General features: G+C 41.0%; 9 protein-coding genes and 2 long non-coding RNA genes across 22 annotated transcripts in view; 6 read left to right on the forward strand and 5 right to left on the reverse strand.

Annotated features, from left to right (window-relative positions):
- The first annotated feature begins 9,589 nt into the window (after positions 1 to 9,589).
- On the forward strand, positions 9,590 to 26,720 carry LOC309717599 (kelch-like protein 38). 3 transcript variants are annotated; one of them, XM_082552278.1, is made up of 5 exons: positions 9,590 to 9,615; positions 23,937 to 25,157; positions 25,243 to 25,384; positions 25,476 to 25,581; positions 25,832 to 26,720. In XM_082552278.1, the coding sequence occupies exons 2-5, from the start codon at positions 23,938 to 23,940 to the stop codon at positions 26,119 to 26,121; spliced, it is 1,758 nt and encodes a 585-aa protein (XP_082408404.1). In that variant the 5' UTR covers positions 9,590 to 9,615; position 23,937; the 3' UTR covers positions 26,122 to 26,720. The 3 variants fall into 3 exon arrangements, with proteins under 3 accessions (XP_082408404.1, XP_082408403.1, XP_082408402.1); XM_082552277.1 differs by lacking the exon at positions 9,590 to 9,615 and adding an exon at positions 10,493 to 10,682; XM_082552276.1 differs by lacking the exon at positions 9,590 to 9,615 and adding an exon at positions 23,181 to 23,379.
- Positions 26,721 to 29,989: 3,269 nt separating this feature from the next.
- Positions 29,990 to 36,930, forward strand: fbxo32 (F-box protein 32). The gene is made up of 9 exons (XM_082552279.1): positions 29,990 to 30,293; positions 30,773 to 30,897; positions 31,207 to 31,256; positions 31,384 to 31,476; positions 33,833 to 33,926; positions 34,514 to 34,698; positions 34,821 to 35,003; positions 35,355 to 35,498; positions 35,628 to 36,930. Exons 1-9 carry the CDS (start codon positions 30,181 to 30,183, stop codon positions 35,715 to 35,717), a joined length of 1,077 nt encoding a protein of 358 aa, XP_082408405.1. The 5' UTR covers positions 29,990 to 30,180; the 3' UTR covers positions 35,718 to 36,930.
- A 1,541-nt stretch (positions 36,931 to 38,471) lies between these two features.
- Positions 38,472 to 42,206, reverse strand: prelid3a (PRELI domain containing 3A). Its single transcript, XM_082552883.1, has 7 exons — positions 41,787 to 42,206; positions 40,760 to 40,928; positions 40,456 to 40,545; positions 40,295 to 40,365; positions 40,007 to 40,109; positions 39,701 to 39,777; positions 38,472 to 39,579 (listed from the first exon to the last, which is right to left on the reverse strand). Exons 1-6 carry the CDS (start codon positions 41,816 to 41,818, stop codon positions 39,706 to 39,708), a joined length of 537 nt encoding a protein of 178 aa, XP_082409009.1. The 5' UTR covers positions 41,819 to 42,206; the 3' UTR covers positions 38,472 to 39,579; positions 39,701 to 39,705.
- A 377-nt stretch (positions 42,207 to 42,583) lies between these two features.
- elovl4a (ELOVL fatty acid elongase 4a) lies at positions 42,584 to 49,200 on the forward strand. 2 transcript variants are annotated; one of them, XM_082552882.1, is made up of 7 exons: positions 42,584 to 42,659; positions 44,235 to 44,317; positions 44,837 to 45,024; positions 45,284 to 45,364; positions 45,849 to 46,020; positions 46,759 to 46,886; positions 47,037 to 49,200. In XM_082552882.1, exons 2-7 carry the CDS (start codon positions 44,251 to 44,253, stop codon positions 47,361 to 47,363), a joined length of 963 nt encoding a protein of 320 aa, XP_082409008.1. In that variant the 5' UTR covers positions 42,584 to 42,659; positions 44,235 to 44,250; the 3' UTR covers positions 47,364 to 49,200. The 2 variants fall into 2 exon arrangements, with proteins under 2 accessions (XP_082409008.1, XP_082409007.1); XM_082552881.1 differs by lacking the exon at positions 42,584 to 42,659 and adding an exon at positions 43,021 to 43,302.
- A 10,153-nt stretch (positions 49,201 to 59,353) lies between these two features.
- On the forward strand, positions 59,354 to 81,842 carry LOC309717602 (microtubule cross-linking factor 3-like; the record flags this gene model as incomplete). Of its 8 annotated transcripts, none has more annotated exons than XM_082552284.1 (13): positions 59,365 to 59,511; positions 60,605 to 61,390; positions 61,631 to 61,855; positions 61,989 to 62,147; positions 62,798 to 62,869; positions 63,240 to 63,559; positions 63,786 to 63,945; positions 65,864 to 65,933; positions 66,150 to 66,696; positions 66,803 to 66,932; positions 67,315 to 67,369; positions 70,089 to 70,256; positions 72,627 to 74,446. In XM_082552284.1, the coding sequence occupies exons 2-12, from the start codon at positions 60,665 to 60,667 to the stop codon at positions 70,232 to 70,234; spliced, it is 2,610 nt and encodes an 869-aa protein (XP_082408410.1). In that variant the 5' UTR covers positions 59,365 to 59,511; positions 60,605 to 60,664. The 8 variants fall into 8 exon arrangements, 7 of the variants coding, with proteins under 7 accessions (XP_082408411.1, XP_082408412.1, XP_082408410.1 ...); XM_082552283.1 differs by lacking the exon at positions 72,627 to 74,446 and adding an exon at positions 74,453 to 74,564 and having other exon boundaries at positions 59,367 to 59,511; XR_014279753.1 differs by lacking the exon at positions 72,627 to 74,446 and having other exon boundaries at positions 59,354 to 59,511; positions 67,259 to 67,369; positions 70,089 to 70,128.
- Positions 66,578 to 68,165, reverse strand: LOC309717603. The gene is made up of 3 exons (XR_014279754.1): positions 67,822 to 68,165; positions 66,769 to 66,937; positions 66,578 to 66,665 (listed from the first exon to the last, which is right to left on the reverse strand). It is a non-coding gene; the product is annotated as an uncharacterized lncRNA (long non-coding RNA).
- An 8,697-nt stretch (positions 81,843 to 90,539) lies between the features above and the next one.
- Positions 90,540 to 94,437, forward strand: echdc1 (enoyl CoA hydratase domain containing 1). The gene is made up of 7 exons (XM_082552628.1): positions 90,540 to 90,627; positions 91,793 to 91,864; positions 92,783 to 92,958; positions 93,076 to 93,218; positions 93,324 to 93,376; positions 93,513 to 93,593; positions 93,682 to 94,437. The coding sequence occupies exons 2-7, from the start codon at positions 91,800 to 91,802 to the stop codon at positions 94,097 to 94,099; spliced, it is 936 nt and encodes a 311-aa protein (XP_082408754.1). The 5' UTR covers positions 90,540 to 90,627; positions 91,793 to 91,799; the 3' UTR covers positions 94,100 to 94,437.
- An 892-nt stretch (positions 94,438 to 95,329) lies between these two features.
- On the reverse strand, positions 95,330 to 99,245 carry LOC309717793 (E3 ubiquitin-protein ligase rnf146-like). Of its 2 annotated transcripts, none has more exons than XM_082552647.1 (3): positions 99,136 to 99,245; positions 98,418 to 98,476; positions 95,330 to 98,054 (listed from the first exon to the last, which is right to left on the reverse strand). In XM_082552647.1, the coding sequence occupies exon 3, from the start codon at positions 98,043 to 98,045 to the stop codon at positions 96,885 to 96,887; it is 1,161 nt and encodes a 386-aa protein (XP_082408773.1). In that variant the 5' UTR covers positions 98,046 to 98,054; positions 98,418 to 98,476; positions 99,136 to 99,245; the 3' UTR covers positions 95,330 to 96,884. The 2 variants fall into 2 exon arrangements, with proteins under 2 accessions (XP_082408773.1, XP_082408772.1); XM_082552646.1 differs by having other exon boundaries at positions 99,131 to 99,241.
- A 189-nt stretch (positions 99,246 to 99,434) lies between these two features.
- Positions 99,435 to 100,862, forward strand: mdh2 (malate dehydrogenase 2, NAD (mitochondrial)). The gene has a single exon (XM_082552648.1). The coding sequence runs from the start codon at positions 99,444 to 99,446 to the stop codon at positions 100,455 to 100,457; it is 1,014 nt and encodes a 337-aa protein (XP_082408774.1). The 5' UTR covers positions 99,435 to 99,443; the 3' UTR covers positions 100,458 to 100,862.
- Positions 100,863 to 100,968: 106 nt separating this feature from the next.
- rspo3 (R-spondin 3) lies at positions 100,969 to 115,129 on the reverse strand. The gene is made up of 6 exons (XM_082552649.1): positions 114,133 to 115,129; positions 110,201 to 110,395; positions 109,518 to 109,661; positions 109,229 to 109,375; positions 108,901 to 109,086; positions 100,969 to 102,383 (listed from the first exon to the last, which is right to left on the reverse strand). Exons 1-6 carry the CDS (start codon positions 114,227 to 114,229, stop codon positions 102,163 to 102,165), a joined length of 990 nt encoding a protein of 329 aa, XP_082408775.1. The 5' UTR covers positions 114,230 to 115,129; the 3' UTR covers positions 100,969 to 102,162.
- A 26,470-nt stretch (positions 115,130 to 141,599) lies between these two features.
- Positions 141,600 to 142,091, reverse strand: part of LOC309716437 — a 15,286-nt gene continuing 14,794 nt past the window's right edge. The window contains exon 3 of the long non-coding RNA XR_014279432.1: positions 141,600 to 142,081. This is a non-coding gene — a long non-coding RNA (uncharacterized lncRNA). The remainder of the gene's footprint in view (positions 142,082 to 142,091) is intronic.

A 142,091-nucleotide genomic window follows, 5' to 3' on the forward strand; every position in this document is an offset into this window, starting at 1 on the left:
GGCAATGTCATTATCATGGAAAAGGCCCAGCACGTGGACATTTTTAAGTTCACAGATTGTGCTGATATTCTACCGACTTTTCTCTTCTGCATGGCATTTTCCAAGATCATATTAGCTTAATGGGTTTGTCTCATGTTCGGCGTTGTTGTGAGCTGCTAGTACAAAGGTTATCTGGGTGTCAAATCCCTGCAGCGGTTGTGCAGACACGCTTGTGGAGCTGTACCTATCTGAAGGCAAGGTCTGTTTATACGAGAAAAGCGATTCAGTGATTTCCTTTTTATAAAACAACATGCAGCTTCGTGGCTCCTCAAATCACCCCATACCCAGCACCTGAATGCAGAATTCGATACCTACAGTTCACCCACATGTGCACAATGATGAATACGATCTCGTTTTCTTCCACCGTGTCCGCACAGAGGCGTGCAAATATTCAAATCTATGTTTGGCATTTTCAGATGAATTATTCAGGCCTAACATCAGAGGCTTGCATGAATTGAACATACAATACCCTGTCAGAGGCTGGCCATCTCTGACTGGTGCGCTCTGTGTTTGGTTGAATGATGAACACGAGCAGTTTGCCTCTCCGGCCATCCTCTCATTGACTTTTAATGCAAGCGTGTGGAATGTCTGATCATTAAAAATCTGAGCGGCAATGTGGAGGCTGAATAAAATCAAAAAGACAACACCCCCAAGCGCCTCTGTCTTTCTTTCTCTTAGTCTCTCTCACTGTCCATTCATTAATGATATCTATAGCCCTTTAAGCCCTTCATGAGTGTTGGTGGAGTGTCTGGAAGCTCTCTAATCCCCACGTTGCTCTTTATTCTGCCCATGACGCTCATCCCCTCTGTGTCAGATCCCGAAGCCCCCGCTAATCCCCTGGTGGCATTGCGCACGGGGCCTCAGCTGTCAGATCCCATGCTGTGCTGCTTCTTGCCCGGCTAATTTGTGGCCCTGCTTGGGATGCTATTGATGTCACCCGGGCCCGTCTAGTCCAATAACTTTTTTTCCCTCACTCCTGTGCTCTTTCCCACTACCTCGTTTCTTTCTTGCTCTCCCACTTTGCCCACCCCTTTCTTGCTCTCTCTTTCTCTCCCCTGGCTGATGATGAAACTCCCAGCTGGCTCCAAGCTCAGGCTTTTGTTCCCTCTGTTGTATTAAGAGTCGATGTCCTTTCCTCCGTGCCTGCACATTACAAATCTGCCAGAGCCATTCCTCCCCTTCCACTGAACGGACGTGCACTGGAGGTGGCTGAGATAAATACAGCACAGAGGGCAATTCGAACTAAGCAGCTGAGAGAACACAGACTAAGCATTTAAATGATGGCACATTAAGAATCCAAGGAATTCTTAATGTGGCCTAAATTCTAAGAAGTTCAATTAAGAGCGCTTAACAATGCATCAGTATTCCGGGTTGCTGTCTTTTTTTTAAATGAGAGGAAGGAGGCGGGAAGAAGCACACAGGAAAGGGAAGGGTGGAGGGTGAGGGTGTGTGTAATGATTAGAGCTGTTTTCTTTCATTATAAGCTCCTCTGCAGCTCAGTGGAGCTCAGTGGGCTGCACAGAGAATTTGGACAGCTCGGTGTCGCCCACCCAGGCTGCCACCCGCCTGGCACGAAACACTGTAGACACAAAACACCAGCACAGGTGTAGACTTCAGAGCTTTTACTGAGCATAGAGAGAACCAAGATAGCAATATGTTGAAATGTTGTCGCTTCCTGAATACAAAGTTTATGTTTTTTGAAAAAAACTAAAACAAAACCCAAAGCAATCAATGCTGAAAATGTGAACTCGGCAATCTAAAAAAAAAAAATTCTGTGCAAATAAAATGCATTTTACATAATTTTATATTTTGTCTTACAAAAACAGACACAAGCTGTAGTTGTACTTTGTATACTTTTCTGTAACAAGTAGGATGTAGTTTCTTTTGTGTGTACTTTCTTAGCTGAGGTTTTAAAAAAAAACTAATCAAGGACGTTGCTCTATTATTTCCTAAGGATCTGCATCTTTTTTTTTTTAATTATTATATGGCACAGACTGTACAAGATGGATGTACAAGATGAGTGCTTACTCAAAATATTTGCTCCCTTTTTTAAATAAAAAATGTTTATAAAATCATGAAAAACTATGGAGAAATTACAATTAATGAGTACACATTATCCATTATCCATTTCTTCCACTTTTCCACTCCAGAGTTATGGGGATGCTGGGGTACACCTTGGACATGTTGCCAGTCTATCACAGGGTTAACACAGACAACCATTCATACTCAAATCCACCAATACAGCCAAATTAGAGTCAACACTGAGCCCATGTCTTTGGACTGTGGGAGGAGAGTACCAATCAGTGCAAACCACCTCACCATCATGGTGCAAGTAACTTATGATACAAAGAGTAAATCCAGCATCAAACAGACATACAAATTGAACCCCAAGTTGCCACTCTGATGTGTTGAGAGTATGAATATATAAATGTTATTCTAAAAGCACTTAAGAATAGAAAAGGTGCTTAAGTGACTATGTGGGTGAATGAGGCTTATAGTAGGAAAATTCTTTCAGAACTTCAAACTGTAATAAAGTGATCATTTAAAACAAAATTTAAAAAGGGTTATGTATGATGATTATATATATATGTTTATTTTAAATAGTTTCTTATTTTTCATACTCCCAGTTGTCTATATGCAATCTGCTTCTATCTTAGCTTGATTATAGGCTTAACACACTGTACAAAATATTCAGTTAAAGGCAAAATCCTGACAGTGTTTTTCTTTGTTTTTTTATTCAAGTCAAATAAGAACTTTCCCCATTTGCATGTAGTGCCTTACACACAGAGACATAGCCAGTGTCAGCTTTCTATGCTTCGACACAAAGTAAAAATAAATGAATAAATTCCGGCTACATGTTGCAGGCTGACTTTGTATAGCATCTCTGTCTGTGACATTAGTCTTGTGTAAACTCAGTGGCGCTGTGGTCTTTTCTACGTTCACACTGCAGGTGCACAATTCCGATTTTTTGATCAAATCCGATTTTTATGTCTGCTTGTTCACACATGCGACAGCAAACGCGCTCTAGTGTGAACCCGCATGAGCAAAAGAAGACGTCACACACATCGCGCTCAGTTTAGACCCAGAGCAAACAATATTGTTTGAATGATGGCCCTTAATATAAAGACTTCGAACTTTACGTTTCCCAATTTTTGCTTTAAGTTATTTTGTTATTTACATAATAATGTAAATAACCTAATAATTATCCTTATTGCTGTTTCAGAGGAGCGGTGCTTCAAAGGATAGTTGCAGATTTCTGTCAGAATCTGCAGATTATACAGTACAAATAACATGTTCACGTTGTCTTCCCAACAGTTTCACTAACATCTACACTGGATGTCCAGGAAGCGTTTGCGATATCTTCTCGGGTGCTTCTCCGGAGCTGATAATTGGCGTCCGTCGTGTGTCAGTGACGTAAAAGACGGATCTAATGCGACATGACCATTCAAACAGCAGTCGCTTTCTAAAACATCGGATATGTATCTGATTCAGTACCACATACGAAAGTGACCCAGATCGAATTTGAAAATTAGATTAGATTCGTGCCATTCACAGTGTCATACCATGATCGGATATGCAGTGGCGTTCCTAGCCAGTTTGGCGCCCTGGGCGAAAACTCCCTCTGGCGCCCCCCCGCCACACACACACACAAAACATATTAAGGATTGTACATTAATATAAAACTGTTGTACACACACACACACACACACACACACACACACACACACACACACACACACACACACACATACACATATGAAGAGAGAGAGTATGCATAGTATGCAAACGGCTACCAAACAGCCATCATAATTCGTCATACAATGAGAACAATTGACAAAGACTAATTAATATTAAAATCTGTAACATAATGTATTGTTTGGAGTTTAGTCTGTTACTGTTGCTATTTTTACCATTTCATCTTGGAGCAACTGTAACTCACATAATTTCCTTAGGGATTAATAAAGGATTCTGATTCTGATTGTTTCAGGATGACCTGCCATTATCCAATGACACATCTGCTTACCTGTATCTTTTGCTCGTTTCTCCTCCTCTTCTTTTCCCTTTTTTCTAAACTGAGGACCTGATGGCTTTGAACTTTTCTTGTCCATCTTCCATTGGTTTTAATTTTGCACTCCAGTATGAACACCCATCCCTCAACCCGAGGATCACCACAACATGATCTAACACACCTACACCTTAGTTCACAGATTCACTTTGTCTAGGGTGCATTTCTGAGATTTCACACAACCCAGGATTCAAATCATGAATACATGATGGGCTTGAATTCACATCATTATGAATGAAATGTGCTCTATTTGGAAGCAGCCAACCCCTCCTCCCCTTTCAACAGCTTGTGTGTGAGACTTGTGTATCAAACTTTAAATTTTAAATTGTTATTGATCCCTTTACCCCTGGTCCTAAAGTGTATATTTATTTTCTTACTCTTCTTATATATATATTTTTTGTTTACTTGCACTGCTGTAACTGGAGCCTTGTCATCTCGTCTGTCTATATACTGGACTGTAGCGGAGATGACAATAAAGTTTACTTTGACTTCAGCAGCAAGCAGGTGCACCGAGCGCTCACTTTTCGTGTATAGAATTTCGAAAAAACATCGGTGCAAATTATAAGTCTGTATTATAATGTCTGGTGTTTTCGTGTTTGTTGGTTTGTTTTTATTTTGTTTTACTTTGCAAGTTGGTTATTAGATGCTGCTCCAGCCGATCAGAAAATCCCCCGCCGCCCCGCCCTCTCCTGTCAGTGCACCTCGCAAACGAAGGGCGTCCTTACTCCCAGCAAATGGGCGATAGAAAACCGATCGGTGCATGTACCATTCCCAATATGCGCTGGTTGACGTCGGGGGAGCATGAGTACCAGCATTTTTTTTGCCGATGCCCGTGATGCCGCCCCCCACCACAATGCCACCACCGCCCGTGTCACCCGTATCTAAAACCGCTACTGTGGATATGAGTCACATAGGGTCAAAAAAATCGGATTTGATGCGCTTTCACCTGCATTGTGAACGTAGCCTTAGTGAAGTAGTTATGGATCAGAGGAAACAAGCTGTATTCTTAGCACCAATTCTAGCTGACAAACAACACTCCAACTGATTGTTGGAGGTGGTGGCTGTAGCTGTGGAGTCGGGTGGTTCTTGGTTTAACCCCCTGACTCCTTTTTTTCCTTTAGTGCCTATAAGATAGTGAAACGTGGGGCCACAGGCCTGTACATAACTGGACTCAACTGCAAGACCGACATGCAGAGGTGATACAGTTAACTTAACACAAACTTTAACACAAAACACAGAGCTATACTTGATGTGGGAAGCGTAACCTGGAAATCTGGCGTGGCACTGACACACAATATTTGACATAGGGATTCTAGCGTGGTAGCCTAAGGGAGGTAACTCAAGGGGAGACTGGTGGCGTGGCGGTTGCGAGGTCCCACTGAGGAAAGAGGAAGAGGGGGTTAGTCTTTACAGGGGCTGGTCCAGAGATAACAGGAATTTGAGATTGTTTGGAGTGACTTAATTTTGCAGGTGGAGTCTTAGGCTTGGAGGGGGAGGCAGAGGTTCGAGTGGCAAGCTGATAGCATTAACGACAGGCTGACCTGAATTTCAGGAGTCCTGGTAAGTTGCGGTGTCAGGAGGGCAAGCAGGTGAGTGTGGTGGGTGTTTTCTTCCTGGAGCATAGCATGAATCTGGTGAGGTTTGTGACCAGTATCCAAAAGGTGAGGTTCTGTTGCGTGGCGGTGCTGTGTGCCTCCATTGAGTCAACAGAGCTAGAGGATATAGAAAGCAAGGTAAGTAATATAAGGACATCGATCTTGAGCAACAAGAGTGAGCCTGTTACCAACATAGGTGAGTTGACGGACCAGCGGCGAAGTGATGCTGGTCATAAATACCCCTCTGCTGATTGCCACAGATAACTTCCAGGTGAGTTGCTCTGGTGAGAGAATGGCAGCTTTGCCCAGAGGTGGACACTGGAGAAAAGGCACATCCAGACTATGACAGAAAGAATAATCAAAAGTGTCAACAGGTAAGTTTGGTTTGGCTTGTAAAGCTATTTAAATAGTTAAAAGCAGTCAGTTTGCCTCTAGGCTTTGTTCACAAGTTATACAACAGTTATTCTTTAACACAACCAATACGACCAGCCTTTCTGGTAGGTTTAGCAGTGTTCTGCTTATTCATTCTAGCCCTAGGTTTTAAAGGAGTCTTATAGGGTAGGGGACTTGAATAGTCCTACTTTTATTTCCTTTGCAAGAAAAAGGTTGTAGCATAGCTGTGAATTATACAGAGTTGGAAAAGAATAAGAAACTAAGGAAACACAGCCAGGAGTGAGAGATGAATAGTGTCCACTGTCGAACGAGGGGCAGAGGAAAGAATAGTCCAGCAGAAAGACAGGCAGATTAGAGAGGCTGAAAAGACGACTAAAGAGGGAGAAGAAGACCAAATAAATGATGGCAGTGAAAAATTGGAAATCAGAGCCCCCAGCTAAGACACCGGGAGACAGGAAGTAGGAAGTAGCTGATCTCATTCCTGACTTCTCTTTGAGAGGCCTCATCGATGTGACACGCGTTACCATCGCGGCTCTCGTCTCGGGCCTCATCGTCACTTCCCGTCACTGTTGTCTCTCTGCAGCCGGCGATGATCACAGCCTCTCCTTAACACGCAGAGCCAACGCACCACGCCGCTCTCCCTCCCTGTCATCTCCTTCTCCGGACCCACTGTCACGAAGATAAATAAGAACTAAGAAGTCAGTGAGAATTTTCCAACAGTCACTCTCTCCAAGCGGATTTTTCTGCACTGTTTCTTCTCTGCGCTGTGAAGCCGCAGGATTATCTCGGGGGCTGTCGGGCTATTCGAGGTCGGGACGAGTATTTAAAGGTCTGCTACACAGTGATGGAACAGCGCGGAAGAAAAAGTATTCACAGAGTGACACAAATTAAATCTGTGTGAGTCGAGTTTGCAAAGAGTGCGAACCCCCGATACAGGTGTCAGCTCCCATTCTGCTGAGGAGGCCGAAGTCGCCATGGAAGCTGAACTCATCAGGTTCATTTCAAAGTAACATCAGGTGCATTTACAACCCTGGAATGGTTCAACTAAATTACACGTCTACAGAGAAGATGCCCTATAGGGTTTCTTTAATGTGTGTTCTGTGGGTTGTACAAGCAAACCATTTAAAAACTCCAAATGTTCACTCTCTCTTCTTGTAATTCTTCCACGCACATAGATAAAAAACACTTAATGGTGCTCATCTGCCAACCCAGCTCCACAGAACAGCAAATCAACAAATTATACCTCCCCTTCATACTACATATTATAACTGCAGGACTATAATTCAGTCCTTGTACGTGTGACAGACTTTTTTATTTCCTTTTCTGCCACTTTTCTTTTTTTTGCCTTTTTTTGGGGGAGAGAAATGTACTCTAACCACCCACGAGTGGAAAATGGAACATACTCGGTGTTCATAATTTCTATCAAGCACCGTGCATCTGTTTTTCTTTGAGAACCAAAAAGCAGACATCCTCACGGTCACAGCCGGAGAGGATTCAGACAGACAAACGGATGCTTGAAACCAGAGGTGGGACCAAGTCATTGTTTTGCAAGTCTCAAGTAAGTCTCAAGTCTTTATCCTCAAGTCTCAAGTCAAGTCTCAAGTAATGTCAGGCAAGTCAGAGTCGAGTCTCAAGTCACTGGTGTAAAAGTCCGAGTCAAGTCACAAGTCTGAAACTTTGAATTTCAAGTCCTTTCGAGTCTTTAAAAACCCCCCCGAAAAAAAGCATGTTGCAGTTATGCTAAATGTAAATATTAGACCATGTAATTTTTTAATCTGTGTTTTTCTCAACACATGACAAAATAGTGAACTTAGAAAATATACACAAATTGTGAAATTGCACCTCTTTAAAATGCAGCTCAATTAAACTTAGCTCCAATAATAATTTTCACCGACAGTTCTGAGATAAGCTGCATGTTATTCTTGGATGCGGTTGTAGGACCAGCTTTGAAATCGCATGACAAAAATATCATACACATTAAAAAAAAACTGCATCACCAACGTAGCCTGGACAACATTTGCTAGTTAGATGAAGTCAGCTATCTCATCGTAGCATATTTATATGCATATTTATAATCATACGGTTCTTGGAGTGAGTGCATACACTCATGAAGTTTAGTAACTTCAGGTCACTGCAACAAGCCCAGGTACAGTTTACCGACGGATGGGTGCAGGACCTTGAAATGCACCGTGTAGAACGAAAGACCATCGTACGTATCATAAGTTTACCAGTCTCACAAATTGTCGTCATAAATACACATTCCTTAACCGTTTATTAATAGGACCTTTGAGCTCAACGGTAATTAATTAGTAGTGGAAATAATTTCTGGTACCCATCACAGAAATGTAGCAGTGACAATAATATTGTATGCTGTAATCGTACTGGGCAATTAGTGATACAAAAAACCTGTTTTATCCTGTGAATAAAAGTATATGTTTTTGTCAATGTACCATAATAACAGAAGCGAAACGCAATATTGTGTCAGGTCAATTCACTATTTATGCACAATAAATAAAGGAGCATAGCGCGACCATTTCTGTTCAGCGCCAGACTTGCTTGTAACCTATATCACCAATTATGTTATGAAAATGACGCATTAACTACAACAGCAGACTGACCTTTGTGTAAATGCTTGGAGCAGACTAACCTGTGAGCTGGAGTGTTCTAGGACGTTATATTTGATCTTTGAATGGCTGCAATCCAGGACACCCGTCGCGTCTTTGTCACTTCGGAAACATGGCTCGAACAATTTCTCTTCAACGACGTAATCCGATAACAACCGATCTCTTTACCCGTCGGCTTCCCGTGGCTGTCATGCGACCGGCTATTGCAGTTAATAATACAACAGCTTCTTGACATTTTTGTGTTTCTTTTTATCGCTGTGTGACTGATTTTAATTGAAAGCCTGCGTGCGCTAGTACCGCTTGCCACGAGTTCCCAGAATCCTTTGCGGTTCTACCCGTGAATGACGTCACATTTCCAATCTCTATATAATATGCATGTTAAATTTTATATTTGGGGTAAAATATCAAGTCTTTTCAAGTAAACCGGTTCAAGTCCAATTCAAGTCCCAAGTCATTGGTGTAAAAGTCCAAGTCAAGTCACAAGTCTTACAACATTTTTTCAAGTCAAGTCTAAAGTCATAAAATTAATGACTCGAGTCTGACTCGAGTCCAAGTCATGTGACTCGAGTCCACACCTCTGCTTGAAACAGACACAGACTATGAGGAGAGGCTGACACAGAGATGGGATGAGAGAAAATGACGGGGAGAAAAATTCACACAGGAAAGTGGAAACCCAGTAGGAAACGAACACTTTCATTTTCTATTGAAAGAAAAGAAGAAGGCTGGTACCATTGCCAAAGTGACCAAATTGACTACACTGTCATTTTCTTTCAAATCAAACCTATATTTAAAAAGAGGCAGGCATGTGTCATTACAATACCTCTTTATGTCTGCACTTCTGATTACAGGACCGTCAGAGATGTGCCCTTGGATATACTCAGGCTTCACGAGTGTTAGTGTAAGTGACTGCCTCATATGTTGTCTTGATTTCCCTGCTACATTTACCAAATTCATATACTTTCATTTAACAAGACCCACACCCAGAGAGGCTAGAGTATTGCTGGCTAATGTGAAATATAGCTTTCTGGCAGAAAAATCATACAGGCAAAGAAATCTTTCTGAATATCAAGCATCTATTGATTAGTTTTTGTCACAAAAACACTTCTGAATATCTGCTTTGTGCTATTCTTCCACTTGCTATTGACTCTTGAATAAAGGTATCATGTGCACCGGAGTTCACACAAAGTTTGCAGGAGAGATTATGGAAGAGCTTGAAAGCTTTAGCGCACAAGGTTATGAGCTAATACCTGAACAACAGGGAGCCAGATGAGCGTTGTTGATGCCATGTAGGAAAAGGACAATGTGCAGTATTTTTGATTCCTGCAGCACATGATTGTGCTGTCACAGCGTGGGCAAAGTACTGGATGTGCACATGCACACACACACTCGCAACTTTTCACATTCCAACATGGTGACATCTTCCTCCATGCTAAGATGTTAATCCCTAGATCACTTTGTCTGCCTTCTAAACAGCTAATGTGTGACCTGTAAGGTTGTGAATTTAGGTTGCATCAGCCTATTAACAAAAATAAAACAAAATAAATAATATATGTCCTTAAAAAAACATTTGAGCAAAAATAATTCATGCACTTAGCTTGTAACGACTTTCCTAAAATCTGTTTTTCTGTTAAAGAACTAGCAGATCTGGAACTGCTTTCATTTATTTATGTGAGACTGAGATCTTTCACACGCGAGTACTAATAACACACACAGGCGTTGCACCACTCCGGAGGAGAAAAAAAACCCAACCCTGGGGGCAGGTTTACTGCTGGGATTTCTATGCTAGTCTTCAATAGGGTGCAAAGGGGGATTTGCATTGTCCCCTCCAGGTACTTTCATCCTGACCTGGCATCACTGAGCACGTGCTGGAACTGTGGCCAGTGCAGTTGCCTGGACAACTGATCGCTGGATTACAGGTTGTGAGAAAGAAAAGAGAGAGAGTGAAGCCTCTGAGGGCAAGAGTCGGTAAGTGTCTGGATCAGTGGTCTTCAGTCTTGATCTTCCGGTTTCTTTTTTTTCCATTTTGGGCTTCAGATGCAGGATTGTTTTAGACTTGGGAAACAGTTTTATTGGCTGGATTGAATTCATTTATTTGTTCAGTAATAGAAGCTTTCCCCCACTGGCTTTGAATTTTAAATCCTTCTCCTCACTTACAAAATGACCAAACTCTAGAAGATCTGAAAGTGTTTTGTAGTACTGTATTATCCGAAAGCAGCACCGCTCTCTCAGAGTGCAGACTCTGAGAGCTCTGAGAGTTTCTAAGAGTACGATTCTTACTCTTCTATCAAACCAGCTCCCAGGATTGGTTTCAGGGGGCAGACACTCTATTCTGCGTTTTAGCTCTGTCTTCAGTCTTTTGGATAAAACGTCAGTCTGCATCAGGGAACCCTGCGCTATTCTTTAGTTATGGTGCTGTATGACTGGGGTGCTGGAAGACCTCTCGTAATGATTGTTGTCTCTCCCTGTACTGTTTTGTAGGTACCTCTAGCTCATGACCTGCATGTTCCCAATCACTGGATACTTCCACCATCAACAGTCTCAGAGTTCACGTTAAACTGTATGTTCTCTGTTTCCTCTCCATGCCGGTCCTTCCTCTCCTCTTTTCTCTCTTTCCAACTGGCTGTGGCAGATGGCCGCCCTTGCTGAGGCCACTCCTGCTGAAGGGTTTTCTCTGTTAAAGGGCATGTTTTTTCATCCCTATTCTTTCCAAGTGCTTTCTCAAAAGGACTGGCTGGAATTCTCTATTACTGTGTTTATCATACAACATAGTGTGTATAAAGATGACAGTTTGCATACATTAGATGGAAATGGGATGTCATTTTTGCTTCATCCAGTCTTAAAAATTAATTACTAAACATTTGATCATATGATAAAGAAAATCTTAAGGTGTTTTTGGGTGAACACATGTTGCAGTAGGCCTGCTTATCCTATTATGAAGTTCTAATCTCACATAGAGTTTCATTTTTGCCTTCCTAACATCAGTGCTCCAGATAAGGATACAAAGTGTCTCTGCACTATCAGGGAGCAGCTAGACTGTCCTTGAGCCTCTGATAGAAGCCAAACACCCAGACAGTCAGGTCATCATACACACCTAAAGGGTCCATTTTCAGGGGTACCACAATAGTGAGATAAAGGAGTAAACTCCAAAAAGTCCATTACAGTTTAATCTATACTGCACAGCATGTAAAACATGTTCCATTATTTTAGCTTTTTATAGATATAGTGATAGTTTGGGCTGTTTTTACTATCAAGATTCTTTTTGACAAAGTTTTATGAAAAATAGACTCGCTTACGCCGGGCCTGTGTCCTTGAATCAACACTTGAATAAAGTTTAATGATAACTGGTCACAACCCAGGTTCTGTTTTATTTTTTCTTAGCTGCTCTTTGGCTGCAGGTGTACCAAAATGAAATCACAGTTTGGAGTTTGGCTGGATTCCAGGACGTGGCCACCCAAGTGAATATAAACCTGTTTGGGATTCAGTGAAAGTTGATGTATGAGCAAAGAAGAAGTGCTAAAATAAACCTTGACCGTAAAAGTGTGCTGGTCTGGCTTCACTCTGCGAAACTTTCTCTCGAATTAAATAAAAAGCCTCTTCTCATCTCTGTTTCCATTTAGACCACACTATTGAACTACAGGATGTGGCTAACTGAAATCTAATGCCTTCGGGGGGGAAAAAGTTTCTACCGCTGCTGCATATTAAAGCCTAACTATTTTCTGTGACTGTGCCATGTCCTCATTCAATATCAGGGGCTCTGCAGACATACAAATGGCTAAAGGCTGGTAGTGGTGTAGTGACAGCTTGAGCTGCTATCTGATTGACTGATTGTTTTTAATAATGCCCCCATGCAAACATGTGTTCATATTTAACTAAGGACATGTTGACTAGACCACTACTGCTTTGTTTTTTGATGATCTTTGTTATCTAAATGACATCTCAAGATAACATGATTGGGTCAGTTATGCTCACCTGGGGAACCCTAGCGTACCAGAAAATGCATTTCTTCTTCTTCCCAGCACTATCTATCTCATTATGCTTCAGTATCCATGAAAACACGCTATTTGAGGTGTATTTTACATAACTTAGCATAGAAAAGAGAGAGCCTCATATAGCTGAGCAGCACTGTATACACTGGTATGCTTTCTGAAGGGCCTGCATGACAATTGTTCCTACTATCTCAGTTGAGGCAAAAATCCATAAATTCAAATTTTCCACTTCTGGTGACCCATCTGGATACAGCTGGACCAACTATTTTCTAGCTAGTCCGCAACTAGAAACAAACATATTTATCTGTTCTGGATGACCAGACTCGAAGGTGAAGCAAAAGGCCCCAAAAAGCTATCTGAACAAAAGGCTTTCAATCAGCATCCTGACTCCGCAAGGTTTGCTGACTGTATTCCTGCCAATGATTGTTTTCCTTATCCAAGATCATTTAAGTTTATTGAAGGTTCTTAATTGGCCCCAACTGCAGTTGTGAATCTGAAAGTAATTGGCTGTCTGTGTCTGTGTGTTAGCCCTGTAACATAATGGTGAGTTGTCCAGGTACCCCCACAACCCTGAATTTGATAAGTGTAGAGTATATATGTGGGAAAATACATATACATATATGTTTGTTATGCACTACATTGCCAAAAACTCATCTGCTTTTCCATGCACATAAACTTGAGAGACATCCCATTCCTAATCCATAGGGTTTAATATGATGTCTGCCCACCCTTTGCAGCTATAAAAAGCTTAAATTCTTGTTTGTGAGGTCAGACACAGATTTTGGATGAGAAGGCCTGGCTCACAGTCTCTGCTCTAAGTCATCCCAAAGTTGTTCTCTTGGGTTGTGCAGGCCAGTCAAGTTCTTCCACACCAAACTTTCTCATCCATGTCTTTATGCACCTCACATTGTGTACTGGTGCGCAGGAAGGGGCCATCCCCTAGCTGTTTTCCAAAATGACTTGGTATGTTCAAGCATTAAGACTTCCTTTCAGTGTAACTAAAGGGCCAACCCAGAATCCTGAAAAGAAGCCCAATACCATAATCCCCCCGTACTTTCCACGGGGGGATTTCCACTTGGCACAATGTATTCAGACTCGTACTGTTCTCCTGGCAACCACCAAACTCACACTGGTCCATCGGATTGCCAGATGGAGAAGCATGATTTGTCGTGCCAGAGAACACATCTCCACTAAGTTAGAGTTCAGTGGTGGCGACGCTTTACACCACTCCATCTGCACTTTACCCTGTGCTTGGTGATGTAAGGCTTGGATGCAGCTGCTCAGCCATTCTATGAAGCTTTCTACACACTGTTCTTGAGCTAATCTGAAGGCCACATGAAGTTTGGAGGTCTGTAGTGACTGACTCTGCAGAAAATTGGTGACCTCTGTTATTTTACATGACTTATCTTTCATGGCTAAGTTGCTATCATTCCCAATCACTTCCACTTCGTTATCCAAAGTGGAATACTTAGTGAGGAAATTTCACGAATGGACTTGCACAGGTGGCATCCTGTCATGGTACCACACTAGAATTCACTGATGTTTGTAGAAGCTGTCTGCATGCCTGGGTGCTTGATTTGATACATTTGTGGCCATGTGAAGTGATTGGAACACCTGAAGTCGATGATTTGGATAGATGAGCGAATACTTTGCATGTATACGTATTTTCCCAGATTTTGTTTCACACGCACCTAAATCTTTATTTAAAAAGATGCACATTTTCTCTTTCTCAACACTTTGCACAGGTTTGGCCACCTTTCTGCTACTTCTTACCAACATGGTTAGAAAAAGGAAACCCTGTGGATGTTTTGCCAACTCATTTTTTAAAAAGAGCAGTGGCTCAAGTCCAGCATATGATTATCGATGTGCTCTCTTACCTCGGGTTCTGTGTCCCGAGTGTTTTACACAGACAAGTTTTCATCCATTTTTAAAGAAACCAATACCAAGATCAACAGCTTCACAATAATTACAGACACAGCTCATTACCTGTCTTTCCCCTAAAGTCCTAAAAAAAATCAGCTTAAAAAAATATTGAAATGTTCAATCAGGCAGCGTTCATTTCAAACCAGATGTTGTTAAACATAATATTTTAAATACTCGCTTCTGCTTACATTCAGCTACCTTGCACACAATAAATTTGACCTTATTTCACTTTCTAGTGTTTCAGGCTGTTTTTTTATAAGGTTTGCTTGGATTATTAACTCTAAAGTTAATTCTCCCAGTTGAAATATTGTTTTAATCCAAACGATTTCAGTAAACTTAATGACTTTTTTCGTGTCATCAAAAGATAATTATTTGCAAAAATTACATTTTAATTACAGGCTCCATGGTTTACGAATGTCATCATTTTCTGGGTAGTAAGAATGCAAGCGTTTGTTCTGATCCATGAACACATTTGCATTATTAAAGGTTTCTTATTATTATCATTTTTTCTTTTTAATCCAGTAAGTTTTAGTGAGCTGAAGGAAAAGAAATTGACACTTTCACGCAACAAAAAAATCTCATCTGCCATTAATCTTAGAAAGCTTGTTAAAATTGGATCCTAGTGACCCTGCTAAATTCACCCGTGCCCAGATTTTTGTAACATGCTTTTCACATTCAGTATGTCAGTCTTCAATAAATCACCTTCAGAGCCTTCAAAGCTTTGCAGCCAGACAAGTCAAAATTTATCTTCACAGCACAGGGTCGTGGTGAGTACCCAGAAAGAATTACGTCTCAAATCAGGATGACTAATCACTACACCTTTAAAAAATATGTGTGCCTGCAGCTCACCAAAATCTTTCCACTATCAAAGATTTAAATATTTGATCCTCTTTTCAACTTGTAATTTTTCTATCAAACTTTTTTTTCTTTTGCTTTTTTATAAACCGAGCTAATTATTTGTATTATTTAAAAACTGTAGCATATACATTTGTGTAAGTACCAGATGTCCACTCCAGGGGCCACTTCATTTACTAGTTGTACTCGCTTTTGGCTTCTGAACTGCCTCAATTCTACAAGGCGCAGATTCTGTAAAATGCTGGAAACATTCTTAAGAGGTTTGAGAGCGTCACACAGTTGCAGCAGATTTGTCAGTTGCACATCCATGATGCGAATCTCCCATTCCACAACATCCAAAAGACAGTCTGTTAGACTGAGATCTGATGACTGTGGAGGTCATTTGAGTAGAAGAATGAGAATTGCCAGCTAATTGTGACATTGGATAAATAATTAAATGAAAAATTTAAACCCCAAAAACCTTCTGATGATGAAAAACACATTTCATGTTCCTTCAGTTTGAAATGCCCAGAAAAAATCTTGCATGGTGATTTTGTGGCCGAGGGGAACTTAACAGCAGTGCAAACATGTGAGATGTATAAGCTCTCTCTTTTTCTGTACGCGGCCTCTTCTCCACGACATGTCAAAGTCGAGGTTAACGCAGTGTCGTTCAGCTCAGCCCTACGTGCCTTTTAGTTATTCTCGATTAAATTGTAGGTTTTCCAAAAAGCCCAGTGTCTCAGCCCTCAGTTACACACTTGGGGGGGTCGGGAGGAAAGAGACAAGAGTGCAGATAAAAGAAAAACTGCAAATGTATGTCTACTGACACAGTTCACTGGACTGCACTCAGTAAAACAAAGTTGAGGACACCTCCTGAGGCTAATCTTAAAGAAACCAGAGCGCAGGGTCAGGTTTGTATCTCAGTGATTTTGCTGTAGCTCTATCAATATGCAGCAATTCCAGTAAAGAGATGGATTTATCCAGAATAGATTTAAAGTCTAAGTAAGAGACACACTGTGCTTCGTTCTTTCACTGGAAGGTCTGTCCAGATACTCTCTGTTTAGAAGATTAGCTTTCTGATGTTCTTTTTAAGCGGAGCGATACGCAGGCACCAAATGGGTGCGCTTTGACAAAACACTGCCAACATTAGACAAGGTCAGAACAGTCATCATCCCCGAGCTGCATTACATGAAAAGGACATTCCATTAATTTGGATGATGTTTAGAAATGCGAGGGAGGACGATGAGGGGGAGGAAAGCGCGAGTGAGTGAGTGAATGTGAAAGGAATGAGGGAGGGGAGGAGAGGTGTAACAGGTTTCCAGGAAGCAAAAAGGGAGGGTTGCCATGAGTGCAAAGATAATAAGGCAAGTGAAGCTGAGAAGAACCTGAAGGAAATGATGGATGGTGCAAAGAGGAGAAAATGGAGTGGGGCCATAATGAGAAACAGAGCGAGATCAGAAACTGCTCAGCAGTAATGGGTGTTAATAAAAGTAAACTTAACATCTAAATATGGCCTCAGCTCATTACTGCCACCGACAGCCCTTTGAGCAAGGCCCTTGATCTTTTAATTACATGGGCAGCCGCAGATAAGACTGTGTGGTTGCTCTTAGAAGCGTACAGGTGAAAGAATAAAGAGCATGTGAAAATACCGCAGAAATTGGCGTTAAAGCAGCTTTATTTAAATTTTTGCCCACTAGGAGGCAGCAAAACAAGCTGTGAACGTAATATTGGCATGTAAAGACATGATGTGGTGAATTATTGCTTTGTTCTTTCATTCTTTTTTGTTTTTTGTGTTTCACAGCTATTCTGACATTTATTTGGAGAAAGAAATCAAGAAGTCATTAATCGATTATTATTTTTTACTAGCTACTTTGTAAATATGCCAGTTCAATTCAATTTGAAAAAAAAAAAAATTTCATCAAATCACAACAACAGTCACCTCAATGTGCTTTATATTTAAAAGTAAAGATCCAACAACAATAATACAGCAAAAACCCCAAGAATCAAATGAATCCCTTTAAGCAAGCATGTAGTGACAGTGGGAAGAAAAAACTCCCGTTTAACAGGAAGAACCAGACAGAAAAAGGCTCAGGGAGGGACAGCCATCTGCTGAGTGGCCAGGAGTGATGAGAGGAAACTATGCCAACTATGTGGTGTTTGACAGAAAACTTGCAGTAATGAAAGAGATAATAAGAATGATCCAAAGAGCATCAGCCAAGTGTAGTAAATGAGCTAGTTATTTTACCATTCCTGAGAATAAAGATTAGACAAATAGATCAGCTTTAGAAAAAAAAAGAAAGACTAATCCTCAAGACAAAGACGAGAATCTTCATTTCATCAGAAACGTATTTCCACCTCGCCATGGCTGGGTGCTATTTATTCTTTTTTTCTCCCTCTTTTTGTTTACCTCTCAGAATAACGTATGAATAAAAGAACTGGCTTGGAATAATGTGTTTACTTTCTGTCTGAATCACCTGGCAGCGCTGAACACTAAATATACCACAGAGTAAGAGTGATAAGATCAGAACAGACTCACTGTTAAACCCCTGTAGGACTGTTGCAGCATTTAATTGGAGAGGCTCTGTTTGAAAGTAGACCACGGTTTATTGTGTCCTTTGTGCGGTTATTTCTTTGCGCTATCGTGCATTCGGTGACCCTCGGTGCTCCTCAACACCGCTCATTTGCTCTGTTTTTGAAACCTGACATTTTCCCTGCCTGCCCCTGCAGCCACCACTCCCTTTGTGTCCATCTGTTTCTCTGTTTGTCCGCGTGTCGCCCAGAATACAGAGGGAGAAGACAGTCAGTGAGGCCTTCAAAGACATCTGAGTAATTTCACCTCCAGAAAACCCACCTAAAGTGTTCTTTCCTCCCTCCCCTTTCAGTATTTCTCTCTCTCTCTGTGGCACTCTCTACTCTCTGTCTCTCTTTATCTCCCCTGCCTTTGTATTTCTGCTGTCTTTCATGGCCCCTCTTTCTTTATATATTTCTATCTCACTCCCTTTTCTCTCGTTGCTCCCTTTCCTCACTCGCCCCCTCTCTTTTCTGTACCTTAGGTATACCTGGCTGGCTGCTGAGGGCTGACACTTTAAAGACATGGGCTTCAGCTTCTGCTGCTGCTGGAATATCAATATCTGCTGCACACACACACACACACACGCACACACATGCACGCGAACACACACACACACACACACCCTTCTCTCCCACACATACTGCAACATATAGCACACATGAAGGCACACGCAAATCCACCAACACCCCTGCGTCGTCCACACACCCAACCCACACAGGTTAGCTGACTCTATCAGAGCAGAGAACAAAAAAACGACGCTGTGTTTGCCTTGCTGCACAGTGGCAGCGACTGAATGACCGCCATACCAACAAGAGAGGAACCTTGGGAGAGCTACAGCAGAGGGCACAACCAGTAAACACTAAGTGCTTGCCCCTTGCGCCTTCGCATTTTTTTCCCCTTTACCAAATAACATGTCCTGCATTCGTTGGATACATCAGAAGAATTTTAAGCAGCTAACTGTAAGCCCTTTAAGACCACATCCCTGCTTGAGCCTGTGTGTAGGTACTGAAACACAGACTTACTTTCACAGCCTCCAGCCCCCCTCCCTCTTTGTCTCTGTAGGCTACTCCTCACACCTCCCTCTCCACCCCTGATTTACATGTAGACGTCTCTCCATCAAAACCCAGATTACTGATCTCAGAGTTGCTTGGCATGTATCTCTTTACGCCTGGGAATAATGCTCCATGGCAGACTCATTCGAAGGTTATCACACTCTGATTAAATGGGTGTTTTAAAGTTTGCACCATAAACGTGTGTGTACGGCTGAGAAAATAACGTTTCATGATAACCCAAAGCATTCAAGTCTCACGCCTCTATTTGGTTTCTTTTCGTAGAAAATGTTCTGTCACGCCAGCCAATTCTCATCTCTCATCTCAGCAGTTTATGCGTCTGTTTTGTTGACACACTGACTGTGAGCGTAGCCTTTAAAGCCCCCTAACCACTCTGAAATTTGCATAACGTTGGCCTGACACCTGCTGGATACTCTGCTGGTCTGAACGTGGTATTGGAGAGAGAAAGAAAGCGATAGAGAGAGCACCATCTGTGTGCTTAAAATAAAACAGTCCAATAGTAAAGTGATGTGAATAATGGAGGTAGTCTCCACTCCGTAATATTCATAATACTCCCATCTACATTTTTCAACCTTTAACTTGGACTCATGCTTAAATCGAGTGAGAAAAAATGTTACCACTGTAAGAACGTCTGAGGCTGGACAAGCAACATTTTCTCACCAACAGTTTGATAGCATTCATAGTAACCGTCATCCTCGTTCTGTCGTGGCTTCTGCTTGCTGTCACAGGCAGCCCACCATTCCCAAACTAGATTACATTTAAAATGTTAAAGGGATTTACATACTGAACACACACATCTACATACCAGTCACATTTTCTCCTGTTGCACAGTAAATCTCACAGAGTCATTTCTTCCCTCATCAGTAAGTCATGACGTCATTATCGATAACCCCTCTAACCCTGAGAATCTGAGATTTTTTTTTTTTAATAATTACTATTTCTTGGCTTTTGAATACTGTTCTCTGAATGTTTCTACCAGTGTCAAATGGCCTGTATTTATATAGCGCTTTACTAGTCCCTAAGGACCCCAAAGCGCTTTACACTACATTCAGTCACATACACGCACACTGGTGATAGCAAGCTACATTGTAGCCACAGCCACCCTGGGGCGCACTGACAGAGGCGAGGCTGCCGGACACTGGCGCCACCGGGCCCTCTGACCACCACCAGTAGTGAAGTGTCTCGCCCAAGGACACAACGACCGAAACTGTCCAAACCAGGGCTCGAACCGGCAACCTTCCAATTACAAGGCGAACTCCCAACTCTTGAGCCACGATCGCCCCTGTCCTCTCAGAAAGTCCATATTTTATTCTCCAAAGCACATGGTGAGGGTGGCAGCGGTGCTTAAACCTCACAAGGTTAAAGTATGTTCCAGGTGATCAGCAGGTGAGTGAACCCTGGCGTTATTAGAAAGTTCTTGGAAGATGTTGCGCCTCATATGACAAGTATTTTTTCCCCACAGAGCTTTAGAAGGTGCTCTAATAATTCATGTTTTTAATGTGAGTCATGAATCATGTCACGAAATAATGAGTGGCATAAATCACAGGTATACCCAGCTATCTTTGTCTGCGCTGTGGAAGCAGAGCTCGTTTTGGGCTGAACATTTCAGTGAGCTTAGTCAAGCGCAGAAATCGCTGCTCCGGCGCAAAAGGCCAGATATCTAAACAGACATGACAGAGTGACAATCCAGTTTACTTTGGGCCCAAGTCTGAAATTCATTACAAAACAACAAGAGAATGTTTTTTTGGGGGTCTGGGTGCAACTGAGGAACACTGATTCAAACTGAGCCGACAGTTGGCTTTGTGTGGTGCGTGATAAACTAGCTGCGAGCACAGTAATCTCAGATAATATGATTTGTCCTGTACTGCGTTATCTTTTTGGTACCCTTCTGCAGAATAGTGCAAATAGCACTGATGCAAATGATCTTATTTACTTTCACTCTGATGTAATAAAAAGGGCATTAAATGAGCAAACACAAATGAAGGGGACTCATTGCGTGATTTGTACAAGGATGAGCACTCCTCCCTACCTTTACCTTTTCTTTATAGCCAGTGGTCTGTTTTCTTTAGCCCTTCTGTCTCCCACAGAACCTGAATTTCAGCTCCTCATATTTGTGGATTAAGAATGAAAACATGTAATAAGTAGGGGGGCTTTCTTTGTGGAAAACAAACTATTACCTGCAGCACCGAGTGCCGCAGAGTACAGCGAAATTAAGTGAAGGACAGAGCTGCACATGTCGCTTCTGTTTGACCAAGGAGAGCTGTCTGACACACACTCACACCTACACAAACACAAGAGTAATCGGTGAGATCTAAATCCCCCTGGGTGTATAAGCTCTATTAGAGCGTGTGCTTATGAGAAGATAATCATTTGGTGATATGAAGACACAGCACGGGGCAGTGGGTGGCAACAGTTAAGCTGTTGTATGAAAACGCTGCGCTATGAAAAGTGTGTGCCGAAGCTTTAACTTTTAATATAACTTGTTGCCTACAGGCAGACATTAATGAGTCCTTTTTGTCAAGGTGACGGAACAGAGATAGAAGACAATGTGCTTAACTTTTAAAAGATGCAATCGCGGCGCTGAATATGAGAGTGTGGGTGATAAAATGACACTGCGGTCTCACGGGTAAACGAGTTAAGCGTTTGCCTTTGACAGGAGCACGTAGTGGCAGATATTAATTTTTTTACATTTTGTTTCATGATACAATTAGCAGGCAAAAAAACCCCCAACATTTTAGTTTATTGGAATATAAATGATGTCTTTGTTGTGTACTGTCACTGAGGACCCCGTAAGCGCAAACAACAAAGGTTTAAGCGTTAATTAGAAAGGAAATTGTTTTTCTTTTTCATAATGAATTGTGTATTTACCCAACGCTCGGCCACTAGATGGCGCTGTTTAGTTGTGTCTGCTTATAATGCAAAGAAGTACTATCCTGTGGTATCACATGTGTGATTATTGTGACCTCAGTTCTTGATGTTTACAGCCTTTACTTTATTTCGTTGTTGTTATTGTTGCTATAACTGTGCAAGCAGTGACATGCTCGCATTTGCCCACAAGCAACAGGACAAGATGTCAACATAAGATGGCCAGTAAGTGCAAGTGCTCTATGATGTGAACTGCTGGTGCTGTTGTACAATATCCTACAATCTACACTGCCATGGCAACCCAGGCATCTATTTATCTTGAATTTGCCAAGCTCTGTACAAAACATGCCACATTTGTAACTGCGATTACTGAAAATGCCTTTTCATTAAAAAAAAAAAAAATTATATGTAAGTGCCCACATTTAAGAAAGACCCAGCAAGCTTTGATTCTTCTCCAGCTTTAATGAATATCCTGTTGCCACTTTGAATGACGCATTCCATGAAAGCCGCTGTATAGGCTCTATCTGTTTCAGAGAGCATAAAAATGAGATGGAAATGAGCTTAAAAAACACACAAAGATAGGGAATGCAAGCAACTGTTGCTGATATACAGTTAAATTAGGATATTCTTTATGCATAAAGGATCAACACACAAAACACCTCTCATGTTCCTCCATTAAACCCAAGCCTCTGGCTGAGGTTACATAAATCGGAAACATTTTCACTGAACTTGTGGCGAACTGTTTGTAATGTTGTGGCCAAAGTGTTTTCCATGTTCTTTTTTCTGGAATCCTGCTGAAACCTCCTCGTATCGCTCTGTTTATGTCGCTTCTGCTGTAACATAATCCTGTTTTTATATCTCTGTGTGTTCCACGAGCCAGCCGGCAGAATGAGCAGCCAGCAAAAATGAGTGTTATCAAGTATCAGTGCCGTTTTTACTGCTGCAATCATGTGCCAGACAGAGATAGAGCTGATGGAGTGAGCAGGAATGCGAGCTATAAAGAAGAAAAGAGAGGTCTCATGTGGATTTAATAAACAGAGGAAGAACATAATATCAGAAGAAGAGGGAGAGAGAAAGAATAATAAATAAAGGAACAATACAGATTTGGTGGTAAATCCAGACAGACTCTGAGACAGCTCTCTAGCATGTCACATGTGTCTGCAGCAGTGCTGCCAAAGACAAGCTCTATTTTTAGGGGAGGAATGTACACACGGGCCTCGTGGAAAGAGTCCATAACAACAAACAGTGCGCAACACACCTCTACAAAGAGAGAGGAGCGTACAGTCACATCGATTTAATGCTAGAAGAAAGAGGAAGACAGGGAAGGAGAATGTTCAGACATCATATTTGATGCTGAGAATTTACTTTGAACTCAGTGGGACCCCCAAGAAACCCTGAAAGAACCACAACAGGTAAGAGCCGTATTCATGTAAGGCTGCAAGGAGGACTGAATCTGCTCTGTGTGATGTCTAACCTTAGCAGTACCTTACATATACTGAAATATACTTATTTCATATGCTGAAATAAATGTTAATTTATAATGGTAAATGGACTGGTTCTTATATAGTGCTTTTGGTTAAAAAGGCTAAATATGGTCCAACTATTGCCTGAACAAAGATTATGTTGCTGTTATGAGTTGAAAGGGTTGCAAACTTTAAAACTAGACATTTGGAGCAGAATTTTAGGAAAAGCTAACCATGTGCATTTGCAGGAAAATAGTTTCCTTGATTGATTCATACATTCGGATATTCGTTCATCAAGTCACTGAAAAAAGCAGAAAGGACTTAGCTCATCTAAGAAATAGAATCCCAATATGTTATCCGAACTACACAATAAAAAGCTGGTATTCTGACAGCATTAAGCCAATAAACATAACTTCACAGCGAGCACAGTGAGTAAGTGATCACATTGCTCATAGGCTTGAATAACAAGTTGCACGTGATAATCTGAGCCTGCTTTCTTTTCTCAGCATGGATCAACCAGCACGTGAGGTCTACCATTTCAAAGACAAAGAGCAGTCCTCCAACCTGCTCCTGCAGCTCAACAGACTGAGACAGGAGAACATCCTGACTGATGTGCTGCTGTGTTCAGATAATACAGAGATCCCCTGTCACCGAAATGTCCTGGTGTCCAGCAGCCCTTACTTCAGAGCCATGTTCTGCAACAACTTTGTGGAGAGACAGCAGACCAAAATAGACCTAAAGGGAATCACGTCCACCATTCTGAGCAGCATTATCGACTATGTTTACACAGGACTCATCAGCATCAGCATGGATGACGTGCTTCCTCTGATGCAGGCAGCATCCATGTTGCAATATGGCCGCCTTTTTGAGGCCTGCTCGAGTTTTCTGCAGGAGCAGCTTAGCCCAGACAACTGCTTGAGCATGATACGACTTTCTGATATCATGAGCTGTAAAAGTTTAAGAGACAAAGCAAAAGAGATGGCCATGAAGAGCTTCTGCGACGTGTCAATATCTGAGGACCTGTGTGAGCTGTCTTTGACGGAGCTCATGGGATACCTGGAGGATGATTCCCTTTGTGCAGAGGAGGAGCAGGTTTTTGAGACACTTGTTGCTTGGATCCATCACGATCCTTTGTCCAGGCGAGGTGCTATCAGTGACCTTTTCAAGAAGGTTCGCCTTCGATATATCCACCCCACCTACCTCTTCCAGTTCATAGCCAATGATCCTCTGATCCAGTCCTCCACCCTCTGCACTGAACTCATAGAATCTGTTAGACGCCTCATGTTCTCTGTTAGCACAAAATGCAGTGGAGACATCGCAGCAGACTTTAAACATCCCTGGGTTGCGCCAAGGCGCTACAGCTATCATGACATGTTGGTGGTGGTAGGAGGGAGGAAGAATAATGAGCAAACCTCCAGGGAGGCCATAGTGTTCGATGAGAGGAGCCAGATGTGGCAGTGGCTTGCTAAGCTGCCTGTTCGTCTCTACAAAGCCTCCTACGTTGCCCTACACAGTATCCTCTATGTCATCGGAGGTCTGACCACAAATCCGAAGAACAGCGAAGTCAGTAGAACTGTCTACACCCTTTCCCTTAAGACCAACCACTGGCGGACAGCGGAGCCTATGTTAGAGCCACGTTTTGCCCACCAGAGCGTCTCCTACCTCCACTTCATCTTTGCCCTGGGCGGCCTTGGACCTGACAGGCGATTGACAGGCAGCGTGGAGAGGTGAGATGGTCCGTCCTTAGTCAAGAAACTCTGCATACACAGAATGACACACATGAGCAAACACATCTCTCAATGCTCTCATCAGGTACAACAGTATGTTCAATCTGTGGGAGTTGATGGCACCCATGCCTGAGGCTGTACTGCACCCCGCGGTGGCTGCTACTAACCAGAGGATCTACATGTTTGGAGGAGAGGATGCCATGCACAACCCTGTCAGAATGATACAGGTATTACTACACCTGTTACCTTTGCAGTCATTTGTTTCATCCATTCACATTTATTCATGCACCCTTTTTATTTCTCCTCTCCCCTGTCTAGGTGTATCACATTGCCAGGAACATGTGGTCTAAGATGGAGAACAGAACAGTGAAGAATGTTTCTGCTCCTGCTGTGGTCATGGATGAGAAAATCTACATCATTGGAGGTAAAAGGGCTAAGACAGATAGAATAAACATGAACTGCACATGTGATAATGATAACTGTGTCATTTCACGGGGGGCCTGGACTGAACTTTCATATACGGTCCATTAGGAAAATGGGATTTTTACAGTATTCTTCAACAAAACAAAGGGATTCTTGCAAAATTCTTGATGGATCACTTTACAATTTCATCACCACTACATACCAAACTATTGCATATGAATATATATATCATAATATCTTCTCTGTCACAGGATACACCAGGAGGATGATTGCATACGACACCAAGGCCAACCGATTCATCAAGTGTGCCAACCTAAAGGAGAGGAGGATGCACCATTCAGCCACCGTTCTCAGTAACGAACTGTATGTAACAGGCGGACGTTACATCAATGGCCACGACGTCATTGAAGACTCGGACGCTTTTGAGTGTTACGACCCGAAAACAGACACATGGACAAGTAAAGGGAGTCTGCCTTTCAAACTGTTCGATCACGGCTCCGTGACTCTCACATGTGTCTCACAGACATGGTCGAAATCATAAATTAGGCAGGCAGTAGTGTTTCGTTTTGTTTTGTTTTGACGTCAATATTTTATAGAACAAATGTCATTTTCATTTTTTAATGTTTTCAATTTAAAACTAAAGTATTTAAATGTTAAGCACTATTTATTCCACGACTTTTCTGTGTTGTTGTTTAATGCCTGACTCTGACTCGCATAAAAGAAGACGACTCTTGTTGCATAGCCTGCTCTTAACCTGTCTGGCTTCACAATGGGTGAGAGTGCTATTTTCAGCCTGCTCTAAATCCAGAGATTTCACCTGTCATGTTTAAATCGAGAGGGCTGTGTACCGGTTGGTGCAACTCAAAGCTCTGTGTGCAGCTCGTAGGTTTGAGCCTGTTGACGTGAGCAGCAAAGCCTTGGATCAGTTTCTGTCACTTTAATGAAAATGGTGGTGAAATTCATGTGATAAAGAGCAAGAGATTGTTAATGCAGTGCTGAAATCAAAATAAAAGCATACCAGAAGGTCCACTGTTTTGGGACTTTGGGTGCCGAGCATACTTTTGCATCAAATGCTGAAATCATTTGTTCTAAATGTTCAGGTTTAATGTTTTTGTACTGTTGTTTACTGGTTTTAGCCCGTTTTTGTACAGCTTGAAAATAAAATCACAGTCTATATATGTGGTCTTTCTTCATCCCCACAGTACGACTCAGCAGTTCTTGGTCTGTTGACAGTGAATCTCAGTCTGAGCCGGTGCCCTGTATGTCTCATCGTATGTCTGTTTAAACCCTCTCACACTGGATCTCAACATGTCCAGACAGGTTCCTGTTCTCCACACACATGGAGATACAGAATGCAACCATGAAACGTTACCCTTTTATAAAGAACATGCTGAACTTTTACCCAGTGAGAACATCATTGCTGGCCCTGTGACAGTGGGAATTGAGTCCACGAATCCCATCTGACTCACTGATTTGTTATGGTTCACAAATTAGATGTATGCTAAAAATCTGAAGATATGCGGGACAAACAGCTTCCTATAGAATGATTGCATAGTGCAAGTTTAAGCAGCAGTTAAAGAGATTACATCATTTTATTCATCAGTGGCATCTGCAATGTAATGTCAGCCTTTCGTATGGCGTAAACACAATGTGACCAGAGGGGACATTTTTTTGAAACCATAAGTCACAGGGTCAGATGTTTCAGTCGTTTTGCTGCCAGCAAACGGAGCCCAGGGGACAGTGGGTGGAGTGGCCGAGACAAGGTGGTGTGGATGGGTGACTGGAAAAACTATAGGTGATCTGATGTTATTTTGAGCAACAAACAAGAAGGGCAAATGTTACACCATGTGAGGCATGTGGCCCGGCCGGTTTCCGTGCAAGCTGGCAGATGTGAGCGAAGACTCGAGAGAAACTCATGAGCGGGGGTTTCACAACAGAGAACCTGACCGAGTGATGAAACCCATCCAAGAGGAGCAGCAACAGGTGTATGTGTTTGTGTAACTGTGTGCATATATATGTGTGTGTGTGTTTGTGATTAAGGTGTTTGGCGTTTCAAGTGGGGCCGTGTCTGGTCACAACATCACAACAAAAACAGACAGAGGTGAGAGTGGAAAAGATCATTCACTGACGACCTTTCCTAGGTTCTAAGTTGACAAACACATCAGAGAAAGATATATTTCAACATATTTAAACATTTATCTAGATATAAATATAGAAAATGTATAAAGTTAAAAAATATACATTTATGCATCACATACACACATGCTGGCTCTGTAGGGCTACATTATTGGTCATTCCACGAGTAAACTAAACCCAGACTCTTTAGGTCATAGCTGCCTTCTTGGTCAGTCACTAACTGACTGCACTTGCTGGGACTTTCCAGCCTGCCATTCAGCCTAGTCTACAAATAGACTTAATCAGACTTCAGGGACTCACAGCATATTACTGCATTACCCTGAAGTTCACACAGTAATACATTTTAGGTTTTTCAGTTCCACTTCTCACACACTCTCTATGGTCACCCATATGGGGAACTACTTCTGCACAAACAGCTCTGCAGCTGCTGAGATTATATGCCCCGTATGGCTCTATTGTATCTAGCAGAGAGTGTTCGCAGGCCTTCTACATATATCAAGATGTTAGATTAAAGCCACAAACATCTGTTTCAAAAGCTTGAGCCATAAAGTTGTAATACGCAGTCTGAGGTGGATTTTTTTTCTACACGGTAAAAAAAAGGCAAAGAAATAAATAGAGGAAGAAGAAGCGGAAATACATTTGTAGCGCTGGGGGGTAGTTTGTGACCATCAGCAGCACAAAAACCACACGAGCCACATCTGCACGGCTTAATGTGTCAAAGCACAAGTGCTTCTTGGAGGGAAACCATGTGCCAGAGATAACATGTTTTTCCTGATCATATAACGTGTCGTGATATACGACAGCATTGTAAGCGCTCACTCACATGGATTGAGATACACACATGCGTGCACAGCTGCCATTGCAGCAGTTTACTGAGAAGTGTTTGCTATGTTGGAGCAATTTTTAGAAAGTTGACATTTATATCCGCAGCTAAAAGACAGGTTGACCAGACCAGGGTGTGTGTTGCAAGATCTTAAAGGCACTTCTTCATCAATCGCTTTTATCTTTGTTTTTTCAATGAACCGCTTGGTCATTGCACTGAAAGCTCAAGGCTGGCATGAGAAAAGCAATTAAAGCTGTAAACACACAGACATAAACTTTTACAACAACAATCTTTATTTATAGAGCACATTAATTTTAATGTGTATTCCGAAAAGCCACACACAGATTAATGTGCAAACGTGTCACATGTTTAATGAAGCTGATAAGATCCGACCCAGTGACCTGTAAACGCTATCTTCTGTAACGTGGGCCAAAGTCAACAAAATACCCTCATCCTGTCTTCACGGATCAATCTGGGCCATTTTGGGAAAACTGAAACACACTGGTAAGCCCCCTGAATTACACACACACACATGCAGACACAAACACACTCCTTCACAATCCACAGTGTGGCCAAATACCCTGGAAAAATCTAGAGGACAAATCAGTCTATTTATAATACAGAGTGAGACCGAGAATCAGGGCACTTAGCTGTGATATTGCAGTGTAATTTTCCCCCTTATAGATTTACAGTGTCATGAAGTGAGCGCTGATAAGGCTGAGCAGGCCGCTTCCTGAACAACAACTGTGTTTTATCAACATCAATCCATCAGGCATTAAAAAAAATGTTATTGTTTGAACAGGCAGGTTTGCAGTGTGCCTTCCTCAAAGTCAGAGGTTTGCTGCAGGATGGCTTACACAGCATATTTGGAAATTATGCTTGATTTGTAAACTATTGAATAGTGATTAAGGAAGATGGGATCAAATCAGTATGAATTTAACCCAGCTCTCGTTTGAGCACGCAGACTTGTGAGGTATATCATTTTTCTGTTTACCAAGTGTTATTTTCTTTATATTTAACCCAATCATCAAAAACAGCAGTGGTGATAGTAGATTTATGAGTGTAACAATGATTATTCCTTGTACTTGAACTCCGACCACAGCCAGGAAAGTAGCAGTGTCTCAATGTAAAAAAGCAGAAGAAAAAAATGAATCAAGCACAAAGAGTACACACAAGTCAATCAAACGACTGCAAAGAGACACAAAACATCTCTAAGTCCAAGCATAAAATGAAGTTGAAATTGACTTTCTCAAAGTTACATAATAGTCTGTATACATTAAAAAACGCCTTCCTCCAATGTGTTAAAATATTTGTTGGTGTCCCCTGTCATTATTTTCCATGACATGAGGAGTGTTGATTCCTCCGCTCGCTTCTCCGAGAGGTTGTGCAACGCTGGAGTTGATAAACAAAGCCACGTGTTGCGGGGAAGTTTCCAAAGTGGGCGGAGCTCGCGTGCTTCCGGGTTCTCACTTGGAGGATATAAAGAAGAGCTGCGCAATGTCAACAGTAGGCTAGAAACACAGGGGGCAAAACAAAGCACTTAGAAGCGGGGGTGGTTACATAATAAGCTAAATCAGAGGGCTTTCCAAAGATTTCTCACACATTTATTGACTTTGTTTAAGTTAGCGTCATCGAGTGAGGATGCCTTTTCTCGGACAGGACTGGAGGTCGCCGGGTCAGAGCTGGGTGAAAACCGAAGAGGGATGGAAAAAGACAACAACCGACGACAAAAACAACAATGTCTCCGTGCAGAGGTTGGTCATTAACCGAGCGCTAAGAAATGGCGCTGTCTCTGAGGAGCTTTGGAAATTGAAATGCGCCATCACTTTTGTTTGGTTAGAGAGAGATGGAGGGAGGAGGGACTTTCTTCAAAAGTCCAAACAGCATTATGAACAGAAGCAGGCTGACACACACACCAAACCAAAAACAACTATAGGCCTCCACCTCGGTGTCGTTTCCTTCTCACTCACCTCAGTGTCTTTGTGTATTTCTGGTTGCTATGTTACTTTCCCAGGCTAATCACCGAGCTATTAATAACCTCCCTAAACAAGTGAGTGGATTAACAAAGATCTGTAAACTTTCCAGATGAGCTACAGTCATTTCAACACGGCCCAAGTTACACTTTTTTCTTTGGGTTTGATGCTGGAGTTGCTCGTTGTGTAGAAGGAAAAGGTTAAAGTGGATTGCAGTTCAAAATAAATTAATAAATAAATGTGTCCTTGTGTTTTTGCAGCTTCTGCAAAGAGGCCGAGGAGGAGGAGAGTTTTAACAAGGAGAACCTGCTGCTTTCTTTCAGCTATGACATGGCTGCCAAGAAGAGGAAAAAAGACTTAATGAACAACAACACAAAAGTCCCATGTGAGTCCTTATTAAAAACAAAAAAAGGAAGCAAAATATTTAGCCCGTTTTAAAGCGTGGGAGTCATAAATCACATAGCAATGCATCAAACTTAAGTTGGAGTAGGTAATACAAGCAGGAGAAAGCTGGAAGGGAAGGCATTGGTGGAGCACCTAATGACACTGATGTTTAGTCATTCTCCTGCATTTCATAAACTCCCTTTCCAAAGGCAGCTCTGAAAACTTAGTTGTGCTGAATACATTTGTCACAGTGCTTATAAGCCGCTTAATGAGGGCAGGCCACTAACGTAAACACTTTGCTTTCTCACAGATTTCCACAGGGAAAAATGGATTTATGTTCATAAAGGAAGCACCAAGGAGGTAACAAACCGACTCATTCCGCTTCACATCAACTTTTCATATCGTCATTGCTAATGTAAACATGCTGAGAAAACTATACTCCTGCTGAGGATTGCAATCTAATACCCTGATAATTAAATTCTCCCAGCGCCACGGATATTGTACACTGGGAGAGGCCTTCAACCGCTTAGATTTCTGCAGCGCCATCAAGGACATGAGGAGATTTAATTACGTTGTCAGAGTGAGTTCTCGTTTCTTTCCTTTCTTCTTAGTTTGTGCTGTCTCTTTCTGTTTGTCTTTCTCTGTGGTTGTTAATGGGAGATCTGTTTGTCAGTGGCACAGAAAGGCTTAAGGTTAAGAGGGTGTGTAGGCCTCTGCCAGCTTCTTATCATTGCTCTGCAGACAAGAGTCTCTCAGTGCTGATGATCGGGACCCAGGGAGTGTGTTTGAAGTAGGGACACAGTGTGGCTCTTTTTGTTTTGGAATATGATTGCCAAAGCATGTTGGTATCCCATAGGATTAAGCGAGGAACAGATGGATCATGTAGTGAGCTTAAATGACCAATTGGGAGATATTAGTGTCAGTAGCATTGTGGGATATGAACAGAAAACCTGGAAGGCCATGCACGGGAAACTCTTTAATGAAAGTCATCCACACATGCACAGAGTTTGAACAGATTCAGCTTGGTGGGTATTCCTGACAAAGACGAACAAAAAAGTGATGCTCGCTTGCCATCATCTAGTCGAATTTGGAGCTTCTTCCTCACTGAACTGAACACCAGCTCTCCCACATGTGCTCACATGTGAGGCGAAGGTGGGGGAGTGTGTATGCAAGAGGAGGGTGACAGCTGTGCAGTGAGGTGCGACCACCTGACAGTTGCTTTACGAAACCAAACCCGGTGGTAGTCAGATGATTCGGACCCCTCTGCAAACACAAACACAGATACCTCTGTCAGGTTAAACACCCTCCTTATGTGTTCTCCTCACTCATCCAGTGGTCCAGTGTCACATTTCTGTCTTTCTTTTTCCCTCTCTATGTTGAGTATCTGTGTGTCGTTCTTATCTAAAGAAGCATTTAAATGAGTTGTAGCCTTCTTCAGGAGGACACAAGAAAACTTTCTCTTGGCAGAACAGTGAGGTTTCAGGGGATCGTATTTTATACAGTGTCAAACCCATAAATGGAGATTAGGCTCTAATCTTATCGGAATACAAAATAATCTGGTAGTCCAGATAAGTGTTAGATTTACTGCAGATATTTGGCTAACTCCTATTTGTTAACATCTCTGTTGGAGTTTGGGATTGACCTTTTAGTTCAGGTTCCAGTTAACGAGTGCAGTGTAGTGTGGTAAGCCCAAAGAACAATATGGCTGTGAAACACTAGCGCCTGGTCTGGACACAGTGTCCTAGGTCACTGCTCTTCACTGCTTGTGTCTGATGGCATTTGCGGGTTCATTTAACTCTGTCTCAGTTACACAGATCAGATTCTTCCATGACAAGGCAAGTGGTCCTCCATTTGTTTTTGTTTTTTTTCTTTCTTTTTTTTCATCTCACAGCCAGTGAACGTAGGTCATTTCAAGGGCGAGCCATGTGTAACTTTAAAATGAGCATCAATGCAGAGATGGCACATAATAACAAAAGGTGGCGGCGTGTCTAATTCTGTCGGTGTGTTTGTGGAAAAAGTGTGAGCCGCACGCCAAAGTATAAAGCGCAGTTTAGTGAACTGCAGGAGCTAAAAGTAGATACGGAAACGCACATTGTTCTGCCCGGCTGCTCTACAAAGAGAGGAGCACTTGATGAGCTGCTAAAAGAAGAAGGGCACGGGATTAGGTTTTAGGAATGGCGCTGGGAAGAGGGGGAGGGGGGGGAAGACAGTGAGGAAGGAGTGAAGAAGCTTAAAAATGGCAAAGCTGACAGGGAGCATGAGGATGAAAAGGCTCAAAAAAGGTCATTTGGTTAAAAATGACGCATTATTAAGATGGCTGGTTGGCTGGTTCTTATTTTTCAGTATCCTAGTACCCCAGAAAGTACCCCGCAGTTTACCAGTACGCTGATATACAAACAAAGGTCATGACGTGGTCAAAATGAGCCAGTTTCTCCATGATGTCACAGCATCTGCTGCATGCCAGACATGCCACCCTGTTGGAACCCGCTGTTTGTCCGCTAGCCAACGGCAACAGACATACATACACACACACACGCGCGCTTACACAGTCACGCACACTCTGTCAAATGATTCGGCTAATTCACATGACAGGAAAACCAGGACTCAAACGATTAAAAGCTTGTTTGTGCCGGCATGGGGTGGCTGACCTTGTTGACAGCCTGCGCTCTTATCCAACACCTTTCCGAGTAGCTTCTTCCCCTAATAAAAGCCCTAGAATGCTGTTAGACGTCCACAGCTTCACTTGAGAGAAATGACCACATGGAACGTCTCCAAAGTTGTTCTAGGCAGCAATTATTGTTAGAACCAAGTGCTTTGTAAGAATGCAGCCTAACAATCTTTAAGAAACACTGCAGTGGAACAGAGCGTCTCACTTGCAGACAGGATGAAATTTATGTTGTTTCTTTTTTTTCCCCCCCACCTCCCCATTCCTCCAGCTCCTGGAGCTTATTGCCAAGTCCCAGCTCCCCTCACTCAGTGGAGTGGCGCAGAAGAACTACATGAACATTCTGGAAAGAGTGGTACAGAAAGGTGAGCTCTGATGCCCTGCCTCTTCATTTCAGTCTTTTTGTGTTTCAGATGATTTTCTTTTCATGTCGTTTTGTTTCCCTGTGCTGTTCTTAAATATTTGCCCCTCAGTCTACTTAGTTTTTGCTAAGCTCGTATATACAGCGTAGTGGACTCTTCTCGTCTTACTTTCTCAAAAGTGTAAACACAAATAATGCAGGTATAGCAAAGCTGAAGCTTTCGATATATGATGAAATGAACCTTTGTGATGTCTGAAGAAGGCTGGGGATGGAGTTCAGTGCTTTAGTGGCACGCTGAAAAACACTGACAGTCACCAGACCCGAGTGCAAGTCACAGTGTAAACTAAATGTTCCTTCTGCTAAACAGAGATTCAGGTTGTTTAGGTAGCGTTATGAAACTGTTTTGCCAAATATTTGAAGTTCTGCGGGGCCGTTCCATCACAACCAAATATTTAGTTTAATAGAGATTTTTTTTTTTTTAAATAATTTTTATTTAAATTATTTTATTTTGCGGAGTCGCTGTCTACTTGGCTTGAAACTTCATTGTATCATTGTGGTCATTAATCTTGGCTGTTGACCAACTCTCCACAGTCCTCGATGACCAGCAGAACGTCCGCCCCATCAAAGAGCTGCTGCAGACCCTATATGTCTCGCTGTGTGGGCTCGTTCAGGACATGGGCAAGTCTGTGCTGGTGGGGAACATCAACATCTGGGTACACCGAATGGAGAACATCCTGCAGTGGCAGCAACAGCTGGACAACATCCAGATCAATAGGGTAAGCATCTGCCTACAATGCAGAACTCCAGAGGGGCTCTGAAGTGCAAATCTTTATTACATCATAGATTTTCTTCTTTTCTCTCATCTCTTCCTTTTTTTTTTTTCTTTTTTTTTTTTAAGCCAACAAATACAGGTATGACTCTGACTGACCTGCCTGCCAGTCTGCAGCTGAACATCATGCACAGTCTTTCTGACGGCAGAGACCTGGTCAGCCTGGGCCAAGTGTGTCCAGAGCTGGGGACCCTCACAGAGGACCGGCTGTTGTGGAAGAAACTCTGCCAGTACCACTTCACAGACAGACAGGCATGTAGAAATTTAAGGGAATGCAAACACTTGCGTACGTGGAATGTTCAGATGGCCTTTATGGCATCTGTGATAAAGCTAGCCTGGAAAATGGGAGGCAGTAACCCAGCACCATGCTCAAAAGGCATGCATTTGATAAGTGAGTGAGGGATTCTCACCTATAGGCTAAAGTGGGTTACAGAGAAGCTTTACAGGATAGACGCCCTTATGACAAAACTATCCATTAAGGTTTCTAAAAATCTCACTCTGAGTGTGACTAGTATTATATGAATAAAATAAAAGCCTGAAGTATTTATTTATTTTTTTTATTTTTTTGAGTAACATTTTTTAAAAGCCTGTCTTATATTTTAGATCCGGAAGCGGCTGATGGTGTCAGATAAAGGTCACCTGGAGTGGAAAAAAATTTACTTTAAGCTGAGCCGCTGCTATCCTCACAGAGAGCAATACAGCGACACCCTGCACTTCTGCACACACTGCCACATCCTTTTCTGGAAGGTACTCTGCTTCATTCTCTTTCATTTTGCACTTGATCAGTGTAGATGTGAAACTAAAATGTTCTTGTTTTTAAAGCAGAGGGGGAAAAAGGCATTATAAATTCATGCAATGTTTCTTTTTTTCTTTCAGGATATAAACCACCCCTGCACAGCCAACAACCCAGAAAGCTGCACCATGTCCCTCTCCCCTCAAGACTTTATCAATCTTTTCAAATTCTGATCCCTCCCACTCACAGACGCCCCGAATCCCGATGATCGGACTGTACATACTGCTGTACATATTGTTTTCTTTAATATCATGATTCTTGGATGTATTTTAGAAGAGACTGGAGAGTGCTGAGGCAGCGGGACAGTTATGCAATCAGGTTTCTTTTGAGCGAGCACTGAGAACCCATCAGAGTGGGTTAACTGTGGAAAGCTAGTGGACGTGACGAAGAGCAGTAGTGATGTCGAGGAAATCGGGCTACATGCGAAGGAAATGAAGGGAATACTTAACTGCTGGAGTTCAATCTTAGTTTAATGTGTTTTCTGAAATTACACTTGCAAAGTAAAAGCACCTTTTGAACTTTAGATTTGAGCACCTTTTTTTGGATTTTGTTTTTTCTTTTAATCTTGTATTTCAGTGGTTTCCAGTAATTGTTCTTCAAAGGAAGAAGAGCGATTTCTTTAAAGTTGTATTTGTTATTGCTCGTATGGGGAGGTGCAGTGTGCTTGGTGTTTAGATGGAGTCTGTACTAATATTCATGTTTGGAACTGGGATGAAGAAAAGTAAATGTTAGGTTGCAGCGGTACCTAAGAGAAAATGAATGTAAGCATGAGTTGTAAATAACCGTTTAGACTGGGTTTGACACGTTGACTCACTGTCAGTCTTTTCTATTTTGATTTCTTTTTCACTTTTATAAGGATTTGATTTGATTTTTTTTTTTTTTTTTTCCTGTTGCAGGCGATACAGCCGCAGCACGTGAGTGCAGTATTACCAAAGATTGTTATCAAAGTCAGTGTAACAGTGGTGTGTGCCTTTATCATGAAACTTGAAGCCGTATAGGTACAGCTTGTGCCTTGTTTGCAATGCTTTCAGATCCTAATGCTGTTTATTTTATTTTATTTTATTTTTTATCATTTTAAACATCAAGTGTCTCATTTACAGAAGGGTTAAGCTCTGAGGCTCTCACACCAAAGTTAACTGTTTGAGATATCCCGCATGACATCGAGCTGATTGTGTTTACTTAATGAGATTTTTGGCAAGCGGCTCAGCTTGTGCACTTGGGTTTGAAGGAAAAGTGCAGTCTGACCCAGACTCACTTTTTTATTTTTTATTTAATTTTATTTTTTCACTGATCAGACAGTGAAGAATGATGTACATGCTATGCAATGCATTCTCTTTATGTTCTGTTCAATTAATAAAAGGGGGGCAAAAAAGCCCTTAAAGCTGGTGTCATTTCTGAGTAGTCGCTACACCTTTCTATGGGGGGGGATGAATAGAGCACTTGATCATCATGGTATAACACACAGTTAAACTTCAAGGAATCAATCTGTCCAGTAAGGAAGCAGAATCCATTGTACACCAGTTCACTTTCCTTGGTGCAAATGAAAGTGACAAGTGCTCTGGAGTGGAAACAACTGCAAAATAAGGAAGCTTCTTGCTAGTTTCCCCATCACTCCTGGTAGCTGGAGGTTAGACAGGTAGTCCAGCTCCTCCAGGGTGTGTGTGTGTGTGTGTGTGTGTGTGTGTGTGTGCGCGCGCGCAAGAAAATTTAGTGTGTCTGAGAACTGTTTCCAGTGTGTGAAGATCTGAGGAGAGCTAGGCAGGACTTATTTTGTGCAAGCATGAGTGCTGCTAGAGTCCTACAAAATGACCTCCAGCTGGCTACTTGTCTGCATGTTTCTGACCAAAATGGGAAGTAACAGACTTGGCATGATGTCCTGACATAATTTAGTGGGACTGAAGTTCTCAGACCAGTACCATGCAGCTTAGTGTGCATTCTCTTAGTAACACCAGAATTGCCAGGCCCAACACTGGCACCCCATTCTCTTGCACAAAGGAGCAGATACTGGTGCTGCTGGGTTACCTCCCTCTCTTCCTGTGTAATGGCCCCTCTCGTGGGATCTCTGCAACACTTTTGAGACAGTAAACATTCCTGCAACAGCATACATTGATGTGCCATTTTTGGAGGACCTGGTCTACTTGTGCAGCCTGAATGGGCTGCAGGTACTGTCTCATGTTACCAGTAGTGATAAGGATGCAAGCAAAAAGCAGGGTTAGAGAGAAATCAGGCAGCAGGGAAAAGGAGAGAGCAATGGTTCTGTGGGCACCACCTGTAAAACCATTCCCTCTTAGGGGGGTTGTCTTGTAATTTTTCCCCTAATCGGTGAACCTCGTAACTTTCATGTTTACCAAAGCAAGCATAATGAATTCACAAAACTCGATAGACTGATATGCCTTAAGTTTAACTGACTTTGTGTAATACCGTGATCATTAAGTGCGCCGTTAATTAAAAAAAAAAAAAGAAGTTTCCTTTATTTATTGAACGGTGTATACAATGAGCTTACATGAGGACAATTTTTAAACATTTTCTAGGTTTCTTGCTGGAGGTGAACAGAGGCCGCACCATAGGTATCTGTGTGCCCCCAATTGGACAAATGATGAACTACACTGCAGTTTAAAAAACTCTTGGTATGTTCACTGTGGTCATGGTGCAACAGTTACTGAGAGGTTTGCCTCAGATTTATGCTTCTTTTCAAATGTGAGTGTTATTGACACAAACCAAAGCATTCAGGCAGTGTCAGCCTTGTATAGAGAGATTCATGCTATAAACTGACACTGTGGCTCTGAAGTGAAAATCTAAATGACTTCAGCAATTTTTCAAGCACTTTTTTAATCATTGCAGAAAGACAACTGTTTCAAGTTACAAATAAAAGAAAAAGAAAAAGTAACGTTTTCCCCCCATGAAATGAACACACACCCACACACACATGAAATAATTTACGTTTTATCACACATTGTTAAATAAATAATATTTATACAAATATGTAATTTTTTAAAATTTTACTCAGAAAGCTGATTTAGCACGCTGTGCTTCTCCCAATGCAGAATTGCACATACAGTACTGCCCTGCTCCTCAGGGTATACAGGTTATGGAGTAGTTCAGCATGTGGAAGCATGACAGGTGTGACTGGCAAAGGCATTGCACTGCCCTCAAAGCAACAATACACCGGCATCATCTTAAGGCCGTTATAAATGGTTTAGCCTGTGTGCGTTTGTATAACCTGCACGATCCTCCTCTTCCTCAGTAACCTGCTTGCAAACCTGCTGCCCATGCTACATCAAAAAGAAGCCGGTGTATTGATGCTTTGAGAGTACAGAAAGAAGGCGATGTTAATGATACATTCCCATCTTGTTTTTGTGATAGTAAGTCAAAGAACTGATATTGTCGAAATATTTTTCTTCCCACTCCCACATTCTTGCAGGTTTTTTTTTACTACTATCATGCGGACATGATCTACAGTCTGTGCCCCGTTGTAACAAGTAATAAGCACCAATAAAAACTTTCCAATTTAAACTCCTACTATAGTCTCTGTTGTGTGACACTACACAAAATCTACATTAGTTCAAATAAAATCATGAAGTTGGTTGCATACTAGTAACATTGTACCACGTCGTCACCTTTTGCATCCTTCCTCCGTAGTTTTAAAAATAATATGGCATGGTGTGAAAGTCATCTGTAATATAATATTTCAAACAGTGTTTTCAGGTGGTCCTTCAGTGAAGCTGATGCAGCTCTCTGTTTTGCTAACACTTCTTTAAACAGCTAATGAGTTAATGAGTAGTCAGTGAGCAATGAGTTATGCCTACCACAGTTGGCCCCTTATCTCTTAAAATCTACTCTAATACTTTTTAATAATCATTCAGCTTTGGCAAAAATGTTACTTTTTGTTTGTTCTTCCAGTGCTGTTTCAGACAGAAATCCAGAAAAAAACCTCTCAGACCACCACCGGCCAGAGAAATGCTGGAAATGCTGAGGATCGCCAGTTGTTTATGAGGTGTAGCCGGGGAAAATAGTTGCCACTGTACACTTCAACATCTGTAAATTCAAACAAAGAAGCTCTAAGAATTTTATGGCTTCTGTGCACTTACAACTTTGGGGATTTTCAGAGGTATGAATGAAGAAGAAAGTTGCGAAGAAAGGCAAAAAGAAGAGTTACCAGCGTTAGTAAATGTCACAGAGAGGAACATTTTCTCTTTCAGAGTTCTGAATAATCCACTCAATAGCATCCCAACCCTACAGATTCACAGAGAGAAAGAAAGGTTAAAAACAAGACCAAGGCCCAGTGAACATCCTGGTGGGGTTGTAAACCACTGACTGTGCTTCTGCCAGAGTGGTAAAGAAACTAGCAGAGAAAGCAGAGGCCCACTTAGAAGACATGCAAAGACTGTATTATTTGAATCTGCATTCATCATCAAATCAGGGTGCAAAAGACAAATAAAAAGAGAAACATATTATGTGTTACCTTCCTGGCATTAGCTGACATACTCCTGGCCATCATGGCTTCCAGGTAGCTGCCCAGACTGACTCCCTTCACTGTAATGATGGCTTCCTGGGTCAGGACAGTCCTGAGCAGAGAGAGCACAGGCGATGGCAGAGACATCGTTAAACAGAAAAACATTACCGTAACATCTTGTTTCTGCAAAAAAATAGTGTCACGTTGATTCTGGCTCCTATCTCTTAGCCCTTTAAAAATGGACTGATGGTATTCATTCTAAACACATGCAAATAAAATAAAAGTTAGACTACTTACACCTCAGGATTTTCTGGGTGTGGTCTATAAAGAAGCCTCTCATCCACAGATATGAGGTTAGTTAGAGTGATCTGGAAAATAAAAGGGTAGATGGTGACAAAGTCTGTGCCACACTTTGTTTAAAAGCATTTATCAAGCTGCAAGCCTCCATATTAACTTACATTTGTTGAGCACAACTCCATCTTTTTCTCGTCTGGATCAACTATGGAATGTTCCTTCACATAGGTCTGTGTCTGGTTGGTTCCCAGTATCTACAGACAGAAATATACAGCACAGACACACTAAATCACACCAGCAATCAAACCTGTACTGGCAACAGCCTAATTACTACAAACACTTCATTCACCTGAAGTGTTTGTAGTCACTTCAGGTGAATGAATTGTTGTGCTGTCATTCCTTTGAAACACGGAACCCCTGCAAGACATTGAGAACCATTTCATATATCTGTATCTGCTGATGACTGACCGCTCTGACGATAGCCGGTAGGCCCCACTCTGTGCTGAGGAGTCTGTGGCTGTGAAGCCGGCCCTCTGTGTCCAGACTGCGGTCCAACACGTCCACCCCGATCACATTAGGGTTCATGGGATTGGGGTACTTCCTCATAGCAGCCTTGATCACCGTCTCCCAAGGGTAACTGCACACAGACCAGGACAAGATAACGTTTAAATGTGGTTACAACAGCAGCCATCAAAAATCTTCCATTGTTGGTTTCTGAAAGACACACTCTGGCTTGGACAGGTGTGGTTAGTGATCATCCTTGAAACATCATCAGTGGCACGCCTCCTGGTGTCAAGCCCATATAAAGACTTACCATCATGACTTAACATAGAGCAGACTGACTGGAGATATGGAGCCATGAGCTTCACCGTTTAAAGCACCGGGTTACATTAAGTTAAAGACAAGGACATGCCGGTGTTGTGCCAAAAAGTGATTGTCTGCCAAAAACTGATTTCCGGTATTTGCCAAAAAGCGATTGCTCATATTTAAAGTGCTATAAGCAACTTGTTGGGCTATAATATGTTAAACATATGTCAAATGCATCCCTTATGGATGACATAAAGTCATCTTGAGCCACAAACAACATTCGTGTAGCAAGATACAAGCCGCAATCAGTTTTTGGCAGCGACTTTTATATAACCTTTATTTATGCAGTAAAAAAAATCTCATTAACATTAAAAATGTATTTTGTAAGAGTAAGTTGCCCAACAGGACAGCAGAAATGGCAGCAAATATTACAATAGTTCTGTAAAAATATTTTAAGTGGGGATAAAGGACCGGATTGGTTATAATGTAAGTACAAGTTGTAAAGATACTTAAAAAACAGATAATTTTTTAATTCTTTATGTAACCCCTTTGTATCCCCTGTTCACCGAAGTCTATTTACGAACATACGTAAAGATATTACACATAAAAAATACACAGAAACACTGGAAATCAGTTTTTGGCAGGCAATCACTTTTTGGCACAACACCGGCTCAGTGTGCTGACCAACCTGAAAACATGCTCCGTGCTCCAAATTTTCATTTTATATGTCAGTCTGTTGACCTTATCGCGGAACAAAACGCCCTTTTCACCGCACCATTATAATGAGGAACTAGCTCCAGTAATGGGAGAATGAGGCCTGTGATGACAGAAGCTCACGAACATCAATGCAGTGAGTCCAGGGAACACATCCCAGCTTTTCTCCGCATATCAGCTTCGCGTAAAAACTGCGCAAAACACCCTGCGATCCCCGCGTCACGGCGACGACAGGCAGATGGCCTGTAATGGATGAATTCAAGTAAATCGTCCCGCTAGGACACAAAAGAAGCCGGTGCAACTGCGGAGGCAAGTAGCATCAAGTCACATAGTGAGATACAGGAGTCAGGTCGCACATTTCAGAATAAAATCCTCGCTCGAGTGTCCTGATCAGTCGACGACACTGGTTTTACCGACATCACGTAGAGTATGTGGACGATCTCATGGAGATATACAGTTCATAAACGTTAATTAGCATTAATCTTTTTATTAGTGTCAGAATTTTTCTATATGAATGTACTCGTAATGAACAGCGCCCTAAACTGCAATCATATCTCTTAATTTGTATCATTAATGGCGTTTATACAACTCTTTAATGCACTATGATGCAACACTTTCAATGAGTGTATTCCAATGAGATTTCTGCGAAGGGTACCGCTCTTCCTGTCTGACTCTGCTTGTGTCCGGCTGACTTGACTAAAGCTGGTGAAGCGCTTGTTGCTGCATCCGTCTCAATTTGTGCGCATGTGCAAAGCATCCTTCCCTCATCCACCGACAAGTGGCAGCAAAGGAGCGGGGTTGAGTCAAGTTGCACGAAGGAGATCGTAAACCTAACCGGAAATAAAGGGTAAGTCCTTTCCAATAAAAACCCAAAGTGCGCTATTAAAAAGGAGAAAAGAAAAGAAAAGAAAAATAGAAAAACAACAAACCAAACCATATAGACAATAATAATAATATTATTTAATGATTATTATTATTATTAATAATAATAATGACAATAATAATAATAATACGCTACGTCGAGATGAACGCAATCAACTTTTGGAGATTTACTTACCTGGATGATTGAGAATGCATCAAGACGAAACTATTATTATTATTATTATTATTATTATTATTATTATTATTATTATCATATAATATTATTATAATAATATAAGATCATTGGGGTGGGGTGCAATCAGTTGGGAACAAAATCGTATTATTTTTGAAATATAACCGGAAGTACAACATAATAACTGTTTGGATTTACGCTCGTGTTGTTGGTATTCATAGAAGCAGACGCGCAGTGGAGGCTAGTATGGTCCCTTAACGAGAATTTCGTGCCATTGCCGTTCATTCAGCGGCCCGTCTGTTTCACTCCAAATAACGGAACAATTCATCAGGTCACATAAAAGTCTATCAGGAGATTGGAGGTCGGATTAACGCGCATCGCGTGACCTTGCACTGAATGTAAAAATAGTGGGATTTTCTTTTAAAGCACCGACACGGTAAGGAAACGAGCATCCTCATCCGCGCGGAGGTGAAGGCGAGACAAATGTCGCTATTGTGGCTTACTGTGCGATGCATGCAGACGTTGAGTGTCAGATCATGTGTTTTGTGGAAAGCGTTGTTTTAATGGCGCATAGATACAATCAGCTGTGAGTTTTTGAGAGATCAGGCTGACAATAAGACTGCTCGTGCAGCCCGTGGTTGAAGGCCGGGATTGCATGCCGCAGAAAGCAAACCCGTGACACAGAGTGGGCTTTTTAAAACGCATGCAATAAAGCTTTTATCGCAATAAAAGCTTTTAGAGATATGCGTATTAAATACGAATCTTAACTTCCATATAAATTGCAATTATTGTCTTATTCTCTGATCGGTTTTTGTGTAGAGCGCGTGCAGGAATATGGCAGATGCTGCAGCATCGCTTGATCCGCCGGAGAGAGAAAGGGGAGGAGAGGGAGGTGGGGGGTGGTGCACCTTTTTAGGAGCGTTAAATCACACCCTGCGTATGAATGTGCAATCCACAGTCAGAGTATTTCATCCTGGCTCTCTTTACAGGAGATGAGGCATTTCATTGTAAAAGTATGTAAGGCATCTTCTCGTTCGAAGAGTCACCAGGTTGGCTGTTGGTCGTGTTCAAACCAAAAATCTGCTGACACATGCGCTCTACCAGCCTGTGTTCCCAGCTTTTGTGCGCAATGAACCCTATTGCCCAACTACCAAGGCCTCATGGAGCACCAAACTCCTATCATATAACTGACCTCCCGTTGGCCTATTGATCTATTTATTTGATTACTTTTCTGAGGAGTGGTGTTAAAATAAAATTATTGCCATTATTAAGATGTCTTTTCCCTGTTATTGCTCTTCTACATAATGACACCACTCAACCTCAGTGAATTTAGCTCTGTTTATTAAATGGTTGTCTGTTTTATTTCAGGTTAACTACCCCAGCCATGGAGATCATCACACATTTAATCAACGACACCATAGAGTTCTACAAATGGACCCTCACTATTGCAGGTAATACCTTCAAAACATCCGGCATGCCTGAGAGCATCTGTGTGAGATATTTTAAGATCAGAGAAGTTGTATTTATCAGTGAGTAAATGCACATTCACTTGCCCGTGTGTCCAGCCTTAGATATTATGTATCACTCTGCAGGGTTCTTGCTGCTGTGAGTCATTATAGAGGGAGTTAGTATAAGAATAGTGCATCACTGGCAATTTGTTAACAAATTACTCAATACTTTAGGACATATAGTAGCTATATATGTACTGCAATATACCGCAGTATGTATTTATGTTGCTACACCCAGTAACAGGCCCTGTACCCTTTATCAACCCAGGATATACTTGGATGCTCTCTCAAAGTATCACCATCAAACTGACCACTGGGCATCCACCTGCAGGATATTATCTGTTATCTGCACTACTACTCAGCACGAGCACTCCTCTCAAAATATACTGAACCCACGCTGCATCAGTGCAATGCAAATATTACGAATATTTATGTAACTCTATGAAAACATGTTTCTGTCAGACAAGCGTGTGGAGAAATGGCCCCTGATGGACAACCCCCTACCCACGCTCGCCATCAGCACCTCCTACCTCCTCTTTCTCTGGCTTGGGCCCAAATACATGAAGAACAGAGAGCCCTTCCAGCTCCGCAAAACCCTTATTGTCTACAACTTCAGCATGGTCTTCCTCAACTTCTTCATCTTTAAAGAGGTAGATTGTCACATTGTTTTGATTGTTACTTGCACGTGTCCAATAACTGCAGTCAGTGAATTAAATCTGATATCCTCTTATTCCAGCGTTAACTGTGCTCCCGAGTTGATACGTTACAGCAGCCGTTTTGTCCTCTGGGTTTAGACTAACCTAATTACAGTGTACTCATGCTCTTGTCTGCACTCCATCTCTTCTTTTCTCTGCCATTATCACTGTATGCTTGATAGCAGTGACTCAATGGACACTCTTGTTTTTTCAGCTGTTTATGGCAACGCGAGCAGCCAGATACAGTTACATTTGTCAATCGGTGGATTATTCAGATGATCCCAATGAAGTCAGGGTGAGTGTTCAGAGCGTGCACACACACACACACTTGCATAGATAAACTCTGAATATAGTAGTGGGACTTCAGCTGTTTATGTAACTTACTATTTTAAGACTTTTGTGGCTACAATAATTAGTTTCCTTGGAACCAGATCCCTACCTGTTAATAATTCTCCACTGTACCCATGGTTCAGAAAATTACAGTCAGCCTGCCAGGGACACGTCACTCAGAGAGCTTTTAGAAACATGAGCGGCGTCCATACATTTAGAGCATGGGCCTGTTATCAGAAAAAAGTACAAGCCGGAGTTGAATGGTGTTCAGTTTCACCTTCCTTCCTGTTGCTCCATGACGTAGTTTGAAACAGAAACCACAAGTGAGTCAGTCTCGGGTTGAGGTTAAGATTTCCAAAATCAGAGTTCACGCACATGTAGCTCTTGATCATATATGTTCATATGTTAACAGTCTTTTTCTTCTCCTTCTTTATTTCTGTGGGAGTCAGGTGGCAGGAGCTCTGTGGTGGTATTTCATCTCCAAGGGCATTGAGTATCTGGACACTGTGTTTTTCATCTTGAGGAAAAAATTTAACCAGGTCACCTTCCTTCACGTCTACCATCATTGCTCCATGTTCACGCTCTGGTGGATTGGCATCAAGTGGGTGGCAGGAGGACAGTGTGAGTAGCTCACAACACAGCAGACATCAGCTATATGCTGAATTTATCAGCATTGCTGTTGATAAAGCCTTCACCGGCTCTGTAGTTTTGTGGTTTATACTGGGTGAGGGCTGGGAAGAGACACAAATCCCTTGGTGGGTGCTTCAGGAAGCTAAACCTTTTATTCACTACTGGTAAATGTATTCATTATTGTTGTTTGTTGAGCTTATTTTTTTTATAATATGCATCTGCATATTAACAGCCATGCTAGCAACTCTGTAAAGGTATACCACAGGCAGAGGAGCACTTTGAGCTAAGTGCTAATGCCAACAATGTTGAGAGTAATAGCATTTAATCGCTGAAGTTTACTATTGGGTACAATGTTTATCATGTTCACAGTATGTATTTAGCATGATAACACACTATCACTTGCTAATTAGTAAACGCAGGTGCAGCTATATGTATATTTGCAAGTAGATGATTGTGACTGAGAGTAAACTGAGTCTGAACACTGATGAGGAAGCTAGATGACAAATTTCACTGAAACCCACAAGCATAGTATCGTCATATGTAGCTTGGATAGTTTAATCTGGATTCATGGGGCCCCTGGACCTACACTTGTTTGTATCTCCCACCCCCTCAACTATTGTCTTTTTATTGGATACAGACAGCAGGAGTTCAAAGCAACTCAGTTTAAGATTTTTTTTTAACTATAGTAAGCAGAACAAAATTAAAAACTTATTGTTTCTTCTACTGCAGCATTCTTTGGTGCACATATGAATGCGATGATCCATGTCCTGATGTACCTGTATTACGGTCTTGCCTCCTGTGGACCTAAGATCCAAAAGTACCTGTGGTGGAAGAAGTATCTGACAATTATCCAGATGGTAGGTTGATTTCCAGGGTGGCTGATTTTGAAATTAAATATATTGATTGTAGGGATCATTTGACTGAAAATCATTCTTCTTGCTATGAAAGAACAGTGAAAACACAATATGGTGCAAAAGCATAACTCTTATTCTCTCTTTGGGGCTCAGGTTCAGTTCCATGTCACCATCGGTCACACGGCCTTGTCTCTCTATGTCAACTGCGATTTCCCCCACTGGATGCACTACTCCCTCATCTGCTACGCCATCACCTTCATCGTCCTGTTTGGCAACTTCTACTATCAAACCTACCGCCGCCAGCAACCCGCACGTCGCGACGTGTCCTCTTCCTCTAAAGCCGGCAAGGCTGTTTCTAATGGCACCCTCAACGGCCTCAGCAAAGCTGCCAACGGAGCAATGCTGATGGGGAGCAAAGAGGAGAAACCCCAGGAGAACTCTGGGAGGAGAAAGAGGAAAGGACGAGCTAAAAGAGATTAAAGGAGGGTGAGTCAAAGAGGTTCAGGTGAGGTAGGGCCTTGCTTGGTTTCTAGGCTGATCGTGCTAAAACATGAAAGACTTACTTTGAGGAAGATTTAGATAAGTGGATGATCAGGTGGGATGAGTTTATTTAAGCCATGATCTGAGTTGTATATAAAATACGAGGCAGGCATTTTTTGTTAAGAGAGGACCATTCTGTTACTAAAAGGTGATCGCTGGTCATACACCGGATGACCATTATCACAACACCAAATACAACAGTTTCTGGTGTCAGACAGAGCTTTGTATTCCTTCTCTTTATTGTGGCGCTGAGTAGACCTGCTTCCATGAGTGACTTTTAGCTAGTTAAAATCGAAGCCTGAAAAGTGAGAAAGTTGCATTTAATGCATCTGAGCTGGTAAAAAGCAATTAGAAACTGCTATACTGAGACAGGAATACACATGATAACAGAAATGTCTATTTATATTTGAGTGTATTCTTATTTTTTGTTGCTTACCTGTACAGATACAAAGCTGACGATAACGTACACTATCGTGTCAGTTTTGTCCTCATATTATTTACACGTTGTTGACGTTGCACAGGTGAGACTTTGAGTTTACAGCACCTGTGTGCTGCAAACTGACACTCCTACAGGTAGCCACTTAGTTGTGCAGATGAAACTGTCTTATTTACACTAATTTATTTATGGGATATAAATGCTCACTTTTGAGCTGTCATCCATTAACGCACAAGTATACATATATATACATATATATATGTATATATATATATGTATATATATGTAAAGGAGAAGAAGAAATCCATATGCAGAGATACATAGGGGTACATAGAAATAGGAGTAAATGAATTGTCAACCCTGATTGGATGATGCTGTTCCACTGCTGCTTTTAAGATGAAAAGATTAGCTTCAGCTCACATGGGGGTGACAAATTATTATTTCTATTTACAACCATAACCAATTTTGCATATCCTTACCTGTATGTAATGTGATGAAATGTAATAAATGTTATTCAGATAAATGATGAATCTGATGACTATCTCAGTGTTCCCCCACCACCACCCCACCCCCGTCAGCGAAGCTGGCTGCGTTGTGTCTTTGCTGATGTTTACTTGTCTTTTTATATTCTGTCCTCTCAGAAGTTGTCGTTCGTCTTAGACCCTGGTGAAGATGTAATGTGCTGACGACATGGTGGCATTCTGGCTTCCCTTTTGTACTTGTAGAGAATTCAGAGCTAGCTTACAGCTGCTACCTTTTTTTAAAGAAACAAAACATCACGTTAACTAAACCTGCCTTCAGCGCTGTTTTCTTTGAGAAAAACTCCTTTACGTATTCAGTCAACTTTTCAGATTGAATTCATGCCTGGAGCAGGCTTGAATGTAAATTTATCAGAAACAAGATTTGGATTAGAAAAGATAAAAGATAATGATTTCTACATAAAAAGACTTGGTGTGCATCTATTAGAACTATGTATGCATTACCACTGTCTGTAGTATATGGAGCATAAATGATCAGCCTGATATATATGAACAACTCCTGGCTTATTTCATCTTTCAGCTAATGTGTTTCAATGTCATTTTATTTATTGGTTATTTATTGTTATGTAAATACTGTTTTCCACCTTGCTAAGAGTAATTGTCTATGTATTTGTCTTCTTTTTGTGTTGTACATATTATATTGTGATATTTTGGACACTGCTCATTTGGGAATGTTCCTGCCTTTTCTGCTTGGGCGTTTTATAAGTCAACATTGCTTCTGTTTTTAATTTCTTCCTTTTTTCTTTTTAATATCTTATCTTTGAACTCTCTTCAGATTAAACTAAACTGAATGCCTGTACAAATGCTGACTTGGTTTAATTGTCTCCTTCATGGTGCAGTTTGTCTTTAACAAAGATATTTTCATTCAGCACTTACCAGAATCTTCATTAGGTACACCTGTACAACTGCTTGTTAATGCAAATATCTAATCAACCAATCACGTGGCAGCAAATCAATGCATACATGGGAAAGGTCAAATTGAGCATCACAATGTGGAAAAAAGGTGATTTAAATTACCTTGAATGTGGCGTGGTTGCTGGGGCCAGACAGATTTGTATTTAATATTTGCTGATCTGCTGGGATTTTCCTCACACAACCATCTATGTGGTTTCCAAAGAATGGTCTTAAAAAGAAAAGATATTTTGTGAGCTGCATTTCTTTGGCTGAAAATGCCTTGTTGACAGTAATTTATGAGATACAGAAGTGCATTTACCCAGCAGATCGAACCTTAAATCCCTTAATTTTAAATTCTTCTTAACATTTTTTAACACTTTCTATATGTTCATGTAAAGTTGGGTAACAGTCTAAGTCTAAGAATTTCATTAAGGGTAAATGTTGCTACAATGTTTTCTGAATATGACAATAAACTTGAACTGAACCTTGGCGCAGATGGGCTACAGCAGCAGTAGAATATACTGGATGCCACTCCTTTCAGCTAAAAAGAAGGAAATTGAAGCTACAATTCACACTGGTGCCAAAATTAGTCAACAGAATTCTGGAGAAAGGTTGCCTCGTATGATGAGTCTTGATTTCTGCTGCATTCAGCTTGTAGGGTCAGAATTTGGCATGAACAACATAAAAGTATGGATCCATCCTAACTTGTTTCAGCGGTCTAGGCTGGTGGGGGATGATGTAAAGGTGTTGGTTGTTTTGCACCCTGTATTGCCAGCTGAGTACCCATTGAATTCCACAGCTTAATTACATATTGGTGCTGACTGTGTCCATCCCTTTGTGACTGCAGATTATCGATCTAATGATGGCTGTTTCCAGCAGGATAACGCACCATGTCACAAAGCTCATGTCATCTCAGACTGGTTTCCTGATCATGAAGGTGTGTTTGCGGCTTCCACAGTCACCATATAACAGGGCACCTCTGGGAAATAGTGAAACAGGAAACAGAGATCATGGATCTGCAGCAAAATCTCAGATGAATGTTTCTCTGTTGAATCTGTACCATGGAGATTAAAGCAGTTCTGAAGGCAAAGGCTGGTCGAACCTAATACTGACAAGGCCTGAAAAATGTGTTTGAATCAAGTTTGTGTTTTTACCCTTAATGTGGATTTCCAGGTTTAAAAAACAATGGGGGAGATTGGTCACATTAAAATGAGCATCAAATATTAAATTGTGTGCTCACTACACTGACCACGTTTTTAAATGGAAATAACTTGTCATAAACATAATGTACTGCCTGGTTTCATGATATGAAGAGAATAGACCTAAGTTTTCAATAGATATGTGAATCAAATGATCCCAGTTCTCAGCATACTGTTTAGGTTCTTCATCAAAAACCATCAGATGGTGGGAATATGGAAGGAGGGCATAATGGACTGGAGAGAACAGGTTTGATTTGTTTGATCCATGGCAGACATTGTGACCCTAGGAGTATTTGCTCGTGCTAGTCCAACTGGGAGGCGAGGGTTCAGCTCACAGTGTTAGTCTGCAGAGTCCATTTCTTGGCTGGATTATTCTGTCAAGGCCAATAGACTGGTAGACTCAGGTGCAGACTTGGAAGATCTCAGATCAGTGCGGGTTGTTTTGTTGTTGTTTTTTTTAACAGTGAAGAAACTATCTACAACAATCACAAATATGCAAACAGCAAATTATGTTCCGGGGGGAGGGTCCAAACATCCGCCATGCACAATTTTCTCATGCTCAATTCAGGCTCACCACACCAGGGGAGGGAATCCAAGAACCTGTGCAAGAGGAACAGAGAAACAAAAGTTAGTGATGGCTGTCTGATACCGATGCGCTGATATTTCACCACTAGATGTCGCTGAAACGAAGCTTTGAATGAACGATCCTATTTTCAATACAGTTGATGAAGTGGTTCGGTACTGGTTCATTGCTTTATTTGCACATCAATATCAAAATGCACAAAGGAAGAAGCAGAGCAAAAACAGGAGCCAGGGTTACAACTAACTGTTTAGTTCAATGATCTAGCAGAGGCTGAGCCTCAGCCTTTAAGTAGGGTCCTCCATTATCAGGGGCAGGTGAGTGATTAGAGCAGAGTGTTCAGTCAGAGACGTGAACCGCGAAGTCCCGCCCACAAACAGACACAAACAAATGAGCACAGAGAGGAGAGATAGAAAAAACAAGGGGGAAACAGATAAAAGATAGAACCTGGAGCAGAAGCCAGGAGGACTGAGGGACCATGACAATTTGGAAAGTTAAGGTTATTTTTATTACCTTAATCTGTAAAACAGCCTTTAGCTCAGAGTTGGAAAGTAAGTATATTTACAAAAGTGCTGAACTTAAGTATTTTTCTGCTTTATATTTTCATTCCACCACAATGAGATAGAAAGGTTGCACCTTACTAACAATGATTTGAACCAAACATGTCAAATTTGGATTTGTCACTTGATACGACTGATTGACACTGATTTTTAGTCCATTTCTTGTATAATTTGCCATACATTAGCCTTTTATCCCTGTTCCCCTTCCTTTTTTAAAAAAAAAAGAAGAAGTTTTTTTTATTAGTTTTTCTGTTTTCACAAATAGTACATAATTATATAACATAATAAAGTGTACAATTCAGAACCAAAAATAAAAACAAAACAAAACAAAACAAAAACAAACAAACAAACAGACTGATAACTAAGCACAAAACACCAGCTTAGGTCCATCTAAAAAAAAATAAATAAAGAGAGAATACAATACAGTACAATACCTGTGGTCCCAGTAGTACGTTGCAGTTTAAACACTCAAGAGAATCCTTGTAACATAATATTAGAGATGTCAGGTTCCACATAATTCAAGTATAGTTCCCACACCTTAAAGAATTGGTCTGTTTTTGAGTGCAGTACACATGTAAGATATTCCAATGGCACTAGATCCAACACTACTCTTTGCCAATCTTTAATAGTTGGTGCTTTTTTATTAATCCATTGGAGTAGTATATTCTTCCTTGCTGCATAGGTGAGAACACAATACAATCTCCTATTATTCTTGGATATTAACCGCCGGCTGGGGAGGCCCAGTATGAGAGACAGAGGGTCCATCTCCAATTCACAACCAAAAATCTTCTCCATTTCAGATAACACATTAGACCAAAATTTTTGCAATTTCAAACATGACCAGAAGCTGTGAGTTAGGGTACCAATTTCTGTCTTGCATTTGAGGCACATGGGTGAAAGTGTAAGATTATACTGATGTCTGCGAAATATGGATATATGCACTCTGTGTATGATTTTCAACTGTTTTGCTTTGGTAAGATTACAAACTGAGATTGATTTGGCGTAACTCCAGACATCTTTCCACTCCTCATCATTGATTGCTATACCTAACTCCCTTTCCTATGTGCCTTTAAGCCTCTGTGACATCACTGAAGGTACAGAATATAAAGCCTTATAAAATATCTTCACAGGTACCTCTTTATCTGTTAAAAATAATAATTTTTCAACAGGAGAGACTTCATGACTCTCACTAAAGTTAGTACTATGCAAGATATAATGCCTCATCTGTAAGTAACAGAAAAAGTCATGTTTGGGGAGAGAATATTTCTCAACCATTTGGTCAAACGGCATAACATCGTCGGAGAATAAGTCCCTCAGTCTGTGAATTCCTTTGTTCTTCCATTCCTTAAAACCTATATCGAACATCCCCAGTTGAAAGTCAAGATTATTCACAATAGGGGTAAACACAGATGTTAACTTCAACCTTCCCTCAATTCGACATACTGACTGCCAGGCCTTAAGTGTATTAAGTGTGACAGCTCAATCTAATATCTTTAAAGTTCTTAAAGAACAGTAAGTCCCTTAATGGATACTTTGAAAGAGAGGTTTCAATCCCCAACCAGATAGAGTGTAAATTATTTGTGACCCAGTCATGAATATAGCTCATGTGAGTACTCAATTGATATGTTCTAATATTTGCTAAATCTAAACCCCCTACTGAACCTGGGAGCTGCAGTGTAGCCATCTTAAGTTTTGGTCTGCGTTTACTCCATGTAAAAGAGCTTAGCCAGCCATTCAGATCCTTCATCACCCTATTTGAAAATATAACTGGAATCATTTGAACAGGATATAACAGTCGAGGCAAAATATTCATCTTAATCAAAGCTATACGTCCTAGCCAGGAAAAGGGTAGGGAATTCCATCTCTCCAAATCCTGCTTTACCTTCTCGAACAGAGGGACAAAATTTGCTTTATACATTTGTTTACATTTTGGAGTTATAAATATCCCTAAGTATACAAAACCTGTGGGGGACCATTTGAAGGGGAAAGAAAACAGTCCAGTTGGCAATGAATTAAGGCTCCCAATTGACATAGCCTCTGACTTAGTCAAATTTACATTAAAACCAGAAAATTGGCTAAATGAATCAATAATGTTAAGTAAAGCCGGTATTGATGTCTCTGGATCAGAAATAAATATTAAAACATCATCTGCATATAAACTGATCTTATGCTCATAATCGATTTGCAAGCCCCGTACATCAGGTGCCGTCCTCATAGCCTCGGCTAACGGTTCGATGGCAATAGCAAACAAAAGAGGTGACAGTGGGCAGCCTTGCCTCGTTCCTCTATACAATGAGAAACTATCTAATTTCAGTCCATTAGACAAGATGGATGCCTGAGGATTATCATACAAAATTTTTACCCACTTAATGAAATTATCACCAAGACTGAATTTATTTAAAGTGTAAAATAAGTAAGTCCATTCTATCCGGTCAAAAGCTTTTTCAGCATCCAGAGAAAGCACCAAACGGCCCACGTTCCTTTGCTGAGCAGCCTGAATTAAATTGAGAAGGCGCCTGACATTATTACGAGAATTACGGCCTTTTATAAAGCCTGTTTGATCTTCTTTAATAATTACAGGCAGGAGAATTTCGAGTCGAGTAGCTAATATTTTAGAAAGTATCTTCCGGTCCACATTTAGAAGAGCTATCGGTCTATAAGAGGAACAAGACTCTGCACACTTCCCCTTCTTCAAAATAAGAGAAATATTAGCTTCCCTTAGAGTCTGAGGTAATCTATTATGCAAGAACGAATAATTAAACATATTAAGTAATGGGTCTATTAACAGCTCACGAAATTCTTTATAAAATTCACTACAAAAACCATCAGGTCCTGGGGCTTTTCCGTTCTTTAAAGCTTTTATAGCGTTTAGTAAGTTCTCCTTCCTTAAGAATTGCTTCTGGACACCCATCCTTCCACTGATACCATTTCAGATGAGGCTTCAGCGGACAAAGTCAGATTCATCGCTCATGTCCTGCATCAGGTCTACTGACATGACTTTCGGATATCATTCACTTGCTCTAAATATTTTATTTTTTAATTAATTTTTAGGTCTGCAACTTATTTGCTCTCCATTTGCTTCTTCTGGTTTATTACACTACACACGCTTTCAGATGATAGCTTTTTGGGAATCGCTTTAGTACTGAAAAAGCACAATTTTATGTCTTATCATATGGCATTTTTTTTGTAGTTTCAACTACTGAGTTGTGACCAAATTACATGGTCTTGTGACAGCCTGCTAGTAAAAAAGTACCTCAAAATACAAATTAAAACTGGTTGAATGAACCTGAATAATTAGGTCAGCGTTAAATGGCTTAAGAAACAAACAAAAACTATTCCCCTGAAAATGGTCAGGTACAAAGACTGCAGTCAAAACGAGTCAAAAAGCAACCAATGTCCAAAGAAAAACTCCTTCAAAAAGCCTGGAGAACTATTGCTCAAGACCACTTCATGGAAGCAAAATGTAAAGAAATGAGAGGTGGCTCAAGACTTTTGCACAGTGCTTAGCATGGTCTATTACCATATTTAATAGCGTATACTGTCATAGTGTTAGCTTCCCACCACATATCGTTTAAATAAACTATTTCCAGACATAAATCTCAGCTTTCAGTATTAATCAAGCAGTATTGATATTACCTTCACCAACAGGACATTGTGTATATGCAGCTAAGCAGTAGCCTATAGCTGGGCGGTTTCATTAGATGAAATCACATCTGCTATGTTTTAGATATTGCAAATCTAAAATGCATCAAACTATTAAGATAATAAAAGAAAAAAAGAAAACCTTTAACTCATGCCAAATTTTCCTTCCAGTTAATGAGTTCAGACAATGGTTTCCATAACAACTGTATACAGCAGCTGTCAGACACCCCCTACCCATTCATCTTCTCAAAGCCCTCCCAGCCCCATCCCCATTATTCCCCCATTCCCCTCCTCTTGCTTTAATTTCTCCATGAATCAGCTGGGGTCTATGTGAGAAAGAGCACTGATGCAATAAACAGTTAAAGTGGGTTTTCATGCTTATATGTGTATGTGGGTGGTTGGCTTAGTGAGTGAAAGTTTTGTGTGTATGTGCATGTTGTTGTGTAAGAGGCTTAGAAACGTGTTTCTATGAGTATGCAATCCCCCTGCAGAGTTTATGAGTGGGAGGCCTCCACTAGCAGAGGGGTAGGCCTATCACATGGACTACGTTTGTATTATTCCTCAACCCAGCGCAATAATTTCACAACTCAGTAACATAACACCATAACCTCATCAGCAGCCTTTTGCTTGGATGATGACAGAATGTCGTTATAACACTTTCAGTTCTGTCTTAACAATCTGTTCTGGTGGACAAATGCATCTCCATAGCATAAAGCACTAAGAAATCTCTGAGTTCAACTTTTCAATAATAGGCAGTGAAATTTAATTACAAGTAGATAAATACTCTTTATTTATTCAGAAATATTCATTATTATCTGAATATTTATTATAAATAAATTATAAGGAGCATTATACTGAGGCTTTTTAATGGATTCATAAACGTCTTATATGCCAGATTTCTAGACTATTCATGTCGGTTAAGATTTTATGTCTTTATTTTAACTTTAATCAGTGTAATTTTATTCATGTGCAATTTTTTCAGGATGTCAATCCTGAAACGTTGCACAGGTAACGGCCCGATATACATTACAGCAACTTTAGCATGTGACTGGATTTACACAGAGGTGCCTACTTCACTAAATTCCCCTGTGGATTTCACAGCAAAGTAACAATTTTCCTCGCTGTCACAAGCTCAGTCACCTTTCTCACTCACTATGTGTTAATAGACCTCTCTGCATTGAATCATATCTGTTATTAACCTCTGTCTCTCTTCCACAGCATGTCTTTATCCTGTCTTCCTTCTCTCACCCCAACCGGTCGCAGCAGATGGCCGCCCCTCCCTGAGCCTGGTTCTGCCGGAGGTTTCTTCCTGTTAAAAGGGAGTTTTTCCTTCCCACTGTCGCCAAAGTGCTTGCTCATAGGGGGTCATATGATTGTTGGGTTTTTCTCTGTATCTATGAAGCGCCTTGAGGCGACTTTTGTTGTGATTCGGCGCTATATAAATAAAATTGAATTGAATTGAATTGATATCTGGAGCACAACAACTGAGGCTGGAGGCAGGCATTTTTGTTCCTCACAGGGGAAACTCATTACACACACTGACTTCAATAAGCCTACCTTTCAGGGAAAAAAAGGAGTTTTCTTTTTGTCTAAAAAAAATTATTTTCGTGTGACATGTGACTATTTTAAGAATGGCTATTAATAAATAATAAAGCAATTCAACAATCAATTTAAGGCAAAATAAAATCCAGCAAGTTTAAAGCTTGTGTGCATGCCAATACTTTCATATGCTATCAGCATTTTACTATGGTGTTTAGACTAATTTAGCAATACTACAGTATAATATTTGGAAAGGATGATTAGAAATGACAACTTCACGCTGCAGATAATTTCTGATAATATCGAACAGTGACATTGGCCCGGTTTTCTGTCTATGCTGATGTTACTGTGATGATTCGGGATAAAGGGTTTTGGTATTAATAGAGGAAGTGAGAATTAAAGAGAGGCTTGAGTGTGTGAGTTCAATGAGGGTGTTATTTTTAGATGGATGCTCATCTCTCTCCTCTTACCACCTGGTAAGTTCCGCTGCTGGTGCTCATACCAGTGAATGTGATGGGAATGAGATTTGGTACCCAAGAATATAGACTTGTAAGTTGGCATTTCTTCTGACAGGACTTTGAGACTTTCAGCTCACAAAGCATTTCTTTCCCATCCACAGCTGCATTTCAGTGTAGTTTAGTCTTCCTTTGGGAGTTAATCTGTGAGTCAATGAGTAAGTAATGTGTAACTATTGTAGAGATCATATTGTATTGTATAATGCTTGTACTGTACAGTACTGTGCAAAAGTCTTGAGAGGCCCATTTCTCTTTATATTTTGCTTCCAAACAGCCAGACTTTCTTGTAATCTCTTAAGATGATCGTGAGCAGTAGTTTTGCCGGCTTTCTGAAAGTCTTTCAAAGTTTTTCTTTGGATTCAGTGTAGTTCTTGTTTGTGGTCGTTTTCAGAGGAATGTTTTTTGTTCGTTGTTAAGCCACTTAGCAATTATTTACTTGGATGAAAATAAATAATTGTTATATATACACAGTATGCTGAATATAAACTACTTAAACAGAGATATGCTACCAAACTGCAAATCTGCATGTAACCAGGAGACAGGACACACTTTTACACCAGTTATCACCTTCCTTTGTTTCACAAGGCACAGTTAGAAACCTTGACTGTCACATAAGTGCCTTGATGACGCAGACATCTGTCACTTTAATTCAAGTAAATAATTGAATATACCAGAGGAAAGAAAGAGGGTAGAAGTGGGGGAAGGGTGTGACTGTGTGACAATGCAAAAGGGACTGCAAGCCCCCAAACATCTGTCATCCTATCCTGTCCCAAAGTGGTGGATTTGCCCTGCTAGACAGCATTTTGTCTGGTGATTAAACTGTGATTACAACACAGAACCTTCTCTGTCTGTCTTTTTAAACAGATATACTGTTGCAAAAGCCTGAAGTGACAGAGGCAAATGGATTGTTCAGACGTAGGAGGCCAAGATCTGTGGTTTGTGAAGCCTAGAAAACCCATGCCATAAAACCTTCAGAGCATAGCAAATCCCCACTTTTCAATCCAAGTCAATCCCTGGCTCTTCCTGCATACTTGTTATTTCACTCACTGTGGGGTGATGCAAACAACTATTCACCACTTTAGCTGTGTATCTTGGAACCATCATGCAACACTTCAGATATATATGTGCTTTCTCTTATCATCTATAAGAGATCTACTGATGCGTGGCCAAGAAGGAAAACTTCAAATAACTGGTCAGATGAGTCTGGCCTTCATGGTCTGAGCCACTAATAACATAATCAAATTGAAGTTGCCTTGAGTTCAGCCTGTTCCCAAACAGAATAAATTACCCTCAGTATATATTTTCCCTGGGACTAACACACTAACCTGCTTTCAACCCATTTCCATTTTCTCACAACAAACATCCAGAGAAATTTGCTGGGAGAAATGGACAGCACACAGATTTCTCTGTGCAATTTCTCATTTACTCCCCCGAAAGCAGTACATGAAGGCTGCCTCTATTCTCTCCAAGCACTAACTAGTCTGACTCCTGGGAGTGGAAGAATTTTGTGCATCAACTTCGGTTTGGGAAAAAGAAAACAGCTGCCAAGAAGACGTCATATGGGAACTACCAATGTAATTAATGTTTTAAACACCACAGAGCTAAGAGCTCATATGTATTTCGCTTAAAAGCCACAGAGGGAAGTGTGACTTATAATATATAACCAAAAGTCTAATAAGCAAACAATGTTACACATTTGAATTAGAATATTTGCTTATTTTATGGAATGTTGTTTTTAAGTGTCTGTACAGTATCTTACTGTATATGCAAATATACATCATGCTGCATAACAAAAAATATATATAAATGATGGGTAAATGATGCTTATATGCTTTTAAAATAGAAGACAATCATACGCCCTGCATGTGCAGACAGTCTAAAAAAAATTAATGATTCAATACCAGGTTAATATAATGCTGCGAGAACCTGTGTCCAATCACAATTCAGAGCGAGGCATCGAAAGCAGGACAGACTGAGGCTCCTGCCTTCTTCCAATGAGAGGAGCCCAGCTTCGTTTCCGTGCAGTTCGGCCCCTCCCTGCGATGATGTAATGTGATGAATATTGAAACAGGTTGCTCGGTGGTCGGGAGGCGCTCGAGTCAGCATCTCTTCTGCATCCCCATCATCACTACCCTTTAGCATCCGACAAAAAGAAGAAGAAGAAGAAAAAAATTCCCAGAAAAGGTAAGAGATGGATTTGAAAGTGCATAATTTCCACGTGGCGATACCTTTTTTCTTTGAGTACTCAGGCGTGTTTTAGATGAATGTGGGCAACAATAACCTGTATGAAGGGCAAATGTCTGACTGTATTCCACATTATGTTCTCAGGCAGGCCTCCAAGGTGGGATGATTTACACTTGCTGCTGCTGTTTGTTTGTAGAAGACACATCAGGCAATACATGAGCCCGTATGAGCAGTTTTTTCCCCTCAGTTTGGACTGATTTAGTATTCTTTGGTTTTTCGGCGCTAAATAGGAGACTGTGAGGCAGCCAGTCGATTCCTGGTCCATTTAAAACTGAAGCAACAAAGAGAGAAAAAAGCATGAACAATGCCAGCTGTGTAATAGCTTAAAAAGGGCGTTTTTCTTTTATTGCCTCTGACACTTTTGTCGCTCATCTTCCATTCAAGTAATGAGTCAGCGGGCATGTTGGAAACGAAGAGTAAGATGATGGCTGACAGGAAACAGCTATCTCCGGATGAGTGTGAGAGTGGTTCTTAGTGATCCATCACGAGGCTGGATCGCCCTTTGTTTCTTTCAGGGCGCTCGGGGATCAGATCAGGGGCCACTCTGAACCGGCTGTTTGTCAACTGAGCAAGTAGCGCTGCTTAATTGGCTGGCTGCTGTCTAAGGTTTAATAGCCAATGACAATAGGTTACATTAACCTCGCAATCTCTCTCTTTTTCTCTCTCGCCCACTTCCCACCCGTTGGGTGCGTGTGATGTAAATGTGGATTGCCTTATTACCCGGCCGAGCTGCAGCTGATCTCAAACACATCTCATCTAACAGGGTCTGTATGACTGACTGCTTAATCAGTGGTGCTCACAACACAACTACTGGCAGCTTTCCTCTGGCAATGGTGTAACCTAATTAGCCTTGCCTATACACGGTGATCCGTGGTGCCTCCCGGTGAATCTCTGCCAGTTCCCCCCAAATTTTATATATTTTTTCCCGCAGGCTTTACTCCAAGAGGCAAATTATTTGATCGACCTGTAGAGCGTCGTTCTTCAGCCTACATCCTCTCTATTTTTTATGTCTAAAAAGTCAATTGTCCCCCAGGTACAAGGATACTGGTAAAGGGGATGGATGTTGTTGATGATGAGCTGATCCTCTGACACCATGATGAACCCATCATCTGCCGAGTCGCCGCGGCAGCCAGACAATAGCAGCCGGAAGCAGCAGCAGCAGCGATCGTCGTCTCCGGCTGGGCTAAAAGACGCTGCTTCTAAAACTACGCAGAAGGGCAGCAACCCGTCAAAGCCCATCACATCAAAACAGGGTGGAGGAGGAGGAGGGGGAGGAAGAAGTAGCCGAGGTCATTCTCCAGTCTCCACGGGCAGGGAGCGGCAGGCCGGAAGCGCTCCTGCCACCAGAGGCGCGGCTGCTGTCCAGCCTGCTGGTGCTGAAAATCCGACGCAGAGCAGGCCCGCGGCGGCGGCGGCAGACAGAGGAGCCGTCCAACCAGCAGAAGACGCTTCCTTGTCCTCCAGAGCTGATCAGAACCGCGTTGTCTCCGACCAACCCTGCGCATCCAAATCCCCCAAACTGAGGAGCAAAAATCCGAGGGGAGGGGAGGCAACTAGCAACAAAAAGAGCTCGAAAGGCACAGTGGGCTGCGGACCCGGCTTCTGGAAGGAGGGATGCTTGCAGTCCGAGCTAATACAGTTTCACTTGAATAAGAGTTTAGGAAAGAAAGGGACAAAGATGCAGGCGAAATCAGCATCTCCGCCGGGCTCTGAGCCCGAGCTGTCCCCCGAGCGCGACAGTTCGCAGGTGGCTGCGCAGCCAGACCAGAAACTACATGAAGAGCTGGAGAGACTGGAGGATGAAAACGAGGATTTGAAGGTAATGCAATTCTACGCCAGGGTTTAAATTTTCTTAAATAATAGGCCATGGTTTTTCTATTCTTCTTCTTTTTTCTTTTGGCGTGTTCAACAGTCGCACTTGTTGTATTTGCACGCTTACTGCATGATCACCGCTGCTGTAGTGCTGCTGAAAACTACATATTTATGGAAGTGTCAAATTTACCGAACAGATGCTGGATTCGATTATTTCATCACGCATTTCATTTCCACGTTTTATTAGAATGAAATCGAGGAGATGCGGGCAGAGATGGATGAGATGCGGGATACCTTCTATGAAGAAGACGCATGCCAACTGCAGGACATGCGCAGAGAGCTGGAGAGAGCCAACAAGAACTGTCGGATTCTCCAGTACAGACTAAAGAAGGCTGAGAGAAAGAGGCTCAGGATCACAGAAAGTGGCCAAGTGGATGGCGAGCTGCTTAGAAGTCTGGAGCAAGACCTGAAAGTGAGTCTTTGGATGTCCCATCATCCTCATTATCATCATCTAAATTAACGATCAAAACAATGACTGGACCTCCCTCCTCTTTTTAATTTCCTATATGCTTTTTTTCTTTATTCTGTCTTGACTCCTCTCCCAGGTGGCAAAGGATGTGTCTGTGCGCTTGCACCATGAGCTGGAAAATGTGGAGGAGAAGAGGACAAAGACAGAGGAGGAGAATGAGAAGCTTAGGCAGCAGCTGATAGAGGTGGAGGTCACCAAACAGGCCCTGCAAAATGAAATGGAGAAGGCCAAAGAGGTGAGAGGCTGAAGCCAGTGTGTCTTCATTTGTTTGACTATCTGTGACAGTTACACAATGCAAATTGTTACCTGAACCAAAAGTTAGACTATAAGATGCCATTTGAATATCACTGGAGAAAATGTGAAGGTGAGGTTGAAGAACAGGGTTCAAGAGCAGATCAGGCAGTAATTCTTAATATACTTTCAGAGTTTTTCCACAGTTTTCCAATGCTCCAGATTAAAATGAGCTAAAATGTAAGTAAAATAATCCCAAAACAAAAACAGAAAAACCTGCTTTGGGTACTCTGGGTTTATAGCAATATAACAGCCAGGTTCGTTGTCAGTGCAGCAGCTCTACTACCCTGCAGTAAAATTACATATTTAGGACAAAATGTCTTTCTTATGATGTGATGTGTAAGAAATATTTATATTCACAAACCAGTTGTTTTTGGGTGTTTTTCTTCAAGGCTCTAAAATAACAACTGCACAGACAGCAGCGTGCTTTGAATTTGAATATCTTACCAGAAACATTCTGGAGGGCGAGTTTAAGCAGTCCTCTTTTTCCATTAGTGAGTGTTCAGTGTTCCATAAATCTGGATGATATCACTGCCCTCAGTAAGAAAACGCCAAGCTGCCGCTGATGGTGATGTAACCACTGTTTCCCCGCAGCTCTCACTCAAAAGAAAAGGCAGTAAGGACGGGCAGAAAGCAGACAGAAAGACTCCACAGACCCCAACAGAGGTGAGTCAGCAATTTATAAGATTATAAAGGTATAACCTTTGGCTGATATGTTTAATAAAGAGGTTATTTTTCCTGTGTAAATCTCCAAATGAAAAATAAATGTGATAGACTGGCTGGAGAGTCATATTTCATAGTGAGTAAAAGTAACATGGAGTAACATCAAACCTGGATCTTGGGTGTAAATTTTTAAGCAGGCTACCAAAGTCATGAGAACACCAGAGAAGCTATATTGCTACTGTATTGTCTCTGGTTTGTCTATGAGACTAAAATACAGAGAACTTAAAGAATGGGCAAAATACTTAAGACGTACTTTATTTATCTCAAAAGTTGGTAAGTTACTGAATGAAATAAATGTTCCATCTGTTCACAGGAAGAAAATGAAGATCTGAAATGCCAGCTAGCTTTCATCAAAGAGGAAGCCATCTTGATGAGGAAAAAGATGGCAAAGATCGACAAAGAGAAGGACCGACTTGAGCAGGAGCTCCAGAAGTATCGGTCCTTTTATGGGGATGTGGACAGCCCTCTGCCTAAAGGTGAGGCTGGAGGGCCTCCCACCACTCGTGAATCTGAGCTGAAGCTCCGTTTACGCCTTGTGGAGGAGGAAGCAAACATCTTGGGGCGAAAGATTGTGGAGCTCGAGGTGGAGAACAGAGGGCTGAAGGCTGAGCTGGATGACATGAGGGAGGACAGGTACTTGGCACTCATTCATCAGAATCCTGATGAGTCAACCGGCAGCTTAGTGGAATGACATGATAGCTGTTATGAAAAGAAAAACTGGGGACTGGGGAACATTAAATATGTAAATTCTGACAAAGATAGTTATTGAAATTATTTCAAGTTTGAATATGCAGAAGCTGGAAGAGTAAAAGCACCCGACGTCCTCATTAACACTGCTCGTCTGCTCTTTACCCCCTAGTCTGGCAGCAGCTGGAGTGGATGGCTCTAGCAGTGGAGGTCAACAGAGCAGAGAGCAGGGTGAGGCTCTCTCAGAGCTCAGGCAGCAGCTTCAGCTGGTGGAAGACGAGGCTGAACTTCTCCGCAGGAATCTAGCAGATGTGGAAGAAGAGAACAAAAAGGTAAAAAATATATATATACAGTGGGGCAAAAAAGTATTTAGTCAGCCACCGATTGTGCAAGTTCCCCCACCTAAAATGATGACAGAGGTCAGTAATTTGCACCAGAGGTACACTTCAACTGTGAGAGACAGAATGTGAAAAAAAAATCCATGAATCCACATGGTAGGATTTGTAAAGAATTTATTGGTAAATCAGGGTGGAAAATAAGTATTTGGTCAATAACAAAAATACAACTCAATACTTTGTAACATAACCTTTGTTGGCAATAACAGAGGTCAAACGTTTACTATAGGTCTTTACCAGGTTTGCACACACAGTAGCTGGTATTTTGGCCCATTCCTCCATGCAGATCTTCTCGAGAGCAGTGATGTTTTGGGGCTGTCGCCGAGCAACACGGACTTTCAACTCCCGCCACAGATTTTCTATGGGGTTGAGGTCTGGAGACTGGCTAGGCCACTCCAGGACTTTCAAATGCTTCTTACGGAGCCACTCCTTTATTGCCCGGGCGGTGTGTTTTGGATCATTGTCATGTTGGAAGACCCAGCCTCGTTTCATCTTCAAAGTTCTCACTGATGGAAGGAGGTTTTGGCTCAAAATCTCACGATACATGGCCCCATTCATTCTGTCCTTAACACGGATCGGTCGTCCTGTCCCCTTGGCAGAAAAACAGCCCCATAGCATGATGTTTCCACCCCCATGCTTCACAGTAGGTATGGTGTTCTTGGGATGCAACTCAGTATTCTTCTTCCTCCAAACACGACGAGTTGAGTTTATACCAAAAAGTTCTACTTTGGTTTCATCTGACCACATGACATTCTCCCAATCCTCTGCTGTATCATCCATGTGCTCTCTGGCAAACTTCAGACGGGCCTGGACATGCACTGGCTTCAGCAGCGGAACACGTCTGGCACTGCGGGATTTGATTCCCTGCCGTTGTAGTGTGTTACTGATGGTGACCTTTGTTACTTTGGTCCCAGCTCTCTGCAGGTCATTCACCAGGTCCCCCCGTGTGGTTCTGGGATCTTTGCTCACCGTTCTCATGATCATTTTGACCCCACGGGATGAGATCTTGCATGGAGCCCCAGATCGAGGGAGATTATCAGTGGTCTTGTATGTCTTCCATTTTCTAATGATTGCTCCCACAGTTGATTTTTTCACACCAAGCTGCTTGCCTATTGTAGATTCACTCTTCCCAGTCTGGTGCAGGTCTACAATACTTTTCCTGGTGTCCTTCGAAAGCTCTTTGGTCTTGGCCATGGCGGAGTTTGGAGTCTGACTGTTTGAGGCTGTGGACAGGTGTCTTTTATACAGATGATGAGTTCAAACAGGTGCCATTCATACAGGTAACGAGTGGGGGACAGAAAAGCTTCTTACAGAAGACGTTACAGGTCTGTGAGAGCCAGAGATTTTCCTTGTTTGAGATGACCAAATACTTATTTTCCACCCTGATTTACGAATAAATTCTTTACTAATCCTACCATGTGGATTCATGGATTTTTTTTTCACATTCTGTCTCTCACAGTTGAAGTGTACCTCTGGTGCAAATTACTGACCTCTGTCATCATTTTAAGTGGGGGAACTTGCACAATCGGTGGCTGACTAAATACTTTTTTGCCCCACTGTGTATATATATCTTGTAAAAAAAAAATCTACAAAAAAATTGAAACATTTCTGCAACATCAAAAACAAACAAACATTTTTTTGCAGTAACTGCGAAAAATGTAAATATTAAAAAAATAAAAATGCTGACAGCTTTCTAGCACCAATTTTCAGGAAAATTGCAACAAACTAGATCTAGTACTTGACATTTTTAATTTTAGCAACATAAGATGGCAAGTGTTTCCTTGTTTTTCTTTTGGGTAAATGACTCTGATTGATGCTAAACACACATCAGGATAACACTGAGTTTCCTCTTCAGGTGACAAGTGAGCTCAATAAACTTAAATACAAGGCTGGGTCCCACGAACCTGGATCAAGACACGGAGGAGGTTTGTATGTTTTTTAATATTCTAAATGCCTGTCATTGATGTTGTAGCAGGAGTCAAGCAACTGCACTGCAAGTAAAGAGGCATCTCTTCTTTTTAAGCTTATTAAATGTGAACCAGGTGAAAAAAAATGTGAAAAAAAACCCTCCAGGAGCTGCACATTCAACCCTAATTTGAACTAATGCTCCATTTTCCATTGTTGCATTATTTCAACCCCAGGAGGAGCTGACCCTGCTAAAGTGGAGGCTCTCCAGGAGGAACTGAAAGCAGCGCGTCTGCAGATCAACGAACTGAGTGGCAAAGTTATGCAGCTCCAGTACGAGAACCGCGTGTTGCTCTCCAACATGCAGCGCTACGACCTGGCCTCTCACCTGGGCATCCGTGGCAGCCCTCGCGACAGCGATGCAGAGAGTGACGGAGGGCGGGACGATGACACACCTTCAGCCTCGGCTTCCTCCCCTCGCCTCCTCCCGCCACATCGCAAACGCGAGGGCCCAATTGGAGGAGAGAGTGACTCAGACGAGGTGAGAAACATCCGCTGCCTCACCCCGACGCGCTCTCTTTACTCACCTGTAGATAGTCGTTTTTTATCCAGAAGCCTGAAGGACCGGCAGCAGATGATAGACATCCGCATCGAGGCGGAGAGGCTGGGTCGGACCATTGACAGGCTCATCACTGACACCAGCACTATCATTTCTGAGGCCCGAGTATATGTCACCAATGGGGAGCTGTTTGCTAGGTTGGATGAGGATGAGGAAGGTGGCAGGTAATTGTTACATGAAAAAACTATCACAGTTTTGTGTGATCACTACAGTGTCGTAGTCTCCTCCAAATTTACCTGATTTTGAAAGTCCAAACTTGTTCTTCCTCAGGATCAGAGAGCACGAGCTGCTGTATCGTATCAACGCACAGATGAAAGCCTTCAGGAAAGAGCTGCAGAGCTTCATAGACCGCCTGGATGTCCCCAAGCAGGACGACAAACAGGCAGAGGAGCCACTTTCTGTAAGCTGATAAAAACAAGAGTGACTGTCACATTTCCCCCCCACACTTTTCTTCTTCTAATGCTCATCATTCTTCTCTTCACTCCCATTTTTCCTTCAACTGCCATCGCTCCAGATGTTTCAGCCCATCATTTTGCTGATCCTCATTCTTGTTCTGTTTTCCTCACTGTCTTATGCCACCATTTTTAAACTGGTATTTCTTTTCACCCTGTTCTTTGTACTGTAGAGCACACTTTCTGTATCACATTATGTTTATTTTTTATTGCTTCTTTTTTTAAAACATATTCATTTATTTCACTTTTTGTTATGTTGAACACATTACATAAGGTCACACAAGGTACAGTTTTTTTCATTTTCCAAGTATGACCCACTCATCTGTTCAGCTGCTTTCAACATTCCCTGGAGACCACACACCTAGAAGCGACAGTGGAGTTTTAGGTGAGTATGTCATTCAATTTTTCCTACTGTGAAAACCTGTGATAGAATTCCCTTCACAGGTCAATCTAGGTTTAAGATGATTCTTTGAATCAGAAAGAAAAGCTGTCTGAAAATACCTGTGAGGGGAAAAGTTTGTGCCTTATTTATGTGACTACAGGAATAAACACACATCTTTTATGAATACTCTGTCAAGTCTGTGAAAATGCACATAGGCCTACACACACTCAAGCACCCTCCCACAATAACACTGACACTCATACTGTAGGACTACATCTCCTGCAAGTTCTTCTTCTTAGGCAGCTGTGCTGAGTCACCACCAAATGTCAGCCTAATGTACAACAGATCATCCACACAGTCACGGGAAGCATAACAGGAGCACTGTCATTTTACCTGCATTAGTGTTGCACTGAGAATCTTACAAAATGCCTCTGGGTGAGTCTGCAAAAGCATACCGTTGGTGAATCTGTTTATCCAGCGGACCTGACCACCAGGACGGGGGCGGAACCGGTCTACTGCTTTCATCCCACCGGTGGGATGTTTTACGTCACATATTAGGGCCAGCTGTGGAGGGAGAGAGGAGGAGAGACGTTGAGGGAAAGGGAGAGAGAGAAAAGGGGGATTTTATTCCAGTTAATGAAAGCATAAATTCAGCGGTAGCCTCTCGCTCTCCGATCTTTTTTAACTGAACCGCCGCATTCCAGTTACTTCAGCCAATTTTGCTGGCTGAAATGAAATGTGTATGTTTGGGGGATGAGGACATTCACTGCAACACTCGGGATTATCAGAGGAAAAACAGGTAAGAGCGCAGTGTTTGGTTAAGCTGCACGTGCTTCGTATTTTTGCGCGTGAACATAGCATACTAACACAAACGCTATGTAGTGCATGTAAATGTAAGCCGCTACTGTTATTTCGCCTGCTAATTACAACGTTAATAATAAAAGCAGCACGAGTTAGCCCACGTTTTACAGGCCTGAAGTTACAGACAAGGCTAGAGTCACAGTGGTGGCTCTGAGGATGAATACAAACACACCCTTCGTCGCTTTCCTCGTGATAGTCACCCCCTCTCATGCTAAGACAGCGGATGAGAAATGGCTAAGAGAGAAGAGATGGCAGGCTTTGTTTACTGGGGAGGTAAGTTTCTTTTGCAGGAGTTTGAGATACCGTGTGTTAGTATTACGCTAACAACAAAAAAAGTTTCAAAAAAAAGAAAGAAAGAAAAAATGTGCGCCGTTTCTAAAGAGTAAAGATTAGCTGTTTTTAGCTAACAGTGAGGTGATTTGTTGCCATGGGTACAACACAAGGTGGCACCTCTTGCGACGTAATTAGAGGAGCCCGGTGTAGATTAGAGCATCTCTTTTACTCCTTAATACCCCTGCAGGCGCCGTTCAGCTATTTGGCTTTAAGGGTATAAACTCATGGTTACAGGGGGTAAAAATACTCCGCAGCTCTTACATCAGTGCACTCCACGATATATTTTTGGGAGCTTCTCCCATTCGCCTCAGAGTGGTTACTGGGTGTCTTGTCATTGCTTGCTCTGGATTGTCGCCTACAACGTCTCTGTGTGTGGGGCAGAGACGCGGCACGGAGCTGAGCGTCCCGGGATGTATTTTTTTATTTTTATTTTTTTAAACATGTGAAATTAAAAACAGCGCAGGTTTAGGACACAGCAGAAAACCTGCAATTTATTTAAAAGAGAGAGCGAGAGAAAATACCGTAGGGATTTGCTGCAGAATGAGGGCTTAACTTCACCCCAGTGAAGATATGGAAGGGACTCGAGCGTCCTGCGTGAGCGCTGCTGTGACTGCTCACCCGAGCGCTGCTGTTTGGCCGACGTGGGATTTGATCGGCTTTGGATAACTTTTTCTGCCACTGGTCACCACTTGAAAAGCAGCTGGAGTTTACGAGAAAGGATGCCGAACTATTTGAAAAATGTTTCCTACGTATCCCATACGGAGAATCGATGGATCTACTTAAAGATTTGCTTTGTGATAGTACTCTAACAATCGATCCAGTCAGGTTATTGTTTTAATGTGTTCTTTTAATGCACTTAAGAAATGTGGAGCGCTTTTGTGAACGGCGCGGGGCTGCACAGTGGGGGCGGTGCTGGCGGGGGATACGTCCCTTCTCAGGGATGGGAGTTTGTCCCGTGCTCCAGGATGGAGAAGACAGACAGAGGCAAGGGAAAAAATCGCAACCCGTTGAGGAGGATCTCTTCCCCACCCACGGTCTTCAGTCAGATCTACGACACGCAGCTCGGTGCTTCCCCCGCAGGTGTAGAGGGTGAAGCGGGGTCCCAGCTTGAGATTCACAGGGGGCAAATGTGGCCAGGTCCAGAACCCCAGCAGCAGCAGCAGCAGCAGCAGCAGCGGGAAGCCCAGCATACACGGCTAAAAAAGAAATTTGAGGATCTAAAAAAGCGACACATACATGACAAAGAAGAATGGATGCGCCAGAAGGAGTCATTGTTGAGAGAAGTGGCTGACATACAAGTAATTGAGAACATTACCACTCGTCTGTCAGCTATACTAAAATATAAATATTTTGTCAGTAGCACACAACTATAAATTGGTGTATTTAATGTTTAATGTTCTTAGATTATTCTTTGGAGTGAAATTGAACGTTTAATCTTTTGTTTGTGTAACCAGCTGTCTATTATCAAACATCCGTCCTCTTCTGAGTTCTTCTGTGATTGTAAAGGAAAAAAATTGGTTTCCTGCAGGGAGGGGAGAACAGGAGGATTCTGTTGGACCTGAAGACGGTTTTAGAAGAAGTGCAGGTGGAGGTGAAGAGAGAAGAAGAGAAGAGAACAGAGCTTCAGTTGCAGTATACCAGAGACAGATGTGCATGGGAGCTGGAGAAAGCTGAACTTAAATGCAGGATTGCACAGGTAAGTGAGGGATGATGGTGACTTTATTTTTAATATATATGTACACACACAGACACATCTTATTTTAATAATTGCATATTTTCTTGTGTTTGCGCATGGCTGGCATTCATTGTGGTGTAAATTGGACTTGCTGCCAATATGGCAGGGTGATAAGTCACAGTGGCTTCTGTCCAACTCAAGCCTCAGCTCCGACAAAAGATTTGCATGGAGGAGACAAACTTAGTTTTCCCACCGAGCCAGAAACCAACACCAAACTTGGCTTTCAACTGCTGGCTCTGGGAAAATGAAACATTAGCCTGTTTTGGCAATGGATAGCTATTGTTAAACGTGGTGAAAAAGGACAGAAACTACTTGAAGTTAAGTTTGCATACCAGTGCCATGCTGTGTTGGGCACTGTATGGATCACTTGAATGACCATTCACAGCTATTCTTCAAAGCAGTGTGGCTTTAGGGATTTAGCATTTTTTTCTGGTTATATCAGAAAATGGATTTATTTGGCTGCTTTAATGCCTAAATCTTATGAGACTTGTTCTTCCTTTGTAGATCAAAAGAAAGGATACTCTGTTAATATTAAGACTTAACTGCACGCTGACTGCTTTGCATGTCTCTTTGCTCGTTGGAGCTGTAGTTTCTCTGTGATGTTGTGATGGCAGCAGCTTTATCTGCTAGATGAGCCCCATATCATTCCTATCACAGACTTTAAACTGATTGATCTCCTTCTGAGTGAAGTCATGAATCTCCTAAATTCTATAACATGGTGATAGAAATTAAGGGGTTGCTGCAATGATACTGCTGAGAAGTAATAACACTAGAATTAAACTAAGTTCCAGGGATTTGTCAGATCACACACATTGGTTTAACTATCATAATGTAGCTTTTCTGTATGTGAGTAGAGAGCAGACTGTGACTTCTCAGCTCTTCTCTTTGTCCCCCAGGGCCTTTTCACAGTGTGGTTGAAAAATAGCCAAATAAAAACGGACATTTACTGTTCTGCTTTGTGTCCGTAAAGCTCAGTGAACCAGTGTGAGAAAGACAATTCAGTTTCTGCAGAGCATACCATGATACCAGAGAAACACACACTGATGTTTTCACCAAGATGCTGTAAATGTACTGTATTAGAGACTGTTACCTGCCACCTGAGAGCTTTTTTTTTTGGCACAGGTGTCTGTCAGTGTCTGTCCTTGGTATATGTTTGCAAAGGCCTCATAGGAGTTTGTGCCATAGTGTTTTGTGTTTGTGTCAAATGAGAGTATTTAGAATGTTGCCTCTCATGCACACTCACAGTTTTCTGTATGGATTGCACAAACAGACAAAAGTGAAATGTGACATGCTGAGTAAGATTTACTCCATTGTAGTTGTTTGTCTTGATGCCACATCCTGCCACAGTTTAGGTTTTTGGGCACAAAAGCATAAACTGTTTACCAAGAGTAAAAATAAGGCCGCTCTTAAAGATCCAAATCCAAACTATTTACAGCAGAGAACTCTACTAACTGACTTGCAGACTTGTAATTACCTTGCATATCAAATTGGGGTGGGGGTCTATTGTTTGTTTCACTCTTTTCAATTCTGTGTGAACTACTGAACTAAACAAATGTTCGTTGTCTGTGAAACACCTCATAAAGGTTGACAAGAATGAATGCAAATCAATGAGTGGAAGTCAGCCGCACGAACTGGGTGCAGCTTCATTTCACTTTGAAGTGATATGTGAACAATTTCAGCATGGGTGACAAACTCCTCTGTCATTTTCAACATGTTGGTTTCACTGTGCCAGAAGCAGAAGTATCAGTTTTTTTAGTGAGACAAAGCAAACACATGGTGTACTATGATGGCCAGAAATCGCTAGGGCGCTTTGAATGTGACCTTTGATCACGTTGATGACAATCTATAATAGTAATGAAATGAAGAATATTTATACATGTCACTCTGTGCATGTATGTTTTAAAAACTGCCGTTAAATGCATTCGACTGAGTCATAAAGTTAAAGTGGTATCAACTGAGCTCTTTAGTACAGTATCCTGCTAGCTGAACAGCTAGATGCTGTTTATTTATTAGTGCAGTTTAAGGAGACCTTTTGAAAGCAGTATCAGACTTTAATTTATTCTCTTTTGGTCGTTTTGTAGGTGGTGAATCATAAAGAAGCTGCGAGATTTAGCCATATGAGTCGTTTTTTTAAAGTTTGGCTTCACTGATATGTTTTGTAGATTAATTGCTGTACCAGAGATTATGGGCTTCAAGCCAAAGTGAGTCAAATAAAAGGCTGCAGTATTTTATCAGCAGTTGTATGTTTGTGCTCATATATTCATATATTAAAGGCACATCATTTTCTTTGGTGGGCTTTTGTATTTTGTAACTGCTATATGTTGTTTCCAGATACCAAAGAAGCATCCGTTTCCCAGGCAGAGGTCTTAGCCCCGATATTTCCAGGCATATTTCCCTGCATGCCACTGATTTATGAATGCTGCTGGCAGCTAGGAGACATCTCATTCTGCTTTAGCAGCCAACGCTCCCTTCTCCCTTTACCCCAGCTCCCCGCCTCCCCTTGGAATGTAACATTGTACAAGCTGTGTGTTCGCTATTTATAGTGGGTCACCCTGGTGACACAGTTACCTTTATATACCCTGTGTGCCATACAGTGACTATCAGGGTGGCCAAGAGTAGTTGGAGGTTGTGTATCAAAACTGAATTTAAGGATGTGAATGAGTATGTTTCCTTGTGCTGGAAGAAATGCTGGTAATCTGCGTCTCTGTTTACATGTTCCTGCAGTATTTCCTTTATAAGACAGTTTGACTTCCTTTGTCAATCATTGAAAACTTTGCTTGGCTCTTTATTGTGACTCCAAGCATGTTATTTCTTTATTTTCACAACTTGTTTACATGTAGATGTTTAAATAGAGTGTGGACAGCACCCATCATCATCCATCTCTAATTGTGGAGAATTTTGAAAAGAGCTACAGGCAGATTGTGTTGACTTGTTTTCCTACTCCATAATTTGTTGATCCCAGGCCACAGGCAAAAATAACACCATGACCGAGGTTTTTGGTTTGTGTCTGCGGATGGACACTGAAATAACGCATTTGTGCAAGCTTATGCATTATCTCCCTCTTTCTAACAAACACTACATACAAACTCACACACGCACATGCACACACACCCAGGCACACTAATATACTGTATGCACAGGCGTTGTCCTGGGCTCTTTCCAGCACCAAAGCCTTTTTTTTTTTTTTTTTTTTTTTTTACTAGCAACAAAAATGCACATTTGCCACGGAATGCACAGATCTGTGTACTGAAACACCCCCCTGTCCTTAGTTCTGTAAAAAAACACATTCTCTACATCAGATGGGTTTTCCCCAAAACTGCTATATTAAACTGAGGCCACCAGTGCTCTAGTGTTTGTTATTTTCAGGCTAAGTCAGTTTTCTCTTTCTATCCTTTTCTCTTACAGTTCATAGTTTTGTGAGATTTCTTTTCATACTCAGTAATTCGATAACATACTTTCAGTGTCCATGTTTGGCTGTTCAACAGGGAAAATCCCAGGGGAAATGCCCATCCTATCTTATTTAAAAAGGACCTTTATTTAATTAAAACAGAAAATTCAAATTGAATCCAATAAGATTGGCATATTAGTAATGTTTTCAATGCTATTTGCATTGAAAGGAATCATGGTTGTATTCTTATTTGTGTTAAAAAACCATCTTAACACAAATAACTGGATTACCAGACTGTCATTTGACTGAGGTCACATCTGCAGACATATTTTCCTGTGTGTGAAAATGCCATATCCTGCACTGTATCCTGTGCTTGTTAAGTACCATAGAAAAGAAAGTTGAACCCTGAACCTATGAACCTGTGTGTGGGTTCTTACAGGATATTTTCAGTATTCAGTTTTTTTGTCTTTCTCTCTCTTCCTACTTGTGAACCCACTCACACTTATCCCCATGGTGTATTATTCCCCCACTTCCTCCACCTTCTCTTCCTGCCCCTCCTTCATTCTCTTAATTCCACATTTAACATTTTCTCCTACTCCTGCCTTCATGTCTTGTCATCTGGCTTTCATCCTCTGGTTCTCCAATTGCAATTTATCCTTTATCACGACTGTTTTCTACAATGTCTCTCCCACTCTTTTTCTTTCTATCTCCCTTCTAACTTTTTTTCTCCTCCTCTGCAAACTGTGCACTCCCTGTCTGGTTCTTTCAGTTGGAGGGTAGAGAGGCTGCTGGATTGGTACGTGGAGGGGTCCAGTCAGCAGCAGGACCTTGCTCTTCAGCTTCACGGTGCACTCGAGAACAGCACGGTGAGACATTGACGACCTGCAGGGAGAGGGAAGAGCAGCAGAGGATCCTGGCAGATACATATTCTACGGCTATGGACCTGCGCAGCCGCGTAGAGCACAGCGAGAGGGACTGGTTGAGAGAGAAAGCTGAGCTGCTGGAAAGGTTTGACGTGGAGAGAAGGGAGTGGGAGAGCCAGCTGAAGGATATGCAGAAGAAAATAGAAGAGGTAAGATGCTCTTAGTGTGAAGGTATGTCTACATTTCATTAGATTTGTGGTTAAAGGTGAAAGTTGTCTTTACAGTCACAGTCAGGGAAATTTTGTTTTGCAGCACGTTTATATAACAGTAAACACAACAACAACAAAAGCTTATCACAGAAAAAGTGAAACATCCCACCAAGTATGCAAAAATTACAAACGTTGTATAGTAGTTGTTGAGTAGTAGTTAACTTAGCCACTTTTAATTGTCCATCCATAACAGGAAATTATATGATGTATGGCTTCATATAGCTGCTACAGTGTGTAACACTTCCCTCCTTCACATCCTGTTCACCATCAACTGTGTGAAAACATCCTCCCCGATCATTACAACGGAGTTTGAGGAAAGAAAGGCATTGGAAGAATTAGAGCGCTCTGTTAGTCCTCTGGACTCTGAGACAGGCGAGAGGCAGTGATTAGGACTGTCAGTGACCTGGTGTGCTGCAGTAATGAACTCCTCCATATGTAAACATCTATGTTAGACAAGTCTGCAGCAGTCAGAAAAATTACTGGTTTCTTATTTATATTTGGATAATAGAATGTGCTGATATGGTGCAATTGGTCCCACCTTGGTGTGAAGTTATTCACACTTTTCTAAAGTGCAAATTGACTAATTGAACACAAGTTTAGGAAATCCTTGATCTTTAATGTTTAGAAGTATACCTGTTTATGTGAGAACAGCAGAAAAGGTCATTGGTGCCTTACTTCTAACACTATTGGACATCTACAACAAGCACTGCATCTGCAGAAGTCTGGGCATTGCAAATGATCCCACTCATCTTTTGTGCAGTCTGTTTTCACTTATGCAGTCAGGGAAAAAGGTACAGGACCATTCGCTCAAGGGTCACGCTCCTGTTAAACAGTTTTTGCCCCTACATCAATCAGGCTGCTGAATTGAAACAATAGACTAGACATTACTAGCTGTTTACCATCCTGCTATTTTGCACTATACACACTTTTATTTTTGTTTAAATGTTGTTTTGTTTTTATGTAGTTTCATAAAGTTGAGAAATTAAACAAGTGGATTGAAATCTGACATGCCCAGAAAAGCAGATTAGTGTTTTATACCCAAGTAGTTGGACAGAGCAAAAGCACTGGAACAATTTGCTATGAAAAGAACATGTGGCTCTAATTTGCCCCCTTGAGACCAGAAAATTAGAGAGGAAAACAACAGAGGAATAAAGAAGGCTAAAGCGCAGTAGTCCCATCTAGACATTGCATGATGGGAAGGGAGCCTAGTCGGCATGAATTGCTTACTATTTTAAGATTTCCATGGTAGGAGGCCAAAGGTTATCCACTGTTATTTAAGAGAAGTCTTTGAATGTTATTTTCTTTAGTCTGCCGTGGTCTAAAAATGTTCATTAGCTATCTTGCCTGACTTCTCATCATTTAACGTGAAGTTATCATTATGCATAAGCAGTGGATCCAGAATTTTACTGTATAATCATATGGTGCCATTTATAGGCTTCGCACTGCTTGAGCCTTTCATAAACTGTTTTATCTGTTATATTTAATCTCATCCAAAGGTTGAGGTTGGAGTATGCTGTAGCACACTAGTCTGTTAAAAGATGCATTCTTGTCACTAAATTAATAATATCACTGGATAAAAAAAATGTTATTACAGATATTATTTTTCAAAAATATTTTCATTCCAAATGATATATTTGCCTAGATTAATAACAATATTGCATTTCCTTCACTATTAGAAACCTGAAAGTCTGTCAACATAGCTGTGTAAATTCTGACCTCTATTTCCTCTTCCCATCTCTAGCTGTACTGTGAGGTGAGAACCAAGCGAGCAGGCCCTGGACTGGACAGTGGCAGACCGGATGTTCACAGTGATGCTGTGCATAGACTCAGCATCCGCTCCACCAGCACAGGGTCGAGTCTTCTCAGCGATAACTCCCACTCGGAGCCACTCAGCAGCAGCAGTCAGTCAGAACCAAACAGACATCCATCTTTACCTGGACTTTATCACAACAGAAGCATCAGTGTTGATGGTGGTTGCGGTAACAAAAACAGTCACCACTCCACCTGCTTCCAGAAAGACAGTCTGTGTGATTTTATTGTTGGTAATGAGTTCGCTCGGAGCCAGTATTCACAACCTAAGCTTGTGGATGTATTGAAATCTGCAGGGACTTGGCAGCAAAGCTCAGTCAGTGATAATAAGGAAGATGTGGATACAGCAGAGCTTGATGCTGATTATCACGGAGCCCCAGAATGTGGAGTTAAAAAGGAAAATGTTTGTAAAGGCAATGAGGAAAGAGGCCTGAGCGACGGCAGTGACAAGAAGACAAATACGATTGCTCTTAATGCTGTGAGGGTTTTATCTATTTTTTAATTTGCTATTAACTCTAACACTAGATATATTACATTATATTTATCACTGGTGGTGTTAAACAGTATACCCTTACTCTGCCCTGTACTTGTATTTTAGTCATCACTTGGTGACCTTTTGCAGATAATCCTCTTTATGTGACATACCACCAGCTCTAGGTTTTAGTGATAAAATACTCTGGCATTACACAATATTCATCTTGTCTCATTGTCTTTCTTTCTGCAACGTTTGTCTGTTTCAGGCTCTCAAAGAGATTGCCCGTGTAAGTGAGGAGCTTTGTAGTTACCAGGATGAGATCAGAAAGAAGAACGGAGATAAGAGGTAGATCCCTGTTTTTATGTTAACTCTCTGGCACCAGCATAGGAGTAGGATAATCTGTGTCTGCTGAAGCTCACCATGTACATAGTGTCAATGCCATGTGTGTTTTATTTCAAAGTGTAAATACATGACATTTCTCTTCAAACTTCAGATGTAAATTGTCTAGATTGATTTTGTAGAAAGATACTGGACTCAGTTTACACTTTGTTTGCTTTCAGGAATCGATCTGAATCTCTGTGCCCATCTCAGGAAAGTGACATACTCTTTGGCCATAACGAAACGCGCCTAGATGTGGATGAAGCTCCTTGTGACCTCAGCCAGATCTACGATGATCTCCTGGCCTTGGAGAGGGAAAATTGGATCACTTTGTCTCCAGGTAACACCTGGCAAGTAAAAAAAGGGTTGAGTGAATCCTGGACAACAAATAACACCGATCCAGATGGCTACACAAACACACAGACAAGCCATGGAGTGCACTCTGAAATGGATACAGCAGCCCCACCCATCCCTCCTCGGACCTCCTCCTGGAATCTGAGCACTCCCACCCATCCAGACACAGAACTGCACATCCCAGAATCTCCAATATCAACTGTGAAGAAGTGCCATAGTCCCTGCGCTTTAGTGGACAGAAAGTGTAGCAGCCCATCCATTGTCAGGAAGTTTGGGGCTATGCTACAAGAAAATGAAGGAAAAGTTTTTGTAGATGGTGTGGTAGCATCGTGCTCGGTGCCTGCTAACTCTAACTGTAATATGGCCTGTTGCCATAACCGCTGGTCCTGTGATACAAGCAAGTTCACTAACAGTAAGTTGTCCACATATGGATCTGTGCAGAAAAGCTTCTCTGAATCCAACATACGGACTGCCAGGAAAGATCTGTGTTCAGATTACTGTCCAGGTGTTGGAAATTTAAAAGGTGCTGAGGCACAAACACCTCCAACTGTCAGAGAATTACCTGTAGAGTTGCTCCTGTCCTCACCTGTCAGCCCCAACCTTCAGGGATCCAGAAGAAACATAATGCTGGAACAAAAAACAGCTGAGTTCAACCGAACTTTATTTCAGGCAGAGATGGGCCGTGGGGTCGATGGAGAAGACAGTCTTAATGCAACGAATACCAGCTCAGTGGGTTTCCAACCGGTCCATACAGAATCTGATGTTTTACCTTCCAAAGAGACTAAGTTTGAGCCACATTTTACTGATGCAACCTCTAGCATCATGGGTGTGCATCCTGAAGCAACTGTCTCAGAGTCTGCAATACAGAACCCTGAGGTCCAACCAAGATCAGTAAGATGCACCACTAAACCAGAGGAGGCTATTATAAAGCAAGAACCTCTTTCTGTATTTTCAACTGTTCCACCACAGGCTGTTCTTAGGGAAGCATCAGTACCCTCTCATAATCCTGCACACCATTGTGAGGTCAAGCACAAAGTTCGAACAGCAAGCAGTCCTTCGAAGAAAACACAACACAGAGGAGCAACAGAGGGTCTTTTTTCTGAACCGGTCTTGCCTGCAAGTACTCAGCCAGCTCAGCCTGTGGATGATTCCAGCTCTAAGAAAGAGAATCCCCATGGAGCAAAGGCTCAGTCAGTCAGAGCTGCTGTTTCACTCCAGCAGCTGTCTGCTGAGAACAAACAAAGACAGACGGCACAGCCAAGACATGTTTCAGGGTCTTCCTGCCAGTCTGACTCCTCCAGGCCTGGGCTTCGAATAATGAATGACCATCCGTGGAAACCCCTCACTCTTGCTGCATACCCGAGGCCTGAGGGATCCAGGTCCAACTATGGAGCAGTTGAAAGAATTCTAAAAAATTATGAAAGTGCAGCTCGGGCACAACTGAACCAACAGAACGAGATGCATTCTAACTCTAACCCATTCTTCAGTGCTGCACATGAGAAGAACGCCACAGAACTGGACATGCTGAATGTGAACCCTCTGCCTTTACCTCTTACTTTGAGACACACACAGAGTGCCCCAGTCATGCACCCCAGTCATGCACAGCTAAGCAGCCACAGTGCCAGTGGTGTGAAAGAGATACAGCTTGTAGTGCAGGTGGGTGGAGCTTGACAGAATTATGCACACTTGTATTAATGGAAATGCTTTTTTCATTCAGCAGATCTTCACAATGAAGATGTTAATATAAAGAGAGTTCACTTGAAGAAAGTCTGCAACTATGTATTTAAGTTTGAACAAAATCTATTTAAGTAACACTATATTTTTGGGGCCAGTTGGATGGACCAGGAAGTTGTACATTTTGTTCTGTTCCATTATGAAACACTAGGCAATTACCCTTGACTGAGGACAGCTCCAGTGGGAATGTTGTTTATTTCTGGTATGTGCTAAGAGACAGAGGCAGGCCAAAGCCTCCATTATAATCTGGGCATCTGGGCCATTCCATTGCTTAAAGGCTCTTAACAAAAGCCAGTTCCTGGCAGTGTGGTATATAAAGTTTAAAAAAGGGAGGTCTGCTCACCCTCACTGGCTTGTCTTTCATCTTTCAATGGTTCTATAGTGGAAGTGTTTTTCTGGCCTTTGTGTTGAAATTACAGAAGTATCTGCAAGAAACCAGCTGACTAAATGCCCTTGGCAGATTGCAGAGTGGAGTGAGCTGAAGTGATTATGCTTCTTTCAAGTCATGCAAATGTTTAAGAAATTGTGCAAGTAATTATCAGCCAGTTTTATTTGACCTCGTGAAAAGAACGTAATTGGAAGCACAACTGAGGAGCACTACCCAAGATCATTCTGAAGTGCTTTTAAATCGGTTCAACTGCAGCATATGTAAGATATTCAGTTTCACTTTCCCCTCGACCACCATGTGTGACTTTTTCCACATAAAAATGCTTTATTTTAGTGTTCCTGTTTGAAATGTGCCTGTTGTTTTCCCTAGGGTCAAGAAGACAACTAATGGAACACATGACAGAATGTAAAGTATCTAAGTGTGTGAATTTGATTGAAGACAGGACGGTGTGATGATCCTAAATGTTAATTCATTTTTTTCCTCTCAGGAAAATGAAGAGCCTTCCTCCACCCACAAGAGCTTTTCAAGACCTGCCCGCCCAGCCAACCGTCGTCTCCCCTCGCGATGGGCCAGCCGCTCCCCCACTTCGTCCTCCTCCACCTCGTCCTCTCCCTCTACCACTCCTGTTGTGCCTCCATCCATTCCCCTTCAGAAGCTCTCCTCTTCTTTTACATACTCACATGCCTTTCACATTGAGACTATCATCATTTGATCTTCACTGTGTGACCGAACCAACCAGAAGCCTTGAATAATAACCTCTGAATTTTGAACCTTTGCTTTTTACTGTTGTATATAAAAATCCGGACTGCCTCTTAGCTACTCCAGACTAAGAAGTGCTTTAGTTGTGAGTTCATCAGCGAACTCTTAGAATGTATGGTATCCAGTGGAGCCTAATTGACCAAGAAAGGTAAGAAAGTGTCTGAAGCAGCTTCAGTAATTCAGCAGTACGCTTTGATTAATCTGCTAGGAATCATACCTTACATCCGACGTTGAATACATCACCTTCCAAGGAATAACACAGCCGGCGTGTCATTTATTTATATTAACCATCTGAAAGGATAATCTCTGCTCAGGTCTGGATTCTAGCTTTGACTAGTGTAGCCTTGCTAATCCATCAACAACAGACACTTCACTTCTCACTCTGATATATAAACTGTATTTACACATTGAAAGTGATGTTGATTCATGATAAAGTGGTTAAACTAAGTAAAATCCAAAAGAATGTGTTTACAATGTACTTTATTTTGTATTTTGCGTGCATCGTGTTTATGTGCTTTTTTAGCACAAAGTGTGATATTACATATACAACATGTAGCATCATGTTGACTTCAGAGATAAAGATGGTGGATTTTCTTTTAGCATTACGTTCTCCCAAACAAAAGTGTCAGTTTTCTGCCTTCTTGATCACTATCTTCAGTACATGCCTGGATTGTACCTTGCCTGTGACTAAAACACATTGCTTGTGGTTTTAATTTTTCTTTACTAAGCAAAAAGAACATTTACTTGATATCAACAGGTTAAATGTGAGTTTTTTTTATAACTTGGTACCAAAGGCTGATTTATTCAACATTTTCTCTTTTTTTTTTTTTAAATTAAATGCATTGTTTGTAATTACATTTCTTTTGTCCAGCCACTTCTGATGTTTTCTAGAGTTTCTGTCAAAACTAATTCTTGAGCTCCTGCTTAATTGCATAACATGGCTAACAATGCATATGAAAGACGTAGAACAGCCTTTTTCTCTACTTTTCCTAATTCTGAATGGTCACATATCAGGACATTACTCAGCTGAGTAGTACAGTATTTTTGAGTCAAAGTGGTAAATCATGAAAGTGATGCCTTTGCTGTTCATTTTGTGTAATAAACATAAGGATTTTGCTTCTCTTTTCACATGACATGTCAAGAGTGTCTTTGTAATATACCTGTAATATATCTAGGATATGCTATATGTGCTTTTGTCATGCTCTGTTTGTTAGCGACGTTTCTCAATCGTGTTGTGAAAGCAACAGACCAACATAATACAATATGAGAGGCGTGTTATTATACAGTAGAATAGAAAAAATAATAAATTGACTAGTCCCATAAACAAACCCTTTTATTTGACCTATTTAATATGATAAATATGTATAAGCACGGTGGTTAGCACTGTTGCCGCACAGCAAGAAGGTCCTGAGTTCAATTCAACCATCAGGCCGGGGTCTTTCTGTGTGGAGTTTGCATGTTCTCCCCGTGTTTGCGTGGGTTTTCCCCGGGTACTCCGGTTTCCTCCCACAGTCCAAAGACATGCAGCTTGTGGGGGATAGGTTAATTGGTTAATCAAAATTGCCCATAGGTGTGAATGTGCGAGTGAATGTGAATGCCAATGGTTGTCTGTCCCTGTGTGTTGGCCCTGCGACAGACTGGCAACCTGTCCAAGGTGTACCCTGCCTCTCGCCCTATGACAGCTGGGATAGGCTTCAGCGCCCCCCGCAACCCTGAAAAGGATGAGCGGAAGCGAATGGGTGGAAATATGTATAAGCAATGACTTATAACAACAGTTGCCTTGTGGCACTATATGTTGCAAATTAAAGACTCCACAATATTAGAGAGAAAAACCCAACAATCACAAAATCCCCTGTGAGTAAACTCATGATGATGGCGGGGAGGAACAACCCCCTTTTAACAGGGGGTTGTTCTTCATCCTCCCCTGAGTCTGACACAACCAGAGGCAGTAAAGGGTGGGCATTTGTGACTGGCAGGTGGTGAGGGTAAGAAGAAGAGAAAAAAGAAGATCATAGGTAGATAAGGTCAAAACACAAACTACAGGAGAGGGCAGACATTGAGTAATTTATTTCTCAGCAATCAACCCATGCCTGATTCCCAGGCTGCATGTGTCTTCAAACCTTATCCTTTCACTATGAACAATAATTTAGTACATTTTGGACATTGGTCAGACTTTGCGCATAAATATTTATGTGAGAGAAATCAAGTCACAGTGCATGACGTTTCAGCTCACAGAAATGAAGCACCAGAATCAAACGACTGTCTGGCTCCAGTTGCTTCAATCTTGCCGGCCAAGATCTTTGGTAACACTGTGATCTCTTCCTGTGAGTGCAGAGCAACGTGACATGTGGAACTGTCTGTCTGACACTAGACACTATAATGTCAATGTGTAAGCACTTCTGTTCCCACCTTTTCTTTTTGCAGTTTTTCCCCACATTCCTTTCTGTAAATATGTTTCCATCACATGGAGTAAATATGCATTTTTGTGTTTATTTTTTTCCTTGCCTAAACACAAAAACATGAAAAGTACCATGCTATTTATGAATGTCAAGGCTCTGTTTGGTGAATGCATTAGTTATGCAACTTCACACACACTCACACACCCTGAAACCTTGCACTCTAGGCTGACTGAAATAACAGGTGCGACAATGTTGTGGTGCCAGAAATCCTACCAGGGGCTGATATAAATATAAATATTGTCATTCTCTTCTGACCTGCCCAGTCTAGGACCATATTGGCTGTCTGACCTGTTTTACTATGTCAAGGTTGGGCAAGAGTGCACACTTGTGCTATCCTGTAGTCAGATCTGGAGGTTTCCAGATGCTAAAACCATTATATAACCAGTGCTCTTTATCCTGTTGCTGATTAAAATAACACTGAGGGAAAGAATTTAGAGAACAATCTGTATTTCATCAAGGAGGCAAAGAATGGTAACACTTAAAATTACCGTCACCAAGTGTTGACACATGAGTTATAAGAGACTACTGGTTATTCTTGTAATAGTTAATGGAAAATTGTCTTTAGCAAGCCTTTATTTGTAATGTCATTAGTGAAAGATCAGAAAGATAAATATCAGAATTTTAATACTGACCAGCAGTTTCACAGCCAGGTGAGGCCTGCTTCCTTGTTTTTTTTTTACTGACAAATGAAGTAGACATAATATCTGAGGTTAAGTCACATGAGTGTAGTTTATACCTTTTAACTTAATTTTAAATATGAGATCTAAAGAGATCTACCTGCGAGTGAGAGGTTTATAATTAGGCTGAAAACGCCAAATAAACCTATGAGAGAGATAGCAGAAACTCAATTTGGTGCATCGTTAAAAAGAAGGAATGCAATGACCAGCTCAGCAAGAGGCCTGGAAGACCAAAGAAGAATACTTAAGTGCATAAAGAAAGTATTATTTCAGTGGATAAGAAAAACAACTTTACAGCATCTAACCAAGTCTTGAGGAGGCAGGTGCATCACTGCCAAAGTCTGCAAGAAAGAGACATCCCCTTGCAAATTGTTGACAACAAGGTGCAAACCAGTGATTTCACTCAATTAGACTTAGCCTGCTGGAGGCAACATTATTCTGTATGGGTATAGCAGCCAGTGGAACCAGGTCACAAGCGTTTATTAATGATTGATGAAAGTCAGAATTCTGAGAGTAAACTTTTTTCTCAGAATTCTGACTTTAATCACAGAATTCAGATTTTTTTCCTCACAATTCTTTTTCTCAGAATTCTGACTTTAATATCAGAATTCCGACTTTGATCACAGAATTCAGATTTTTTTCTCAGAATTCTTTTTGCCCCCTTAGAATTCTGACTTTTCTTTTCTCAGAATTCTGTGATTAAAGTCAGAATTCTGAGATTACGGTTCTGACCTTAAAGTCAGAATTCTGAGAAAAAAGAATTCAGATTTTTTTTTCTCAGAATTCTGACTTTAATCTCAGAATTCTGAGATTACGGTTCTGAGAGTAAAGTCAGAATTCTGAGAAAAAAGTCAGAATTCTGACTTTTTCTCAAAATTCTGATATTACAGTTCTGAGGTTAAAGTCAGAATTTTGAGATTAAAGTCAGAATTAAAAAAAAAAAAAAGAATTCTGAGAAAAAAAATGAGAATTCTGTGATTAAAGTCAGAATTCTGAGAAAAAAAGTTGGAATTCTGACCTTACTCTCAGAATTCTGACTTTAATCTCAGAATTCTGAGATTACGGTTCTGAGAGTAAAGTCAGAATTCTGAGAAAAAAGTCAGAATTCTGACTTTTTCTCAAAATTCTGATATTACAGTTCTGAGGTTAAAGTCAGAATTTTGAGATTAAAGTCAGAATAAAATAAAAAAAAAGAATTCTGAGAAAAAAAATGAGAATTCTGTGATTAAAGTCAGAATTCTGAGAAAAGGTGCAAACCAGTGATTTCACTCAATTAGACTTAGCCTGCTGGAGGCAACATTATTCTGTATGGGTATAGCAGCCAGTGGAACCAGGTCACAAGCGTTTATTAATGATTGATGAAAGTCAGAATTCTGAGAGTAAACTTTTTTCTCAGAATTCTGACTTTAATCACAGAATTCAGATTTTTTTCCTCACAATTCTTTTTCTCAGAATTCTGACTTTAATATCAGAATTCCGACTTTGATCACAGAATTCAGATTTTTTTCTCAGAATTCTTTTTGCCCCCTTAGAATTCTGACTTTTCTTTTCTCAGAATTCTGTGATTAAAGTCAGAATTCTGAGATTACGGTTCTGACCTTAAAGTCAGAATTCTGAGAAAAAAGAATTCAGATTTTTTTTTCTCAGAATTCTGACTTTAATCTCAGAATTCTGAGATTACGGTTCTGAGAAAAAAGTCAGAATTCTGACTTTTTCTCAAAATTCTGATATTACAGTTCTGAGGTTAAAGTCAGAATTTTGAGATTAAAGTCAGAATTAAAAAAAAAAAAGAATTCTGAGAAAAAAAATGAGAATTCTGTGATTAAAGTCAGAATTCTGAGAAAAAAAGTTGGAATTCTGACCTTACTCTCAGAATTCTGACTTTAATCTCAGAATTCTGAGATTACGGTTCTGAGAGTAAAGTCAGAATTCTGAGAAAAAAGTCAGAATTCTGACTTTTTCTCAAAATTCTGATATTACAGTTCTGAGGTTAAAGTCAGAATTTTGAGATTAAAGTCAGAATAAAAAAAAAAAAAGAATTCTGAGAAAAAAAATGAGAATTCTGTGATTAAAGTCAGAATTCTGAGAAAAGGTGCAAACCAGTGATTTCACTCAATTAGACTTAGCCTGCTGGAGGCAACATTATTCTGTATGGGTATAGCAGCCAGTGGAACCAGGTCACAAGCGTTTATTAATGATTGATGAAAGTCAGAATTCTGAGAGTAAACTTTTTTCTCAGAATTCTGACTTTAATCACAGAATTCAGATTTTTTTCCTCACAATTCTTTTTCTCAGAATTCTGACTTTAATATCAGAATTCCGACTTTGATCACAGAATTCAGATTTTTTTCTCAGAATTCTTTTTGCCCCCTTAGAATTCTGACTTTTCTTTTCTCAGAATTCTGTGATTAAAGTCAGAATTCTGAGATTACGGTTCTGACCTTAAAGTCAGAATTCTGAGAAAAAAGAATTCAGATTTTTTTTTCTCAGAATTCTGACTTTAATCTCAGAATTCTGAGATTACGGTTCTGAGAGTAAAGTCAGAATTCTGAGAAAAAAGTCAGAATTCTGACTTTTTCTCAAAATTCTGATATTACAGTTCTGAGGTTAAAGTCAGAATTTTGAGATTAAAGTCAGAATTAAAAAAAAAAAAGAATTCTGAGAAAAAAAAAGAGAATTCTGTGATTAAAGTCAGAATTCTGAGAAAAAAAGTTGGAATTCTGACCTTACTCTCAGAATTCTGACTTTAATCTCAGGATTCTGAAAAAAAAAAAATCAGAATTCTGAGATTAAAGTCAGAATTCTGACTTTTTTCCCTCAGAATTCTGACTTTAATCACAGAATTCTGACTTTAATCTCAGAATTGTGACTTTACTCTCAGAATTCTGAGATTACAGTTCTGAGATTAAAGTTAGAATTCTGAGATTAAAGTCAGAATTTTGAGAAAAAAGAATTCTGAGAAAAAACAGTCAGAATTCTGAGATTAAAGTCAGAATTCTGAGGGAAAAAAAAGTCTGAATTCTGACTTTAATCTCAGAATTCTGGAAAAGAAAAAAAAAAGCCCGCTCTTTTTTCTGGTGGTCCTAATCCTCTTCCGTACCATTCTCATTGAACCCCCTTCTCTGGTAAAAGAGAAAATATACACACAAATAAACAAGGCATATGATCATTCAATACACATCATCAAAAGAAGAAACTAAATAAGTATCTATCAACAAATGACCCACTTAACTTAAACCATAATAGACTTCTTTCCACTAAATCCAAAGCTTGCTTTTATCTATTTAAAAGAAAAATACAGTTGTTTCTTATAGTACAAATATAAATCAATTACATCATGTAAAACGATTAATTGTAGAGTAATCCACCCTAAAACCAGCGTGCTTATCTCCCAGAAAACCCACTGCAGTTAAATAAGACAGCTAGGTTAAACTACTTCTGACTGCTGATAGAAGTAGCAAGATGAATTGTGAAGTGTACATGGTAATACGCTTGGCTCAGATTCAGCCCAATGCTGCAAAAATCAGATAGAGCTTCAGTTAGTAAATGGAAAATCAAAGCATACTTTAAAGCAACCCAAGGTTTTCTCAAGGCAAAGAAATTGGATATTCTTCAGTGGCCAAGTCAATTTGATATCAACAGCACATGCTTTTCCATTATTAAATACAAAACTGAATGCAGACAGACGCACCACAAACAAGCAGAAACTGAAGGTGGCTGCAGTAAAGAACTAGCAGAGCAACTCGAGCGAGAAAATGCAGCATTTGTTCTAGACGTCAGGCACACCTTGCCTGCAAAGTTTTTTCATCCAAGTAGTAAAAAGGTTGTTTGTCCAAAATTTTACAAGATTTTTGTAAAACTCATTGAAATAAAGATGAAAGCCTGCACTTCAGCCACATATTGAACACTGTGAACATTAAGCATGTCCGAAAAAAATAACTCAGTATTTCTTAATTGAGAAATTTGTGAGTTGTAAAGAATGTAGTCTGCATAAAAATTGGTTCATAATGTGTTGTTTCAAGTGCATGGTACACATTACAATAGGTGTCTTTTTGTCTGCCAGTGTTTCAGTTGCATCTTGAATGGTCACGTCCCTGTTGCTGCCTCCACTGAAGTGTATCCACAGCCTTACCAGAGTCTCCTGGCACTCTGCCGTCCACCCCCACAGACCTCTAAGCACTCCTCACAGGAAACCTCTGGGCCCCAGAGAACCTCTGGCACCTGCAAACCTGCCATTCTTTGTGCTCTGAAATAGACCCTTACAGGCTCTTATCTCATCTCTGAGTGTAGCTGAGATGTTGCTCACCCTATTGGACCCCCTATTAAAGGGGATTGTGCTCTATATGTGGACAAAAAACAAACACATATTTTAAGGATATTGTCGGTCAGATTTCCAGGAATTGTACTTAAATCAATGTAATGTCCTCTGAGTGTGTATGTGTGTGTGAATGTGTGCCTGTGTGTGTGTTTCCTTATCTTGATGTGTTGGTATAGAGCCATGCTGACTGCGGCACATTCCCCGACTTCCTGTGGAGCCCCAGACAGCTGCATATTGATCAGTACACTGATGCATCAGTTTGAAGGCCACATACAGTAAACACACGGCCACACACTGAAACACACACAGACATACAGGGCATGCAACAGCATTTGTGCATGCATATAGGCAGATGTGAGAAATGCATCCCTGCCTTTCTCCCATTAGTGAGGCTGTAATTTCAGACAGCCTTCCATTATCAGTCCGTGGCTGCATCACTGATATCCAGATGGATAATAAAACAGGCTAAAAGGGCTGAACAGACAGTGACTGAAAGTAGATGAGCACAGTTTGAAAGATGGAAGATACCACACCAGGCTGCTTGTTTATCACACACTACAGAGAGACCAATGCATATGCAAACTGCACAAAGCCACGATGTCCTTTAGGTTCTGCACTTCACACAGTGATATTTATGGACAGGTTGCAGGTTAGCTGACCAAGCTTAATGCACTATGCAGAGCAAGAAAGGGAGTCAACGTGTCTGGAATGCCTTCCTGGGAAGAGTCCCACCAACATTTGAATTCCTTCCCCACTTTTAAATAGACTGGAGAAGGGTGGACTTTTAAACAGAGTTGACTCTATTGCTGCCTTGGTTACAGTGCAGTGTATCCTTGTTGATGACCTTTTTACGTTTGCACTATGACTGTGTCTGGCTACAATAAACCATTTAGGGGAAATTACACTTTGATCCAGACAGCTGCCGCTTGTATGTGCAAAATATTTTCCTTTGAACGGTCCTGTAAAACAGTATGCGATGACAGTTTTAAATAAGGCCACTGCTATCTGATCAGCTGTGGTTCTAGGCATGTGAACGCAACAATATTTTGACAAGTTCTTCTCAGATAACCGTTTTGTGTCAAGTGAAAAGGAATCCTCAGCAATCCGAACGAAATGAGGGGGGTATTTTTGGTTCCTCTGCTCTTTCCACAGAGATGCTATGGGCTGTGAATAGCGGTAGAGGATGTGTGGATTGAAGGGAAGGATTTATGTGTCCACTAACCACATGCCAGACCACGGGGCAGGAAGTGTCTCAGCCTCCTTCTGTTTTTGGCACATATTTTCCACCTTTTCCTTCACCAACTCTTGCTATTTACAGTAAATTATCCTCTCATTCTTATTTATTTATGATTATTCACTCTCTGCAAGCCCATGATTTCTAACTCTTACTCAACCTTCTCTCCTTTCTCCTTCAAATGATGATAAGACTGGGCAAATCTTTACAAACCTCAGTTTTTTCATTGTTGCTGTGACTGTTGCTGTGAAAAAAATGTAATGAATTGTCTTAAAGATGTATTTAAAGGTAATCCTTGGACAGTACTGTGATCTCAGACACATTTTTGTCTATCGCTCACAAAGGTTTTATGTTTTTTGTGAAGCAAATAGTTCCTTAGACAAAGCACATATCATAAATTCACTGGGAACCAAAATACATTCAAAACCAAATAAATATGTAAATATATGCGAATAAATCGACCCCTTTGCCATTATAGTATTGCTGCTCAGGAGAAACTGAGCGGAATCTTAACCCTCATCTTGATCTTATTCCAGCCACCCTTTTCATATGTTTTGCAATGCCTACTTTGTGTATACAGTTTTGGTTGTTTGACAAAATGTTGACATAGTGCTAGATTAGAAAGAATCCACTGCCATGACCTGCTCACTGGTGTCAAGTAAAGATGTTTTATACTATAAATCATCACCAGTTATAATAGGGTTTTACCATGAAAACCCACTGTACAATAGTGACAACTTTACATAGGTCATGCTATTATGAATGCCAAATGCCTGTGCCGACATGGAAATATGAGTCCTGGGTGCTTTTTGAAGGGCTGGTGTCAGTGCTACTGAATAAGGGCATGTCTGCAAAAGCCAGAGTCTCAGTGTGCAGTGTTTACAGACATGTGATAAAGAGCAGGTCTCTTTGTGCAGTCCATAGGCCTATGATGGATAACATTATAGTTCAACAATAAATTATAATTTTTTTTAAATATTGTTCAGTCTATGCACCAGCATTATATATATATATATTGTTTCTTTAAAAAAATATAAAATCTGTTTATATATTTATTTTATTTAAAAATGAACAAAAGTGCAGGAAAGGAACATGAGTATTACTCCGCCCCCTGGTGGAGGACTTAAACACCTACAGTCACACGCTGGCTATCGTATTTGTTTCCTGAGTTCTAGTTTCTAGGGGGGCAGATTTCAAAGTGACACCACCGGACTGTCATAAAGCAAGGTTGGTTTCGTGTTAAGTGTTTTATAATGGAAATAGCGACATGGTAAAATTTTATAAACGAATTTTACGGAACATATTTCATTCGTTATTAAAGCTAGAAAAGGACTGCTAACCCAGTGTATTTCATTTGCCAGCTGTGAAATGCTTCACCTCTAAACAGAACCGTATAAAATGATTTCAAAGTTTGATTCTTCGTCTGGGAATTTTATTGATAAATTGTTTACTAACTCTTTGTGTTGATACTCTTGTATCGTACTGCAGTAGTTTCAAAGATGTTTTCCTACATGTACTGTATGCCGGGCTGGTTAATACTACAGACATGTTACAGATGTCAAAAGCTCCGGTTGTTTTTGCCCATTTCATCTTAATGCTAAAAAAAAAAAAAATGCTACAATACATTTTAATGTTCCTGTTTCACAATATGTTGTGGAAAGACAGTTTATGTGGGTTTGTCTCTGTACACAAACACAGTGGGTTTTAAATCAAGCAATCAACATGTTATTAAAAAGCAGATTTTTAGCTTTAATTCAAAGACTTTTGCAAATATTTTGAATAAACTGTTTAAGAATTACAGCAATTTATACACATACACATTTACCTATTTTCAGTTTATGAAAAACATTTGTGAAATGCATTAACTGAAAGCTCAAAGTCTGAAGTGTCCATTACATATTCCCACTATGATTCTATATAAAGTGATCTGTCTAAGTTAGGGGAGAGGCAAGGTATTGATAATAAAATATGGCACTCTATCCAGTTTAATTAACAGAGGTCTCTACTTCATGATCCTTCATGGTGGCATTAAAGTGAACTACAGTTAACCAGCTGCAAGTGAAGAAGACACATTATTAAAGCATATCATTAAATCAAGCTTATTATTATATTAAATACTGATAATATGCATTGATGCCATAATAAGGTGAATAAATATATAACTCCTGTTATGTGAATCTTTAGGGCTCTTTTTATTCACTTTCACTCACACAGATAATGTGATGTGTTGCTTATTATCATCTTGCAAAGTATCCTAGTATCATTTTATCATGATACCATCAGTATTGTACCTAACGGTGTGTCGTATTGTTTGGCCACAAGTCTGAGGCAATTTCACTGAATCTAGCTAAATGCAAATATTTTCTCTCTGTGTTTCTCTGCCATCATGCAGCAGCAGGATGGTCCTCTGTGCGCTGAGGCAACAGGTCCTGAGGTGCAGCAGTCACTGCAGAACCTGGGCCAGGTGATGGAGACTAGACATCATTGCTCATCGCTATAATGGCAACAGCAAATAAAGAATGTCAACCATGCCAAGTTAAATCCATTTTACTTGTTCACGTATTAAAAATGATGAAATTCATGTTGATCCTAACATCACAATTTCAGCTAAACTGGATTATATATTTACCATTTATTTGCATCACTTAGTAACATACATCCCCCATGCTGATTTAAACAGAGGTTGTAGTTGTTTTTTTTTTTTTAAACCATTCCTTCTTCCTCTGTTTGTGAGTGTAAGCATGCAGTTTGACCTTTGAGCAACAAGAATCTATTTGGCTGCTTTGTAAAAGCTTTCTTTAAATGACTGTTATTGATATCTTAACAATCAGTATCATTAAGCTCATTTAACCTGCAGTACTCTCTGGTCATATCAGTACAATTTAATAAAACCTTATCAGCTAAAGTCCTAATAAATGGTCAATAAAGATTTGGGCCATGGATCACATGTGTTATGCAGTGTGTGTCCTGCATAACCGCTTTCTTAAAACCCTTCCATATTTTCATTAAGATTTGATATAAGAGTATAGCTAATGAATGGATATTACTGCCTGCTCTGTGCTTTTGTACTTGGAAGTATCTTTTTAAAAAGTAGACTTTTAAAGAAATAGGCTCTTAGGTAGGTAAACTTACACTAGCCTTGCACCTTACACTTAATAGGATGTGATTTAAAAAGCACTGATAGTATGCAGACATTCTGTAACTGTGTTTAAAATTATTAGAAAGTCTGAGATCTTTCATGTGTAGACCCTTGAATGACTCTGATGCCATTGGTTTGTACATTTAACATGACTAACATGTCATTTAACTTTAACGCACATATAAATAAGAATGGAGTTTAAAGACAAAAAGGCATTTATTCATCCATGAGTGTTTCTCCAAGGCTGCTGCAGAGACAGAGGAGTAGCTGTGTTTACTCCAGCATCCACGGCTTCAACCAGGATGAGATCAAAGAGAAGCTTCAGGCCTTTCATGGAGGCTCCATTGATCTGCTGAAACAGGACTCTGGCATTGCGGTGCTGACCATCAACAACCCATCTCGCATGAATGCTTTCTCTGGTAAGGTTACTTTACATTTGACGCAGACTGACAGATAAAAATTAGCCTCCCATAAATATTTGTAAGTGAAATTGCACTTTGGTTTATTGCCTTGATTATTTTTTGCCCTGCTGGCAGGCAGTATGATGATAGATCTGGAGGAAAGGGTGAGCCAGCTGGAGAACTGGCCAGAGGGCAAAGGCCTCATAGTTCAGGGTGCGGCTGAAACGTTCTGCTCTGGGTCTGACCTTAACGCTGTCCGAGCAATATCTAACCAACAGGTAACAAAGGGGACAAATTCTTTACTGCATTCATGTCTATCTTGGTGTGACTGTCTGGATTCCTCTTACTGAAGATGCCTAAATGATGCTTTTCTTGTCTCATAGGATGGGATGAAGATGTGTATGTTCATGCAGAATGCTCTTACGAGGCTGCTCAGGTAAGGACTCTAGTTTTCCTCTCTAGTGCTTTTTTGCAAACTACAACCGTTACCTTTATGCGCTTAAAGGGGTCTTAGTTTAGTTTTTATATAATGTGCACCACAGTATGCTTACAGGAGCATTTTCTTAGTGTAGGCTCCCCCTGATCTCTGTTGCTCTGGTGGAAGGGAGAGCATTGGGAGGCGGTGCAGAACTCACGACTGCCTGCGATTTCAGGTAACGCTCCTGAGAAGTTTCCGTTACATAACAGCATTTTATCCAAAAGCTAATAATCTAGCATGCGTATGTTATTCCTTTCTCGCAGATTAATGGAGGCAGGCAGCGTGATCCAGTTTGTCCATAAACACATGGGTCTGGTCCCAGGCTGGGGCGGTGCTGCCCGACTTGTCCACTTGGTTGGAAGCCAGAACGCACTGAAGTTGCTTGGCGGGGCTGTAAAAGTGGATCCCGAGCTTGGCGTAAACATTGGACTGGTGGATGGAGTCCTGGAAGGCCATCAGAAAACAGAAGGTGCTGCCCCTCTCCTGCAGCAGGCTGAAAACTGGCTCATTCGCTACACAAAGGGACCTGCCCCAGTGATCCAAGCTGTGAAGAAGGTGGTGCTGTCAGGCAGAGAGCTTCCTTTGTCTGAAGCTCTGAGGACTGAGAAGGACATATTTGGGACGGTGTGGGGCGCTCCGGCTAACCTGGAGGCCCTGGCGAGCAAGTCCAAACACAAATGACTTTTGTGGAAACTAATTTTAGGGGACTAAAGTTATATATTTGTTTTGATTGAGTACTTTTACTAGGTGCATCTGTTCAAGTGCAGTGATAGTGAGAGATGAGTCATTGCACAGTGCTGTGGTTGTGATTCTTGTTGCATCTCTTTGACTTTATGCCTACAAGTTTAGATGTTAAGAAGCAAAAACACCCACTGAAGCTTCCTTTTTTAATGTTGTATACAGAACTTCCAGGTAAAGTAAATAAATACAAATCTGGATTATGCATCTGCCCCTTTGCTAAAAATACAGCATCTGTGGTGCACTGTCAAGTCATAAGAAATGTAGTATCATTCCCACTGTGGAGACTGAAATTATTGTGATTTGTTTACACTGGTGTCCTTGATAGTAACAGTGAACATGCTGTATGATCCTGTTGTGTTAGGGATTTAATTTTCTAAACCCTTTCAGTGCCAATTCAGCAGATAAACAGTCTGTATCCTCCAGCTCCTCTGACTATGCAATTATGGAAATGATTAGATCACTCCAGGCTGATTAACACTGAAGCAGTCAAGACAATGAGGTATAATCAACATGAGAAAGACTCATCTTTCTGTAGGACAGAGAAACACTGCAGTAGTTTATATCTTACTTGTAGTTTATATCAGCTGATTCTTCAGATTTCCTCAGTGTCCATGTCGCTGTGCCTATTAGGAAAACCTTGGCTGTAGGAATGTTTTCCGAGTGGGTATCGCTGCTTTGCGCAGTAGCTCTCATCTTCTGCATTAGGAACATTCAAAATTCTGAAGCGCTGGGCCAATTAAGCATTTCAGCCAATCATAGTAAATATCATAAGTTGTACCCCCCCCCCCCGAGTGTGTTGTTCATTTTTCAGTAACCCGCAGAGCAAATAAGGCTCTGTAAAAAGTACAAATGTTCAAGGACTGCAATGGAAAAGGACAGGTCCCTGGAGCTTGCTGAGCTTGTATCCCCTGTTCCCCTTCCAAAGGTCATGTTTCCTGGCAAGACAACCAGCTGGAGTGTTACTGTCTGCTGTGGTCAGAATACCAAACACCACGGATGTGAGTGAAGGGAAGCCAAATACTTGGTGTAGAGAAAAGGTGGATGAAATGTTACGTAAAGTGTCCCAATTGATTGCGCTACTTTTAAAATCAGGATGGAAATATTTTCCCAGACTATGCACTGTCACAGCGACGCCAAAACAACAAAATACAGTCTCCAAACAGAGCGAAATAACTTCTGGATGTTGAAATGACACTTTATTCTTAAATTACGAACCATAAAACAAACAAAAAGGTTACTAAGCAAAAAAAAAAAGGTTACACAATGATTTATTCTTCCAAATGGAAAGTTTAAAACTGAGCCGATGACTGAGGCATGTAAGAAATAGAAAACCAATGCAACTTGAAACTTCTGCAGGATGACCAATAGCAATGGTATAGATTTGTTCTCTTACTCCCCCAGACATAATATATAAGAGGGTTTACAACCATAAGAAATGCACAAACACAAAATTAAAACATTTACTCAAACTGAAAACATCAATTCTCCACATCCTGCCAACCAGTAGTGTTTAAGTAACTCTCTCTTCAAACACGCACAGATTAGAATACACATTTATTGAGAATACTTTAATCTGGGACACTAACATGGAAGCTTCAGAGGCATCAGCAGCTTTAAAGGCACAATGCTGCTACTCCACAGTAAAATGCCAATTCTTCAAAGCTGGGAAAAGTTTTACACATTCATTAAAACATCTTAGTTGTCATAAAACTGCAGGCGAAATCAAACACAAAATCTTGGCATATAGCCAGATAACCTCAGGTTTCCAGATATTCTAGGTTGCTAATCATTAAGTGTCAAATTTACAATCCCATACAGTTTAAGAGCATCGTGTTGAAAATGTTTCCGTTCTTCATCATGAACAAACTATATTCTTTCTTTTCAAACCACAATTAGCTCTGAAATGAAAGACACTTCGAAAAAGTTCAGTTAAATTAAAACTTTAAGAAAATGCTTCATAATTAGTTAAATGTGAAGGAGACTGTTGAAGTAAGGTGGAGGCTAGGAATAAGGTATTAAGGGTTAAATTCTCTGCACGAGTAGGCAGATGACTTGAGCTCTAATGAGCTCATTTCTGCGTGCTATGTTAGCTGAGAGAGTTAAGTGCAGATGACCAGAATGCAGCCGTTCATAATGGCTGAGTTCCAAAATCCCATTATGCCTTCTTTCACTGGAAGTCACAAATCTGACTGGGGCTAACACTCTGCCCCCCCTCTGGGTGTTAGCTAATAAATGTAAACAGGTAGGTAGGTTTGGCCGAAGTCACTTTTAACTTCCACTTGCCTGCAATTTGAAAAAAGCAAACTTTATACACCTGCAGCCAGTAGTGCACAGACTGATTACAGCCAACTCTGTTGCACCTCCCTCAAATGATGTGCTGAACAGAAAACGCCGTGTATTCATCTGTTTACCAAGCTGTACCTTCTCTCTCTCAGAATGAGAACACTCAGTTCCAGAACATGAAAACAAACTTCTGCTGACTCTGTATTTTTGTGATGAGACTGTTAGAATCACGCAGATACCTCCAGATCATTGTGCTCCCAGAATGGGGCATACAAATAGAGGAAAACGTGGTTCTGTTTATTACTGGATGTGTAGTGCATCATTTCTCCTGCAGAAAGTATTCCACCCCCATTTGATCTGTGACCAAGTGAACGACAGCATAAAGCGAGGAACAAATTAATGAGGAACACAGCCATTTGGTGATAATATATTAATGATCGCTTCACACCTCAGTCACTGTACACTGGCCATCAGGCATTCTGGACCTTCCATTGCTACTGGATGAGGGAGACGGGGAGGCAGACTCTGAATGAGGAGGGGCTCTGTTCTCTGGATTCAGTCTTTGTCTCCTTGGCCTACCCTCCCGCGGCTCCACACGCTCTCCATCTCCCCCGTTCTCTTCTTCATCCTCCTCATCCTCATCATCACTCCAATCTCCAGAGCCAGACTCATCTACAGAGGTGTGAGGGTCAGAGGACCTGGAAGGTGAGGCCTCCTCCTCCTCATCTTCCTCTCCTTCCCCAGCCTCAGACCGCTCATGAGAAGGTGTGGGCCTGGGGCTGATTTGCAGCTGGGAGAGAGCATCCTCCAGAGGGGGGCTAGTACTGGGGCCTGGCTGACCACCGAGGGAAGTGGGAGGTCTGGCAGGAGCTGAAGGGGCTGATACAGTAGAAGAGATACCTGTAACCTGTTGCTGTATATTTGTTAGTGTGGTATCAGCCCCATCAGCAGAGTTCTCTCTACTTGTAGCCCCCACGGCCCCACTAACACCCTCAGTGTCCAATCGCAGTCCTGCCACCCCCTTCTTGGGAATGTCTAAAACGTCTCTTTTCATCTTACGTCTGCGACCGTGCTCATTACGCCTATACTGCACCATGTTCTCCAGGTCAGCTACATACAAAAAACCAGCAATGAGCATTTCGGCTGTCTTCTTACCCTTGGAGAAAGCGTCCTCCAGCTCACGGCTGGTTCGCTCATCATACTGCCACCAACCATTACGCCCCTCATAATACCAAGCGTGATCACTCGCTGCCCCACCTCGACCTCCTGCTGATGCTTTCAGCTCCTCTGGAGAGAGAAGTGTAGGCCTTTCCAGGAAGTCATCAGGTACTTCTTGTCTACAGAGAGCACATCGTTTGCTCTGCCAAGATGCTCCCTTTACACACAGGAAACAGAAGACGTGATGGCATGGCAGTTGGACTGGGTGGACGCAGCTCTGCAGACAGATGGCACACTCAGGAACTGATAGAGCTGGGGATGAGTTGCTGGAGCCAGAGCACGATGATTCTGCACTGTTCCCACTTCCACCACCACTGTTGCTGCCTTTCTTGCTGGATGGGAGTGAGCTAACAGAGTGGTCTACCTCTCCACAACTAGCCATCATGAGGAAGTACTGAAAAAAAAAACCACAAGAAATATCATAAAGGAAAATGTTACAATGAATGTGTTCTACCCATTTGTTTATTAGTAGTGTTAATTTCAATACAGATGTATATTGTGTGAAATTATTAATATTACTGGAGATATTATTCTGTGGCTATCATGCCTAGGTAAATGAATATATCTTTCAATGAAATGGACACTATGCAGCTGATTTTTCTTTTATTTTTATTGCTGTCATGACTTCACTTAACACAATGTTACTGTCACAAATTAGCAAACAAATAAAAGGCTAAATAAAACCAGCTTTTAATGTTGTCTAAAGGCACACTGGTACCATCACAAAATTCAAATACACTATCCATTTTGGACTTACTGGAATGAGCTTAGTGCTGATGTATCATCAGGAGAGCTGTTCGACCTTGAAACTTGCCACTGTCAAAACGAAAAGAGAAGTGAGTGAAAATGTGTTTCATCTTAAAATACATACAACTGTTCGGTACAATAACAAGCCATTTCTTATATGCATACATTTCCTCCCAATCAAACCCTTCAGCTCTGGCGTTAAAACCGATTACTTACAGGTTGGGATTAATTCACTAGTTATAAGTGAAACCTAAGAGGTTACTGTGTGTGATACAAAAGGCTGCTCAGTTACCTCACAACAATCAGTGAACTGTGCTTTGTGACTTAAACCTTCTATCGTTAAAGCAGGGCTAGTGACAAGCACATTATTTAATTAAATTTAACGGCTAACGATGTGATGGTTATAATACTCACAATAACTATTAATAGTATATATAAAAACTTGTCTGGCTGATTACCCAGCAGCTGGTCAAACAGTACCGTTTTACTTGTAAAACGAGTCGAACAATAACGACACAGAGGCTTTTCTCGACTGACAAAGCTTCCATAACAATGAAACCTGTTGTAGTTAGCTAGCCCTGGCTAATCTGACGGCAGCATTGTGACTCCAGCAAATAGACGGCGTTCATTTGATGGCGCTAGCCTATTTTAGCAGGGGCGACATAAAGAGTCAGAAGACGTGTTTTTCTCACGACACAAACACCGCAACGACCGTACACGTACCGTACCGCTGTGTTGAGCTGGTTTTCGTTACAATTCTTTTGATGGTACTAATGTCCAATTCTAATTTGCCCACTTCTGCTGTTCACTGGCTTTGTTTTCCTACGAAAAAGAAGCTGAGACAAAGACGACGACGCAGCCGTACGAACTGACGCAAATCAGACGTAAAATCGCGCGACCATTATCTTCGACGCATGACAACTCGGTAGTCTTCCGGTTTGCTCGTGGCTAGAGGACGTTGGTGTCACGGAAGAGAGGGGCTCCGAAGGCGTTTCAATTTTCACTCATTTCAGTAGCTGAATCAACATTCAAGAAGATGTTTTCCCGTGCTGTGAGACCTACCGTTAGCCTTGTGCGGGGCTTGGCCACCTCGTCACAGAACAACGCCAAGGTGGCGGTGCTCGGGGCTTCGGGCGGCATAGGCCAGCCGCTATCGCTGCTACTCAAGAATAGCCCCCTGGTGAGCCACCTCTCCCTGTATGATATCGCTCATACACCCGGAGTGGCTGCAGACCTCAGCCACATCGAGACGAGGGCCAAGGTGACCGGCCACATAGGCCCCGACCAGCTCGGCGCTGCGCTGCAGGGTTGCGACGTTGTGGTAATTCCAGCCGGCGTGCCCAGAAAACCAGGCATGACCCGCGATGACCTTTTCAACACCAACGCCAGCATTGTGGCCACCTTGACCGATGCCTGCGCCCGCACTTGCCCTGAGGCTCTGATCTGCATTATCTCCAATCCCGTCAACTCCACCATCCCGATTACATCAGAGATCATGAAAAAGCATGGAGTGTACAACCCAAACAAAGTGTTTGGTGTCACAACCTTGGACATTGTAAGAGCTAACACCTTTGTTGCAGAGCTCAAGGGCCTGGATCCTGCTCGTGTTAATGTGCCGGTGATTGGAGGCCATGCTGGGAAGACCATCATTCCTCTCATTTCCCAGTGCACGCCTAAAGTGGAGTTCCCTGCTGACCAGCTCTCCGCCCTGACTGAAAGGATCCAGGAGGCCGGCACAGAGGTGGTCAAGGCCAAGGCTGGAGCTGGATCTGCAACCCTCTCGATGGCCTATGCTGGCGCCCGCTTCACCTTCTCCGTCCTGGACGCCATGAATGGAAAAGAGGGAGTGGTGGAGTGTTCCTTTGTCAGGTCTGAGGAGACAGAGTGCAAGTACTTCTCCACACCTATCCTTCTGGGGAAGAACGGCATCGAGAAGAACCTTGGCCTCGGCAAGTTGTCCGCCTTTGAGGAGAAGCTGGTTGCTGACGCCATCGGTGAGCTGAAGGCCTCTATCAAGAAGGGCGAGGATTTTGTCGCCAACCTGAAGTGAACAGTTGACCCCCTTAAAAAACAGCTGTGATTGAGAATTTGTTCAGTCTATTTAAAGGCATCTGGCTAAATTTCCATCTGTCAGTGTCTCCTCTGTCGTTTTTGATTTAGACTCATCTTGATTCAGATACCATCCTTTTGAACTTGGTTGTATTTGTCATGTATAATTAATGTTCTCTTCTCAAACATTGCTTTATCTTGCACTTAAGATTTGTGTACATACTGTAATGTTGTAAAGTACATTTAAATCAGAATTTCATATATTTTCATGTGCAACCCCACATTAGTGGAGACTTCTTTGCTAAATGAATGAGGAGGAAATACTGTCATGCCTGATGCAAAATGCAGTAGATGCTGCTGTTGAGCAAAAATAATCACTCCACCAATAAACAGTTTAGCTTTAAAATGTTTCTTTATTTATTTTTGCATAAAATGGCTTGAATGGGTACACCCAGATGTGACTATCCTACATTTCATATCTCATATTCGTTTACTTGTTTAAACTGACCAAATTGGGTTATGGATTATTCAAAAATGCACACAAATTTAATAACGCACTTTAATAAATTCAAGTATATTTTGCCAGAGTAGCTTCAGCTACAGAAAGATGGGCTCCCAGTATTTTCTTTTTTTTTTTTTTTAAAGTAAGTTTTTAAGGCCATAGCTTCTTACTACAGCAATCAGATTTAAGCCAAATGGAGAGCGTGGCATCTGTGTACTGAGTTTCACTTCCTAGTTGAGATCAGCTAATACTTGTTTGGATTGCACAAGATGAAGGTGAAGGGGCAAAAAAGAGAGATTAAAGCAGTCACAGGTACAAACCCATTATAGTTTTATTTGACATACAAGTGTTTTGGTTTCTAGTCGGAGCTGTATTGAGAGCTTCTATTTACACAAGAAAAACCAGTGGTAGATTAGATTTATCACTTATCTGGATAAAATTAACATTTCCACCAGACATGCATACACTTGAAACTTTATGACCATAATCCTTTTATTCATACCAAGCGGGTTCCCCTTTAGCTGGCCACACCAGATAGTTTGCTTACAGTGAATATTCTAATGATCTTGCAAATACTGCAAAGATGCAGTTGCCTACAAGGTAGGTCACCCTCAGCTGTAGTGATTATGAAGATGTCACGAGATGGAAAGAGCAAAAAAAAAAAAACCCTCACTTTTTATCTTTATTTTTTCTTTACAAAATCTGCACCAAATAAAGAGATCTAAAGAACAAGAACAACAATAATGAGAATTCTTCTACATAATGCTGGAAAATCTACATTCAAAATCCAAGATGCACAATGTTGTACCAGAGCCCTATTAAATAACCATTTCAACAAACGTGTAATGTCTTTGTCTCTCATTACATTTCTCTGACAGTCCTCCACACTGTCACAGACAATTCTCAGTGTTCTGCAGTCCCAACAGCAGTCTCAGCAGTGTCTCCTGGACTTTTCATAAGAGACGATCTCAGCGGTTGAAGAGGAGCTGAAAACAATAGTGGCTCCAGCCTTTTGGCTGAATGTGCCCCGTCCTGCTTGTGCATAAACAGTATATTCAAATCATACAGGTAGCAGCAACACCCCTGCAGAGAGAGGTTGTGAGTGGGGCAAACAGAGGTGAGGGCGGGGAAGTTTTGGAACACGAAGGATGGGAAGATGACAGAAGTAAGGTGGTGAGGCATTGGATGTTATCTCCCCCGAGCACTACTGGATAGGGCCGTCTACAGGTGAGACTAGCTCTGTCTCATGGCCTCTGCGGTGCCTGTGCTCTGTTTTGTTCCTGTTAACAGAATCTTCACGTTCACCCGTGTCTCTCTCCTTCTCTCGTTCCCTTTCTCTCTTCCTCTCCCGCCTCCCCTCCTGATTCTCCTTATCTTTCCGGTTGTTGCGATTCCTTCCTTCTCTCCGCTCATTCTTCTTCCGTCCTGAAAATTAAGAAGACCAAAAAAAAAATAAGATTTGCAACGTCAGTGGATTGTGGGAGGTGTCAGTAGAAATGACTGCACAAGTATTTTCACAAAGGAATTTGGAATAAAAATATTGTTAAAAACTGCAGTAAATGTAGTAAGATGTCAATAATATTTCAAAAGATTGTCCTGCTGGGAAACCTCTGTGAAGTAAGAAATGCCAATTCCAGAAAGTATGCACTTGAAAGTAAAGCATTGTGCACAACTTTCATTTACAGTGCAACATGCTAAGGTTCTCACTAGATGTCAGTGTTTAATCAGCGGAAGCAGCTACACTGTCGGGTCTATCAGCTGTTGCAGCCCTCTCCGTGTGTGATGAGTAGACCTTTGTCCAAAATAGAAAGCCTTTAAATAAACCCCCAATTTATCTGTTCTTGCAACACCATCTCATAAACAAAACAGAGAATTTTGGAATGTTGAAGGTTTATCTCTGCTCGAGCCATAGTTAATAATGATAATAACAAGATCCAGCCGCAGGGAGTTTTGGAGACAGGACCTGCAAGTGAAAGCAGAGGAGGCCCTTTCCTGTTGTTGTACTGCTGCCGCTCATGTGTGAGTGGAACGGAGCAGCACGGCCTGCTCGGCTGTTGGCTGGCCGGTCGGGGATTGTGAAACTGCTGAAGTCGGCAGTAGGCAGAGACATAGGGAGAGGGGAAAGAGAGATAAAGTGGGAGAGAAAACGAGATCCCTGTCTCTCTCCTGTCCGCTTCACGTTCACCCCCCAGCCTTCCTATGCTCATCATCTCCCACTCCGTTCATTAATCAAGGCAGGTGTCTGCTTGGACCAGGGATCAAGTCTGACCCACACATTTTGAGCTTGTGATATGAAGCTCTCTCTGCCAGCTGTGTTTAACCTTCTAGAAATAATGAAAGAACAAGAGGACAGGAGACAGACACCACAGTGAGCAAAAAGTAAGTAAAAAAAAGAACAAATTATTGCGAAGACAGGTGATTTTAGTGATGGATGGTTGGATAGATGGACGGATGTAGTAATCTGACTCACTGACTCATTCGGGGTATGCCCCCTGTCCTCTGTAAACACAGGAAGTCCCCTTTGCTCTCATTGTTTTCTCTGCCCTGACACCATAACTATTTACAAGTTCAGTGGATTAGTCATACTGTAGCCCCTGTGCTTTTGTCGAGCCAGAAGAGAAACCTAATCCATGCCAGTGTTGAGATGATTACGAGAGTGTTTATCAAACCAACCTGCGTTTGGTTAGTTGGAACAGTTTCTGATGGGCCTTTTGTAAACTGTGTGTTGACATGTGTATAATGGTCCACAAATGGGACATCTTAAGAGGTTCTGGAACATTTTCAACCGACATTTAGCACATTCCCAAAAGTCAAGTTTTGATGAAAAATATCACAGAGTCTTAAAAGACTTTCAGTGAAGGATTTTTTGGCTGTGGGGAAAACACATGAAACACTTCCAGTAGCGTCATAATGTGGAACTTGAGCACATGGGCCATCAGCTTCCTAAACCACCGTGAATTTAGCTTTTCTTTGCACAAAGACTGGAAGCGATCGGAAACAGTAATTTCTGAACAATGCAAAGGTTGCTACTTTTTTGGAAATAAATGGAACGTAATATGTAATTTTTTTTTCTGTTTGTTTCAGGATTTAAATTGGTTGCATGCATTATTTGGTGAGGTTCAGAGGCACTGACCGGCAGATTTTTAAACCTTATGTCAAGTCCTAGGGGCCAGAATTGGTCCAGCAAAGACTCCAATCTGCCCCACTGAAAGGAGTACATAGGTTTTGAACTTTTAGCTGTATTTTAATACATTTTACAGCTTTTCCTATTAATAAAGACCTCCCCCATTGCCATTCAAACTGTGCCAAGGTAGATAAGAAAAGATTTTCTGTAAATTAACCACAAAAAAAGAAAAGGAAAATAGGTCTTTTATAAATATAGACAGTCTGGATGATTAGTTAAGTATCTTTATGCTGACAGAAATGAGTTTCCTTTGATCCAGCCCACTAAAGATCAAAGTGGTGATAAAAAATGAGTCTGACATCCCTGCGCTAGATGATCAAGTTAGCAAGCGAGCAGTGTCCTGGCATCTCAGCACATAGCTGGCATGCTTGACAGTCATATACATTTTGATATAATGTTAAACCATTAGTAGTAGCTACTCTTTACGGCTGAGCCAGTTGTGGTAACTGCCACAGCTGGGAAGCAATGGAAACATTTATGATTATATGACATATGACATTTCTGGCAAATCTGGATCCAGTAAATATCTTGCCTGTAACTACTCTCAAATTCAACATAAGACGCCACAGATGACAAACATTTGTCTTTTGTTGTAAGTTTCCTGTAATCTATCATTAAGGATCATCTGGAATATTTGCAAAAAATATGTGAGTTGGCATTTACAGGAGCTTTATAAGGCTCTAAGATTAATGCTGCTCTAGTCCAGTAACATGGGATATATAGGTTATAGCTTAGGGAAAGCTGGGCACTGAGGCAATCATATTTTAGGGGAGGGCTGTGCAATCCTATGGAGACACCTCTGTTATCAGGCCATGTTATTCCCTTTGAAATGCCTGCCTGTACATTATAAGTTAGTGTAGATCTGCTGAACTGGCTATGATATAACTGCAAGAAATCTGTTACAACATTGTCATAAAGGACAGGATTCAAGAGGGCTTTACTGACTGCATACACAATACTCCCTCCCTCTCTCTCTCTCTCTCTCTCTCTCTCTCTCTCTCTCTCTCGCTCTCTCTCTCTGTGTGTGTGTGTGTGTGTGTGTGTGTGTGTGTGTGTGTGTGTGTGTGTGTATGCTGGAGCAATAAGTGAGCAAGCATGCTACACTAAAAATATCAAAATAAAAAAACAAGCAGAAGTATAGAGTGGTGAAGGAGGAATAAAAATCACAGACCGTATTAGATGACTCTATAACTGTGGTGAGAACAGCAGACAGACAGAGATCAAATGAGAAAGTTAAGGGGCAGTGAGGGTAAGGGGAGGTTTGTGTCTATGTATGTGAATATTTAGTAGGGGCACTGTATTCTGTAATGGAATACATTTTAAAAGTAACCTTCCCAACACTGCACATCCCCTGTGGCAGGCGTTCTGTCGTCCGGGGAGATTTTGGCGAGAGCCAGGCGGGGATTATAGGCTATGGGCTGTCCCATAAGTGGAATGTTGGCTGCATGGTTGGCAGAATGTCATGGGGGTCTGTGGGTGTGTGTAAACCTCCGCCCTCGCTGACTGCTTGCTGTTAGTTGGCTCAACTGTCTCTAATATGCATGAGTGTCACTGAGGGTGTGTATACTGGAGTAAAAGGGGGGCTAAGGTCCATCCAGCTACAGCGATAGTGAGGTGAACTGCAGGCTAATTGAAGGACAAATCAGACATTACAACTATTGAGAGAGAAGGCAGCAAATGAGGTTGTGTATGTCAACATCAATAAATTAGCTCTGAGACTTAGCATGTCTGCTTCCCCACAGTTTTACACCTCTTCCGATTTTATATCACTAATTTAAAAACAGTGCTTAATCAGACCCAGGTGGCATTTGGGATTTTGAAATTGTTCTGCAGCTTTGCGGATGTAGGAGCTACAATAGCTGACACCTTTGGAGATCAAAAGCTTTTTTCCCCTAATATCAGTCATTTTGAAACAATGCATATGAACTGTGCTGTGATTGGACACATACAATCTATCATGCATACACATATTTTGTATATATTTACATTTATTTGATTGTTTATATTGAAACAGGTTTTAAACAAGTTGCTAAAGTTGTCGTTGGGTTAGTTCTTTGTTGCACTGCAGCATGTGACAATTCAAAGATATACTTAGGCTAAAAAAGTCGCTCGTGGTCAAGGTAGCCATTTGTGTTACCTGAATCCTTGTTGCTTGCACGAGTGGCAAAAGTACAGACATTCTGTACTTAAGTAGAAGTGTAGATACTTGTGTTAAAAAGTACTGTTGAAGTACTGATTCAACTTCTTTACTCAAGTAAAAGTGAAAAAGTAAAGTCTCTGAAATGTACTCAAAGAAAGAAAGTAAAAAGTAGTTGCTTAAAGGACAATTTTGCCATCCATTTATATGCACAGGTAATAGGACCACAGGTAAATGCCTGGAATGCCACATTACCAGTCCATTCCTGGGGGCACGTGAGAATGCAAATGTCAGCACGGTTAGATGGGACAGTAAGCAGTCTTTAACCTGCCCAATCTTGATCTAGTACACCTGAGTGTTTACATACTACCTCCTGCCATGTGCTACATGTGAGAAAGGGTTATTTTTGACAATTTCCTGGGATGAGTCGCGCAACGTCATCTGAAGATTACATGCAAAATTATGAACACTTACCCTGCAAAGTACAGCACAGCCACTACCTTCTAACTGGTTTAAACAAAAAAAAAAGAAGGAAAATTATCTTGCCAACATGTCAACATTTACTGATTGTGCATGCCCGTAGCCTTTTATGAACTGATTAAAGGTTCTGTCGCATATTTCCTAGATTTAATACACAGACATTTGGACACAAAGTATCACAAGAGTTTAGGTTTGCGGTACAGATGAGTGAAAATAAAAGCAAGAAGAATAAGGAGAAAGAAGAGCAATGGTAAAGAAAAAAAACAACAGGGTCAGGCCAGATTGGATGAAATGAGTGAAGGACTTAGTGTTCTAATGTGGAAGAGTAAAACAATGTACTGAGAGAAGCAGGAACAGAAGAGGATAGAAGGGGGCGGAGGGACAAAAGAAGAAAGTGCAAAAGAGGAGAAAAGGATGAGGACAAGAGGAAGGATGTATCAGTGTCAGAGAGCTGTTGGAGGATTACTGGAGGCTCTCTGAAGTCAGACCACTGACCCTCTAGCGTGTGCAGAACGTAAACAGCGGGTAGAGGATACACCAAGGCAGATAATTAGCTCCCACGCACCAGGGTTTCTCTTGGAGCTGGGGCAATCGGGTTATCCCACAAAGGAGCAAAGTCGATAAGAAGGGTCTGTACTGTGTCTGTGCACACAGATCTTTCTTTCTTTCTTTCTTTCTTTCTTTCTTTCTTTCTTTCTTTCTTTCTTTCTTTCTTTCTTTTTCGTTCTATCTGTCGCTCTGTCTCTGTACCCCTTTCGTCAGTCTCTGGGTACATCAACAGATCCGTCGACTCTACGCTAGACTCTCGGCACCGACCCCAAATGACTGGGTGCGCTAGCTGGGAGCTTATATGGGGGTCTATGTTTTCTTTGGTTTGTTGGGGAGTGTGTGTGTGTGTTGGGGATGATGATGAGGGGATAGATCAGTGAAAAGATACAGATAGGAAATGTGTGAGAGAGAGACAGAGGGCATATTTCACAGTCTGCCTTACAAATCACGCCAACTCAGTATACTGTCTTCACAAATTACCACTCTGAGTAATGGCTGTGTAGTTATTTCAGTGAGACAATGCTGGTATGTGTGTGTGCCTGCATGGAAATGTGAGTATGTGTATCTATTGCTCTTGCTTGAAATGGAGAATGGCACATCTATATCTGGAATTGTTTGTGCCTGTGTTGGTTTGCATATGTGTGTGTGGGAGAGAGTTATTGCATATGTGTGTGTGTATTGGCAGCTGTGGGGATAAACCAATACTGATCCCCTGGTCGCCGCGTGCCTCCCAGGGGGAGGATGTTGATGTTGAGCTGGCTGTTTCTGCTCCAGAGTCAACTGCTTTTCTGCTGCATCACACACACACACACACATACACACACACACACACACACACACACACACACACACACACACACACACACACACACACACACACACACAGTGTTTGTTCTGTAAGTGTGAGGCCCCAGGGGGCTGGATCTCAGCCTCCTACCCTGTCTGCAATCTGTCATTTAACACTACAGAGCCCAGGCGAAAAAACAACCAGCCGTAGCCACCAACCACCTCAGCAACCACACGCTCAGTACGCACAACACAAGATGATTGTAAATGCACTACAGCTTCGGGTTTAAAAGGGGACGAGCCCGTCTGAAAGCAGTTTGCACTCTATTCATTAGAAATAATCACGCTATCCCCTGTTTACTAGGAGCACAGAAAGCGGTTTTACTGTTTAAAATCCAAAGAGCTCTCATGGGTAAAACACGCAGCATATCCATTGCAACATCACACATGTGTTCTCCCCACTGTCCTCACTCTAGCGACAATGACAGTCCTCTGAGTAAACAGTCGTAGTCCTGAGCGGAAGAACGGCTAGCTCTGGTTGTTCAAGCTTAAGCAGTGTGGTCTGGAATTCATAGAGAATTGAAACCGTGCCATGTAGCTCAAATACAATGTTGGCAGTAAGTGTGATGGGTCAGCAGCAATTACCAAAGACAGTGTAATATATAGTAAGCATCTTATTTGATAATTCCTTCTGGGGGGGAGGGTTGTGTGTTTTTATGTCGCATCACGTGGGATTTAAGTTGGGCACAAAAGCAGTGCTACTCTGTCACAGCATCTTCTCAGAAATTATGTTTTTTTTTCTTTACCTGGACATTTCCTCCTCCTGACCATGCACTCTCTGATCTCAGAGACCTCAGGGCAGGGTTTGCCAAAGGACGACGGGTACTGCATGACCTGCCTTGTGCGGGTCTCCTGGCCCCGCTTGAAGCCACAGGTTCTACCAGATTTCGAGCAGGGGCTCCACTCGCTCCATTCACCCACCTCACAGTGCACTGACAGGAGGAAATTGGCAGAAGGGGAAATATAAGGATAATAAATATTTTGCAAAATTTTGACATGGGGTTACTCGCTTTTTCAAAATGGTTATTTACCAGACATTTTTCTTTAACATATCCACACTCACACTGGACTGACCTTGCGGTATGCACTCCATGAGTTTGTCATTGGGCTCATAGTCCTCTGGACAGACATGGTGACACATGCCACTGAGCTGGTATAGGCCCGGTCGGCACTGCTTACACATGTCGCTGCTCACACATGACTCACAGTCTGCAGGACACTCTGCACAGACAAAATGTAATCTGGCATGTAATATGTTTAATGTAGTTCTATATAAACTAGTTCTGCAACCCAAATAAATGAAATAAAAGGCGAACTTAAAAAAAATCCCCATGCCTGATTAATGTAAACTCTGAGTACTCACTGAGAATACATTCCCTCTGTGCGTCGCTGCGGACCATGCCCTCGGGGCAGTTCTCCTGGCACTTGCCCAGGTGAAGGTAGAATCCTGCTCGGCAGTGCGTGCAGAAGTTCTTGTTGAAGCAGGAGTCGCACTCCGACCTGCACTCTGACGGAGAAACACAGACCCACCGCCAGCGTTTATTTAAACCATACAAGTTATCGTGTGTGTCCTGCACGTTAAATATACAGGGTGTCACTGTGTGTGTGTGTGTGTGTGTGTGTGTGTGTGTGTGTGTGTGTGTGTGTGTGTGTGTCAGGCTGGAAAAACAATATGGGACACTGCGGGGAAATTAATGTTTTACAGGCTGGATCATGATAAATGATTTTAAACAAAGCAACTCTTGATTTCACATAATGTCACCAAAAGGAAACATGCTAACAGGGTCAGTCTCATGTTTTTCACTTGTTCAGGAACATGTAGGCCTCGACTTCATGCCATACTACACTTCACTAGGCAGGACATATGATTTAATGATGCACACAAAGTCAAGTTACGCTTTTAAAGGCACCATATTTAGCCTGAATATTTCAGTGCTTGTGCTCGTTCAAATTTGGATGTTCTTTTTTCATTGGAATCATGCAGTCAGTTAACATATCCATAAAAATTCTTTTAAAATTTTTATATTTGCAGTTCATTTGACTCACTTGTACAGGTGTTTCTTTCAGGAGAGCGTGTGCCATAAAAGCCTGGCGGACAGGAAGTCATGCACACCCCGATCTGCTTCATCCCAATCCTCTCCAAATGCATGAAGAAGCGCGGCTTGCAGGAAAGACAGCCATTGTAGTCAGAGCAGGTCAGACAGCCACCCTGCTGGCACCCTGAGCTCACACCAGAGATCGCTGTCGAGAGGAGAGGGTGGATGGGTTTCACATTAGATATAGATCTCACACACAAAAATATTAGGATTCTTATAAAAAAGGAATATTTATGAATAAATATGACATATTTTTCCAGATATTTTAGGGCAACTCAAAGTTCTGAGTGCATGTATAACTCATTCCTTCAATGTTCCACCTTTTTGTATAAAAAGGCAAAAAGAGAGAGAATACCAGTGCTTTTCAAAACTACAAGAGTGTTGCTTTTGTTACAGAACCTTTTATATCTTTTTATAATTGAGGCAAAACTCACAACAAGCACTTGATATCTGAGTTTTGCATTCTCAAGTTTCTGTCTACGATAGCTTTAAAATCTTGCAGTGATGGTAATAAAACAGGGAATGAAATGAAAATGGAGAAAAGGTTAAAATCCACATTTTTAAGTGTGAGGCCAAAGGTAAATTTAGCTCCACCAGGAATTAAATATATTTACAAGGGTTGCATTACAGAAGACAAACCACTTAATGTCACATTAACTTAAAGCCCAGTGCCAATGACAGCAATTTATTCCATATTTGCAACTCTGTTTATGTGCATAAGTACTGAAGTGTTTAGTTTATGTTGATATATATTCAAGAGTAGAGTTGTCCTCCCCAACTATATACCAGTTTGAGATGATTCACCACACTTTGTCTTCCATGGATGAAAGTACAGGTTGTAGGTTTTAATCATTTTAACTGTATGTTGCAACTTTGTCCCCGGCATGTTTAATGTCTCTCAAATTCCAACATGTTTGCATCAGTGTGATAGTATTTTAAGTAAACGAATCATAACAAAGGCTAATAGTGACAAATTGTAGAAATATGACTTCTTTGAAAAAACATAACAGTCTTATATAATATTTGCTCTTTGGTGTCTGATTTAAATTGGAGCACAATGAACAGCGATAAAGTGGACAACCACAGAGGTGATTTACTGAATACAACCTGACATGCACACCAGGTCCCAGGCACCTACAGTGTTGCTGTCTCCATGAAGACATTGGTTAACACACTTCCTTAAATAATGGCATAATGGAGGGTTTTGAGAAACCCTCGCATGGACAGCTATGTGACAGAAACATATTAATCCATACAAGGAGTGACTCCTGTGTGAGTATATAGGCAATAAGAGTCTTTGAGAGATTTCCCACGTTTTATATACTATTATATTCACCTGCGCTGCTGCTTCTGTTTGAGAGGTGTTGCCATAATCACATATGTTAGGTAAATTAAAAGCAACCCCTGCAAGAACGTCAGGAATTGGTTTTCCTCCCCAGTCTTGGCATTGCATGCCACTGGCTTTCATTGGCCAGCATTTTCAACTCAGGGTTTAGCTGTCAGTTTACCATAGATCATGGATACTTTGTTTGAAATATCCTGACTATCTTTACAACCGCTGTCCATTTGCCCACATGTGTTCCTGCCAAGTTGCCCTGATTCACAGAAGCCTTAAAACACAGGAATTTGGCCTTCCCCTTGCTTTTGCACCAACGAAGCCTCAGTTGGACAGTGGTAACTTGCATAACAACAAGAGTTACACATATAATAAACACATTTGCACACATACACATTTTGTTTTTCTTTTTTTTTGCAACCCCCCCACTTCATTTCATCCATTGTGTTACATGCTTACCTTCATGCCTCTCAATTCACCCAGGCTTTACTGTGCACAAACTCTGTTGTTAGCCATAAATCAAAGCATCCTCCATGAAGCTGAAACGTCTTCATTAACTATAATATTAATGTAATTCCCACTATTAACCCGCCCCCTTTGTTTCTGGGTGAATCATCACAGACAGGAAGCTCACAGCTTGGGTTCTGTCTCTGTGTGGTGATTTGGACCTGCTAACTGAATGGTCATTGACCCACCCCCACTCACTCTTACCCCCTGCTTTCCCTCTAATGTCTGTACTCATTCACCCTTTCACCAACTAAACCCTCCATCCTCCCTAATATCTGCTTTCTTAGAGGAAGTTGGGATTCATAGAAAGGCCTATCAATTGATGGTTACTGAGTCAGTCTGTAAGAAAGAAGATTAACCTACTCCTTAACACAAAAACCAATTAACATTGGGTCAGTATGTCAATATATGCTGAGGTTACAATTTTTTAAATCTTTTTGAGTAAAACAACATATTTTAGTGTATCATCCTGCACAGAAGTTGTTGACGTTCTCGTTTCATCTCTTTCACACTCTTCTGAGAGGCTCTTTAATATTGTTTAGAGGGAAATAAACACAGAAAGTGAAAATATGCAGGGGGTCTAAAGCAAACACTGATGTCTACATTTGTGTGGTACAAACACACGTTTAAGGGAAAATAATCAACTCATTACATGCCCGATAGATTCGACATCTATCTGGTCCTGTGTGCAGGTCTGAGCTCTGCAATCCAATGTAAAGAGAAACAGGTGTAGTGAGATCTTTTAGCCCCAGGTGGCAGGGATAAAAACATCACTCCGAAGGTCCATTGTTGTAGATCACAGACAGTTTTGACCATACTGGCAAGCGATACATGGAATATTCCAGTTATCACCGCTCATCTCAAACGGAGTTAGTCACAGAGCACATCTGGAGACCCTCAATGATAAAGTGTGCGTAGGAAGAACAGAAAAAATACTTTATTGATAATTATTTCATAGTGTCATGGAAAAAAGCTGCTCATTGCCCAAGAGAGGAGACATATTGTTGGACCCCAGAGAGATATATGAGAGCCGAAATACCTTCACAGTCAGTGTGGAACTTCTCTGCTGTTTGCTGGAGTCAGTTTTGCATTGACTAACATTTTGCACAATTACAAGAGTTACATTTTGAATTCATATTCACCAGAACATGAATCCATCAGAATGTACCCTGCTGATGTGCACCAACAGATTAAAAAAAATCTCCAAAAAATGTTTTTTAATACTTTATAGTATAAGGCAGCAAATTCACGTAAATCTCACTAAGTATATGAGCTAAAGCTTTATCATTCACCAACCCTGAAACCAAACAAACAACAAACTCCGCGCATGAAGTCTGCTCCGCTGACCGCTAGAGAGCGACGGGAACCACGAGACCGAGCGCACAGGGAGGCTGCTGCAGCCTTCAGGTGAATGAATCCAATTAAGGAAAAGGGTTTTAATAGAGAGCTTGATTCGCTCACCCAGTCTAGGCACGGGCAAAATATATACATTTAATAAAAAAAAAAAAAGAAAAAAAAAAAAAGGAAATACCAGTTTTCCAAATTAAGCAAACATACATAATTATTAAACTCCATTGCAGAAATTAGAGTTGGGAGTATGGGTGATGGTAATGTGTTGTTGTTGTTTTAAGTATTTTGTTTTTATCTATTTATTTATTTGTTAATTATTGCTTTTAATCCTGTTTCATATGCAGAAAAATTAAATGTCACCTGAACTTTTATTTGATGATGTTTTGATTTGGTGATCACTTTAAAAGCGCATCAGGAGGATTGTTTGTTTACTTTCATATCTGTCAATTTATTACACGGCGCAAAATTAATGTAACCGATTAAGAAATCTGACCAAAGACTAAATATTGGAAGATTTGTTTTAATGGCAACAGAATGTACGATGCAGATCTTCGTAACTTCGACTGAAATCGGTTAATAAATATTGTTGAGCATAAGCTGAAATTAAGTGAATATCAATTAAAAACTAGAAGAAATAATATACAAGCCTAATAATGGGACTTTGTGGCGCGGAACAGCACTTTACTCACGTTTATGTTGCCGGTGCCTGGAGCTGCTGTGCTGCTGACAACCAATGTAATCCATGCAGTGCAAGATGATCAAAACAAAGGAGAGTTGTAATTGCATAGTAGCCCAGAGGTGAGACTCGTAAAGCCAATGTCAATGTTCGCCAAAACACTTATTAATAAGATTCCGTTTTCTGTCCCCAGACGAAGACAGAGGCGGGATTGCAGGTAATTCCTAGACACAGCGGGACCCCCAGCAATGTGGTGATATGTGGTGATGGTAATGTACAGTGGCCCAATGATGCCTGGGCCGCTTAGACTGTAACATCCTGGATAAGGTCCACATATGTGCCAAGAAAGCCAGACTGAGTTAGGGATCCGTTATCCTTGTAGTTATAAAGAACATCCCCCCCAACAAAAAAACCCCAAACAAAAACCAAACAACCACGCCAAAAAGATGGATTTTCATCCGTTGCGAGGAGGTGAAAAGTAGAATCAAACATCAGTGAAGGTCGCAAAGAAAAAATAGAATGATTAATGAAGCATTATCGTGACTCTCGAGAAGTTTGAGGGATTAAATCCATTTGTAGAACTCCAAATGAACCTTTCCCTCCCTCTCCAAGTCTTTCTCAGAAGAGAACCGTGCGTCCCGGTGTACAGACTGCGCTAATATGCCGAGGGTCTCGGCTTCATCTGACCATCAGCTGACGTAAAAGCCACTACAGGACCAACAACAGAAAAGACAAATTAAGTTTTTACGTTAAACAGCTCGCGTTGCTCTAACCACCAAGCGCACACCTCCTCCTTCTCGCTGAGCTACAACTGAACCAAAGTAAACCTCCACAGTTTCAGCGCTTTTCTGCTTTGCGTGCAGGACCCATTCACTTCCCTCAGCCCGCTGATGACTTCAGCTATCTCTCTCTCACTCTCTCCCTCCCTGTCGATCTCTCTCTCTCTCCGAAGCTTGGGATATGCCCTCTAAATAAACTTTGGAGTTCAGAGAGAGAGAGAGAGAGAGAGAGAGAGAGAGAGAGAGAGAGAGAGAGAGAGAGAGAGAGAGAGAGAACCTTGTTTTTCAGCGAGGGTTTAGTAATGTGAGCTGTTGCTTCTCTGTGATTCCTATTTGGTTTTGCTATGAAGCTTTGGATGATCATTACTCAGTTGTTAAAAGATGTCATCAGATGTATACTTGAGTTTTGCTAAATCTTTTGTGCAAATTAATTTCTGTTTGATAAGCAGAAGAAAATGATAGACGGATGAATGAATCGATGGGTAATTTCTACATCTCATAAAGGAGGTATTTCCCATCCTAAATAATATAATAAAACATTAGTGCCGATGTTTTTGAAGATGTTTTTGCTTTGGCTGACATTCTTTGGACAAATTCATATCAAAACAGTTTTTCTCCCACTGAAGTGACATTTTAAAGTCACTCCAGTCGTACTGAAGTCTGCTGAGTACGTATCTGCCAAAAACTGTTATTTCATGCATTTGAAGAGTTGTGAGATTGCTTAAATGAGGCAAGTGGTGCAAAATGGTCTCATAACGTTCTTGATAAATGCAACCTTTTTCTTTTTCTTTTCTTTCTTTTTTTTTTTTTTGCGACAGGGAGGGATAGTTCAGCAGGGAGGTAGAAAATCCCCAAAAAGCAGTAGCACCTCACTGTATTGCCTCTAGAGGGAGTTCCATAAAAGCTTGTGGCACAGATTCTGCACAGAAAAGCACGGGGATCAGTAGGTTATGGGGAACTTTACACTTGACCTTTGTTTGATGAGTCACCGTGTTTTTTCTATTTATACAATGTAGAAGATTATTCAAGAGAATAACAGCAAAGTTTAAAATAGACATGTAACCCAAGAATAATATTCAAATCTTGTTTTGGCCTCAAATTATTTAACATCAAGGAAATATAAATACACTATCAGTCAGTGATACATATGTTGGGACGACCTAAGCACGCAGACGCAAACAATGCAGGTTTAGACATTTTGGTGATAAATTCTGTTAAATGGATGGACTTTGTGATTTACCTCTACGTTTAGTGAACTACAGCCTCTGGAGACCAGAGCAGAGCAGTGGAAAGGGCAGCTGAAGTTTCATTTGTCTAACTAGTGTGTTGATGTTTAGGGGAACAGTATCCATGAGTCCAGTGCTTTTCCTCCCTGTGGCTTCTGGTCTTTCATCAGTCACTGTGCTGAGGAAAGCAATACAAACACAGTGTGGACTAGTTCTTTATAGCAATACTTCCCTGTTTGCCTGTCTGTACTAACTCAGGACCAGGACGGTGAGACATAACAGAGATTGATGCATTGTTTTAAACCCTTTCACCTCCACCGAGGCAGACTCCTGGATCCAAACTTTGCCACAGATGCGTTAATGTGGAACATGTGACTCTAATACACACATTTGTGTCTTCTTGCCTTCCTTTTTGTAAACTGGTGTGTCTTTGAGCAGCGGCATAGTAACGCCTTTGTTAAACTTTGTCAGACTATGAAATGTAATCTCATGTGTCTCTCTTCCATGATTTTGCAAAAAAAAAAAAAAAAAGGGGGGGGGGGGGGGTGTTGCAAAAACATTCAGATACAATGTTATGAAAAATTATGAAATTTGCCACCTTGCTTCCTTTAGTCCCATCAGTTTGGTATAAGGGATATGGAAGAATAATGCTGGTCTTTGTGTGCCAGTCTGAGCAAGCCCATGGGAATAGGCACGTGTGTGTATCTGTGTGTGTGTGGGTGTCTATGTGGCACTGGGGTGTGGAAGGTTAAGGTCACTTGGTCAGTCCCTGAGACCGTCCAGTGAGAGAATCACTCGACACCTGTAAATGAAGTCGGGCAGGTGCACAAACCCTCTCGACCAGCGATGGATGTACGCGACAAGATTTTTTTTTCTTTTTAATACCACATCCAGTCCTATTTTAGCCTTAATCCATTTTAGGCATTGTACAAGACTTTGTACCATTATACATGATGACACAAAGTCTGGCACAAATTAAGGTTAGCATAAAGAACTTTTAAATTCCCAGCTGTTGCTTCTGGTGTTTTGTTTAATAATATGTGTGTCATGAATCTGGGTCTGCTGACCCAGCGTTTTGTGTTTAGTTTATGTAGCTTCAGGTTTCCTTAGTTCATTGTTTTCATGCCTAGGTGTTTCTAGTTATTTTCCCCTCGTGTTTCCACTATGTTAAGTCTCCCCTGCTTTTCATGTATTTCATGTCTGTGGCTTATGTTGTCAAGTTCAGGTTGTCATGTCTATATCTCACTGTGTTTCCTGTTTTATTGTGAAGAGGTCTGGTGTGTCTCTGTTCATCATGTTCAGTTACTCTCCCCCTGTGACGTAATTATGTTCATGTGTCAGCTGGGTTCCCATGTGTTGCCACTTCCCTCATTATCCTCCTGTGTCCATTTAGTCTGTGTGTTCTCAGTCATTCTTTGTCAGGTCGCCCGTTGTACTGGTCCGTTGTATTCGTCTGTTGTTACTGCTCCGTTGTTTCTATGTCTCCGCTCCAGGTATCCCTGTCAGTTCGTCATGTTTAGAGTTTTGAATGTTTCGTTTTAGTTCACCCAGTTTAAGTCATTGTTTAGTTTTCATCGATTCCCTATTATTTTGTACCCTCGTTTCTTGCCTTAATAAACGGCTTGTTTTGTTATTCACATCTCATTTCGGTCTGCGCTTGAGTCCTTCCCTGCAACATACGGTCTGCCCTAGCCAGACCGTGACAATGTGCCTAATACTGACTAGAATATATTGAGTCTGGGTTGATCTGTGGAGCATTAAATTCAGATCTTATAGTCTCTTAAAATATTTGCTTCCAGTATATGTTAACAGCAAAAAATGCATTTGCTGCATAATGGATGGGATCAGTTGTTGAACCTGCTGCTTGTCATCCAGCCTTCCCTAAACAGTTAAGCCACAGCCATCAAACGTTCAAACGTCCTAAAAATGAAAAGACATTTTGAAAGAAACACACACAGACACTTATAAACTTAAAATTAGCATCAATTTGGATTTATGTGACCACCAAAAATGAAACAATAAAACTTGCTCTCCTTTTAGCTCTGTTTTGGTTTCTATTACCACCTGAGTGAGAAATCTGGTTCTTCTCTGCATTCACCAGCTAGTTGCTAACTTTATCTGTTTTCATGTTGGGCAACCCACAAGTTTTGAATATAATCTGCCTGTTATCGGCCATGCACGGCCTACCAGTAATCTGTATCACATCATTCAATGCTGAAAAAGTGTAAAAGTCCTCAAACAGTCTCGGCGACTAGGATAGTGGTGTAGTGATTAGCTCTGTCGTCTTACAGCAAGAAGGTGCAGGATTTGTATCCGCTTGCCAAGATTGCCTGTCTCTTTCTAATAACACATAATGCGTGTTGCTCTCTATTTATTACGTATTACAACAGATGATAACCCAAGCAAGATTGGGATACCTACTGGTTATTGTGGCGCTATAACAACTAATCATGGCAATTTGATGGGCTTATAACACATCAATCAGCTGAGGTGATGTGTGCCATATATAGCTGATTTATCATTTTTTTAAGCACTCTTCTGTTGTTCAGTTGTTCCTAACAATGTTCGCATCAATATTCAGGTGATTTTCAGAACATGAGAGACTGAACTTTAATGCATGTGTGGGAATGTCAAGAGCTAATTACTTTTGCCATTTTTGAGTTTAGGCTATAAATAAGCCAATCTTTAATATAAACAGATATGTGCTTTGTTGTAACCAATGACATTGCACAGCCCTCATTAAGAAGCCATACTCGTAATCTTTAACTGCATCAAAGGATTGAACATACCACAACATCACAAAGCCATTACCTATGATCTCCAAAATGTTCATTCCCAGGCCTATGACTCATAAAATTCCCATTTGACAGTGACAATGCTGATCAAGTGTCCTGTCATCAGCTTAGGAATTAGGCTAGTGTGGACTTTTCTGACATTGCATCTAATAAAGCTGCAGATATCCCAGCAGCTATCCCGCACATTCTTCCTGCGTGAAGCAAGCAGAGAGGGAGACAGTGACATGGGGCAGCAGAGGGTGTACAATGTTATGAAAATAGACATGCAGGAGCACACACACACACACACACACACACACACACACACACACGCACATAAATAAAGGCTCTAGAAGTTCCAATAAATACGTAGTGATTCTTGAAATTCTGTTAGACACAAAGACAAGGAGGATTAGATTCGTATAAACAAGGTTAAGACAGGTGTGTGTGTGACTGTGTGTGTGTATCTGTGTGTGTGTGCTGGGGTGATTGAGGGGATCATTTCATATTAAGAGGGATTGAGAAGGTAGTCAAGGACAGATAATCACTGTGAGCAAGAGCTGTCAGCTGTACACACAGTGGGAAAGCAAGTTAGAGTTTTGCATAGAGAAGGTCAAAAGAGAAGGGCACCATAGCTGTGTGTGTGGGTGTTCATGTGGGTATGTTTGTGTTTGTGAAAAGGAGACAAATTACCACTGATTCTCAATATTTAAGCGTGTTTCCCTCAGATAAGCAAAAAATGCAAAAAATACACACAGATCCGTGTTGAGGATTGTGACTTTTTGGTAAATGTGCTTTGCTTTCGTGCCAAGAGTTTGATGAGAAGTGTGATACCATTTACATATCTGCCAGGAGATGATTAGCTTAACTTAGCATAATGAATGGAAACTGGAGGAAATGGCTATCCTGCATCTGTCAAAGCAGCAAAGCCTACCTACCACGTTGCATTTTGCGCAACCCCCCCCCCCCCCTCCCCCCAAACGATGTACTATACAATATCCGAAGTGCGGAAACAATCTAAGTCTTAAAAACTAGAGTTAAAGGGGATAATGTACTGGAATATTTCTTGGCTGGTAAATGTGAATTCCCAGCAAGTCATGTAAAACACCAAATTGCTGTTTTTAGACCTGTGTTTTGTTACCTTTCTGACACAGCCAGGCCTGTTCTTTTCATGTTCTCCGCTTGTGCAAAACTAAGCCAACGCTATGCTTAAAGTTGCTCGTAGACATATGAGGGGTATATTAATCATCTCATGTTTTAATCAGACTATTTAACACGATCCTGGTGACTGGTGACCCCTAAAGAGACCAGCTGACAGAAGAAGAAGAAGATCAGTCATTTCATTCACCTCTGTAGGACAGTCTCATTTCTCAAAATGTTGAACTGTTACATAAAGAGTTTTTTCCTTAAGTTTGCTTAGTAAAAAACATATTTTTCTTAGTTTTTAATATGTGCATGTTTAAGTTCAAAATGTGCCTGTTTAGCACGAGGGTAATCAGGAGTGGCTTTTTAGGTGTTTTCTTTTTTTTTTTTAAGCCTCTAGAAATTAGAGGAAAGAAAGCAACCCCTTTTTATCAAGAGTGAGAAAGTTTCAATATTGTCCCCGTTCTTGCTGCCTCGGTTTTGGGTTTGTTATGAAGCCATGCGAGACATTGACAGCGTACAGGGGATCAAACACTGCTTCCTAGGAAATTTTAATCACTGGAGCACCACCAGCTCTTTTTTCCCCCATCACTTGTTGCCAGGCAACAGGTGTGGGAAACCCAAGGTATTCTGTATGTGTGTGCGTGTGGTATATCTGTTGAGAGGAATAGGAGGGTACGCAGATCAGGGTGTGTATAGAAAAACCTTGGGGCTATTTTATTAATCTGCATGGGGAGCCCTTTCTTTCACTGCTCATGCTTTCTAGCAGGCGGCCTGTCTGCCCTCGACTTTTGTCCTGTGATCTTTCAGCTCTGCAGGAACCCATGTCGCCCTCCAAGACAGCCTGTGTGAGAGTAGCTGTGTGAGTGTGTGTGTGTGTGTGTGAGAGAGAGAGACTTTCAAAACCCTCCAATCGTTATGGAAAGTTTGCAAAGCCACATCTCTCTGGAAAAATCTAGTTTAACGTGCAAATACTGTTAATCACTTTTGTTGACTTTTTACAGAACACATGGTTCAAGAACAGCCCTCGAGAAATGTCAAGATTACTCACTATAGAAAGTTGAAAGAAGGCAGATGGCCTGAGCTTTATTTTTCTAGTGAACAATTTCCTCTCAATATAAGGGCTCTAATGGAAAGAGCCTGAATTAAAACATGTGTGAAAGTACAATTTCCCCCTTTGCTTCTCACCCAGGCAGAACAACCCTGGTGAACCGCACTGCAAAACGAATTTGTCTTTTTATTAAGTAAATTAATTCAAACATTTCTCCATCCAAAGAAAAAAAAAATTAGGACTCTTTCCCCTTTTCCAGCATTGCTCAGTGTTGGCCACATCTGTTCGGCCCCAATTACCAGTGGCTAATGTTGGGTTGTTGATTTCAGGAACTGTTGAGACAGTGCGGTTTTAACAGTCAACAAATAGCTCCTCAGATGTTCCAAACATTAGGTCAGTGGAGTGATGCTTCTCTGAAATGCACTGGGCAAAACATAAATCCTGTTGCTCTTTTGCCAGTGTTTTTTGACTTGGTTCAGTTGGTTGTTTTTGCAAGGGAAGTATAATTCCATATAACTGGATGCACAAAAACTACCTGTTCCATAGTCAGCCAAGCGCAATTTTCCAAAGAGCTTGTATGGGTGCTACAAACAAGAACACTGAAGACTTTTGAGCAAAACTAACTGCAGACGTGCAATTGGTCCTGTTATTTTGTGCTTACTAGTGCCAAACAAAACATGCTAACAATGAAAATTGTATCATGCTAATAAAATTTTGAGCGCATGTAAGGCTGAACTTGTTCAACTTCTTAGTTCATAGAGTTTGCACTGGCAACATTTATGAGCACTAAACAAAGAAAAAGGTTAGAGGTCAGGGGAATGTCTTTAACTTTGGAGGGATTTGGCCTCCAGATTACTGGAAAAGATCAGAGGTTCTTCTTGTAGTTGGCAAGAACCTATATAATCTCCCAGTTTCAATTACAGTTAGTCACTGTAAAACTTCAAAAGTTGATCCTCGTAGAAAAGTTAAGGAGTCACCAAGCCCTTTTCCTGTTAACCATGACTGCTTGTACAACATTGCATGGAAATCCATGGCTGGGATATTTTGTCTGGGTAAGAGCCACAAGATTAATGTGGGAAAAAAAAAATCCATATAGTGTTTTTCTTGTTTTGCTATGTCCCCAAATAAATGAAGAGATGAAAGTTTGTTTTTCATTTTGCCCAAGAAATGGCCCGCCTTTTATTATATAATATCTTTGCAATAGTCAGAAACCCAAATACAAGGAGACAGCAATGTTTACAAAAAAGAACAGGAAAAAAAAGCTTCACTTATCTGTCAAAACTCTTTTCTGGTTGAAGTTGGTCACACATTGTTATAGTAACCAACAAAAAAGAAAGAATCTCTCCACCCAGAGGCCAGAGGCTCTAAAAAATTAACAAGTGTTGATTATTTGCACACAAGAAATCCATCTCATGTTTGAAAACCAGTCATATAAAAATACCCGGGACCCATAAAACAGCTGGATTCATGGGCTGGTGTTTTTATAATTAAAGCCAAAGCTTATTTCTACTAATGACCAGAGTGGGAGTGTTTAGCGGGGACAGTACATGTGTGCCGCACACAGGGAAAATCCAAATGATCTGCAGCAGTTATAGGAAATGAAGTAAAATAAGAAAAAGAACAGCAAAAATGATTTAGGGGTTGAAATGTGAGCATGAGGGAGGTCTTTAAATGTTCCTGCAGTGCTAAACTGATCACAGTTTGATGATGACTTGACTTCACTAACAAACTAAGGCAGAGGTTATTAGTGCCAACGCAGTAATCAAACAATATCTGATTTATATTGAAAATATTACTGTTGTTAATAATAATTATTTTCAGTTCTGAAACAGAATATAAAACCTGTAATCACAAGAAATTTGAAAAGGAAAGCACAAAGTTTTCAACACTGGAACTATCAACCACTACAATTATAATAAGGTCATATAAAACTGTGACTGTTCCCAGAATTTTGTTTAAAGTCATCATTACTGTGGAGTCTAATTAGGGATGTTTCTAAATGTGCTCTCAATGTACATGTGAAGCATGCCTACAGTATTTACCCAGAGTGAACCTAAATGCAGCTGGACAGCACACATGTGAAGCACATGAAGCCAGTAAAACAAGACTGATTCTGCATCCAACCAAAAGAGCTGGGCAATTGAATACAGTGGCTGTTTATAGCCAGTGATAATGGCCTACATATAAAAGCAACAGTAGGCTAATTGTGCTTGTGAGCTTGTGACATACGGTAGTTCTGTCCTTAAAGAAGTCGCATGACGCAAAATGTCAAGTACACCCTTTATCTGATATTTTGTGTTAAAATATAATTTTTTGCTTGATGATAAGTGCAGTTTAAGCAAATAAATTCCAGTGTGGTTAGCCAATAGAAAGTTAGGTAGATAAAAGATCTGGAACTGATTAGAAGTGCTCCAGTTGCATTTGGTGGCTACTCACTGCAACACCCAATGAAGTCCAGTGACATGTGAATGCAAGTGAAGGAGGCCATCATTAATCTGAAAAAATAGAATTGGCTTAATCAACAATGTGGTTCAATGTTAAAAAGAAAGAATTCACTGACCAGCTCAGTAAAATCAAAAGTTCTGAAAGACCACAGAAGGCAACTAAAGTGCATTTAGAAAAACAACTTTACAACATCTAACCAAGTCAAGAACACTGTTGAATAGGCACGAGTATTATTGTTAAGGATGTCTATGATTAAGAGAAACATTTATGAATGGAATCACAAAGGGTTTACACCAAGGTGCAAACCACTGCTTACTCTCAATACCTAACCAGATTGCACATCGTCAGAAAATATCTAAAAAAGCTCGGTTCTGCAGAGTACTGAAATAAATCTTTGGACAACAAAATCTCGGAAACCAAGACTAACTCGTAGCAGAAACAAATGTGGACAGAGACAAACAGTTCATGATCCAAAGCATACCACATTATCTGTCAAACGTGATGGAGGCAATGTTATGGCATGGGCATGTATGGCTGCCAGTGGAATTGGGTCATTAGTGTTTACTGATGAAGTGACTGTTCATAGAAGCAGCAGGATGAATTGTAAAGTGTAAAGGGACGTACTCTCTGCTCAAATTCAAACAAATGCTGTATAAATCGGACAGAACTTCACAGTGTGAATGGATAATGACCCAAAGCATGCTGCAAAAAGCAAACAAAGAGTTTTCTCAAGGGAAAGAAATGCAGTATTCTTCAAAAAACAGAAATCAAATGGCATCTGAGGGTGGCAGCAGTCGGTGCGTGGCAGAGCATCTCAAGGGAGGAAACATTCCAGGGATCTCACCAAACAAGCAATTTGTGAGATCCCTGGAATCTACACGTCAGGCAAATATTGGCTGCAAAGATGTTTCATTTAATTATTAAACAAAATGATAAAAAATGGTGGCAAGGTGATTAGCACTTTTGTCTCACAGCAAGAAGGTCATGAGTTCAATTCCACCATCAGGCCAGGGTCTTTCTGTGTGGAGTTTGCAGGTTCTCCCCGTGTTTGCGTGGGTTCTCCCCGGTTACTCCGGCTCCCTCCTACAGTCCAAAGACATGCTGTTATTGGGAAATGGATAATTGGAAACACTAAATTGCCCATAGGTGTGAATGGGGGAGCAAATATGAGAGTGAATGGTTGTCTTTGTCTATGTGTTAGCCCAGCGATAGACTGGTGACCTGTCCAGGGTGTACCCTGCCTCTCGCCCTAAGACAGCTGGGATAGGCTCCAGCGCCCCCTGCCACCCTGAAAAGGATAAGCGGAGGCAAATGGATGGACAAAAATAAAATAAAATAAAAGCTGAAAGTCTGACCTCCAATCAGATCTTGCTTGATTTAAAATCCACTCTGATGGTATATGAAGAAAAAAACTTCAAAAGTTACTTAACTGACTAAAAACCTTTGGACCTTACTATAAGATGATGTTTTATTTATTCTTTCCTTAAAAAAGTGAAGATTACAATAATGATTTCTGCACCGATCAGCAATCCCGCTACAACGCCCGGTCGTTTTGGAAGTGTGGACAGCAGGCTGGATTCCAAAATGGGTTTTGGATAATCCCCAAATGACATGAGTTCTAGTGTGCCAGGGCAATTATTTCTCTGACTGAATCTTGAGCGTTTACTGTTTATTAAATGAAGTTTTGGCATATACCATCCATCCATCCATCCATCCATCTTCATCCGCTTTGTCCGGGGCCGGGTCGCGGGGGCAGCAGCCTAAGCAAAGAGGCCCAGACCTCCCCAGCCACCTCCTCCAGCTTATCCGGGGGAATACCAAGGCATATACCATTTTTTTTAATCAGTGGACCTTTATGTTCTCAGAAGAACTCTTATCCAGGTCGAGGGGCAATCTTACCTAGACATACACTGACATGCAATGTGGGACTGGCTGTTGAGAGGGGCTAATGCAGCACAGATCTGGGGGCTCGGAGGGACTATGGTTGGATGTGAGTGATATGGGCAGGTTTGTTGTACTTGGACGATTTGTTTGGCAGAAGATATTCTCATCCTTTATCGTTACTGAAACGAGCTGGCTCTGGTGGTTCACACCAGGAAATACCACTTACCTTACTTTACAATAATAAGTGTTTTATAATCAGGTATGCTTTAGTTTACCTTGGGCTATGCAACTGAACAAAAAGAGAAAGGGATCTGGCTGCAAGTGCAGACACACAAAAACACACAGAGAGAAAGAGAGAGAGAGAGAATTTGATGGATATCATCGACCTCCTAAGAGATGACTCATTGTCACTTCAACTTGAACTTACTGGAATATCCAAATTATCAACAGGTGGTAAACATGCTGTGGAAGTGTTTGCCTGTGTGTGTGTCTGCTGTGTGACCTTGTGAACCAAATATGGGGTGCGATTCAGGGAACAGATGGAAACACACGGCTAGGCCTCGAGCACTTTTGAAAACATTTTAGCATGAACATTTTACAGTGCGCAGATATATATTATGACATCAAAAAGGACTAGTGCAGTAGCAGTGGTTAACAGCAGCTTCTTCAGTCTCAGAGTGATTATAAGCAGTGACCTCAAACAGAACTTTTTGCTTGCCTTATCGACAGCCTTGCCCCTTTATTTTCCAGCCGTTAATTTGTCTTGGACTTGTAGTGATTAGTGTTTTCGACAAGTGAAGAAAAACAAAAAGCTCAACAAATTGTTGCCAGCAGCTGTGGCCTAGACTGAATTAGTTGATTCATGTGTTTGTTATAAGGTGTTAAATCAAAGTTATTAGGCTATAATCATATTTTACAAGACATGACTAGCAGCTCAGTTCCTGGCCGCTGTCGTGTCGTGCATGCTTGGTTGTGGGAGATAAAAACATCTTCTATGCTTTTTTTTCTTCTTCTTCTATGCTCTGTGCCAAAAGGAATTTATGATTTCCTTGATTGTTTTTCTTTCTTTCATTCTGGTTTCACAACATCTTCACAGCCAGTGGTTGTTGAATTATTTACATCACGTACCACGTTTCATTTAATGCATTTTTTTTACTATAGCACAGAATTAAGACAACAGTCACCTTAAAGCTGGGTAGGGTAAAGCCCCTATAACATGAGAGTGCAAACACCAACAATCAGATAACCCCTTATGACTAAGCACTTGGTGACAGCGGGAAGGGAAAACCAGGCTCAGGTAGAGGTAACCATGACCAGCTAGGGAGTGGAGGGAAAGAGAAGAGAGCAGAGCGAGACAGTACAAGAGATAAACTTAATTAAAAACTATTATTTAATTGCAGCAGTAGTATATAAAGACATGGGCAGTTAAAAGAGGTGAGTGAAGTGGTACTCATATAGTTCTTTTCTACTTTAACTGAGCACTCAAAGTGCTTTACACAACTTGCCTCATTCGCACAAGCACTTTTTTCTATGCTCTTTCTGCATTACACTCTGATGGATGCATCAGAGAGCAACTTGGGGTTAACATCTTGTCCAAGGATATTTGGCATGCAAACTGGAGCAGATGGGGCTCAAACCACCAGCCTTCTAGTAATTGACTTTCTCTACCACGTGAGCTACATCCACCCCAGCGAGAGAAGGAGGGAAACCCAAGCAGTCTAAGAGATGATTCAGAATCATCAGTGTCAGCCTTAACCATAAGCATTATCTTAAAGAAAAGGTTAAGTCTAATCTTAAAAACAGCAATTGCATCTGTCTCCCAAATCCAAACAGGGAGCTGGTTCCACAGAAGAAGTTGAAGAGTCTGACTTTTAGAAACACTGGGAACTGGATAGCCAGTGAAGAGAAGTTAATATATCAGTACTCTCGCTGCCATGCATCGGATTAACTGAAGCTTTTTCAAGGAGCATTTGACTCCTCCTTGAAACAGCTGACAACTGACAATAATAAATTGCAGGTGTCCGACCTAGAAGACATGAATACATGAACTAGTTTTCAGGATCATTCTGAAAAAGATGTTTCTATTTTTAAATAGAATAAAACAGTCTTACATATTTGTTTAATATACACATTGAAGGACATATCTTGGGTATAAATGTCTCCAAGATTCCTCACGGTGTTGCAATCAGTGGTATCGACTGCTCCTCTAAGGTCTGGCAGGACATGCACACAAATGAGTCCAGTATCAGAGGCCATGATCATCATTCAGAACCGTCAATAGCGCTCTTTCTTGTTTTATTATGCACTGAAATGCTTCAGATACACCACTTCTCTGCAGATGATCACCCAGCTGCTTAGAACTAGACTTTTAAGAAATTAGAAATTGGCCTGTAATTAAGATAGACTCATCATGTTCATAACTGTATTATCAATTAATGGTAAGACTTTGTTGAGAAGTCTTGTAGAAAATGAACTGTAATGGTTTAGTTTAAGTAATTGCTGATGTTGGAGCGAAAGGGTCTAAATAAATACCAGCAGTTTTAAAAGTTGCTGTACTTGATGATACATCAGCAGGACAGCTGTGAATCATTATTTCTAGAATGGTTACATTTTTTGTGTTAAGAATTTCACAAAGTCATTACTAGTTAAAGCTAGAGGAACGCTTTAACTTTACTTCTGGACTTCAAATATTTACAAGCAGACATTGCAACCAAGTTACTTGGATGTTTTTTGGAAAAGTGGAACATTTTAAAATTGCTGGATTTGTTATGCCAGCTGTGAAATACCTACATTAGATTGTTGGAACTTTAAACACTAAATCATGTGGAACACATAAATGTCATAAGTCTTTTCGTGGTGTTAATATCCATGTTGTTTGCATTACTCGACTATTTCTTTTAAATTCAGCTATGATAGCTTAACAACACTTAATCAAAGACATAACCAGAAAGCGGAAGACAAAGCAGAAAGCTGAGAAAGAGAGGAAGAATGCAAGAAGAGACACAGAGGGTGGGGGAAAGATGAAAAAGCCTCTGTCTGCAAATAAATCACACACCAATAGCATCCTTGTGTGCCAAAGTGAGTGATGACAATGTAATGTAAGACACAGAGAAACTGAATTAAGCAGAGTAACCGTGAGGCAGACATTTTTTGATGTTTTACTGTAGATTAAAAGCCATGAGGTGCATCTCCCCTGGATTAAAATCCACAGTGTGACACTCTCCCAGGCTGCAGTATCAAGTAGTTGCCGTTCAGGAAATCAATGAGTAATTTTTTAGTGTCAGTACTTAATTACTAAAGATTTATGGGTGTGCACAGGGGTGTTGCATGAGAACAGAAAAACATGAAAACATGAAAAGCAGTCTTGCTTGCCCAATCATAAAGCAGAGCAGTGTGAAGAAGATTGACAGGTTTGGGTGGAACTTTACCTTTATGTCCAACTGGTCTCACCAAATCATGTCTGCATGTTTACGTGTTTATCAACTTACCCCTCATTTACGACTGCATTATAATGAGCTTAACAGGAATAGCCTATAAATTTAATCTTGAACAGCTAACAGCTACGCTGACAAGTCTGTGTGCGCGCATGAGAACACACACTGAGAATGTACGCAGTCTTGGAAGAACACCCGTTGTCGTAAATATGTCTGCAGTTCGTAATGCAGGGACACATTCCAGTGTTTTCATCAGCAACTGAGTAAACAAATACACTGAACCAAGTGGAGCTGGTGGAGAACAGGTGGAGGGTTCACTGGCAAAACAATCTAAGGTATTTATTTAGCATGAATACTTCCATCATCATTTCATGCATAGCATTTCTATCACAGTTGGACAGCTGCGATAAAGAGAGAACACCCGCTTTCAATTCTAAAGCTTTACATACCAATACAAAACAATGTGGTCCTCAGTAGGTTTTAATACATTCTTGTTTAAATAAATCCTCAAATACAATACAACTTTATTTATAAAGCACATTTAAAACCAAAGGATACACCAAAGTGCTTCACAATAATACAATAGATCAAAATAAATTAATATAAAAGGCATTAACAAAATACAAAACAAACACTAGCATTAACACTAACAGATGGGAAGCACTAATCAGGTCAGAAGTGTGGGCTAAATAAGCTAGGTATCATACCTCGATTCGGAGATAGGGTCATGTTGTGTGGTGTTAGTTCAGCAGGCATTACACACACATGCATGTAGGAACAGAGGATCACCAGAGATAACTCCTTTCTTTATTTTTCTTTTTTCTTCTTCAAAACCACAACCAGAACAACATACTCACTAGCGCCCTCTAGCGCTTCTGGTAAATGCATCTACAGAACAAATGCAATAGTATGTGTGGACACAACAGGTCAACTCATACATACAAATGATCAATAATACACAGTATATTACAATGTCATTATTTACATAATGCTGAACCATGTTTACTGACAAATTTAAAAAAAAGGAAATTCAATATTAATTTGCATAAATTCATTTTAATTAGTATCAGTTGCTACATTCAGCATTTTTGTGCAATTTCTTGCATAGGAATTGGGAGGGTAAGTGGCAGCCAGGTGCTGCAAATCAAATAGACGTGTTTAACCGATCACTCTATAAAACCAGGGGTTTTGGCAGTTTGCTGGTCTGGAATGTTCAGGTGTGTTAATTCACCCCAAGGTCAGCATAATCCTCATATCGTGTCGTGTTGTGTTACATGTAGTGCCGACGTAGGACAGTTTTCCAATTTCATTGTACTACTGTACTATGTATGACTGTGCAATGACAATAAAGAGTTATCTTATCTTGTCTTAACTACAAAACACACCCAGGAGATACAACCTAGACTCTACAGGCCTTAGTTTGCTCAGTTCATGATATCACAATTAGAAAAAGACTGAACAAGTATGGCTTGTTTGTAAGGATAGCCAGGAGAAAGCCTCCTCTCTCTAAAACAAACATGGCAGCACAGCTTAGGTTTGTAAAGTGGCATCTGAACAAACCACAAGATTTCTGGAGGAATGTCCTTTGGACAAATAAAACCAAAGTGGAGATGTTTGGTCATAATGCACAGTGTCACATTTGGCAAAAACCAAACACAGCATATCAGCACAAAGACTTCATGCCAGCTGCCAATCATGGTGGTGGAAGAGCACACTGTAGTCACTGTAGTCAGTGACTTGGCCACGATCACCTTTTTATGCCAAAGTATTCTAAAGTTACATGTGAGGCAAACATCTAACACTGATTCCAAGCTTGGCAGCAAATCTACAACAGAATGACTGAAAAAGAAAAGATTAAATTGCAATGACCCAGTCAAAATCCAGACCTCAATAACATTGAAATGCTGTGGTCAAACATTACAAGGGCTGTGCAGAAATAAATGCCTACAAACATCAATGAACTGCAGGAAAGAAGAGTCAGTCACAATTCTTGATGAAGTCAAACTCAAAATGATTCCTTCAAGCTGCAAAACGTGGTTCTACAAGCTACAGAATTGTGGGCTATATGTAGTTTTTCAGGTACTGCTTTTGCATTTTAGCTTAGTTTTGGTCAAATAAACAATTTAGAGAAACATTTCATGTGTGGTTATTTATCTGCAGTTGTATTTCAATAATTTTAGAACTTGTTAGGGACCAGATTATGTTTTATGATACATAAAACCTCAGCAATGAAAGAGTTTGGACTCTTTGCATCTATGTGCTTAAATATGAATACACACACAAACATTCACACAAACAAGAAACAGTTTTATGAGACAACTGCAACTCATATTACTCTCTTACTATTACTCAATAAAATGCACAATGGGAATCAGTGACATGAAACAACATTGTACATGTTCAAAATTCAGATAAATAGTTAACCACACTTTACAGTTTATTACAGGGAACAACTGTCACATAAAAGTGGGACAAAAGTCACTTTATTCCCATAAAGTGTGCAGCATATTTCGGCTTCCCTGGTGCTTTGTTGCATTTGTTTTGTTCTTGTTGTTATAGTAAAGCTCCTGCATAAACTTAGTGCAGCAATCATTTTCACAACATTTGATTTAACATACAAACGCAGCACTGATGCGCCAGATTTTGCCCCTTTAACTAAAAATGAATACTTATATTTAATTATAAGCATATGTATACTGGCAGGTAGCTCAGTAGGTAAAGTGGTGGCCCCATGATCAGAAGGTCAGAGGTTCGATTCTTCTTAACACTACCCTGAGGTACCCCTACCACAGTACCATCCCTACACACTGCTCTCTGGGCACCCAATAGCTGGGTTATTGGGTTAAATGCAGACATGAATTTCCCCACGCCGATCAATGAAATATATATAAGTGAACATTTTAGTGAAAAGTACACCTTATTCACACACGCTGTTGACATCAAAATGTTATAGTGAATCATATCATATTTAAATCTTTTGTACAACTAAAAATAATGTTCATAAGTGTAGTATGACAGGTGCTCTCAGCAAGCACCTGCACAACTCAGACAATGAAAGCAGGAGTCTTGGGTTGTCCCACAGACTGTGGTCCTTGCCAAGATAAACTGTCTCCTGGAATGTGAAACATAACCTCTGGCGGGAGGATGAGGGCAAAGATTTGTTGTAATTGGTTGTACAATAAATTTGCTGTTTTCAGTAACACAGCTCTGAGCAGGTAAGGGAACTGCATCGCTTTCAGCTGGCAAATTGGCAGACAGTTTGAGAACAGCAACACATGTGTCAGAGGTTAGGGTGTCATGACAACAGCCTAACCGAGGGCTGCTCTTCATTTTTAAAAAGAAGTGAAGCCCACCCAGTACTTGTCTCCCTTGTACAACATCCCACTGCTGTATGGTGGCATGGACTTACAGTTCCCACAATTTGATTCATTTTCTTCAGTGAATTTCAGTAGGATTTATTTTGTCACTGGGTTCCTGTGCATTATGTGTGCTGTTTTCACCCATGTGCACTTGTGTAAGCGTGTGTGTTTGCAGGGTTTTAGCAATATGTATTCAGTATCAGCTTTCAAGTTCAGCTTTAATTGCTGGGATTGATGCAAAACAGCAAACATAATTTCTTTGATTTATTTTTCAGACTTTGGTATTCTTTACTGTGAATTTTTCTTTGCTGTGGGAAGGATCACGCAATGATTCAGAAGGGTGGTCTTCTGCACATGTTTAAATCTTTTTTTACTAGTGCATTGTCCTTTTCTTGGATGGCTGGAGATGCCCAATTACATTGCACAACAAGGAACAACACATACACTTTGCTTTCATTTCTTAAAGATTGCTGCTCCATTTTTGGTCAAATCTCAGAGATCTGAGGCCTAATATTCACTGTAGCCCTGTCACTTGCATATGAGTTGGTTCACAGCTAAAATAACAAAATTATGGATCTAAATGTAAGTTTGATTAGTTTGGGATGAAATTGTCCTCAGGGTGTAAAAGGGGATCTCCAGTCTCAGATGGTAACACATCAGCTGTGTGTCTGTGTGTCTCCATGCTTTGCGGTGTTTACACACTTATACCCCCCTCCCCATCGACCACCACCGCCCACATACGCACATGCACACATTTTATGAGCTATCTACAAAAACAAATAAACAAATTCCACAATCCCACCAAGCAATAGCACACAATCAAGCATGTTCTCACTGCTGATTTATCTCTCTCTGTCTCTCTTTCTCGCAGATTCTCTCTCTTTATTTGACAGGCATGCAAACTTTGCAGAAATGATGAGAAGGATGAATATAATTAGGTATTCATTTCATTATTTATTCAGGAATAATTCCAATTAGTATAATACTTGCCAGTAACCCCCATCCCTTATCTCTTCTCACCCTGCACTCCTCTCTCAGCCCACTCTCTGCTCCTCTTTCTCTCAGAGTCATGGCTCATTGGAAGACAAACATCCTGACCCTCTGCAAACCCCCCCCCCCCACCCCTCCCCCACCGCCCACCGCCACCACTACCACCACTCCCACCACCACCACCACCACCACCACCACCACTCCCCCAGGCCCATCTATAAACTATTCCTTCCCTCCCTCCTCCCAGCTTAGTTTGTAACCATATCCTACCTGCAGCGTATCCTTTACACGCATTCATCAATGTCAGCTTTTTAGCCAAGCTCTTAGAGAGCAGGAAAAAGACAACACAACATTAAATTAGTTTGGGAGAGAGTAAGTTGTGCGATCGGAACAGGAGGTGTCCTGGAGAGAAGGCATGCATGGAATCAGTAGTATGGACCCCTTGCTGAGCTTCTAAGTTACTGATTCAAGACATGTCAATATATTGTCTCATATATATATTTGTATATATATCTGTGAAATTTCACAGAATTTCACTTCTAAAGCACAAACCACAGCTGATGACCAGTTGCACTTGAAATAACAACTTCATCACAGTCTGCCCATTTTATTTCTTTACTAGAGCTGCTTGTGCAGTTAAATTAGTCTACCTTCTGATAAAAATCAAGTAAACATTTCAGAAGAAACAAACATGTGGGTTTCCACTTCTATGGACCACTTCGCTCTGCTGTAGAGTAAAGTACACTCGATGGTTGACCAGGAGATCAGAGTTATAGTCTCGTCTGGGAAGACTTTTAGGTCCGATTTTTCACCAGCGTTTTCATTTTTCAGTTTCTTTTTTACTCAGATTGATGTAACTCTTTTGTATGTGCACGTGTGTGTCTGTTTCAGACTGTGTAGTGTTTTTTGGACCGCTGAACCACAACAGATAATTTGTGAACCTGACACTAACTGCAACATTCTGCCTCTCTTAGTGATTATAAAAGTGGGGGGGATCCATTCAAAAATACATTTTCTAAAGTTATGATTCTGTGCAGGATTCCAAATCTCTAAATTGCCTGCTAAATGCAGTTCAACTATTTGACTTTTAAACAAAACCCTGACTCCAGTCTTTGAAGGTAAGGCAGCATACTTTAGAGAAATCACAGTTAATGTGAAATAAAATAAAATAATATAAAATAATAATTTAAAAAATATTTTCAGCACTAGTTTTGGTTTAAAAATGTTGTGCTTGATTTGGGTTATTGTTGGCAGACATAAGACCCCTGGGCTATAGAGCCACCACAAGCCAGCCACCATGCCCTTCTCCTTCCTGAATCAATTCCACATTTAGGAAGCAGACCACACCACCTGAGGTAATCCTCCATGCTGGCTGATGGCTTCATTCTCACCTTGTGGAGAAATGACAATCAAACTATGGGAGATAACACAGAGGAAATGCTTACTCGAACTCTGTGTTTGGGTGCAACCTAAATCGGCTTTTAAGTGTTATTTTTCCAGTCCTGTAGGTTTTCTTTGCGCATATGTTGATTGTTGAAATTATAGCTGAAAATATGGGCACAGTTAGGGGGATAGTAGGAATCAGAAGGATATTACATGGACTTTAGTAAAGAAGTAGGGAGTCTGCATGCTCTTGTCTGGAGGGAAGTTTGTCTAAGCGAAAGTAATCCTGTCTGAATTGTTTTCTCCTCTGTGGCTCAAAGCAGCTATTTCCTTACAAATAGCATAATTGCTTAGGAATTAAATCAAACAATATCTCCATTCATTCATGCTGGATTCTGGCTAAAGAGCGCTTAACGCTGTTTCCACTGGAGAAAAGAGGTAAGACCTGGCTGTCGCAACAGATAAAAATATAAAGAATGATGCCTCTCTTGCTGAAACAGTTTTTTAACCTGTTGCTTTTGCTGTCTGGACCCCCCCTCACCACACTAAAAAAGTTTTATTTAACTCATTAGCGAGAACAGACACTGTTGTTTTTGTGCTCATATAGTACTGTGCATGATGGCAAATGTTTGGCACTGTTGCCTTCAGACAAAACTAAATGTCCTGATTGTTGAAAGAAAGCTCTTTTAAGTTGTTGCTGGATGAATTGGACACTGTGATGGGATCAAAAGTCCCTCAGTGGTGCAATATTTTCCTGTGTGTCTTTCTCTGGCTTTAATGGGAGCGTTTGAAGTCAAACCCCTTCACTGGTGAGAAGAGTGCATCCAGAGGGTGATGTGTCACACTTTCATCTTTTACCTTCTTTCTATTGTACATACGTAGGTTTGTCATGACGGGAGTACTTGAGATTGACTGAGTTGTGCGAACGACTTTGAGGTCACAGGGAACAAAGAGAGGCTGAGAGCAGGAATAACTGCTGTGAGAAGAGAGTGCATTACAGGCTCTTTAAAACAGCACTGCATCAATGCCGCAATAAGGCCTGGTCACACTCCATATGTGTATAGATTACATTACATTGAATATTTTGTTAATCTTCTATGCTGAACTGGAAATGAACACGGAAATTTGGACACTAGATTTTAATACCCTCTTGTCTTTTAATTATAATGTCCAGTTCATTATATAATAATTGTTTGATAAGTGGTTTGGGTTTCTACCGCCCACAGTTTGTTGCCTTTTTCCCTATAATGTGCGTTTTACTGTTGCAGCTGTGAACTTGGGGAAATTAACAGGCAAATAAAATGCCCTTCCAATTAGGATTCAGTTTCACTGCATTTATCTCAGTAATGAAATAAATATAATGGTGTAGTTCTCTCATTAGTCAGAAACAAAAAACATCAACTGTGCATCGTAGAGTTTTTGGCTGGAAAGTCTTTTTTTGGGATCATGACCTGCAACAGTGACTGGGGGGTTACTGCACCAGTAGGTTGGAGTGATTATATAAAGAAGTGGTGGGATTTCCATAAAAAATATGTCGAACCTCGTGCCAGTGAAGCCTTTTTGAGGAGGTTTATGGCTTTATGTAGTGACAGAGACACATGAATATGCTTACCTTCAGGACCAAAGAAAAAAAAAAAACAGAACTTAATCACATAAACCGACATCACTCCAAACTAACCGTAACCCAGAAAATCTTCCATGCATAATAAAGTGTTTCTTTAACCAAACTGGCCATTGTTTTTTTCCATCTTGATGAGTAAGTCGAGTGAGTAAACACATGAGCATCTACTCTTGGCTTTAGTCTGCGTCCACTACTGTTGACAGCCAAAATTTCTGGAAAATTTAGATATTATCTGTATCTGTTTGTTCCAGTCCTGTCCCAGGAAAGTCCCAGAAATACTCTTTTTTTTTTTTAGGTCCTCCTATGATAAGTTTGTGTCACTATAGATGATTTTTCTCTGCCAATAGTGATATTTATACACAAGGAATATCTTTGTAATTCTAAAACTTAAATGTGTATGCACTGAAGTACTAGCCACTGTTCCTGGGCATATCCATACTTGTAAAAATTCAGATTTATTGTATTAATTATTGAAACTTCATTTTAATTTTGGGATTTCTCAAAAGCCACACAAACAACACAGATTTGAAAACTTATCTTGAGCACCCACTAAAGTAACAACTGCAGCAACCCAGCACATGCTCGAAAGAGGATTTGAAAGAGTCCCCTATGACTGATGGAAAGAGCACCTAGGAGAAGAGGGAGAGGTGGAGAGATGAGTATATGGAGGAGGGGATAAGAGGTACGCTTGGGCTCTGTGACCTGTTTGTTTCCGTTGAGTGTTGAAAGACTATCCTTTCATCTCCGCTCATATACTGGTGTCTGTCGTCACACAAAGGGAAGCCGCCCCCGTTTTTAGATTCTGATTAACCATATTGTGACCTTTAAATACCAATGATAGAATTTAAATTAGTTATTAAATGAGAGAACCATTTTTTTTTAGTGTTATTGCACTGCAATAGCCCCTTTAAGTGTTGCCTTAATTCAAATTGAGTACTTTGAAACAAAAACAAAAGCATATGAAGGTTGTAATTGAAGGCTGGTCTTCTACAGATCTCCTAATAAGCGTTAAGTTAAATTATAACGTCAATATTGAGACGGACACTAGATGATCGGTATACATTTCTAGTGGATCAAGTTTTTTAACGTCTGAGATTTGTCAAAATTGTTTAACATACACTTTGGTGTAACAATTATTAATGCACGCCAAGTAAGTTTTCTGATTCTGTCGTCTGTTAATTACACATTCGCTGTCCAGGGTGCTGAATTATGTGCTAATAGCTCATACTGTATGTTTAACAAATGTTAAAGCGATGCAAAGGCCAACATTAAATGCCAGTGATGCTGTAACAGATGGAATCGTGTTCTAACAGCATGCACTGTTTTTGGACACTTTGTGTTCCTTACAGATGCTCCGTGCAGTTTGTGTGATGTTGGACTAAGGAAACAAACTTTTTCTAGGCTCAAACAAAACACTACTTCTTCCTTAACTTCAATCTGCAATATTTGGGTTAGGTGTGTTGTGATATACTGATAATTATATTGAAAAAATAAAAAAATGATATAATGTCAAGAACACACATAATGCATAATTATGTCAAATGATTGGGTCACTGTAATGTGGTGCACTTTAGTTTCAATATATTAACTAAGTGTCACTAACTAGTGCATGTATTGATGACCATTGTTGTTGATGTATAAGCCTTGTCTTTCTTTTTCTTCTTATCTGTATTATTAAAGGTCATTAATTTCAAAGTATTTTTTGTTTTTATGTTCTGGTGTCGTTTATCTACCTTGCTGGTGTTATTACACTCTGGTATTGGTGTTTATTCTCATTACATATGTCAGGTGTGACCATCAGCCTTCACCCAGCTCACTTTGCCCCCATGCCAAATTTCTTCATCCATTAAGCACTGCAATAAATGTAAGCGATGGTATTTACTTGTTAAATTTTTCATATATTTTATAATTTTTTTGGCTACAATATTATGTCAGGCAAATGTGATGTTGTAACTGCCCTGGCTCGGATTATATCAGATAAAATATTTGAATGAATGTGTAGCTGTTTAGATAAACATATTCACATAGCTACAGGTTCTTAGAGAGGTTTGATTTGAGAAACACTTATACCAAACAAGAATGTGAACAAAAAAAAGTTGCTTGTTTTCATAGCTTCTTACAGCTGGATATGTGCAGATCTGCACGGCTCCTCACTCACCCTGTAGACCCTTTCCTTCACAATCAGATGCATTGTTCTGGAAGATTCTTCTTATCAGTTAAAGGTTAGGTTGCTCTGTTCAGCTGTGGCAGGCTGCAGCCCTGCTGCAGGTCGTGGTCTAGCTCCAGAGAAATGTACACTAAGTGCACTCACCATGAAAGCTTTGCAGATAGTTCACAGGTGGAGATGAGATCTCTGTGCATTTGTATCTGACAGCTGCTTAAGTGTTTGTCTGTTTGTGAACTGGGTAACAGTGGTGGCTGAGGAGCAGGGTTATTGGGTTGGATGACTTGGATAAACATGGTTACAAATAAACATGGCCATCACTGTGTGTGAAAATTGTACTGATGCAGTGCCTGCATCAGTACAATTTTCAGACTCACTCATGCTTTGTAGTGACGCTAAATGCAGCAAGTATAGGAAAGTCTGGGATTTAGGGAAATACTGTATGCCTTGGTTCCTTCGGTCTTTCCCAGGAAGCAAATACCCTCCAAATAAATAAATGAATGAATAAGGGAACAATTTTTAAAATAACTTCAAGTCAGTTAAACTTGAATTGATCTAATCTGGTCAGTTAAGTGGCAGCAGAGGTTGTTAATCAATTTCATGCTGCTTTGATGTTAATGAAATTAACAACAGGTAGACTAGAGGGACAACAATGAGACAACCCCCAAAACAGGAATGGTTTTACAACTGGAGACCATTGACATTTTCCCCCTTCTTTTTTCTTACTCTTATTTCATTAGTCTTAAGGGCTGGCATCACTTGGGCAGCTAAGGCAGTCAGCTAACCGCGAGAGAAAAGAAAATATTCCGTTCTTCTTCCCTCTGCTCTTCTTCCCTTTTCTGGGAGGCAGTGGGGAGGTAGAGCGTACAGCTCGATTCAGGTGTGGGAAGCCAGAGCCCCTTCCGGCTCTCCTTTCTGCTCTCTCCTATCTTGTCCCTTTTGTATTACTTTGAAGAAATGAGGCTCCATAAATGCTGAAGAGCTAAGTATTATTTCTCAGGTTGCACTGAATAGAAGGAGAAAATAAACTGTAGAAAACTAAACAGAGGAAAGAAGAAGAGAAATAACAATTTAACATAAACCAGTGACACCCTGATCAACCCTGGCAGGGCCTCCTTGGATGAGGGTGTCTAGTGATAATGGACGAAACACCCGATGAATCCAAGGTCCACTACTGACGATGTGGCCCAAATCTTAATATGATAATCTAGATCAGATCTCTAATCCCTAAACCTAACCAAGGAAGAAAAAAATTGCAGATTAGCTTGGGTAAAAGACCGAAAGTTGAGTCACAACAATGTGTGCTGCTGGTAAAGTTTCTGTGCTGGCCTTTCTCATAACAGCATTCCCTCAAGATTCTCTCCATTTAAAGCAATGCATTATCAGGGACTATAACTTCTAGTCTTTTTACTGAATCTTGCATTTGGCTAGGGTCAGTGTCATTATTGGTAGCATGAGGACCCTACCGAGGTTGCATTGGTAAACCAACTCCCACTGCAGTTCCAGAAGCATGGAGGAGATTCCAGGGGAGAGCTGGGCAGGAGTAGAAAGTTCATAATCCCTCAGTAGGACTGGTGTCTGCTCCTTCGTGCAATGAGAAGCAGTTTTATACACACATACATACAGTTATAGAAGTTACAGAGCAGGATTGCTGAGGGACATTGTGAGTCATAAAAGTTTCTAAAGAGAGTGAGAAACAGCATTTTATAGAACAAAGATTAAAGGCCTTTTAATAGACCCAAATGTGTGAATACAGCCAGAGACAGGGAAACAGTACAGACACAAGCCTGCAGCACTGTGGTTTGATGGAGGTGTTATCACTCTAGTTCTTCTAATGAACTGCAGGCTTTGAATGCTTGAATAAACAGATGCATGCACTCGGACCGGACAGTACATACACAAATGCATGCATAGGCAAGAAATCCACACGCAAACACACTCATCCAAACCTTCACCACGTGCAGACAAAAGAAAAAGCCTTAGTTCAGAGGAAGAGCTAGTGAAATCAAAACTGGTTCTTAGATCATATCAAAAGGAAATGGGAGGTAACTGGCTATTTGGCTTCATTCTTTCAAACACCCCAACTGACCGCTGTTTTGACATAGTATACACAATCGGTAAATCTAATCACTGTTGCAAAGGATTATCTTTTTAAGACCCGTCTTTTTGAAAAATATATAACAAAAAACAGTTGCATGATTACATAAATTGTCAATCTGGTTCATGCAGAAAAGTGGAATATCCTTTAATATCTCAGTGAGGACAATTAATTAAACAACTCCCTTATTTTGAGAAGAAGAAAAGACACCTAACCTATTTTAAAGCAGATGAAAGAACTGAGTAGTGGGAGAGATTGATGTTTTATGACATAGGGCTTTGGCTGGAATGCACAAGGACAAGTGAAATTTCTGACAGCGCATGCCTTGTAACAGACATTTATGTAGGCTTAATATCAGATTGATCTGAAAAACAACTTTGTGCTGCTTTGCCGGCCGGCCAGCCAGCCGTCCAACCCACGATTAAAGAATTTTTTCCTCTTTTCTTCAAAATTGCAAGCAGGTGTTCGTCCCCGATTTTCTCTCCTAGTGCTTACCCCCATAACCTCCCTCCTCAGCCTCCGCACTTCATGCGTGTAAAAGTCTAACATTAGTTCCCAATCTACCAGAACCTGCCTGGTTTGAACAAATTTTCAAAACCAAAGTTATCGTTAAGATGTTGACCTGAGGCATGGACAATCAGGAAATAAGATTAGCTTCACTCTCTCTCATTTCTTCACCGCATAAAAAAAATCCCATTCATATCATAAGAGTTATATTATTTATTAGCTGTGCAAAAGCAGAAGAGGTGAGCTATGAGCAGAGAAATGTTGTTTGATGGTCAGCCAGACTGGGATGCAGTTCACTTTTGCTAAAAGTAAGGCAGTGTTTACTTTGAAAAATGAAGTGAGAAAGAAGGATAATGATGTTTTAGTTGTCCTGGATACAGGATTGCGTGACTGTGTTCCTTTATGATTAATATTTTTTATGAGTAAATGAGACACACCATTTGTTCTCTGAGTAAATATGCTGATCAGGAAAGGAAACAGACACTTGGTTTTTGGGTTAATTTTTAGAGCAATCCTAGATAACTTACAAGAACAACTGAGCCCATAAATGTGGCAAATTATTTTCTAATTAATGATAAATGCCAGTCTAACAGCAAGTGAAGAAGAGAAGCACAATAAAGATTACTTAAGTAATGTAGTGTTATGACAACTTAAGTAATGCCACCTATCTGTGGTGATTATTTCTAAAACATACTTAAAATGCAAAAAGATTTTGCATATGTGAAAAAATGTCTCTCACTTGAGTTCTACGTGCAGTGCAATACCTCTTACAGTATTTTAGACACAATCGCAGATGAGAAAGAAACGCAGGAGGTTTTTAGCAAACATGTTCACTCTTTCTCTGAAACTTTTTTGCTCCTTCTTGTTCGTGCCTCTCCACAGTTTTTCCCTTTCCCTGTGACTGCACTGTGAACTGAGATAGCACAGCGAGGAAATGGATCAAATGTTTCATTTCAAAACTGCTGGACTCCATGCCTCTGCCCTGAAGGAACTCTCACTTTCCTAAATTCAAATCTTCACTCTCCACTTGACGTTGCTCCCGCCCTCTCCAGTCCTTTTTCTCTTGTTCTCATTCGTTGTCCTTTGTGCCTTGGAATTTTGTTCCTGTTAAAAA

This window comes from Aulonocara stuartgranti (genome assembly GCF_965226115.1).
Source record: "Aulonocara stuartgranti genome assembly, chromosome: 11".
Lineage (NCBI taxonomy): Eukaryota > Metazoa > Chordata > Actinopteri > Cichliformes > Cichlidae > Aulonocara > Aulonocara stuartgranti.

What these genes read in the sequence shown, in the direction of transcription:
- echdc1 (XM_082552628.1), top strand. Translation starts at nt 91,800, where the DNA reads ATGGTCCTCTGTGCGCTGAGGCAACAGGTCCTGAGGTGCAGCAGTCAC. An exon ending in TCGCATGAATGCTTTCTCTG is followed by an intron (nt 92,959 to 93,075) that starts GTAAGGTTACTT and finishes CCCTGCTGGCAG; the next exon opens with GCAGTATGATGATAGATCTG. An exon ending in GCTCTTACGAGGCTGCTCAG is followed by an intron (nt 93,377 to 93,512) that starts GTAAGGACTCTA and finishes TTCTTAGTGTAG; the next exon opens with GCTCCCCCTGATCTCTGTTG.
- fbxo32 (XM_082552279.1), top strand. Translation starts at nt 30,181, where the DNA reads ATGCCTTTTCTCGGACAGGACTGGAGGTCGCCGGGTCAGAGCTGGGTG. An exon ending in GGAAAGAGTGGTACAGAAAG is followed by an intron (nt 33,927 to 34,513) that starts GTGAGCTCTGAT and finishes AACTCTCCACAG; the next exon opens with TCCTCGATGACCAGCAGAAC. An exon ending in GCCACATCCTTTTCTGGAAG is followed by an intron (nt 35,499 to 35,627) that starts GTACTCTGCTTC and finishes TTTTTCTTTCAG; the next exon opens with GATATAAACCACCCCTGCAC.
- elovl4a (XM_082552882.1), top strand. Translation starts at nt 44,251, where the DNA reads ATGGAGATCATCACACATTTAATCAACGACACCATAGAGTTCTACAAA. An exon ending in ATGGACCCTCACTATTGCAG is followed by an intron (nt 44,318 to 44,836) that starts GTAATACCTTCA and finishes TGTTTCTGTCAG; the next exon opens with ACAAGCGTGTGGAGAAATGG. An exon ending in ACTTCTTCATCTTTAAAGAG is followed by an intron (nt 45,025 to 45,283) that starts GTAGATTGTCAC and finishes TTGTTTTTTCAG; the next exon opens with CTGTTTATGGCAACGCGAGC.
- prelid3a (XM_082552883.1), bottom strand. Translation starts at nt 41,818, where the DNA reads ATGAAAATTTGGAGCACGGAGCATGTTTTCAG. An exon ending in AGCACGGAGCATGTTTTCAG is followed by an intron (nt 40,929 to 41,786) that starts GTTGGTCAGCAC and finishes GTCTGTGTGCAG; the next exon opens with TTACCCTTGGGAGACGGTGA. An exon ending in TACCGGCTATCGTCAGAGCG is followed by an intron (nt 40,546 to 40,759) that starts GTCAGTCATCAG and finishes TTCTGTCTGTAG; the next exon opens with ATACTGGGAACCAACCAGAC.
- LOC309717599 (XM_082552278.1), top strand. Translation starts at nt 23,938, where the DNA reads ATGGATCAACCAGCACGTGAGGTCTACCATTTCAAAGACAAAGAGCAG. An exon ending in TTGACAGGCAGCGTGGAGAG is followed by an intron (nt 25,158 to 25,242) that starts GTGAGATGGTCC and finishes TGCTCTCATCAG; the next exon opens with GTACAACAGTATGTTCAATC. An exon ending in GAAAATCTACATCATTGGAG is followed by an intron (nt 25,582 to 25,831) that starts GTAAAAGGGCTA and finishes TCTCTGTCACAG; the next exon opens with GATACACCAGGAGGATGATT.
- LOC309717793 (XM_082552647.1), bottom strand. Translation starts at nt 98,045, where the DNA reads ATGATGGCTAGTTGTGGAGAGGTAGACCACTCTGTTAGCTCACTCCCA.
- mdh2 (XM_082552648.1), top strand. Translation starts at nt 99,444, where the DNA reads ATGTTTTCCCGTGCTGTGAGACCTACCGTTAGCCTTGTGCGGGGCTTG.
- rspo3 (XM_082552649.1), bottom strand. Translation starts at nt 114,229, where the DNA reads ATGCAATTACAACTCTCCTTTGTTTTGATCATCTTGCACTGCATGGAT. An exon ending in TGAAAGAAACACCTGTACAA is followed by an intron (nt 109,662 to 110,200) that starts GTGAGTCAAATG and finishes TTTCTCCGTCAG; the next exon opens with AGTGCAGGTCGGAGTGCGAC. An exon ending in CAGGAGGAGGAAATGTCCAG is followed by an intron (nt 102,384 to 108,900) that starts GTAAAGAAAAAA and finishes CTTAATTTTCAG; the next exon opens with GACGGAAGAAGAATGAGCGG.